Source organism: Manihot esculenta, chromosome 13 (assembly GCF_001659605.2).
Source record: "Manihot esculenta cultivar AM560-2 chromosome 13, M.esculenta_v8, whole genome shotgun sequence".
Lineage (NCBI taxonomy): Eukaryota > Viridiplantae > Streptophyta > Magnoliopsida > Malpighiales > Euphorbiaceae > Manihot > Manihot esculenta.
In genome coordinates, this window is record NC_035173.2 from 1,269,874 (window position 1) to 1,385,920 (window position 116,047).

Consider the following 116,047-nt stretch of genomic DNA (forward strand, 5'->3'; position numbering starts at 1 on the left):
GACGTTCAAGTCAGGTTCATGAACTAGTGTAATATGGATAGATTAGAGTTACAAATAAAAATAAAGTAAAAGAATATAGAGCTAAGGAAAAAGCCGGAAGAAGAAGGAAGACCCCTCATTTTTTTTCCTACCCCTGACGCCTCCCGCCTTCCTGCTATTGTGCTACCTGTCTATACTACTCAGGTCCGTACATACAGACATGTTATCCTCATTTCCATGCCAGGCGGCTATTTAATTCTCCCGACACGCGTGCGGGCTGGGCTGTGAAGTGATTGGACCAGCTCCTCTCCCTCACATCACATCACCGGACTGGACTTCTTTCCGTTGGGTCTGGATTCGCGGGTAATCCATCCGGCTCGGCGTGTATGGGTCGAGACCTAAGATACTGAGTTGATCAGCCTAAGGAGAGTTTGATGGGTTTTGGGCCATTGTTCTCCTTTTGGGCCCGGCCTCGCCCAGGGTAGGGAAGTCCGGCAGTCGTCAATTGCCCCTTTACCTCATCGACAGTTATTACATGGGTGGCGATGGGGTAAATCCCTAGACTCCATTTATGACCGCGCGGCCTGAGTACTAGTCTTTTCAAGAACGTCATTTTTTTATCTTTTTATTTATTTGTCTCTTTACTTTTATATTTGAATCTACGTCGATCTGGATTAAATATTAATTTAATTATAAATATTAAAATATTATCATAAATATTAATATAAAAATTAAATAATGTATTCTAAAATATAAATGTGAAAAATTAAATGATAATTTTTTATATTTTTATTTTTAATTAATAATGATAATTTTTATTGCCACGTCAACTTTTTTTTACTGTATTAAAAAATATTATTATTTATTAATGACATAATTTATTTTAACACAAACTAAATTATAAATTTTAAAATAAAAATAATTTTAAAATAATAATAGTAAAAGCACAGTTGTATAAAATAATTTTATCTATTTTAAGGTCTTGATTTCACAAATAAAAAATAACTCACGGCTGAGACTGCAACAACTTAATAATAATTTCAATAATTAAAATTACAAAAATAAAAATATTTCTAAAAATGTGAAGTCTTAATCGTTTCAACATCCTTTAAAAAAAAATAAAATTGGCCATTTAACGGCAATGTACTTTATGTTTCTCTTCATAACTAGAAAATTATCTCTAGCTTCATAATGGATGTTTAAATTTTGTTTAGAATTGTTATTAGAGCTAAATCAATTACAGAATACTAAGATTAATTGAAAAAAAATAAATTTAATATATTTTTACCATGAAAAGTTAAAATAATAAATAAGTTTTCAAATAATTTTTAGCAATTTTTAAAATGATACTTAATAATAAGAGCATGTGTTTGATTTAATTTATAAATATTAGCTTTACGCATGAGGTATTTATAAAATATTTTAGAGTAAATTATATTTTAGTATAAATATTTAGACTAAATTATATTTTAATTTTTGAATTTTAATGTAATTAATAGATTAATTCTTATATTTTTAAAATTAAATACTTAAATTTTTATATAATTAATTTTATCCATAATTTTGTTAATAATTAAAGAAAGAGAAAATATTTCAAATATTTCAAATAACACTTAAATCCTTTCGAGTCAATAATTTTATATTGTGTAAATTATATTTTAATTTTTAAATTTTAGTATAATTGACATATCAATTTTTATATTTTTAAAACTAAATTATATATTTAATCTGTCTAAAATTACAATTCATCTGTCTATTATAAGCATTAGTGTATAATAAAATTTTTTCTGAAAGTATAATTTCTTATTGAAACGCTTTTTATAAAAGTTTATAACATCTTTAAAAGTTAATTGGTACTACTTAAAAATAACTAAAATTATAAATATTTTGAGAAAGTTTTAAAGTTATAAATATTGAATTATTTTAATAAATGAAAAATAAAAAATGTTAAAAATTAGTTAAATAATATATTATAGATAAAAATTAATGAAATTTAAGTATTTTTTAAATAAAAATTAAAGGATTAAAATATTTTAATAATAATAGATGAGACTAAACCGCGTATAAGGATTTAAATGTATTTTTAAAAAAATAGATCTATTAATTATGTTAAAATTTAAATATTTAAATATAATTCATTCATATAAAAAAATAATAAAGACAGTTTTATAATTTTATAATAATAAAAATGAATGACCTCTGTATAATTTGTACGAACTTTTTACGGATGAATTTAAATATTTAATTTTAAAAATATAAAATTGAGTTATTAATTATTTTAAAATTTAAAAATTAAAATATAATTATTTAATATTTTAAATTTATAAAAATTTAAAATTTTAAATAATTATATGTTTAGCTATTAAACTGTTAATATATTTGATAATAAATAACTTAACCAACACCCCCTAACTGTTTTAATAAAAATTAAAAAAAATAAATTATTCATAATTTCCTCCCAACTCTAATAACGCTAAACACATGCATCTGAGGGGCAAATCTTTCACAAAAACCCACACATTCGGAAAAGTGTAAACTCGTAATTAAGAAAATATTATCGTGCATTCAGTGTATAAATTGATTTTTTTACATTTAATTAATAAAAATATAGAATTTTAGATTAAATATGAGTTTTATTCTTTTTTTTTTTAAATGTAAATTAAAAATTAAAAAACTAAAATTTAAAATCTATCAAATTTATTAAATATACTCATCACCATAACATGTGTCCAAATACATTCACCACTACTACATTACATGTATATCCTAAATATGAGTTTTATTATATTTTAAATAAAATTTTTCTTAATTTTTAGTTACATTAGGATTACATTAGTCAAAATCTGATGTATACATGCTATAGAATTTCAGAGCCAATTGGGAGGTGGGGTACCTATCTCATCCGCAACCTATAATAGGGCTGTTGGGTTCCCAGCAACTAGCAAGCAGCGACGGGGCTCGACTCTATTCCCAGTTCCTCACTCGAACCAAACAACCCATTCAAAGTTCAAAAACACACTTAATTTTCTCTTCAGGGACTTGGCTGATCCGTCTTTTTTGAAACACTTGACTGATCCTTAATAGCTGCGATGTGGAATGTTTTTTTTGGGCTATACATATAATTGATATCATATCGATACATATTGTTTTTCACAACAGGTAGAATCGCTGGCCATGGCCCTCCCCCTCGGCAAGTTAACCATCCTTGTGGGTGCAGGTCCGAGCAATACAATTTCTACCATGTCTAATTTTCCCTGCTTCGATTTGTTTACTAGGATTGCAATTGGTCCATAATAGATTTTTTTTTATTGAAAAATTCCCGGGTTATTTGTGATGGAGTATAAAGTATTTAGGGCTTTTGATAAATCCTAGGTTTGATTTTGATGAATTTGTTTATGTGGTTGGATTTCTGAAGGTTTAAATGTTTTGATTTAATGTGATCTCATTGGTTAAAGGTTAAATACTAGCTGAATTAGCTAGCAGTGTCTATGTTTTTGCACTTATTATGAACTGTTTCATTTTTAATGATGGCTAATGAATACCTATACTTGTTTAAAATTGTATGAATGGGGGAATTTAGCTTATTGAAAAGTTTATGCTATGTTTACTTCATTCAGATATTGATGGTGACATGCATTTTAGGAATTTTATGAGTTTGATCTTCTGTGCCTCTGTGTTCATGCATTTTGTTCTTTGCATGCTATTTTGTCATAGTAACATGAGCCTTTAATGCACTTTTGTTTTGTTGGTGCTCACCAGAGCTGTTTATAGGCATAAAGGGCAATAGTTGGGAAGTTGAAATAATATTATTTTCCTCGGAGTGGTTGAGCAATGTGCCATTCGGGCGTTCGTGTTTCTACTATCTCCTTCCCCGATCCCATTTTACCTTACTTCTTAATGCTTCATCTCCATGTCTTGTTTTTCATCTTCTCTTTTTAAAATATATATATATATATATAGACATTATTTGGTTTGAGGTGGAATAATTTTATTGCTTGCTGAATTGGTTATCTTATGGCTTCCTAGGCATTCTTGGTTCAGTTCTTGCTAAAGAGGGGCGCTTGTCAAATGTGTCTGACTTGGTTTCTGGTGCATTCAAGGTACTTTCAGGACTAAAATGGAAGTTATTTTGAGTACTATGAAATGCATGATGGCAATTATGTCGTTGTTCTTTTATATTCATTTTCTTTTATTGATAGAGTAACTTGAGACTTGTTTGCAGGTTTCTCTGTTATTTTGTGTCATGGTAATGTTCCATGTACATCTTCGGAAAATGTTCTCATTTCTTAATGTTTTATTTTCATTTAGGTGGAAAGATAGACATGCTACTCTGAAATTAGTTTTCCTTTTTGTCATAATTATCATTCTTTTTCGTGTTTGGTTATGGATTCCATCCAGACATTACATGGTGGTGCTGATATGGTTTGAGCTATGTTGCTCAGTATAATTTTGGAATAATGCATAATTAGTTTGCAGGTTTTTATTTTTCTAGTGTCTTATAGTATACAATTATTTTTGTTTGATAGCATGATCTTCTATCATTTTAATGATAAATGATCTTTCTTCAATCTTTAAAACTGATATTTGTTGGATTATTTACAATACAATATGTTCTTACAGCTTTTGTTTGATCATAACTATTTTTATCTATCTTCTTGGACATTATGATTTATTTCAAAGTTTTATCTAAAATTTTCAGTCACTCATAGGCTTCCGCATTTTCTGGTTTTTGGTTATATAGGAAAATTTATTAGTGTAGAAACTTTTCCTGGTTGAAGAATAAACTAGGTCATTATTGGACTCTTACAAATTCATAAAAAGGAAAATGAGCTGCAAGAGAAACATATAGGCATATTTTTTGACTGCCACTCGCTGCCACTTGGACATTGTTGATTGCCACCGGCTGTTATCATTTGGCACTGACTGCTAAAATTTACCCTTCTCTGTTAGTTTCTTGTCTACTCAACAACATGTGGTTAAAATGGATTTCTTACGGCGTTCAAATATCTTATATTCTCTTTCATTGAAAGAACTGCGACTTTTTCCTGTGTACTAAAATAATAGAAAGTAATTTGAGGTTATTTTTAGTATTAGAACTAAAAAACAGAAATTTCGGTTTCCCAAAAAATGTTTTCCAGAGTGGTTTATTTTCCCATAACTTTAATCTTTTCTACGCCAATTACCAATCAGTTTGTCATCTATTGCAGATTGCTTTTAAGCAAATTAACCAGGATGATTCTTCCTCGTCAATTGGCAAGCCACATAATGATTCTTTGATGGCTCAGGTTTGCTTGCCTACTTTTTATCATATAATTTCATTTTTAATCTAATTTAAGATAAAGCATGATAGCTTGGATGGTAATGAATGTACGATACTTCACTAACACTTTAGGATGTGTAGAAATATCCATGTTCTTGAAGATGGATTATTGTCATCTGTTATCACTCTTTTATGTGCAATTTAAAGTGTTCATTTTGTTTTCATATGTACATGCACATGCCCACACGTCAACACAGAGAGATATCACTGAAAGGGGGCAGAACTTCTTTAAGTTTGTTTTCAAGAATCAAGTTTACTTCAGTTTTCTTTTCTTCTCAAATATGTTCATCATTTTACTAATAAGATATCATTTGCTTGGAAATTTCTGCTAGAAAATGTGATAGAACCTGTTTTGGATTTATAGGTTAACTGTCTTCGGCAGGAGCTGCAAATGTTAGCATCAAACAGATCAGTTACAATTGTGACTGCAAGTGGGACAAGTTTAGGTATGTAATACTTTGAAAAATGATAAAAAAGAAAAAAAGGCTATTCTTTTCCATTTATTAGGTCATCGTAGGCCATGTCTTTTTATAATCCCCTTTCTTGAATTCCTTAGCTATAACAATTCTCTACCTACCTTAGTTGAAATTCTTGTGATAAAATGATTTTGACCCCGCACTTCCTCTTCTGTGTTCTTAACTTTTTTACGACTTGCAGGTGCAAGTAAATATGGTCTAATTGTTGTCGTGGGTGTAGCTGGATATGGCTATGTTTGGTGGAAGGTGATGTTATTGATTTTACAAGGTTTTGTGCAATAGTTGATAAGAAACTAGAGAAATGATGATAAATTCATACAATCCAAGGCATCTTCTGTTCTTCATTATAAGCCGCTATTACAATTGAATTTTGATGCTTATTTACTGTGAAATCTAATGCTCTAATTGAATACATGTTGAGTTCGAAAAGTAGATGTAATCTTTAGTGTGCATTTCAGATGTATAATGTTTTTTAATTTTGGTGTTTTGAATTGTTTTATATTTTCAGGGTTGGAAACTTCCAGACATGATGTTTGCAACAAGACGGAGTTTATCTGATGCTTGCACTACTATAGCTGGACAGCTTGAAAATGTTTATGCATCAATCAGGGTAAGAATATATATATATATTATTGGATTTCATATTTTCCCATGAATTTAAGGAAGTGCTAAATTTGAATCATGTGCCTTGCTACATTTAGCCCTGTCTTGTATCAATTCCATCTCTTCTCTATTTGTCCTCTTATCTGTCATTGCTCAAGGGTTCCTACTACCTATCTTTTAACTTCTATTCCTTTTGACCTTGCTTTCAATTTTTCTTACAATCCAATGTTTCAGATCTGTGATATTAAATTTACAGATATTGACTTTAGAAATATTTGTTTGAATGATTGCTTTGAAAAGGTATCTTATATGAACTTTTTTGTTTGATTTATACATAGAGTACCAGGAGGCAATTATCATCAAATATTGATCGCGTGGATTCTAATTTGAATGAGGTTGCTGTACTCACGGCAACCACCCAAGAAAAGGTGGGTCCAGTCGAGTTAGTGGAATAAATTATTTTCATATAATGGTGCTTTCATACTTACACAAAGTATGCCAACCCATTTAGGTTACTGAACTGTTGGAAGATTCAGAAAGGATTGGTCATGATGTTCGTTATGTTCGTGATGCAGTTGAAACACTGGTAACTTGATTTTCTTCATTCAATTTGGGAACTTTTTTTTCAACTTTGAATGGAGGACTTAATTGAATTTGTTTCGTTTCCTAATCTCTAGGAAATAAAGATCAGTAGAATAGAAGGGAAGCAGGTAATTTTATTAACTTGTTATCAGTCTTAGGTGCAGTATTGTCAGGAATTACTTGTTTATCTAATGGTCATTGTTTATGTTTTGGATTATCTGTTTAGGATATGACAAACCTTGGAGTAAAGAAGTTGGTTGACTATGCGTACAATTTGGAAAACAAATTACTCGAAGAGAACACTCAGGCATGCATCCAGCTTTTTGTTCTTGAATAATATTACTCTTGCAAATTTGCAACAAAACCAGATCTGTTTTTTCATTTCATATCTGTGAGGTTTAGAGTATTTGTCTTAGCTTATAAGCTGGTCAAAATAGCTTATAAGTTCTAAAATTAAGCTTGCCTATTTGTTTATAACATTTTTGAGCTTACAAGTCCAATTTCTAGGCTAAAGAAATAAGCTGGAGGGGACTCACTTTTTATTTTGCTATTTATAACTATTAAATTTATAAGCTAGTTTAACCAAAACAAGTTACTATATTGTGTTCATTTAATTTTAAAACTTCACTACATACCTTATTTAACATAATTTTTAGTAATTCTAATAATAAATGTGCTTATAAGCTATTTCTTACCAAACATGTCACTTGCATATCCGACACTTATAAGTGTTTAACTAAATATGTAGTTCCTTAAAATTTCAAATACTTAAAAGTTTCACATAGCTTATAAGTACTAAGTACTTATAAGTTAACTTTCATAAGCCAAACACTTTCTTAGTTTTAGTCTATAAACCACTTGCATTGCTTTGTATGAAGAAAATTTGTTCTGTGTCTTTTTATTAAGCTTGATTATAATTTCTATGAATAGTTTCTCTTTTTTGCTTCTATTTTATGATTTTCTTTTATTAATTATGTTCCCCAAATTCTGTAGGCGTCATCATCCAGTTCACGAATTGCATTCTCATCAGAGGTAATATTTTATTTCCAAATCATGACTTGTGATGATTGCAGTTAATTTGATTTGGAGGCTTGGGATATACATATATATTTTATAAGCTGGATACCATTCTTATTGTTATTATTTGGTTCTTTTGCTTAGTCACAAGGAAATTTGTAATATGAACTGAATGCGGTTGTCATTTTCTATTCCTAGTTCAATTGATATTTTATGTTCTATCAGTTTATTGGCCATAAACTTAAAATGCCATGACCACAGTCCTTGCTCTGTTCTCAGTGTAGCTTGCTCATCACTATAATTCTCACTAGTGTGTGTTTGTGCTTTCACAGAGGGGTTCTTTGCTGCTTCCACCAAGTGAACCAACTTCTCTATCTATTTCCATTGGATCTTTGGAGGTTTGTTGACTTCCATAAAATTTTATCTCATTATTTCACTTGGCCTTATATGCAACAAATATCCTCTGTGGGCTTCATAGAAGTGATTGATCATGTTTCTTATCTTCACTACATGCTGCTTTTCTAGATCAGAAAAATTTTAACATTATCATTAGTGATTTTAATTCTTGCTGACTTTCAATTAATGCCAAGGGCTTATTTTATTTAGGGTTTTTTTAATAGACTAGAAGATATCTCTTTTACCTGAAATTCTTACCTACAGTTTTTGAATTATAATAAGCGCTTATCCCTTAAAATGGCCTTGGATCTTTTTTAAGGTTCAACGACCTCTCCACAGAGCTGCCTCAGCCACTCCTCCACAGGTTGAACTTGATTTTCAATTTGCAGTGTGAACATATTTAAGACCATGTTATGGCATCTCAGTGGCTTAAATTCTTTTTCAGAGGACTAATGGGATTTCAGAAGCAGTGGAGGTTTCAAGCAATCTGGGGATTTCTAATGGTTTCCGTGCTCTAGAAGAAACAAATAATGGCTCTTCAAGATGGATTAAACCAACACGTATTATGAGAACGTGCAGTGCAACAAATGCTGTAGTACCTCAAACGAGTTCAATCAGACAACAATTTTGATGACATTTTATTTGGAGAACTTCGACTTGTTTCCGGCTTCCTAACATCCCATGAATATGGATACCAAAATGGTACTGAATTTTGTAGAGATGTTTGCGATATGAGTTTACACAAGTATCATTCTTGACACAATGTATAAATTTGGTGGGTTTTTGGTCTTAGAAGAGGAGGTGCATATGAATTTTTGCTATGCCAGTTAGGTTGTCTACTATTATTGTGTTCAAGAATAAAGGAAATTCACTGGTATTCAAAGTAAGTACTATGATAATTGTGTTTTAATTTGCGCTGCTTTTCCCTTTATTTTAATTTTCATTAGAGATGTGAGAAATTATTCAGTTGAAGTCATACCTTTTTGCTTGCATGCTGAGTTGCATTCTTCACATTTTTAAGGTGTAAATTAAATGTTGTGAATATGTGATGTATTATTCTATTGTTGAATTTTTGTAATATCATTTTATGAAGCTGAGTCAGCACACGAAGTAAATAGTAATACAAGCCGAAAGCAACACAATGAATTATCTCATGATAAAAAATTCACATTACTATTCAGCCTTCATGGTTTATATAGGTGTCCAAGGTAAATTTAAATTTATTAAGAAGAAAATTCTTGATGTTTTATATTATTAAATATAAGGCTCATCCGATTTTCCCTCTGAAGTTTTCTATAATTTCTTTTGTTGCCAAGAAAAAAATAAAAGATTTGAAAATTAAATTAAAACTTAATTAGTTAGGGATTATAACTTTTAATTTATGAAATTGGTGGCTCACGGATAGGTAGTTAACGTATTTTCAATGAAGATAAAAACATTCTAAATAGGTTATATAATTATTTGAACATAGAAAAAATTAAACTATAGATTTCACTAAACTATATAGATTAATTTACAAGTTTATCTAATTTAAAAATATTAGAAGAATAATATTAGCTCCAACATATAGATCTTATTTTATTTGAAAATGAGATGTTATTTTTAAATTAAAATAAAAAAAATTATTTATACCATCTCTCCAAAATAAGAAAAAGCAAGAATGTGCGGAACCCTACGGCCCACATTAGTGCTTAGGCCCAAATTCAGGTCCAAAGCGGAGTTGCTTGAGAAAGAAGTTGACTGGATTGTTTCCCGCCAATGCACTTCCTCTTGGCGCCCAGATTACAAGAAAGAGTTGATTGCGCCATTCCTCTGCTCAGCACTCAGCACTCTCCTCCTGCAGTTACTCAGTACGTTTGTGTTGCGAACCAGGGAGATAGACAGATATATATACAAAAATGGAGATTGTTCGACCTCAGTGGAAGCCACCATCCAACGACATCGTTTCAACACTCCCTCTGTATCGCTCTGCCCCAGCTCTTGAGGTCAGACTCGAAGATTTCGAGCTCTACGCCATGGATCGCCTTCGAGGTCATTGCATTTCTCCCTCCCTTTTGAAACCAATTTTCTCATGTAAAATCGATTTATAGGGTTGCATCTGATGGATAATTGCACACTTTTTATGTATTTGATGCCAATTTATTGCTTGAAATTTCAGTTCTTAAAGGTATATCTGATGGATTGTCTCGCGGGAAAAAGCCTGAAGAAATGAAAAATTTGGTAGTTATTTGTGAAGTGAATCTTGAATCCTATCTCCCCTTCCTCCTTTGGGGCTAAATCTTGTCTGGTGATGGTTTTTTGAACAGGTAAATGACCTGTGGAAAGTAAATATGAAACATCCACAGGCATCAGAAGTTTTCAACAAGGATGTTATATCCCACTTTGTTCTGCGTCTAGTGTACTGTAGAACGTAAGCTTGGTGATTACCATTCTTATCTAAGCCATAGCTATAAAAATTCTTCGAGTTTTCTACTTATTTTTCGTATTTTTTTGTTGCTTTTTCTATAGGGAAGATCTCCGGAAATGGTTTCTTTCCATGGAGACTGCGCTCTTTCGCCATCGATTTCGGCTTTTGACTGCTGATTCTCAGGTGGGATAGATTGATGATTCCTTGCGCATTTTCCCTCTATTCAATTTTTGTTTGAAACCCCTCTATTTAAGTTAGATTCTGATCGGTTGCATCTTGTGATTTTGAGTTCACTAGAGAGCTTTATTGGCAGAGTTGGGACTTCCTTACAAGGCTGTTGCCAGGGCTGAATTTGAGGTTATCTTGTTGCATTCTCTCGTTCTCCATATTTTTCTAACACATCTCGCACACTTTATTTTACTGCCTCTGGCACCATAAAAAACTGAAGATAAATATTATTTATGCAATCTTTATTTTTTAAAATAAATAATCGCATTTTTGTTTCCTTTTGAACATATATAGCCTGTTTTCTGTTAAGATACTTAAATTAATATTAGATCTTATGTCTATTTTTCCTACTTGACTGCAGGTTATAAAGGAAAAATTGGTGCAAGTTGCACGCTCAATTAGCCAGCCTATACCATCTTGTAAGAGAATATGGTTTTATTCACACAGTTGGTCTTTTGTTTTCAATTATGCGAATACCCATGGTTTCATTCTCTCTGGTTCTCAATTGTTATTATGTTAACTGCTCATTTTTATTGATTCCTTGCATTTTGTGTTCATCTAGGATAACAAATATCATATTAAGTGGTCAAAATGGCATCCTTTTCTTGAAACATCACAATTGATGATGTTAAGGTTCCATTACACTACCACAATGCTGAAAAGTTAATTTGATCACAATTTTCTTGTGCTAAGTTCATTTTCTTAATGAGATTCAATTGGGAGGATTTTAAAGGTGGGCAAAAATTCTTTTTTAGAAACCAATTAGTTAGGACTAAGGACTTTATGGCACTTTAAGTATGTTAATGTGGTCTTTTTTGAATAAATGGATCCATGTGTGCACTGTTGCTACTTCCTTTCCTGAAATTTCATTACAATGTGAAAAAAGGAAGAAGTCCATATCCTATGTGGGAGTAAAATATGCATAGTTTACTTCTTTACTTCCTTGCTAGTCACTATAGCTAACCATCCCCTCGATGCTGTGGATAAATATACCCTTATTTCTCTACATTCAAGATGACTATCAAACCCATCTTTAATTGATCATAGAAAAATCTTAAAATGCGAGTGTAGCAGTTTTCCTGTATTAATGTACGAATCTACTCTAAATGAAATTTGAAATACAGATGGTTGTCTTACAAACTTAAAATGATCCAACATTTTTCGGCCCCAAAATTCTAAAAGCCTCTTTAATTTTGTTAAAAAAGGGCATTTTTTTATAAGCCAGAATAATGATGTCATTGAACATATTTTGGGAACATAGTCCAAAAACTGTTTTTCTTTTGTTATTCCAATTCTAATGTGCACTCTTCTTGTTTTCTTGTTCTTTTTTTCCTATTTGCAGCTGATGCCATATTCTACAAGGTTTGTTTACTTTTGCTTGATTACTCCATTGCTTCTTTATGGTAATTGTAACTTTTCTTTTCTTAAAAAAATTATTATTATCTATGAACAAGGGAACTTCATGGCGTTGATGAGAGCATTGAAGATCTTTCTAGTTGCCGTATGTAATTTGTTGGACTAAATTATCATTCATATTGAATACCAAATGCTATATTGGTTTGAGGATGGACTGAATATATATCAGTTTCAATTCTTATTATTTTTTGTTTGGGTGGACATATATCAATTTTAATCCTTACTGTTTTTGTTTGGTTGGACATGCTATTTAAAAATATTTTTGAAGATTCCATTAGCATTCGAATTCAAAAAGAAACATCCCTTAGAAGAAGGAACTTTTCCGTTTTTGAATCTTGATAGACTCTCATCTCTCTTTGGGGTATTTCTTTATGCAACTTTCTTATGTTTATTCGACCTGCTCCACTGAAGGTTCCATTTGAAGAAGTTCCAGAACTTGTAGCAGGTCGTAGGATTTTTATATGCAAAGGGCATGCTTATGTTGCCATGAATCAGGTAATTTCTACTCTTCCATTTAACTTTCGGATTTAAAAATGCAAACTAGTGGCTGTCGGAGATTTGATTGCTGTTTGTGTACTTTTATTTTCCAGGTTGTTTCCCTTGTCGTTACACAATTTCGAAGTCTTCTATCAAAGGCACTCATTCTAACAAACAGGTTATTATTATTGGGTTGATGTTTTAAAATCTTGCTTAAATTTTTTTTGTTCGAATACAAATATCGGCACTATTGTCTATTAGGTAGTGAATATATCTAATACATGGACATATAAAGGGAAGGTTTAAATACAGAATCATATTGTAGCCGAGTTTGTCTGCTGCTTATAACTTTGCCTAGCTCCATTATTGTTTGGCCTCTTTTAAACAAATCCTTTCAACTGAGTGATTTTCATTTGCAGGAAATGGACATCAATGATCAGAGAACAGGAAAAGGACCGCTTAACTCCTGTGAGTGTAGAATCATGAAATTGTAATTAAATTAGTTTTATGTTTTAGATGAGGCATTTGGCATAACGTTTTGGTAGCTTTTTAGATTGTGGAATCCCTATGCTCAAGCTATCTGGGTCCTGACTATTCTCAGGTATTCCAGTTCCTCCATGTATCTTCAGTTTTGTTATTATAGGTCATAGTTTTAAGTTGACTGAGATATAAATGGTTGACTGCCTTTTCAGCCTAATGAATTTGCTGAGATATCAGTTAAAGACATTGACTTGGTAGCTAAGAGTTCATTCCCTCTATGCATGCGCCACCTGTTTGAAAAAGTACGGTCTATTATTTCAAATTTCTTTATTAATTTTTGTTACTTTGCTTTTTCTTTCTTCTTCCCCTTGGCCTGGTCTGCTTCTTTAAACATAATGGTTATAGGTTTCCTTTTTCTCTTCTCCTGTTTACTTATTATTGTGTGTCCCATTTTGCTACAGCTCAGAGAAGATCATCATTTAAAGCATGGAGGGAGGATGCAATTAGGTCTTTTTCTCAAGGTTGTCTTTTTCTCCTCTTCTATTAAATTATTGGTTATTGATCTGCCTTGGTCCCTATAATATTCAAAGCATTGTTTTAAATAACGGCCGTTACGTAACGGGTTTTGGGGAGCCGTTACCTGTTATCCCATTATATAACGGCCCCTCCTGATTTGCAAGCGTAACGGCCGTTACGTAACGGTAACGGCCGTTACCAATAATTAAAATTCTTTTATATCTTTTATTTTTTGCTCCCTATTCTCATTTTCATTAGTTTCTACACTTTTCAGCAGCTTCAAAAACTATATTTTTTATGTTTTCTCTTCCCTTTCTCTTTCAAATTTCAATCTTCCCTGCATATTTCTCATATAAACTTAGATTCATTATAAACTACTCTATTTCCAAGCTTATTTCTTCTAAAAAGTTAGTTAAATTTTATCTATTTTAGTTTTTAACTGCTGTTTTTTTTCCTTTTTTTTGTAAATTTTCGTGGATTAAAGTGTTAGTTTTGAGTTAAAATTATACTTTGAGCTATTAGTTTACTCGATCTATAAAGATTATGTTGATTTTTCTTATTTTAAACTATATGATATTTAACTTAAGTTAAATAATATATATTTTATATATTTATGTTTATTATGCATTTGTATACATTGTTCTAAATTAAATCTAATCAATATCATTTTATTTATGAACTTTGCAAATTTTTTTAAAAAATTTGCGTAGCGCCAGGCCGTTACCGTTACGTTACGGCCCATTATAGGTCTGTTTCCGTTATCCGCGACCGCGAACGTGGCCGCAACCGCGATTTAAAACCATGATTCAAAGGTCCGGAAACATCACTTGTTCTGCCGGCTCTTTTTCTCAAGGTTGTCTTTTTCTCCTCTTCTATTAAATTATTGGTTATTGATCTGCCTTGGTCACTATAATATTCAAAGGTCCGGAAACATCACTTGTTCTGCTGGCTCCCATCTCTCCACTCCCTTCAATTTTTTGGTTGTCTGCTGCACTGATCACACATTTTTGCTTTTTAAATACTCAAACTGCTTTCACATTGGTACTTGAGTTTATACTGTTGTTTCAACATAATATGGTAATAACATGATGTGTACATCAGAGATTCAATATGGCGGTCACTTGTGTTCTTAAGCCCTTTTTTTAATTTAATCTAGTACTTCTGCCCCTTTTTAATTTAAATTAGCACTTCGGATTTTGATAAGCATTCCCCTTGTTTGCACTGTAGGGTGTTGGTTTGAAGTTGGATGATGCACTTGCATTCTGGAAAGCAGAGTTCTCCCAAAAGGTAAGTTTGCTTTCAATTAATGGTGGTATTGATTTTTTTTAATTGCAATTTCTTTTGGATTTTATAGTTTTACGGTTATGTTGTAATTTTAATCTTATTTGTTATTTGTCGCTATAGTTTACTAAAGCAGGAGAGAAGTATGTTTTGTTATCTAAGTTCAGTTACTTATGACTGGGTGATTAATATGGTGAAAGGTTATTTTGCATAAGAGTCCACCTCCCCACAATTAGCATGTGCATGCCACGTTTTGGAGGTACCTTGAAAATTGAAAGAACACACTAACTATTAATTTGCTTCTTTTGTAACTTTTTGTAGGTTGGTGCAGAGAGGTTTGACAAAGAATACGCCTACAGCATACGCCACAATTATGGAAGAGAGGGGAAGAGAACAGTAAGATATTGAGCCTATCAGCATTACTTTTTTTATTTAGATATTGAATCTATCAGCCATTGTCACGGTCATGGTAGACTATTTTTAGTATCAGGTCATGCTGTAGATCAGAAATAATGAGAATATGATATGAGAATATAGACAATGACTAGATTAATTTGTGGGAAAAATTGCTAGCTTGAGATCTTTTTCCCTCAACTGATATATCCTGGGTAGTTATTGTTTTTTTCCCCTTATAATCTTTACAAGCATTCCCTCTGCAGTCTGTATGCAGGTATGTCCATTTGTCTGTATATTATGATTAATTAAATCTTTTGTGTTTTTGTTGTAGGATTATACACCTTATTCTTGTCAAAAGATCATCTCTTTAACTCCTAGTGTTGGAGATCACCATGGTTGTCCTTATCGACATTTCAGGTAAGTTCTCAATCTAATTTAATATCTTTGCGGATAAGTATTAGGACCAGCAGAAAAAGAACTCAACATTACAGGTGTTAGTGACTAGTCATTTTAATAGTTAGCATTCCTCAATTTTGTTTTCTGTTGTGATTCTCAGATGTTTACTTTCTGCCTCCACCTATTGCAGTTCTCCTCCTTGGGGAACATCCAAACCACGGATAACAATTAAGGAATATACTATCTTTTGGGCATTTCATTAACAATTTCTACAGCTTATCGGGGACTAGAGTACTTTTGAAAGAAACGACCCTTGCATTACAATATAATTAGAAGTTTTTTGTTCTTTGTATTATCTGCGTGCAGCGCCTTTAAATTTTTCTATCAACTTCTATTTTACACTAAGCCTCGTGGCAATTGGGCCTCTAAATCAAAGACAGCATGCAAAAGTCCTTCGTTTCTTAAGCTGGCTTAATCTTCTAGATCCAAATAGAAAGTATCTAATTATGCTTATTGCATTGTGTTTATGGTATTTTTTAGAATCCGTGGATGCAGACTTTGTTGATTGGATTAGTTATTCCAGGAATTTATTAGTTATTCTTTTACATTCTAGATTATTTTCTTAAGCTAAATCAGAGAAAAAGAATTTACTACTAGCCTTCATTTTGTTTCACATAAAATATTTATATTTTTTAAAAAAGTATTTTTTATATTTTTAAATGTTTAGGATACTCTTAAAATTTTATGAATGGAAAAAAATTTTTTAATTAAAATAAAAATTAAGTTATTTTAAAGAAAATAACTTCTTTCATCACTTTTTAAGAATTCTATTAACACCTTTATATATATTAATATTAAACAATAGGAATTAAATTTTATAAAAAATATTTTTTAAATACAAATTGTTTTTTACAAAAGAGTTTAAATTAATGATATATATATATATATATATATAGGGCTCAAATGTTACTTTTACTTGATTGTACTTTTCGCATGACATTGACAGTGAAGATAACTTGAGGGCTGCGCTCAGTAGAATGGGAGTGAACAATGGCGCAGTGGAGGATGTAATGGACAAAGTGAGAAATAGACATTATCAGGTTGTGAAATTGCCAATTGACTCTAATTTTGCTTCAAATCATGCTTTCCATTTTTGGGTTCATTTTAATATGTGGATTTTATATGATTGACTTTGTAACATGCAGTTGGCTTGCACATTAACATTTGAAGCTATTCATGGCTTATCATGTGATGCCGGGATAAACCATCCTAACCAATACTTCAGTGACAGTCAAAAGATCCTGAAACTCAAGGTAATCTTTGATTAGTCTTAATGTGAAATCTTAATCTGCGTGAAGATTACTTTGGTGAGGAAGCCTCTCTGGGGTTTGCTGAAATTTTTATTCCCTGGGTAACCAGAATCGGGACACCTAACGAGTCCTCCCAATTTATGTTGGGGTGAATAAGATGATGTGTTGCCCCCTAGTTGAAGAGGCAACTCATCGTCATTGTCGTTATCAATTTCATTGTGACATGCGACAGACCTAAAGCTTAATCTGGCCTTTTATAATAATGGGTGATCTCTATCAGTAGCTTTTCTTGGAATGGTCATTGGGCATAATAAAAAGCTGCGTATAATGTCATCATTCTTACACCAAGGGTGAAAACCCTTAAATGATATTTGTGGTTCTGCTTTAATTCACATGGGTTGTCTAATCAACCAACTAATGGGATGTTTTGAAGACTAGCGGATTAAAATAGAATTAAAAAAATAATTCTTTGATCATGTTCATTATGTTTCATTAGTTTATTATTTAATGAACTTTATTTATTATTAATAAATTTTAGTTGATGAGCATGTACTTCCACTCCTAAAATATTTAAAATTAATTTATTGCACACTTAATTAAAATTTAATCTATTCAATATTTAAAATTATAATAATTAATATAAATTAATTATATTATCGATAATTTATAAAAAAAATTAAAAATTAATCACATTAATTTAAATTTTACTAATTATATTTTAAATTTTTATAAATAAAAAAAATTAAATGAGTATATTTTTATTATTTTGTAAAAATTTATTAATCAATCGATAAAATTTTGAAGACAGATATCAATAAATTGTATTAATTATAATTTTATGATATATTTAATTATTAAAATTTTTATAAGTTTTAACTATTTAATAGCTTATAATTTTTAGTTGAGAGATTTAGTGTGTTAAGATAAAATAGAATAAGGGTGTAAATACTCGGTGAAATTTAATTTAAGGATAATAAAATTATAATGTAATGATATGAGTTCGAGAAATTTCTTAATATTTATGTTGGAATGATGGTAACCTGACCTGGTAATTGTTGAGAGCTTTGTCTCGTACCCGTGATGAATTTTAGTTCCGAGCCTCGTGATACGAGATTTCGTATAAAGTCTGGAGGGCCTGGGCTACTAACAATGAAAGCTTTAAAAGCCTTTGTCGCTTTATCACTATATAAAAGAAGAGGAAGTGGCTAACGGTATGCTTAATGTGGTTATTCATTGCAGAGCCATTCCTCGGAGCAAGGAGAATCTACTGCCGATTGATAATGTTGCTTCCAATCTCCGGTTTGTCTTTTTCTGAAACACAAGTTTCCTGCATTGGCATCTTCATAGAATCGTTTTATCACGTGTAATGTAGTTCTGTCAGCCATAAGAAAGGCCCACAAAACCCCATGTAGCAATTAGTCAAATTTTAAAAAGTTCAATATTACGTATTCGGATTTTCTACTCACAAGAAGCAATATGACGTGCCTGTAGGCTAAGGATGCAAACTTGTCCTCCAGTGGAAGTGTCAATACCCACCCTCTATCAATGTATACTGCACTGAGATTGACTGCCAATTTATTTCACGTGAGTAGTTTTTTTTTGTCTTCTTAAAGAGACTGGGCAAATTGGAATTAATATATATGAAGTTTGTGAAATTCACATAAATTAACCGTCTCAATTGAACAGCGGTTGGTCACGAAGCTAGCAATTTCCTTAAGATTAATTTTAGCTTGACACCTTTATATGCTTGAGAATCGATCAATTGGGTTACGACAAAGCATTGGTTGTTGACCCTCTAGTTTGTTCAATAAATTTTGTTGGTTGGCAGGAAAATGCCCCACTTAACAATCTTAGCCCTGCAGGTCAGAATTGGATGATCAAAAATTTTGTGGTATATTTCTGGAACATAGATGAGCTCAGCTTTGATTAATGTTCAGCTGGATGTTTGGATCGATTGGCTAGGTTAGTTGGGCTAGTAGGTCGTTTGTTGTATGTAGGTGGACTTAAATTCTAAGAGAAGCACTCTTCTATATGTTAGGAGCTGACATTTAGCTCCTTAAAAGTTTTTTATGGACATAATAGTGAAACAGGAAAAGAAAAACGACTTTGTATTGGTGTCTAATGGAAGATAAATGAAAGCAATTATTTTACATAATGCATTACGGGACCATGGAGGAGTATGGGAGCTAAACAGTAAGATACTGGTTTAAACGGTATTCACAATTAGTTCTTTGGGGCCATTTCATTTCTCTTTTGTGTTAGTTTTGTATGTAGCTAAAGATAGAGAAATGTTTACTATGAAATTAAGTGAAGTATCAATTTAGTGATTTTAACTTTTAATTCTCATGTTCAGGTGAGCAAAATGGATGTTCGTACCTTATAGATATGCACATGTACTATTGGAGGTATTAGTGCACTTGGATTGTTTATTAAATATGAAGTCTACATTGTTTAACAGAATACCCTTTAACTCCCCTGAATATTCTGCTTTGAGGATTTTGATCTATGGGAAGAAGTAGCTGTTGGAGCATTTCTATTTCTGGCTAAGATTGGCAGAATGGTCCCAGCATTTTTATTAAGATATATATATATATATACAGGGGAATTATAATCATTGAAGGAGGTGAATAGATAATTGGTTTTAGTTGGGCCTGGGGGAGTCTTATTCTTTTCCCGTGTGGAGTGTGGTGGTTGTTACTTTTATTTGCATAAAATAAAAATAAAAACGAGATTATTATATTAATGAAAGAAACATTAAATATGGTTACAAAAGAGTTGTAAAATGAAACAAGTGCGGCGCTATGATGCTTGTAAAGCAACTTTAGTTCAGTTTAATCAAGTTACTCGATCGGATAGTGGGTGGATCTCATCAACCCGTTTCAACTTTTTTAGTTGCTTTTTTATTCAAGTTTTTTAAAAAGACCTATGATTTAATCTTTTTTAGTAAAAGTTTGATTTTTTTTAAAGTGAATATACTGATATAATAGGAAAAAGGATAATAAGCTAATGTGCATTTAAAAAATATATTAAATTTAAGGTCATGTTGATGTTATTTTATATTTAAATTCATTCTATTTGATTCAATGTTTTAAAAGTATATTATTTATCTGGAAAATTTAAGTTCAAGATTACATATCTTTAATTTTCTATTAAAAAAAATAATTTTGATTATATTGTTTTTAGTTTGATCCTATTTTTATAAATTAAATTGTGTTAAATTCAATAAATCTATGTGTGCAAAATTTAATATTTTTATTTTTTATAGCTTTTCTTCTCTTTTTAAAACTATTCTATGAATATCTTTATTTAAAAAAAAAAAATTAGACTTGGATAACTAGAATGCGTATGATCTATATAGGTATCTTCCATTGAAAAGATCTATGATGTTCTGATGTCAGAAATTTAAGATTATTTATACTCATAAATAACAACATGAATGCTTTGTTTTTTTTAGTTTTTTGGTTACTATATTATGCAAAATAGGTAAAAGTATAAATAATTTTTTACTAAATACAATTATTATAATTTTGATTTTTATATATGAGAATTATTTAACTTTAAATTAAATGAATTTTTACCTTTATTTATTTATCTGTTGTAAATTATATATATAAAACAATAATTTATTAATTGATTAATATCTCTATATTGAAAACAAAATATATTAATTCTGTAAATAATTTAATAATATGAGAAATTTAATTTTTTCATCTAATATTATAGAACTAAATAGATTTTTTTATTTTAGTTATATTAATTATATATTTTAATTAATGTAAAAATAAAAATAGACAATATATATGTATAAATAATAATTTAAATTATTAATTATTAAATTCAGTATTAGATAAAAATAAGGTTATACAAGATGCAGTCTTCCTTAGTATTGCGTGAAGATGATGTGTGATTTGGTGGTGAAGCCTTTGGTATTAGAGTTTACACGAAATCTACTAAGCCAATGCAGCTTTGGTTTGGTGAAGAAAAAAAGTGACCAAGACTTCTTTCTTTATCACCTACTTAGGCTGAACTCACATAGCCCTTTGCTGGACCAACTAATCACTTTTCTTTTGTGTTAGAGATGCCAAAAATTTTAAAAAAATTTTATATAGCCCTAACCATAATTGGACTTTCCTTCTGTGAACAGCTTCAAGTCAATTAGCAACTTTCCTAAGTTTTTTTAGACAAATAACAATCCATACCATGAAAATGAAAACTATCTCATATTTGTAAATTAATTTACAAAGATACTATTTTCTTTCTAATAATTTGAATTAAATTTTCAAAAGTTAAAATGGAATAATATAGATTTTTTCTTATTTAATTAATGATCTTGAATTTTAATATTAGGTATATAATATTTTAAAATCTGAAAATGTCTCATTCTTTCAACGGACTTGATGAACACAAATCTAAATTAATTAATTAATAATATTGAATATTAAATAATTTAAACCCATAATTTCAAATTGATTTTACCGTTTTACAACAATCTCTTTTTCTTAAAGACTTTATAATGTAGTGAAATCCACAAATGCTAATTTGTCTTGAGCTTAAAAAGGATAGTAAATTTCATCTGATGGTTAACACATGTATTGTAAGAGGACAAATAACTAAAAAGTTGGATTTTGGTCCTGAAATTAGGAGTTTGTCTGAAAGGAAAAGCTTTTGATTAAGGTATGTGATTGAAGCTCTTAAAACAACATTTCATTGAAGGCTGAAAAAGAGCTGCATCTCATTCTCTTCTCTCAGACTCGGACCATCAATTTCCACAGGGATGTGTCTGTTTTAGACAGTCTCGACCAGATTTTTGGTGAATGAAATACACACTGATAATATTCATTGGATACCCAATCCTTAAATAATCCAAAATTTCTCTCAACAAGTGGCCAAACAAGAAGCAAAACTGATTATTGTATTAGAATGCATAGAAGCTAAACAAGAAAATTACTAGAAAAAGGAAACGTGGAAAATTACAGAAAAAAAAAAGTGAGAAACTTGGGTTGTGTTCCATGAAATGAGACTACTTAGGTGTCTGGGTTGACTTGAAACTCTAATCCTTGAAAAAGTTGTGAAGAGTCAAAATCCAACGGGTAAGAAAAGGCACCAAGAAGAAAGACTCTGTGGTAGAGAGTTGGGAGTTGAGAGTTCCCATAATACCAACGCTCAAGACTTTACAAAGCTAGAGTGGAGACCCCAACAGGGAACATCATGGAATGTGAAACACAAGAAACTCTCTCTCTCAAAAGTTGAAAGCAACTGGAACCTGTCGCTTTCTCTGCCACTCCTTTTTTTTTTAGCTTTCTTTTTTCCATCTCTTGAATATTATTATTATTATTATTATTATTATTCTTTTTCTGCTTTCTCTTGTCTTGGAACTCTTTTTAGAGCCACAAGCCTAAAAAGGAAGGGGGAAGAGACTTGGAAACAGCAACTCTTTACTCTTCAGAGTTACCTTCTTTCCATTTTCAATCTCTCTCTCTCTCTCTATCTGTTCCAAAGTTGAATAGTTGAATACATTATCTATTCTCCTTGCCCCTTCCAATAATTTTCACAATAAAAACCCAGTCCTTATAATTCTCCCTGTTGCTGCTTTATGTTCTGTTTGTTCCTTGGAAGACAAAAGCTTTACTCTTATCTTTCTCTTTCAAGACTATTCATCAAACTGTTACCAGGAATCTAATGAATTCTTCTTCTTCTGCTGCTGCTGCTGTTGCTGCTGCTTCTGCTTCTGCTTCTGCTTCTTGTCCTTCTCTATTCTCTGCAATTTTTTGTTTAACTGCTTCTTCACCATTTTAGATTTCCAATTTTTGCTTTCTCTATACTTCAACCTGCAGCGGTTTTCTTTCCCTCCTCTTTTTCAAGATTCTTCTGCAATTTGAAAGCCTGGTGGTTATCAAAAGACTTTATTTTTGCCTCTTGTCTGCTTGATTTCTGGGTTCTCTCAGGTACCCATCTTCTTTTTTGTTCTTTATGCCCTTTTTCGGGTTTATTACTTGTGAATTACAAAATTAATTGTGTAAAATTTCTGGGTTTTTTTTTTTATATATCTTGCAGTAAAATTTTATTGTTATATAAAAGGAAAGCACTATAAAAGCAATCTCTAACAGTAATAGTTACTGAGACATGTGGTTCTCCTTGCTGCAAGAATAAAGTGGTGTTGGCAACTTTTTGTCAAGAAAATCTTCTCCAATTAGTAAAGAGCCTTTGCATTATTGGAAAGTAATTGTCTTTAAGTTAATCTATTAGTTTAGCCAGTCATGCTTGGCCTATAATCAGCTTGTTTAAGAGTTTAATCAATCCAATCGTGGTATATTTTTGTCCTTAAAATAAACTTTCATATTCTTGGAAGCGAAATGATTTGTGTATTATTTCTTCAAGAAAAGAAAATATTTTTAAGGCTGCTTGTGGCTGGGAAGAGAGTTGTGATACCATGATGTGACAGATATCCATTGTATGAATAGCATTAAAATTGCACTTTTTAGACAATTACAATTATGACCTTGTTTTTTTCCTGCGTTTTCATATGAAATTGGTTTCTGGGAATTTCTTCTGCAATATACCAAGTTCATTTGGATGGATATTTGTCATTGCAACTTGGAAAACAAAGGATTTGTGTATCTCTGCGAGTGGATCTCCTAGAAAACCACTTTGTTGCACATGAATTCTTTTTCCCATGAATATTCTCCTTTTCTTTATGAATATTTGTTCTTGATTTTGTTTCTTGGTTTTGTTAATAATTGTGTTATGATTGGCTAGGTGGATCACTTGGACAATAATTTTGGTTGCACGGACAGAAAGAGAGAAAATTACTTACAGAACAAGGATGTTCTATGGGCTGTAATCTTCAGACTCCTTGGAGATTAGCTGAATTGGAAAACCAAAACATTACTTACATTGCTCGAACTACTGTGTCTAGTTGCTTAGAAGTGCATAAGGTTACAGGGCATTGCTCAGTAGACTTGAAACTAGGAAATTCAGGTGATTTGGAGGACAAGTTGGTGGAGAAATTTGCAGGTCCAGCGGAGTTTTTAATGGAGTCATCATCGTCTGGATCATCTAAAAGAGTTCGAACACCTTCCAATGGAAACCAAGTCCCTTCGTGCTTGGTTGATGGATGCACTTCAGATCTTAGCAAATGCAGGGACTATCATCGACGACATAAAGTATGTGAGCTCCATTCCAAGACCCCTAAGGTTTTTATTAAAGGTCAGGAGCAGCGGTTTTGTCAGCAGTGTAGCAGGTGAGATCTAACATGCTTTGAAATTAGAGCTCTTTGAATTTTGGCTGTTCCTTTGCTGCACTGTTGGCTTGATTACCTTTATTTTCAAAAGCAAGGGCTTAAATTGAAGATTGTGATTCTTTTGGGTTGCAATATAGTCTGCCTAATTACTTGTGACTTTTATGCATATGGTCTTTAGTGTCTTACTGCTCTCGGATCTTGAAGTCATTCACAGATGTCAAAAAGTTTGTAGTAACTTCAAATTACAGATTCAGTAATCTTAGTTCAGGCATTCTTAGCATTACATATGAAACTCTTCTGACCTCTCAAGCATCTCTTGCATTATGCAGCAGTTTAATTCATGGTTAAGTTATCATTTAATGGACTTAGTATGCTATTCTGATTGGTTACCATGAAAATAGACAGCTATTCACTGTCTTTGATATGATTGTGAAAAATGAGGCTGCTAATAATGCTTTTCCATCAAGGAGAAGACCAGAAAATCAGGGTCATAGTCTTCAAAGAGGGTCGTTTCCTCGAATAGTTTCAGTTTTGCTACTGCCCTTTGATGCATATGCTTTGTTGGCATTTATCTTGGGTTACCAGGGCGAAAAATAAACATGAATGTACATAATATCTTAGGTTGTAATTTCGGATAATTGATCGGATGCTACTTGGTTAGAATGGACAGGAACAAGGAGTGGAGGAGGATCTTATCATTACTCATCCCTCTAAGACAATCTTTTGTTTGCAAAATTTCTTTAGCTGTTGTAAAATATTTACTGCTCTGGATGCCCTATAATAGGTTCCATTCATTGGTGGAGTTTGATGAGGGAAAGCGAAGCTGCAGGAAACGTCTTGACGGACATAACCGGCGTCGAAGGAAGCCTCAACCTGATTCACTGTCTGTAACTTCCTCAAGGTTGTTTTCCAATCACCAAGGTACGAGTTTTGACTTTACGAAATTTCCACTACGTAGCCATCTCTTATTTCCTGTAAAGTGAGCTTTTTTCTCTTTAAACATCAACTTGAGGAGGGGTTATAAAAAATAACAAGGTTGTTGAGCATTGCTGAAGTACACAAAACTACATGCAGGTACTAGATATTTGCAGTTCGGTGGCTCCCAAATGTTTTCAACTAGTCCTGAGAGCTCAGCATGGAACGGGGCAATAAAACCTGAGAATGATCCAATGCTTTACACGAGCCAATCGTCTCTAAACTTCGGCAGCAGAAAAAACTTTTTTCCTGGCTCCTTATCTCATGGCTATAGAAGTGGAAAGCAGTTCCCGTTCTTACAATGCACTAGCTCTGCACTCCCTGGAGAATCTATTTGTCAAACTATTCTCCATGCTGGTTCCACCTTAGGCAGTAGCTGCAGCAGCCAGAAAATGTTATCTGATGGGCCAAATCGAGTAATTGACTCGAACCGTGCTCTCTCTCTTCTGTCATCTCCATCAGCTGAGAATTGCGAAATTCGCTTAAGCCACATGGTGCAGCCTGAGTCTGACTTGAACCCTCCTGCCCATTCCTTGATCTCAAGCCTCAACTTTAGCTGTCTTGGAATGGAAAATGGATCTGTTGATTCTGTTTTGGTCTCTGATGGCAGTAGCAATGCCAATCTCCACGGTCAGAGTATGTTTCAGATTGGACCTGATGGATCATCCTCGAGCGGATCTCTTCAGACACTTTCCTTCTCTTGGGAGTAATATGAATGCCATTTTCAATGGATTTAATGCTTTAAATGTGAAAAATAAAAGGATTTAATTTCCTAAACTATTAAAATTACTGTGAGATTGTTATGATCCTTGTGAGATTTTGGGATGGATCCCTACTCGACAACTGTGACTGTATGCATGTGTTTTCTCCTTTTTTTTCTTGCGTTAAAAGATGTCTGGTTTCAGGATTAGTGGGTCAATAAGTGGATCCATGGAGCTATCTTATCCTTTCATTTTCAGGCATGGAATAGCAACAGCAACTGTCATTTTCTACCTTAATTCCTTCACATGTGATTGCAGTTGTTTGTTTCTGGCCTCCACACCACTGGGAAACAGGCTGCTGCTGTTGCTGTCCTACACCTTTTCATTTCATATCATGTGCAACTATGAACTTCACCACCATGCAAAAATTAAAAAAAAAAAAAGAGAGAGAGTGAGAAAGAAAGGAAGGGAAAAGAAAATTTGATCGAGTATGACCATGATCAGAGAGAGATCACTCTATACATAATCTGGAATTTAAACATGAATTTAAAATGGTAAAATTGAATTTGTTTTATTTTTTAAAGTTTTTGTTTATTTATAAAATTCCCACCATATTATAAATGTTAATTAATGTTACGGCGTCAATAAATTAATGAATTAATCTTATAAGCCTTAAAATATAAAAAGCAGGAAACACATAATAATAATATATAATTAGTTAAAATGGCCATGGCCAACTATTGTTATAATAATGGTGAAATTCATTTGATGGGCCCAAAATCCAGAACTGGGAGTGGGACGCTGATCTCAGTATAAGAATATTCCCTCACATCACGGAAGCTAGGCTGATATCTCTATATGTTTCATGAAAAAAAGAGAATTGTGCTCTTTCATTATCCTTCAAGATTTTTTCTGTTATTTTATTACTAATGATTAAGAATCTTCTCATATTAGTTATGAGATTAATTGTTTTTTTCCTAGAATAATCTCAAACTATAACCCAGTTGGGTCGAATCCCAAATGATAAATAATGAGCTCAAATGTACATAATGGCTAATTTTTCATGTGCAAAGAAGAAATAATATTATTAATTAGATTGAGAAAAGAAGCAGAGGGGGTGGTTCCTTATGTGAGGTTGCTAGCTACTAGCTACCAAGGTATCAAAACCCCAAAATTCTCCACAATCCAAAAATCTAACCAACGAAACTTTAATTAAAAAGCACACCAAATCAGTGGAGAATATATCTTCTGATCAAAGCGCTGGTGAGCCAACTAGAAGTTTCATGTTTATTTCCATCTCAACTTTTCCTCAATTCACACACAGGTGTCAAAAACAATTGCTTTACCTCACCCACACTGTCCAATCAAAAGCCACCAACTCACCCTCAGACCCTCAGAGGGGCAATTTTCTCATTTACAAATTTTGCAAGGGCAGACTTGACACTTCTAGTTATGACTAGAGAATAACCTTTATATATATCATTCATGCTTCTCTTGTAATGGACATAGGCACTTGATTGAGTTCTATTTGTTTGATTAATTGCTTCACTGGTTTATCCAAGAAATGGAGACAGCAACTAATAAAGGAAGAGGGTTCTTTAAAGGGAAGTTAACCAAAGCCAAGACTTTCCTTAGAGTGAATTCCAAGCCTTCAATCCCAGGGCAATGCGGCACCAATAAGGTTAGTCCAAGCCCCTATAGCCTAAATGGTTCAGTGGATTTCTCTAGTTTCCAGAGCCATGCAAATCCTTCTTCAATCCAAAGGTCGAGTGCCCATCAACCTAGTTCCATCCCACTGCAATTTAGTGGCAATATCCAATCAACCCAGAAGGTGTCTGCTGCTCAGCTGAGAAGCTTCCATGACTATGGTGGTGATGAAAATGTTGACATGAAAGCTGCCAGCTACATTTCTTACGTTCGTGAGCGTTTCAAGGTCGAAAAACTTGATTCGGAAGCATGGTAAGAGGATTTGGATTCTCTCATATTTATCTACAATATATATAGATTTTATAGTTGTGTTTTGGCATGTAATATATATGGTAGGTGTACGAGAGTATGTCTTCCCAATTTAAAGAAATTAAATAATTCTCTTTTTATTTTATTTTATTATATTTATGATGAAGAAAATCTTTTTATCAATTAAATTAATTGATAAATTATTATATTATAAGGTATCTATAGAAATCCCTGATAGTGCCTAATTAAGCTGCTTCAAGCATATTATATATATATATATATAAAATAAAATAAAATGATGATTAGTGGGTCCATAGAATATATTCTCATAATGACATTTTGCCAGTCATTTATTTGAAAATCAAGAAGTGGGTTCGGTAAAGTTGGTGCAATTTTTTATAAGGAAAGGGAAATAATTGCGAGAGTGAAAGGCCGTCCTGTGCAACGTAGGGTTGGCATCCTGCACCTTTAGGCCATATCTTACAGTTTTTAAGTTTAACTACAGTTTATATTTTAATTTTATCAGTTAATAAGGAAAATGGTTTAAATATTTCTCTTCTCCTTTAGGCCTGGGCCTGTAAATCCTAAGCTTCCCCTATTGGGCCTTCGAGTAGTTCGTTCATCAGGATCCTCGTACAGGAGAAGCAGCAGTCTTTCCTATAGGCCACAGACTTAAAAGTGCGAGAAATGATTCATTGCAACCGTTAATATACATATAATAAAATCGTCTTGTAAAATTTATTTATTTGGAATTAAAGGATAGTGAAACTTATATATTCTTATGAGGGAGTATATTAAATTAAAATATTTAATATCTATTAATAAGTAAAATTTAGGAAAAAGGGGCAAAAGGAGTCCATCAATAAATTTAATTTAATGATACTAAAATCAGATTCAGAATGGTGATAGTTGGAACTAGATGAATTTTAATTTTAATTTAATATGTATTAAATTCTAATAAATAATAAAGTGGGGAAAAGGATGTAGGCTATTTTGGATTAGTTGTAGCAGACAGACAAATTCATTGATTCACATCACATGAACATGATACAGACAGGTCAATAACATAGCACAAAGATTACCAACTCATGTCATCAAAATAAAATCAAATGGTTTAACCTTAAACAGATCCTTAAATAATTGTCCAAAATTGGTACATCTCTTCTCAGAATTTTCAACAATATATATATTTTTTTATATATATAATGTATAATTTGTTTATCTCTACTAAACTTGGCAATGAACAAGAAATAGAATATTAATTAAGATTTTTCCAAGTCTTTTAAATATACAAAACATATGTGTACATCTTACCTTATTACTTGTTTTGGTTTCTCTGTTTCAGCATATGAAGGCTAATTAAGTTCAGACAACTACTTTTATTTTATTTTATTTTTTTGAGGAATTTTAAAGTCAATTCTACATGGAATCTCAATTTTTTTTAAAATTTACAAATGGAAATAAACTATAATCTGAAAATAAAAAAGTGAATCTTAAAAAAAATATTGAACTGTATTTTCTTTTTAATAATTGTAATTATTTATATATTACTTTTTAATGACTTATCATGTATAACTTTGATATTCTATAATTTTCTATTTAATTTGTGAGTTTATCTATTGATGGAGCTAATTTATTGTTTATTTGACTTTTTTTTTTAAAAATTATATCATCATGGCTAAAATTGGATAAGATGAAATGATATTTAGAATAGAAAAAAATTACTATTTAATTTTTATTGGTCATTCGATTTTAAAAATACATTAAAATATTATTTTAAAAATATATTAATTAATTATTTTATTAATTTTAACTATTAAATATTTTATTAGTTAATTTCTTAAATTTTTTAAAAATTTATTAATTAATCACTTTATACTAATAATATTTTAAATTTTTTTACAATTATCAACAATTAAAATTAATAAAAGAATTCATTAATAAATTTTTTTAAAATATTAAAAATATTTTAATATATTTTTTAAAATAAAAAACTAATTAATGAATTTTTTCATTATATAATAATTTTTTATTACAATAGTGTGGTTTTTGTCAAAAATATTTAATTTAGTTTAAAAATTATATTGAGCGGTGAGGTTTGAACATGATCATCATTTTGTATTATTTTCATGTATTTTTTTTTAAAAAAAAAAAAGAAACACCTTGTTGGGGCGTGTTAATTAAGTTGTATTATCACATGAAAATGTTGCATAGTATTTAAAATAAAATTTTAAATCATACATAAAATGAAAACCAAGTTTTGTGTTACGTCTTAAGTGGAGTAATAACATCTTTTTATTATTATTTTTTAAAATATTACATTATACATCTAAATTCTAGATATTTTAATGATATTATATTTAAAAATTTTAAATTGTTAAATTGTGTGATTTTTTCATATGATATAAGAAATTATCATATCGAATGCAAATCTATCATTTCACTAATTCACTAAAAATATAAAAAATTTTTAATATAATTTCATTCGGCTGAATTAAATTAAATATTGATTTAAATGTTAGAATTATTATTCAGAAAATATTAATTATCTATTTCTTTCATTTACGGATTATCAACTTATAGAAAATATATTTCAAGCAACATAATTATTATTTATAAAAGGGAACTTTTGACAATTTTAAAATTTCGCTTTGATTCCATCACGATGACTCAAATTAAGAAGCATAAAGCTAAATAAAAAATAAAATTGTAAATGCCATTAATTTTCTCAATAAGAAGGAATATGAAATTTTTTTTGGAGAATGGAGCACTGAGACAAGAGAAGAAAGACAAGCATGCACGGAAGAGAGGGCCAGCGTTTCAAGGGATAAGACTTGGGGGTGCCAGAGAAATCCCACTAGACGTGACTTCCTTAAAGAGAAGTATCCAACATTGGGTATATGGTCCACGTGTCATTATGATTGACGTTGATTGTGTCTACCTTAAAATGGAAACAAATCTGACATTTGCTAAAGTGATGGATGGACCCCACTGCCATTCAACTCCTACCCATTTGGATTTCCATTACTTACACCCCATCATGGTCCACTTCCCACCTAATTCATTTTGAAAAAAATAAATAAATAAATAAATTATGATAATTCAAGTTAAAGCTTGCATTCAAAGCATGATCTTCAATTTCCTTATCTCCTATTCAGGACTCGTGAAATGGTTTCTAATTTGGGTATTAAAGATTCCCAACTTCTTTCTTTTTAAACTTAGCCCCGTGAATTAACAAATGGATCGCCAAAATGTAAATCAAATCAACGCGTCAAAAACGTAGTCTAATTATTTTTTTTATTTTAAAGAAACGAATCAAATTAATATTTAAAAATTAAAAAAAATTATCAAAATTTATTTTTTTATAATATTTAATTAACTACTGCTCATAACAGCAATTAACTATTAAAATAATTAATTATTACTAAAAAATTAGTATTACTGTGTGATTTAAAAATTTTTAAGTTCTCAAAATTACTATTTTTTTATTTGGTTGTTTATATTTGTTGACTTTTTAAAAACTTACAATTCTCCTTAATTACTTTCCTTACTCTTTTGAAAGTTCATTTCCACATGTTATGTTATGTCTTCAATTTAATTATTTTGCTATTTATTTTTTTAATTATGAAAATCATTAAATAAAAATTATTAATTTTTATTGTGTTACTCACTAAATAAAAGAAAGAAAAATCTAGTGAAAAAAGAAGCTGTTGCTTTCCATGGAAACTTCAACCAAAATCAACCATGTCTATGGAGGTTTAAAAACAAAGAAAATTCTATTTGATTTAATCTAAATTCATAGAGTTTTAATTTAATTAAGATATAGATTAAACTTAATTGATCGCAATACGATTTTAAATGAATAGGACCCTCAAGTCTATATCTAGTGGCCCACTATGATTGATGATTGAGAAGAGGTGGAAAATAAAGTCTCATATACAGAGTAGGAGCCGAGTCGCAATCAAATAGAAGCAAAGTATATGCTCTGTGCAGCTTCACCCTTTGCTATTCTACCCCTCTGCGTAAGAAAATTTTTTAAAATATTTTTTTTAATTAAAATAAATAAATTATTTCATTTCAAATAAAAAAATTATTAAAAATAAAATTCGTAATTCTAAATGAAGGGTTCTAGTTCTATTCTAAAATAATTACATTATAACCAATAATTAGAAGAAATTCGTTGTATATACAATATTACACTGATAAATGTCTCATTTTTATCTGAAAATATTTAAGATACCATTACATAAATCTGAAGTAAAAACTAAGGATGTTAATTAGGTTAAAATTTAGTTATGGAAGTAATTAATTAATGGAAAATTGGGGGAATCATGTAGCATAGTACACACAAATAAGATGATAAATGCAGAGGGTGATGGGCAAATTACATAGCCATCAAATGTCCACCAACCAATTCAAAGTAGTATAGTGTGTATTTGTTTGGACCACATTGCACAGTGATTGATACTTAGCTTTATTTACGAGCCCCATGTGGGCTTTATTTTGTCACAATGTACTTGATGTGCTTATACACATCATAGGCCCCCACTCTTCAAAGCTACCTATTAATACTTTCATTTTCCATTAATTCAAATTAAAACCTTTTCCTAACGTAAGAATAATAAGATTTATTGAAATTATTACACGTGTACACATAATTTAAAATAACTTCATAAAGCCATGCTATCTGGTTCAATATAAAACAACTCCATAAACCATGTTATATGATTCAATCGGGCAGTGTAAAATATGAAAATCATTCATAATCTTATCGGTATTTAGGACGGACAGGACAATCCTTTCACAGTTCAGACTTCTTCGAAACACGCGGAATATCATTAGAGTTATGATTACGTGTGTATTGAATTGATAAAAATAATGCGCGTAATAGATAAAATATAAGTTAACCGGTTTAATATTTATTAGTCGACTGTCTATCATTAATGAGCCACCTAATATTTATGCCACAATATATTATTATTCAATCTGATAAGATATTAAACGGAACATACCAAAATAATCGGATATAAATATCCTTAAACCAACCACATTAAAGAACATATCTTATATGCTTTATTTAAATACGATATAGACATACGATATACACATATTTCTCTCCAAAGCTTAAATTTTACGAATCGAAATTTAATCTTATTAACTTTTAGTCATTCATCTAAATTTATTAACTTTATCGTGAAATCAAATTTTTTGTCCACGCATATATATTTCATTAAACCCACTAAATTTCACTATCATTAACTTATATTTTGTGACTTTAATAATTAAATTAAACAAATTTTTTAATTATTAATAATAAATTAATCAAAATATATGCACAAATCAATTAAAATTATCTAAATAATTTTTAAATTTATTTTTTATTTAAATAAAAATGATTATTTTAAATTATTTAATAATTTTTTAGTAGGATATACAAATTCCATCAATTTTCATTCCTCGTCAATGTAGGATGGAATCCACAATGTATTATATGTTGATGATACGGAGTCTTTGCAATTATTTATTATTAATAATTGGTGGGATGATCACTCATCATTGCCACTATGTGTGTTTTAAAAAATAGCTAATAAAATGGAATCTCGCCTACTTGGATGTATATTTTCGGATTTAATGGTTGCATATAGAACTATTGTAATATAGTTATTAATTATAACAAATTTCATCTGTATTTTTAATGGTTAAATTTTATTTATTATAAATATAATATCTTAGAAAGATATTGAGTGATTTTAATTTTAATTGAATTTTTGAATTAATTTTTATTTTAAATCATGATCGCTACATACTATCTGATTTTTTTAAAAATAAAAATTAAAAATTAAAAAAATAAAATCTGAAATCTCTCATATTTATTTAAGTATATTTATTATTAAATTAAATCTGTGAATGCTATGACCTGATTTCTATTACACTTACTACAATTAATCATCATTATTATAATTTTCTTGTTTTGTTTTTATTAAAAGAAAAAACATTATTATTTTCAACATTATAAATAAATTAAGTATTAAAAATAAAATTTATTTTTATCATGTGAACCGAAAAGTCAAACTTTCCACATGTTTAATGACCGAATAAAAAATATATATATATTACGGGTAAAAGGCGAAAACCAGCCATGCGAGCCCACCTAAGAAGCTGCCAAGCAAATTCAAGTTGTTGACGATAAGCCAAACTTTATTTACATTGAAAAATTTCCCGTGAGTTTTTTTTTTTTTTTTAAAGAAAAAGAGTCTTATTTACATTAGGATGTATACAATAATTAATTAAGAGATACTATATTGTTTAACATCATTAGCAAATTCTATCTAAACATCATGGTAAATTAAGCCATTAAAACCTTAATATACTAGTATATGTGTATACACATAGATGTGTATATAAAATTTACTTTTTAATAAGGTGTTGGATACTTTCTAATTACAAGTTTTAGAATTTGATTTTTAAATCCAGTAAGCATTGTATTAAAAATGTAAAACTATTATTGTGATTTTCATATATGTACTTATACTTTTAGATTAAGTGTTTATATTTACTTTGTACTAATTGAATGAAACACGCATAGAACTTCATCCTATTTTCTAGTGTCATGACTTTGCTGCTGCCTCGTGTTTCTTGATTGCTTTTTAATTAAAAATGCTGATAAAATTATTAATTAAGCTTTCAAAATGTTTTTTTTTTTTAAAAAATAATAAAAGGTTCATGGGTTTTTGAACAAAGGTTTCATTCCACTGAAAGGTCAAAAGTAAAGAAATATTAATTAAAATAGACTAAATGGGTTAGAACAAAGTTTAACTAACCAAAGAAAATTAACATAATTTCACAATAAGCCCAAAACAGCTGAGGCTAAGAGTAAAAAGCACTCTTTGCCAATTATATTAATAGGAGATGAAGTAGATCAAGTTGTAGAACAACCCAACTAGGCACAAGTTCCAAATTCAAGCAACCACCCAACTAAAATCTCAGATCAATTTTCTCACACAAACTAGCTAGTGTCTCTAGATACCCTCAAGATTGCTTAAAAATTGCCACAACTCAGTTTTGGTGCGAACTAATTAATGAAAAGATATAACCTCCACCGCCTATATTGCCTCTCAAATTTATTTTTAGAAGAATATGAAAAGCCCCATATTATTAACCTTAAAGAAATAATAATAAAGATTTGACCTTGAGAGTGTGTTTGTTTTGAGTGTAATGGAGGTTAAAATACTCTCTAAGATTTTAGAGAGAAATCTTTGTGTTTTCTATGCCTTTTTTCTTTGAGTTATTTTCTAGTTGCTTGCGACGCATTATCGGCTTTTCTTACCCCTTTGAACAGGGGAAGTGTTTACTCTCTCACTTCATAATAGGTTTAGCTCTCTCACTATTGGGAGACCCTTTTTTTTTCTTTTGTTTGGATTTCTTTCGTGTTTTCTTATAGATTTGGATGTTGATTCTTTTTCATTTACTTTCTCATAGTTGTATTTGCTTTTTTTTTTTTTGGCCTTGCGTGCATGCCTTATTTTTTTATTTTTACAAGTGGTTTTCTTCTCCCAACATGACTAATAACGAGGTGGTTGAATGCAAGTCAATCTTTAATGTTGTTGTCCAACGATCTGCCTTGGTGTTATACAATGGTCTGAGCCTATTGGAGGGGATAATTCTTCCTCACCGGCTTCGGATGGCTAGTCTATTTCTGAAACACTAATGACACCCGCTGTCTTTTGGGTTGATGCAGTCCCAACAAATGTACCCTAACAAAAATAGAGCAGCAAAAAGGGAAAAGAAAAAAAAAAAACTATATATGCTTCAGTGATATGTCTTGAAACTTCGCCCACAAGTGATCGTCTTTAGGGCTTAAGTGCTAAAACATTTTTTAGCAGTTGAGCAAGATGTAGTGGCTGTTAAAGAATTGCTATGACATGTTGCCTTTTAACTCTAGGAGTACGTTGCTTATGAATTGCTATGACACCAAAATTAACGAATATACGTAATTAATGTAAATAGAAAATCACCTTGATGTATATATCTCCATCCCTTTAACCCCTATCTATATATTAATGTCTCAACAATATAAGTAAAACATGTTTGATTTATAAGAGTAGCCATGCCTTTTAATTCAAGAAAATTAGTTTCACTGCTCTCTTATTCGTAAGTTAATTGGGTTTGGACTATTTTTAACAACCGTTTCTCAAATTTAAGAAATTTAACTCAAAAGAGGACTCATACCCAGCATAGCATATGGGTTAATTTAAAGTTTTGGGAAAAAGAATTTGGCAGTAATTATGCATTTTTCTAATTTCTAAACAAGCAATAGAGGGTCCCTTTTTGTTTTTTGAAGTAAAGCCTCATCTTTTATATCTTACAACATGTATATGCTGTCCACCCTGATTTCAGTTGCATTTTCTCTAATTTTGATGTTTACGCATTTTTTTTTTACATATAGTATAGGGGAGGAGAGAAAGTGGGAGTCGAATCCTGGTTATAGGGAACTGCCTTTGGAACCCAATTAAGTGTGATAGACGATGTTTGCACATATAAATATGCATGTGTGAATGTATATTAAATTTTTTATTTTTTAATTTTCTAACCTATGCGTTATAGATATACACTTGATTATTAAAAAAATTATGAATTCATGGAACGAAATAGGAGAAAAGGGCAGAAATTTTCTCATAGTAATATGGAAGAAATTAAACTAGCTAGGTTTAGGAACAAGAATAAGCTGATGAGAAGCATGAAAGGGGAGCGGGTGTTAACGTAAATGGGTGGAAGGAACATAGGAAAAATTTCACCTTGTTTAAGGTTAGTTCGCATGATTTCCCGAATCCGAAAATGATCAGGTAGAATATCGGACACCTTCACACTTGACTTCATCTTTCGACACGTAGCAAGACTCTGCCCCCACTTTGCATTTATTGCCGCCCCTCTTTCTCTTCTTTCTTCCCTTACCTATGAGAGATCACACCTTCCCACCGTCCGATCATCACCCACTTCACATCACATACGTCCAAGAACTATAGCTATATTGATTTTAATAAAGGACTAGGTTTTGTTATTCCCTTTATTTTCTCTCTTTGCTTAGAGAATCATATCAAATTTTCTTTTGAGAATAGAGAATCATATCATTTGTATAAATTTTTTATTGGTTTTTTAATTTGGGTGAAGGGTATGGCTAGCTAGGTAGCTTACAGTCTTACACTACTAGGTGGGTGGTGAGAGAGAGAGTATATAAATAAAGGGGTTACAGAGACAAGAGAAAGAGAGCTGATCAGCAAAGAATTGAAGAATTTTTGTTAAAGATAAGCAAAAGAAGGGAAGGAGAGAAATGGGGAGAGGTAGGGTTGAGTTGAAGAGAATTGAGAACAAGATTAACAGGCAAGTGACCTTTGCAAAGAGAAGAAATGGGCTTTTGAAGAAAGCCTATGAGCTTTCGGTTCTTTGTGATGCCGAGGTTGCTCTAATCATCTTCTCTAATAGAGGAAAGCTGTACGAGTTTTGCAGTAGTTCAAGGTATATCACCAAAACAACCAAACTTTGCTGTTCCCACTCAAGACACTAAAAAAGCTTCTCTCTTTTCCCTATTATCTCTCTCTCTCGCGTATCGATCCCACCTCACAACTAGCTAGATTCTCTCATTTCTTTGATTCTTTTTTCTTGTTTTGAGTTCTGACATTAGATCTTGAGAGCTTAGTGAGTTTATTTTTGCTGTTTTCAGTGTTGCCTTCTTTGAGCTTTTGTTTTGAAACAAAAGAAAAGTAAAGAGAAAAGAAAGAGAGAGAGAGAGAGTGAAATAAAAGTTTTTGTTTTTTAATCTCTGTCGATGGTTTCCGTTTCTGTGAATGTCTCGGCGTTTAGAGCAGGTTGAGTTTGTGATGTTAGATCTGCAACTAGAGAACCAATAAATGAGAGAAGCGTAAGGAGAATGAGGAGGAGGAGAAGAAGATGATCACTGTTATATTGACTCTTTTTTTTTTTAATATTTCTTTTACTTTGATTTCCCCGAGTTTTTGCCTTTTTTTTCCTTTATTTTTTTCCTTTTTTGTTGAATCTATGAGTTTTCCATTTTTATGTCTTGAATTTCTGCGTTTTATAAAAGAAAAAAAAAGTTAATTTGATCAATCTATTGCTTTTCAAAGCTCTTGAAAGTCTGAACATAGCTGATTTGGAGTTTTCTCTTAATTAAACAAAGCTCAGAAATTTTTGTCTGTTAATTTCTTTAGAAGCAACAAGTTGTTTATGGAATTTTGTTTACTTTCCTTTTGTTTCTTTTCCTCAAGGTTTCTTTGATTTTTTTTTTTGCTTTAAAAAAAATTATTTTCTGAAGTTTTAATTGCCATGATTTGATAAGCTAGTTCACTTTTGGTTCAAGAAATTTGCAATCAAATTGATCTCTCTCTTTTATCTGCAATATCTGATCTTAGGGTTTATTTCACCTTCAATTTGCTTCTGTTTTTATCTTATAATTTCAAGGATTTCTTTTACTTTTGGTTAGCTGCATATAAGGGGGGAAAAAAGGAAACAAATCTATGCAATGACTAATGGTTAATTTATTGCTTACTTCCCCATGAATTTTGTTTCAGATGTTTTTGGATCAATCAAGCAGAATGAGACATTTTGGCTGCTCTTTTTTTTTTTTCCTTTTCTTTTTCTTGTTGGAGCTCCTATCTTTTCCATTGGATCATAAACTACTCTCTCTCTCTCATCTATCTTTATGTTTTTTAAGTTTTCAATCAGTTTCCCTGATGAAGAGACATTTAGGGTTTTGATCTTCCCAAAGCTACAGTGACTTTAGGGTTTTCTTGTCTGCAGATCAGTCCTCTCTCTCTCTCTGTCTCTCTGGTGATGTTCTAGAAGAGTTTTATCTCTTTCAGATGTGAATTTATGTTGATTATGTATTGAAGTCTGTAATTGAGTTTAAGTGCTTTGGAGTGATCAATCTAATGTCCACAGGACGTTCAAATTCCTCTTTGTTAGCACCTCATAAGATCCATGTTTATATTATTATTTTTATTATATTATATATTTTCTCATTTTAGGGTGTCCCTATATCACTTAATCCTTTAGAAGTTTATTAGATCTCTTCTTTGTAAAACATATACACAAACTTGTGATAGTATTGCATCTGTATAATTAGGTTTAATTTGTTATTTTCTTCTTTTTTTTTTTTGGGTGGGGGAAAGAAATGGGTCTGGTGGAATGTTCAGTTTTCTTTTTGTTTATGAATATTGCATAACTAAGTTCTATTTCCTGGAGCATGAAAATGGTTTTTTTTTATTCCCCTTTTGTTTTCTGTTGATTTAATGGACCAGTATTATGCGTTTCTGAACTGCTTGGATTTCAATATTTTTTTAAACTTAAAAACCATCTTCTTTATCTTTTGACTTTAGCCTTCTCAGTTAACATTGCAGAAATGTAATTTTCCAACTTCTTAGTTTTAGATTGTTTATTTCAGGAAGAGAATAAAATAAGATTTGTAAAAAATTCCATTGTAATTTTTGGACATCTTCACAAAACTTCTGCTAAGATTCCCATTTTCTTCTTCAGTTGCTTTCGTCCTTCTTATTATCAAATCCAAAACATTATTGTTCAGATTTGTTGCCTAATACAACCACTAACTGATGATATCTTGCTAGAAAACAATGCCAATTTTTCCTTTGTTTAAAATTATTTTTTGAGACACTTTATTTTTATCAGAGCTAGAAGTCTTCATCCTCATGGACTAGCATCACAACTTTCATGGGAAAAAGAGAGAAAAAGAGAGAAGGGGAAGGGGGGAAGTGCAATCTGTGTGACCTTACTTGGGTTTCCCAATTGCCAAAATGAATTTTTAAGTGGTATTTTAATTGCTTGAATTCATGCCAACTTCATTCCTTAATTCATTTCCTCAAAAAAATAAAAAATGTGAGATGCTGTTACTTGAGGGTTTTTTTCCTTTTTTTCTTACAGTAAAATTGCAAAATCAAATTATCTTGAATTTTATCTCCATTATGTATTGCCTACTAACGGTGTTTATGCAGAGACAAATTCTTTCATTGAGTGTCTTTTATTTTGTTATTGTCATGATTTTCTTGAACATTTTTGCTCAAGTTTCTGAGTCTAATCTCAGTTACCAACTCAAAGGCATTGGTTAGGCTAGGCATGTTTCCCTATATATGATGCTTTGGTTTCTTGATATATTAATTTGAAGTTCACTACTGAATCTTTCAAAAACTCATTGAAACAATTTATTCAAAAATTTTAAGGAATTTTATGTGCATGTTGAGGCTAAGATATCATTCTATTTTTATTTATGTTTCTTGTTTTAAATGGTGCAAATTTAGCATGCTCAAAACTCTTGAGAGGTACCAGAAATGCAACTATGGAGCACCAGAAACTAATGTCTCCGCAAGGGAGGCTCTGGTAATGTCTTCCTTCCCTTTTATTCTTTCAATTGCTCTATTTTCTGTTAAATTGTGTAAATTAAATTGGTTATGTCAGTTTCCATATGTCAAGACAATGATTGTTTACATAGTAAATAATAATTGAGATATCTGAAATTATCATTATTAATCTTTTTCCCACCTAGCTAGCACAAACCATTAATTAATTGTTCCAAAGATATCAAAATTCTATTGACAATGTGAAAGATAAAGATTAAAGTGACAAACTATTAATAATGTTTTTATTTCAAAGTCACAACTAAAAGTTTGGAGAACTTATGAAAATATAATCAATCTTTCGTATAGAAAGTCAAATTTGCTTTCTAGGGGAAAATAGTTGGATTGCTTTGAATTGAGTTTCTTCTAATGAAGAATAAAAGCACAAACTATCTGAACTTGTTTTGGTCATCTTCTTTTTTGGCCCTGAATATTCATTTAAGATGTTGCTTTCATCACAATGATCGCCACCTTTCGCCATTTGATTTTGACAATAAATTATAGGTACTCTTTCTGCATTTACAAAATATTATAAGCTCATATAGCTACGTAAATTTACACCATGTTTGGATGACATGATTTTAAATAATTTTACCAAGTTGCTCAGAGTTTTTTAAACCTAGACCATATAATAGTGGTAATTTTCTACTTTATAATTAATTTAGCATGGGTCGGCTTACATATCATGCAATATGCACGTATAATTATGGCACTCTCATGCAATTGCATTTCTTTTACTTAGGTTGTTGGGAAGAATTATATATTATTATCGTAGGCAATCTTAGATGTAATGATAAATGAATTACCATCACACGTAGAAAAATATATCTTACAAATAGATAAGCGAGCTTTAAAAGTTATAACTAAGTTATCAGTTTTTTTATTCACATGAAAATGTAATCGGTTTCATATAGATGTCTTCATCTTTTATCAACTGAACTTATAATCTGTTGGATAGTGGTAATTGCATTAACATATAATATAGGGCTTATCAGTTTATTCTGAAGAATTCACGCTTCAAATGGAATTTTGTTGCCGTTATCAGCAGGAGCTAAGTAGTCAGCAGGAATATCTGAAACTTAAAGCTCGCTATGAAGCCCTGCAACGATCTCAAAGGTCAGCCATTAGCCCATTACCTTGCCTTTGATATTGATTATCAAAAAACTCATTCATGAATAACAATGATCCAGTCACCGAACCCATTCCCTTGCCTTATGACCATCAATTTTATGAAAGCTCTCAAGCTAAACTGTGATTTTCACCAGAAAATTCCCTCTTTTTTTTTTTCCTAGAAAATAAAGATCCCATATCAAAAAAAATGGAAGTATGAACTTGGAATATGATAAAGTTTTATTCCTGCTGTTGCTCTAGAAATCTTCTGGGAGAAGACCTTGGCCCTCTAAGCAGCAAGGAACTTGAGTCCATTGAAAGGCAGCTTGATATGTCATTGAAGCAAATCAGATCAACGAGGGTAAATTAGCTTCATATGCACAAAATTACTCAGTAGTAACTTTGTCTTATATATACATCTCATTTTCATCAATCCTTCACCTTTGAACAGACCCAATGCATGCTGGATCAGCTCACTGACCTTCAACGCAAGGTATATAAACACATTTGTAGTCCCATCTGAAGCTTTTTCATCTTTGTCTTCCTCTCCATTTATTGGATTCTTGCATGCAGGAACACATGCTGAACGAAGCCAATAAGACCTTGAAACAAAGGGTAGGTCACATTTCCAACTCTATATAATTTGATGGGATAAATATATATTATTTTTAACAAATTCGGCCTAAAATGACCAAATAAGACCCATTTTCCACATAATTCAGAAGGATTAAATCAAGTTATTCAGTAGTTTCTAAGCTAAGTTACTTATGTTCTTTCCCAAATTTTTTCCTAGTGGATGTTGGAACACTTCCCGTGGGGGACCTGGATCCCACATTATGAATCCTAGTTAATGGGTTGGTGGTTTTGCAGCTTGTGGAAGGATACCAAATAAATTCAATGCAGTTGAATCCAAGTGCAGAAGATGTAGGGTTTGGACGCCAAGAAGCTCAACCTCAGGGTGATGGCTTCTTTCATCCACTGGATTGTGAACCCACTTTACAAATTGGGTACGTTTAACTTTATAGCAATTAACCATATTGTGGAAAGAGGAGAATTTTTTTGTTCTTACTGGTTTTTTGTTCCACTGAAATGGCAGGTACCAGCATGATCAAATAACAGTAGTCACTGCTGGCCCAAGTATGAATAATTACATGCCAGGATGGTTACCTTGAAAAGAAGACAGAAGACTAGTCTGTCTCAGAGATCAGAGCCATATCCATTCCTTTGCATAAGAATCAGCAAATTTATCTTTTGTAATGTGGTATTTTGATGATGAAACAAGCACTTGTAATTGGATTTTTATATACCTTGATTAGGAAACAGTCCCAAGTAATCTTGTGTGTGTGTGTGTGTGTGTGCAAGCACTGCACTGCTACCTTTTGCAGATGCAGGGCAATGTTTTGGAATAATTGTCATTTCTATATTTTAGACCATTTTTAGCTGTTAAATTGTATCTACATCTCTTCTTCTTGCACATATATTGGAGAGAACATGGAATAGGCTACAACATAATATATATATATATATATGGAAAAAATATAAAAAAAAAACATCAGTTTTATTGATTTTTCAATTTAGAGTTTCTGATTTAATTTTGAATCAAAATAATATTTTATAATATCGTACAGTTAAACGATAAATTTCATATTAATAAAAAAATTATATTATAAAATATTATTTTAATATAAAATTGAGGATTATAAAGTAAACTGTATATCTGAAGTGAAAAATAATGAAATTACAGTGCATTTTTTTATACCTTTCTCCATATATTATGTCAAGCACACGTATATAAAGCATAGACAATAGAGTGAAGAAAAGAAGTATGTGCAAAGTTTAATATTACGTTTAATATACCCTAATCATGTGATAGGATCAAATTCTCTATTAAATTTTAATATAAAATTTAATTATATCATTTTACATTGCAATGTACCAAATACTGTCTAAGTGATTTGACCGTAAACATTTATGTTTACAAACATGACACAAGTAAGAATTTTACGAGAATTAAAAAAAAATTTACATGTCCTAGAAGAAGCATACCTATAGATTTAGTCTGATTAGAACTCAGTGCTAAACAAAAATATATTGAAAATACAAGTTACACCATAGTAAAATTAATTCTAATAATTCTTCAGCAATTTGATTTAGGTACCCAATTGCATATATGTTAAGAATTTTTATGTGCAAAGCAACTGAAAAATTCATGCATATCATGCAACTGAGATTCTATAATGTTACACGAGTCACATTGTTTAACCCAATCAAGATGGGCTTTTTTACTTCATGCCATGCCCTAGCTTTTTTTCAGTAAGGCCCAAAATTATTTGCATGTTCCTTCTTAATGGGCCATCACCAATCACCCAATTTATTACCCATCAAATAAATCTAGTCACTAAGGACGTAAGAGGCGGAGTATTTATAAAAATTAAACTATTTTAAATTTGATTTATATTAATAATATATTTAAATTTATTTTAAATTATTAAATTTATTTCAAATATCATTATTATTGTTATTATAAAATTTAAATTCATTTAATTTTATATATTTTAATTAATAATTTATATAAAAAAATATTTTTTATTAATGATTTTTATTTAAAAATTCAATACTTTTAAAAAATTTTAATTTTTAATTTTTAAATGATATATGTAAAAAATTTATAAATATTATTATAAAATATATTTTTTATACTAAATTAATTATTTATATAAATGAATTAAGATAATGATATTCTATAAATAAAATTTAAAACCGTAATAATATTATTTTTCACTTTTAAATTCGTCTCAAACTCAAATATAATTATTTAAATTTATTCTATTATAATTTGGTGGATCGAAAATCAAAACTAACCGACCCATTACCACCTCTACTGTCGCCCATCAAATGCCCATTTTCAAGGCAAACTTGGTCTCTTATCTCTCATCTCCAATTATATTCGAGTTTTTTTTGAAATTTAATTTGTAAAAAAATTCAACTTATGTATGATCACTTATCACACATGAATCTAAATTTCATATGGTGGCCACCTCCAAAATTTCATTTTAATATTCATAAGATGTTGAGTAACAATAATATGAGAGTGGCTGAACAAAAATCACCTGATTTTAATTGAATACATAAAAAGAGTTTCACATTTTTTCTTAAGTCAAAATTATATGTAAAAAAATAAAAATAAGTATACATTTATTATATTAAAAAGATAAGAGTATGCTCATGTTATAAAATTTTAAGACATAATGATAAATAAAAGCTTTTAATATTCTATATATTACTTACATCATGGTAAAACAATATAAATCATTTAGGAACTGATTAAACTAACATTATTATTAATTTTGAGGGGCCATGCCTCCTCATTTGCTCCTGTAGTTACAAATTTTTATGTAAAATAAATATCAAAATGAAACTTATGAAGTATTATTGATTTTGATGGACTAGATCGTTGTAAGTCATTGTATTAATCAGAAAATATAATTGAAAAATCACTTAAAAAATGATAAAAATGATGGAGAAATCTTATGATCATTTAAATAAAACATCCAAAAATTATATAATAACTAGTACAAAAGTAGATTCAAAAGTTATTTGGGTCAGTTTAGACCATATTATTTTAATTGATATCAGAGCAATCTGAATTGTGGAGAGAGGGTCACCGTGTGAAATAGGTGAAGTCTCTAAAATATTATTCGATACTAAATAATTTGAATTAACCATTTTGAGATAAATGAAAAGTGAGTTTAAAAATTATTTGAATCAGTTTGACAAAATAAGAGTTTCTTTTTTTATTTTATAAAATAATGAAAAAAATTTATTGAATTAACTAAACATACCAATTTAAGGTTTTAAAAGATTATGTGCATAAAAACGAGAGCTCTTCCTTTTTCTGCCTGCTATTTGATTTTAAAAATACTGATTTTATGAATAAGTGATTATCGGTCTCCAACTTTCTCTTTATGTTTTACTCTTTATACATCATTCATAAAAAAGTTAAATTAATTTGGAAATAATCATTCATAAAAAAGTTAAATTAATTCTTACTTAATCATATACAATTTTTTATATGAAATTTAAAATCCAAAAAAAATTAAATTATTTCATTTAAAATTTTAAACATGAAAATTGATTAAAAGGTCAATTAAATTGAGATTTAACATTTTTTTAAATTTTAAATTTGAAATTAATGTAAAATATAATACACTTAGAAATAACAAACTTTATTTTCAATGCATATAAACTAGTTTTAAAATATTTTTAATAATAAATTTTAAAAAACTATTTAACTAATAATTGAGATTAAATAATAATTAATTATTAAAAATTAAATAATTACATAATTTAAAAAATAAATATTAAAAAATTAATATATAAATTTAATGTGATTCACTAATTTAATTATATATATATATATATATAGCTGTTAAATTTTTTTTATTTATTTATGAATTTTTTAAATAAAATATATTAAAAAAAAAATCTTGGAGGTTCTCCCTTCAAGCTTCATGTCACGACTCTTCTCATGCCTCCCTAAAATCCAAAGAATTTTGTGAAGGAAGAATAGCGGGACAGCCCTATGGAGTGCCAAGGGGCGACTGGTGGCAGCAGCTGCGGGACAGGCAGTTGGCTGGCCAACGGGCAGTTGGCAGATGCGTGGTTGGCCTACGGGAGAAGGGCCACTGCCAACTGGGCCTGCGAGATGCGTGGTAGGCCTATGGGACAAGCAGCAGTGCTGCGGGCGCTGGGCTGTGGTGCGCGGAAGGCTGGCGCGCAGGAAGTGTAGGCGGGGCAATCACTGGTAGGCCTGCGGAAGCTGGTTGGCCTACGGATATGGTTGGCCTACGGAAGACTGGTTGGCCTACGGATCCATGCTAGACGAGGTCCAATCGGCAGAACGGGCTGAAAGGCGCCCGAAGCTTCCAGAGGCGTCTGGGGTGCGTGGGAACGGGCCAGAACGTCTTGGTTGGCCAGCGGAAGAAATTTCCAGGAAGTTGTGGTTGGCCAACGAAAATTCTAGAATCACCCAGAATTGGCCAGAGACAGCCAGCAACCCCCAGAACTGGCCAGAACAGCCCAGAACCTTCCAGAATTTGGTTGGCCAGCAGATTCAACCCAGCCAAGTGGGTCCCACAGGCAACTCAGCCCCCATGTCCAGAATACTCTCCAGGGTGTGAAATTACATTTAAGTCCCTGAAAGTTTTAGAGAGTGAATTATAGCCACATGTTGGAGAATGCATCTCCACCACACATTAAGGAGGTGGGATACCTATAAATAGCCACTTAGGGAGTTCATTTGTACAGAAGAGGTGAGAAAGTGAGCAAGTGAGATACCAAAGAGTGTACAAAGCCTTGTAAAGCTTTCTTTGAGCAATACAAATTTCTTCCTTCCATCATCATTCTCCTTTAAGCTTAGCCAACACTTTTCTCACACAACTAAGCTTCCGTTGCCACAATCACCCAACGGCTCTTATTTTGAGCAAGGAGTAAGGCTGAACTTAGTTAGGGGAGCTAAGTGTCGCACGGTTTAAGTGAATTTCAGGTATTGAAACACTTAGTCCGTGACAAGTGGTATCAGAGCGTTGGTTTGCTTGATTGGGTAAAAGATGTCCAATCCAAGTGAGGTGATTGCTGGGGGAGTTGCTCCTATGGTGGAGGAGCAAGGCGGCGGTAAAAGGAAAGGAAGGGGCAAATCGAGGGAGCCTACACGAGCTAGGGAGGAGCTCGGTGATTTGGAGACCCGTCTTGTGAAGGTGGAGCTAGTCTTGATCGAGGAGGAGGAGAAGTTCGAGGAGGTTGATACCCACATCGAGGAACTTGGCAATGGGATGGAAGAGTTCCGAGAGGAGATGCAAGGTGCCCTCGACTCCGCTGTTGACAAGCTAGCGAGTGAGATGGGGTCACTTAGGCACGCCCATTCAGAGGAGAATGCTGCCATTAAAGAGGAGAACCATTTCCTAAGGGCGGAAATGGATAGGATGATGGGGAGGATGAAGGAGCTCAAGGAGAAATTGGCATTGTTGCGTTCCGTGATAGTCCAAGGTGGTATGGCAGCCACACCATCCACTTCGGGAGCTCTTATGGCACGAGTGGAGGTGCCAAAGCCCCAAGCGTTCAAGGGGACGCGTAATGCAAAGGAGATCGACAATTTCCTATGGAGCTTGGAGCAGTATTTCAAGGCCCTAGGAATTGTGGAAGATGCAAGGAAGATTGATCATGCCCCACTGTATTTGGCTGACACCGCTATGGTTTGGTGGCGAAGGAGGGAAGCCGACATCGAGAAGGGCACTTGCAAATGAGAGACGTGGGACGATTTCAAGAGAGAATTAAAGAAGCAATTCTACCCTGTGAATGCTGCTCACGAGGCACGAGCAAGGCTAAGGAGGCTTACTCAACGAGGGACGATTCGAGACTATGTGAAGGAGTTCACCGAGGTAATTCTCGAAATCCCTGGCTATCCTGATAGTGAAGCACTCTTTGCTTTTATGGATGGGTTACAACATTGGGCAAGGCTTGAGATTGAAAGGCGTGGAGCCCAAGATCTAGCCACTGCCATTTCTATTGCTGAGTCCTTGACTAAGTATCAAAAAGGGGACAAAGGCAAAGGAGTGGAGCAAGTGAAGGTCAAGAGTAGTGGCGACGTCCATGAAAGTAAGGAGGGAAGTGCAAAACCGTGGAGACCTAAGGAGGGATTGTCCAAGGGATGGAGGAAGCCCGAAGGTGAAAGGGAGAAGCCTCTACCAAAGTGCTTCTTGTGCGATGGACCGCATATGGTGAGGGAATGTCCAAAGCGCAAGGTCTTGTCTTCCTTAGTGGAAGAAAAGGAAGCAAGCAAGCAGCAAGGGGAAGGTATGTGCATGGGTGCCTTACAATTAGCTGCCATCGATGTCAAGCCTAAGGAGGTGGCAAGTGAGCGCAAGGGACGCTTGTTTGCTCCAATGGAGGTAAAGGGGCAGTCCATTCATGCTTTGGTGGACACTGGAGCTTCACACAACTTTATGAAGCTCGATGTGGCCAAGAAGCTTGGAGTTCCTTTTGATGGTGATGAGGGTTGGTTGAAGGTTGTCAACTCCTCTCCAACCCCAACATATGGAGTTGCGAGGAATGTCCAAGTAAAAATAGGTGAGTGGACTGGAACTTTGGACTTCTACATTATTAATTTGGATGATCACTCTTGTGTGCTAGGCATGGATTTTATGGATAAGGTGAAGGCAGTTCTTCTCCCCTATGCCAATGATATGTGCTTACCTGATGGGAGTACCTTGAAGGCCATAAACTTGGCAAGAGGGAAGGGTGCCACTAGCACACTCTCTAGTCTACAAGTGGTAAGTCCAAAGGAGCTGCCCAAGGAGACATTGCCACCAAGAAGAAGTAAAGGGCATGATGAGATGAAGAAGAGAGTGAAGATGACTGTCGACGCGATGGGTCCAAAGTCTTCCTTGTTGAGGCGCATCAAGGAGGCAACGATGCGTGATGGGCAAGCCAAGCAATTGGTGAAGTTGGCTCGCAACGGGGTAACAAGGAAATTTGTGGTTGATGATGGGCTCATTAAGACGAGGCGTGGCAGCATCTTTGTGCCTAGATGGGGCAAGTTGCGAGAGGAAGTCATGAGGTGGTGTCATGACTTCATGATTCGTGGCCGTCCAAGTGTAAGGAAGATGATGGCAAGGCTTGGACGTGAGTTTTATTGGCATCACATGGCGATGGATGTTAAGTGGTTTGTAAGGACTTGTGTGGAGAGTCATAGAGGTGATGGTGATTCTCCAAGGGAGGTGAAAACTGAGGGACGTTCTCCATCTGCACCATGGGAGAGTAGACCACGGAGGTCTAAGGTGCGACTTCGAGGAGACGCGACGAAGGCGTCACGAGAATAGTTGGGGGAGAATGTCACGACTCTTCCCATGCCTCCCTAAAATCCAAAGAATTTTGTGAAGGAAGAATAGCGGGACAGCCCTATGGAGTGCCAAGGGGCGACTGGTGGCAGCAGCTGCGGGGCAGGTAGTTGGCTGGCCAACGGGTAGTTGGCAGATGCGTGGTTGGCCTACGGGAGAAGGGCCACTGCCAACTGGGCCTGCGGGATGCGTGGTAGGCCTATGGGATGAGCAGCAGTGCTGCGGGCGCTGGGACAGCGCTGGGCTGTGGTGCGCGGAAGGCTGGCGCGCGCAGGAAGTGTAGGCGGGGCAATCACTGGTAGGCCTGCGGAAGCTGGTTGGCCTACGGATACGGTTGGCCAACGGAGCTGGTTGGCCTACGGATACGGTTGGCCAACGGAGCTGGTTGGCCTACGGATACGGTTGGCCTACGGAGCTGGTTGGCCTACGGATACGGTTGGCCTACGGAAGACTGGTTGGCCTACGGATCCATGCCAGACGAGGTCCAATTGGCAGAACGGGCTGAACGGCGCCCAAAGCTTCCAGAGGCATCTGGGGTGCGCGGGAACGGGCCAGAACGTCCTGGTTGGCCAGCGGAGGAAATTTTCAGGAAGTTGTGGTTAGCCAACGAAAATTCTGGAATCACCCAGAATTGGCCAGAGACAGCCAGCAGCCCCTAGAATTGGCCAGAACAGCCCAGAATTGGCCAGAACAGCCCAGAACCTTCCAGAATTTGGTTGGCCAGCAGATTCAACCCAGCCAAGTGGGTCCCACAGGCAACTCAGTCTCATGTCCAGAATACTCTCCAGGGTGTGAAATTATATTTAAGTCCCTGAAAGTTTTAGAGAGTGAATTATAGCCACATGTTGGAGAATGCATCTCCACTCCACATTAAGGAGGTGGGATGCCTATAAATAGCCACTTAGGGAGTTCATTTGTACAGAAGAGGTGAGAAAGTGAGCAAGTGAGATACCAAAGAGTGTACAAAGCCTTGTAAAGCTTTCTTTGAACAATACAAATTTCTTCCTTCCATCATCATTCTCCTTTAAGCTTAGCCAATATTTTTCTCACACAACTAAGCTTCCGTTGCCACAATCACCCAACTGCTCTTATTTTGAGCAAGGAGTAAGGCTGAACTTAGTTAGGGGAGCTAAGTGCCGCACGGTTTAAGTGAGTTTCGGGTATTGAAACACTTAGTCCGTGACATTCAACTCCGTCTTGGAGTGAGGAGCTCTTACTTCCACACATACATTTTCGGCCAATTCATTGAGCGGAATGTAGGGTACAGTAAATATATTATTACTCTATATCTAAAATTAGTTGAAATGTGTTTTAAAAAATAATATTTAGAAAGATTAAATTAATTTTTTAAATTATGTCAAATTTCACGCACACCTCTTGATTACGCAACTCAATAATTTATTTCTGGAATAATTAAAAAAAATTATTATTTAAACTTTATAATATAAAAATTTATTAATTATTTTTATTTTATTTTTAAAAAATAAAAATAATTAATTAATTTTTTTTAATTTTAACTGTTAAATATTATTTTTAATTATTATAATATAAAAAAACTCATTTAATTAATTTTATAATTCCAAAGATATATTAAAAATTATTAATTAATTATTTTATATTAAAAATATTTTATATTTTTTTAATATTTAATAATTAAATGAATAAAATGTTTAATTAATTTTAAAATTTGAAAAATATTTTAATAAATTTTTTTAATATTTATTAATTGATGAATTTTTTATTATAAAATTAAATAATATTTTTTTCATTACATTTATTCTTTTATAACTTATGACGTCGCTTTTAACAGTGATTCGCCGACTCAACATGAAATTTCGAGTGTTACAGTAATGTGTTAAATGAAATTCATAAAAAAATAATTATATAAACATTTCATATAATAAAAAATTATTTTTGGGCCAAATCATATAATAAAAAAATCAATTGAGATAATGATAGGTTTGGAAAAACACAAACACTAGAACATTCATGTAATAACGAGCTTTCATATGTTGTTGTCCGTTTAAAGTCATGCACGTGCGGAATCTAACACTCATTGTAATTTGTGGCTATGCAAAATGATGTGCCTCCTTACGCTACTGTGAGTTAAAAGGTAAGGCTTTTCTGGTAGAGCAAGATAAAATATTTTATTTAAAATGAATATATGATAAAATATTTAATGGATAATAAAAATAGCTTTTCTAAATTGCTTAATCTTAAATGTTTAATAACTTTTTATTTAAATTACTATTATTGCATTTTTCAATATTATAAGAGGTAAAAATACATAAAAATCTATTATCATCTAATCCATATCAAGATAAACAAATTAAATCAGAAAAATAATTATAATTCAAATTAATTCAAACACATGAAATCTATCATCGCTATTTATAAGAAATAAAGTACCACTATCACTGTCATTGTTTAAATACAATTCTTATTATACCGCTCAACCGCTCAAATGCAATCTTTATTATAATAAAATATTGAATAATAATAATTTTAAAAAAATAATAATATTTTTAATTCTATCACTTCTTTTTATAAAATTTATATTTTAATATGTTAAGTAATTAACTAATAGTTTAAAGAAATAATAAATTCTATAAATGGTTATTCAAAATTCTATATCAATTATGAAATATATATATATATACAGTAAATAAAATTAAAAATTTAATTAAAATTATTATATTTTTTATAACAGTCTAATTTTGTTTTTAAAATTTGTGTGCGTGTAAGAATTCTAATGATAGTGCATTGTTATCGGCAGGAAGGGCAAGTTGTGTAGGTTGTTTTCGAAACAATGAAGGTAGATGACTTTTGGGTTTTCAACGGTTTTTGGGCAATTGTGGAGCAATGAAAACTGAGCTATGGAGAATATATTATGCTTTAGTATTAGCATGAGATTCAGGGTAGAAGAAGATTGAAGTTTAAATGGATTCTCAACTCGCGTTAGATTTACTTGCAGGTAGAGGTGCAGTAGTTTTTAGAATTGCTAATTTGGTAAGAAATTGCCGTGATCTTATCAATAGAAGCTGGAAAGTCAAGATGGTAAAAATTTATAGAAAAGCAAATGCGGTAACGTTTGGCTAGTTTAACTGTTGGTGATGATTTTAATTTAAAAATTCATCAATTGCCTTCTGTTACTATTAAATTTTTACTGGAAACTGATAAATCGGAGTTTTCATGGCCTAAATTAATAAAATAAGCGCTCTATTGTTTTTAAAAAAAAAAGAAAGAAAGAAAGATTGAAATAATTGATTAGCTGTCGGTGGATTTTAATACCATAAAGGAAACCGACAATTGGGAACTCGTTTGTGCTATTTCCGCTTCGTTTAGCCGATACTTTTGGTGGGCGCCCACACGCAAAGAAAGAGATGCAGAGTAGTAGGGACGGAGGAGTGAGTGGTAGAAGTGAAAACAACAATGCTCTGCAACTGCAATTGAAGAAGGACAAGCGTGTCCACCGACCCCGTTCTTGGCTCCTTGTGTTTTGCGACAGAAAGTGTAGTCTCCTTGTTTAGTTTTGGTTTTAGCTTTCTATTTTTAGTAATGACCCCATTTCCCATTTCTTGCTGCTTAAAGAAAAAAAAAAAATGCCTACCCTTTATACTCTCCTATTTAAATAAATTATTTTGCAAAGATTATATTTAACAGTTTTTAAATATATTTTATTTTAAATAAAAATATTTTTTAAAAAATTATTATTTAATTTTTATATTATTAAAAAACTCATTAATTAATTTTTAATTTTAAAAAATCATTAAAAAGTTATTAATACTTTAAAAAAATTATTAAATAGTTTTTTTTATTTTTAACATTTAAATATTTTATTAATTAATTTTTATAATTTTAAAAATTTTATTGATTAATCATTCAAATTTATAAAAAAAAAATTTATAAATGAATTTTTTATATTAAAAACACTTTAAATTCTTTTTACAATATTGAAAGAGTAAAATTATTAGAAGATTAATTAATAGATTTTTTAAATTGTTAAAAATATTTTAATATATTTTTAAAAATAGATAAATTAAATAATAAATTTCTTTATAATATAAAAATTAAATAATAAAATTTTCAAAATTTAATTATTTAATTTTAAGCTTTATTTAATTAAAGATAAATGGAATTCCACTTATTCGATTATCAATTTTCCTTAAATTCTCTTTAACATAATAAAATTAATTTCCTCTGAAATTCAAGTCTAGTCTTTCTACGAATTTAGAAACAAAAAGCCGAGCATTCGAGTAACATTTTAGTACTTTATTAAAAGAATTTCAAAAAATTTAAATATTTCCGACTAAACAAGACTTTTTTTTTTTTGAAATATCTCATACAATTTAACTAAACATTTAATTATACTAAATTTATCTTATCAGAGAACGATACATTTGATAAGGTTTTAATTAAAAAATTGATAGTTAAATATAAACAGATTATTTTAACCGACTAATATTTCATTATTTAAAAGATGAATGATTATATATGATTTCAAAAAAAATGTGTATACGAAAATAAGAAATATAAAACATTCAACCAAAATAAATATAGTAGCATAGTTTAATTTTTCAATAATTACAATTCAATTATATTAAACAAAATCTAAAAATAAAATTACATAATCTACTAATTAAAAGATTAAAAAATCAATAAAAATTACTTTTCTGACAATTTTTTTTTTCATTTTAGAATAATAAAAAAAATAAAATTTTTAAACAAATTAACGAGTCATTTATTCGAAACTCAAAATACGAATAAATGAAATTTTATTTAAATTTTATATTAAAAATCTATTTGTTATAATTTAAATTTATAATAAATTGAATAATTTTTTTAGACGGTAAATTAATTCAAAGGTTATAATAATAAAGTACTTAAATTTAATTTTATACTGTATATATTTTCACTTCAAAATGTAATTTAATTTATATTAAAATAATATATATACTGTTAATAAATATTATTAATATTATTGAAAAATATTAACATAATAAATATAAATAATTATTAATTAAAATGATTAAATACATAAAAAATTTTAATAATTTATATATATTTTTATTTTAGAGTCCATAATTTAATATATATTAATATAATATTTATATTATTAACAAATAATAATAATTTTTAAATATCATTAAATAATAGTAATATAAAAGTATAATATAATTATTAATTAAAAAATAAAAAATAAAATATAATTTTATTATTTTTACTTTAAAATTTAAAAATTTAATTTGAATAGTATTTAAAATTGTTGTTATTTATTAATATATTATTTTAATGTAAATATAATTATTTTATATATATATATATATATACACATTACTTAAATGAAAATAGTGTGAATTTTATATAGCAAAATGAAATGTTTATGTTTCTTTTATTATTATTATTATTATTATTAAATTAGTGTATAAATTGGATCGAGACAATATTGTCCATTCAATATTAGTACTTTCGTCCGGAAAAAAAAAAAAATACTAGTACTATAAGGACAAAGTGATAAATAGTATTTTCACTACTTTAACAAGTATGGTTGGTTATCGAGACTTCTCGACTAGCCTTGCAAGCCGCATACTAGTACTATGTGCCACGTCTCAACAAGGCATACATTTGCCTTTAGACCATTATTCAGCTATTTCTCTCGTTTTCCCTGTGTCTTCATTCTGCTTTCCTCTAGCTAATTAGATCGGAATTTGATCGAAGATGGGGAGGAAGAAGCTGGAGATGAAGCTAATCGAAGACAAAAGCAGCCGTCAAGTGACTTTCTCCAAAAGACGAAACGGATTGATAAAAAAGGCTCGCGAACTCTCCGTTCTCTGCGATGTTCAAATCGGTGTTATCGTCTTCTCCAACAGCGGGAAGCTATATGAATTCTGTAGCACCGGCAGGTACGCCTCCTCTTTTTCTACTTTCTGTTTGCTTCCTTGGAAAATACTTGTAAGAAAAACTATCTTAAGCCTTAAAACGCTAGAAAATGAGCTTCTGATTCTAAAAGCGGTAGTAGCAAGTGATGTTTTTGCTTCTTTAAAACTGCTTTATATCTAAATTTCTTCATTAAATTCAAACACAGAACGTTCTATTTAATTCTCTCTTTTTCTAGGGATTTAATTTGTAATCTAATAAAAAAAAGAAGAAAATAAAAAATAATAGTATCTTTCAAGCTATTTATAAAATAAAAATAATCTGATTATAAAAAATTAAGATAATATAATAAAATTAGAATAATCAATTTTAATATTAGATTTAAATATTAAATGTTTAAAAAATTTTAATCATAAAATATTCGACATCTATAAAATTTTTTAAAATTTAAATTTATCTTATAATGATTTTCAAGTATTGCTAAGTTTAAAAATTTAGTGTATATATTGTTTTGAATTTAAATTTATTTAGTGTATATATTGTTTTGAATTATAAATTAAATTTAAATTAATAAGATTTAATATATAAAAGTAATTGGATGAAATTTTTATTTCTTTAAATTAAAATTTTTTTGTATATTAATATTTCATCAATCTAATAATACTGTGTTCAATACTGTTTTGTGCTAATAGGTCATGCACACTATTGATAGAAGTGATGTATGGTAGTTTATAAGTGATTTAGAGATTATACTACAATCTCATAGGAACGGTCTCCTTTCACATTTATATAGGTGATATCATTAAGTGTATATGACAATTTATATATCATTTATAAGAGATATGAATATCATTAAGAGTTTTTAACTCATCTCTCGTTAATGTAGTCTAGTATTCCTCACAATACAGGAAAGGACAACGTTAAATAGTGCTAACAAAACTAACAAATATCTTGTTATTACCCATATGAACCTTTTTCATGGGATCTTCAGTCACAAAAGTTAGGTTGCTATCACTGTTAATTTCAGATTGGTTAAGTCCATTTCCCTTGATATAATTCTATTTCTTAGCGGCCGATCAACTCTATCATGTCTTAGATAAATATGTCTATTTTTGCTATTAAAAGTTTTATTTTTTATAATAGTCATTGCGGTTTGGCAATCGCAATACACAAATGATATTGATTTTATTCTCAACATAGTATTTGCAAAGAAACTTTTTAGCCACTCAAGTCTTATTGTCATCTAATTTCAGAGCAATAAACTCTTACTTCATGTGATTTTAACAATAATAATTGATTTTCAAATAATTGCATCACTAATTAAATACTGGATTTTATCTTATTTGAATTTAAATTTCAATTAATATCACCGGAACATTTACTTTATAAAATACTATAACTCATAGTACCTCTCCAATAATTTTTAAATTTGATTAAAATAGTCGAATAATCATGATTATATTATGTGTAAATCTACTCAATTATACTATATCAAGTTTGAAAATTTCATTAAATGCAACAGTTTTCTAATAATATATGTATATCTAAATTGAGAAATAATATAATCTCTATTCTTTTTTTAGAATTAACATTATATGGAGTATTCACTAATTTGATATTGAGATGTCTAAATTTCTTTAAAAAAAACTCAATATTAATGCTCTTGCAATATAATTATACTATTTCAATTTTAATATCTCAAATCACATTTGCTCCCTTTATATATTTTATATCAAATTTATATATGCTATATGATAATTTATATTAAATATAAGTATATAACCACATATAATAAGTAACAATCCAGTCATCATTTATAAACTTTGTAAATATGTACTTATCAATTTCAATAGAAAAAATAATGACCCTAATTAAAATTTGGTCAAATTTTACTTGTTTCAAGGTATATAAAGATTCAAGAATTTTGTAAATTTTATTTTATTCTTCCCTCAAGTTGTACCATATAAACTTTTTATTTTAAATCTTAAAAAAATAAAAATTCAATTTGTAAATAAAATTTTATACAATGAAACTAAAACAATTAAATTTAGAACTTTTTTTTTTAAGAATCCGTAGACATAGTTTTAGCAAAACACCCACACTTTTAAATATTTTAGCTCAAATTTATAATTTTTTCATAATTTATAGATCTTTATCAATTAAAAAATATATTTTATTTTCTTCTATTACAGTACTCTTACTGTTATTATGAATAAAAACAAAAATAAATAAATGCAAGTTTATCGTTCAAAATAATAGTATTAGAAAAGGCAGAGGCTCCACAAGTCAATCATAAGGCTCAACAAGTCATAAAAAGATTAAGATTGCAAAATTTATTTATTTGGTTCATGGATTCTTAGTTAAGCGGGTATATCAATTAACCAAGAAAATAATTTGGTAGTTTAGAACTAATAGGAATAACCATGAGATTAAAAAGGAAAAAAAAAAGGAAAAAATATTGATACTAAGGCACTCATATGTCCTTATTCAAATATTCAGTATATAAAAAATTTATTTCCTTCTTTTTTTTAGTTTGGTGAGGAAGCATAGTTTTAAAAAGATGCCCTACACTTTTAAATAATTTAGACAAACTTATTGTCATTTTCATAATTCAAGGGGTTTTTCATTTTATATATATATATATTCTACTTTCATTTTCTTTATAATGCTCTTACTACGAATAAAAGCAAAAATAATAAATAAATAAATAATTTTAAGCCTATAATTAATATAAATATGTAAAAACAATTATAGTCTAGTAAGTCATAGAAAAAAAAATTAATCTACAAAATTATTCTTTCGGTTTATGGAAACGTAATCAAACATGTATAATAAATAATAAAAAAAATTAGTAAATCAGAAACAAGGAATAGCCAATTTCAATTGGTGAAAAAAAGATAGTAAATAACTTTGAGAAATTGCTATTTTCATTTATGCTCAAATAGTTCAAAAATGCATAAAAATATTGTCAATTATAGTATGCTCGTTGCTCTAAGATCAAAATGAGAAAAGATTGATTTAACATAATTTTTTTAATTCATTACTTTAATAGTTGATCTATATCTATTCTCTCTGGTAGACTGAAGGAAAACAAAATAATAATAATAATATTGATAATAATATTAATAATAATAAACTCGACTTTATTGTCTACCGTCAGTTTTTAACAGCAACAATTTTTCAATAATCAAGATTCTGGAGTAAAATTTTAATTATTTTCTTTAAATAAGATTTTCTCCCATAATTAAAAAATAAGATTTTCTTCCACCGTTGAATCTCCCACTATTGAAGGATAAGACTAAATCTTTAAGATTGTTGGAAAAATAAGATAGAATAATAAAACTCGAGTCGTGTTGGATTGTCCTTAAGGATTTATTTTGCAATCTCCCGAGATTAAACAAGTTATTTCTGAAATTTTAATTTTCAGGATCAGGACAATAAGAATTTATCTAATTTGTAACTCAGCAGACAATATAAAGAAGAAAAATGAATAAAGTAGAAAATGAGAGTATTTCTTTGTAAATATGCATGCTATTTATAATGGAAAAAATAGCCGTTGTAAGCGGTTATAAAATCATGAGATAATATAATAAAATTATAACGGTCAGATTTAATATTAGATTTAAATATCAAATCTATAACAACAAAAAAATCTCACAAATAAAATTTTCAACTATCACAAAATCTTTTGAAATCTAAATTTATTTTATAATATGTTTGACTTATCCTTGCGATATTTGTATACATGCTTTATCTTTGTACTACTTTACTGTACTATACGCGTGGTCATTTGATGATTATATGATAGTTATAGCGGCTTTTTCTGTTGTACGTACGACAAGAAGCTTTAGATACTAAATGAGTATAAGAGCTTCTTCACTTTTGCATCTCTTTTATCAGCATAAATAATTGGTACACCTGATCCTCAATTCAATTTCAAATACATAAAATATTAGAATGCATGTAATATTAAATTGCCATTTTGAAAGAATAGAAGCTTAAGAACTCTTGACTAGACCAATAAAATTTAAAGATCTGGGGGATTATTTTTACACTTCCTACTATATCTTGTCTGAAACCAATAGAGTGAACGTGAAATAAATGGTTACTGAGCCACTTGCCCTAAATTATTCAGCTCAGGTGGATACTAGCTCCACTCATAGTCACCAGATTAAAAGGCATAGGGCGAGTTTTTAAGCGGTCCACAAAGAGGTGATACTCTCCCAAACACCGATTTTTTTATACGGAATCATCTTAAGGGGTCACTAAGTACCGTACTACTTGGGCAATCGGATTAGTAACCAAATAATCAAGTAATTAGAGGAATGAGTCATAAGAGTGCATTAATTTCTGATTTTTTGCTTTTGCTCTTTTTTTTTCTTTTTTTTTGACGCCTTTTAATTTTCACATAATTATGTGGTCCAGATAATGTCTTTTAAATCATTCTCAACAAAGAGTAGCTACTCATTTAAAATAACATCCATTCATTATCAATTACTTAAATAAGGACCATATTTCATGAGCTTTCAAAACAAGGCTTAAAAATAAAACTAACAAAATGAACAATAATGAATTTATTGAACTAGCATACAAATGGCATAAGAACTTGAATTCTATGAATTTTTTTTGAATAAAATTTAAAACTGAAAATAATACTAGAAAAACCTAGAAAAATAAAAATATGAGAAACAATTCAGCAAGTGTAAGTGTTGAGAAACTGCTGAGAAATAGAAAAAATCTTTCAAGCTTGGGCAAGCCTCTAGCAGAAGCAACAAAAAGAGCATAAAAAATTTCCAGACACAACAGAAATATCAAAAATATATATGTACATCGACTCATCAACCAGTCACAAAAAGCACTTTTATCCCAATCACTTCTCTCCCCCCACATTTACTCCTCACATTGTCCTCAATGTGGAAAAATTCGAGCAACGGGGGAAGTTTACAAATAAATTAGCAAAAGTGAATCAAAGAGGACTTCCCTTGGGAGTAAGTTGTTGAGAACTCAAGCTGGTGGTGGTTGGGATATGGGTAACCCTAAGTGTGAGAGAATGGTATTTAATTTTGCATCAATGTGATGCATTTTTGTCTCAATTCTGGCTAGGCGGGTTTGATCATCAGGTTCTAGAGGTGCTACTAAGGTTGCTGGCACTGATTTGTCCTATGTTTAAAATAAGCGCGATCGTGGTGGAATGATAGCACCTAGAGTTGTTTCAGAATCTCGGGTTTCACCTCCCATTCTTCTTCCTCATCATCACTGGGCAGTTCATAAACAGGGGTCTTCCCCTTTACTTGTGAGCGCGTCTGTCTCTTTGTCGCGGTCAGCGGAGAGGACGGTAGCGAGGGTGCTGAAGATAGTGCTGGTGGCTCAACGGCCGGCGTGGGTGACGCAGTTGTGGATCTGCTAGGCATGCGCGATTCAGTTGCTGAGGCTGTTGGTGTTGTTGATGAAGTGCGGCGGTGGCATCGGGCTGGGTGGTCCTCGCCATGAGTGGTGTACCTGTTGATGCAAAGAGACGCGAGAGGGAGAGGCTTTCGGGGAAGAAAAAGAAAAAGTGAAGAAGAGAAAATGAAAAATCGGATTAAGTATTTTTTTTATTTATTATTTATTATTTTTTTTTTTACTTTCCTTTGGAGCAGTTTCAAAAATAATAACTTACCATCCAAATAAATATTGAAGGTTATAAAAGGTCCCATAAAGTCCAGAATTGTTCAGAATGTCTAATTTGCTAAGGTAGAAAATAACAGATAAATTTTTAAAAAATGAAAATTAAAAGAAACTCATGGGTGACTGTATAGGCTTGGGCAAGCCTGTAACCCTGGGTTGCTTCCCAAGCAACGCCCTTATATATTGTCCTAGGCTAGACTTCAGTGGCATATTAAGTTTCATCTACTTCCATTTTCGTATTCATTTAGCATCCAAATCAATTTATTGCTTTTAAAGTATTCAACTTAGAGGAGATTATGATTGGAAGTGTGTTATTACTTCTAAAAATGCATATTTTAAATGAGTTGGAAGCATTTTTAATTCAAGTTCTAGTGCCTTGTGGCTTAAAGTGTCCAATGTGTGGACTGTTTTTATGATTCCTTCAGTGAATTGCGATGTGCTACTGTCAAGTTTTCGGTTAAAACCACCTCCAACTTGTTTTCCTTGCTTAATCCAAATGCTTCTTGAGTGAGAGGATTAACAATGTCTATGTTGCAATCATCAGAATACTTCATTGTATCGTAGACATTAAATTTTACCTCTTCTCCATCAAACTCCATTGTGAGCGTGCCTTTATGCACGTCGATCTTCATTCTAGCTTGTTGAGGAATGGTATTTCTAGTAATAAATCTGTAGAGTTGATGAATTGTCATCTTCCATGTCTAAGACAAAAAAGTCTGCTGGAAAAATTAATTTTTCCACTTGGACCAAAACATCCTCCAACACACCTTTAAGATAAACTATTGATCTATGGGCGAGTTGAAGTGTAATTCCTGTTTATTTCAAAGGACTTGCATCCAAAGACAAATAAACAGACAGAGGCATAATATTTATGGAAGCTCCTAAATCACACATTACCTTCTTGACTTCAAGGTTTCCAACTTTAAATGATATTGCAAACATGCCTTTATATTTACATTTTTGTGGAAACTTTTTTTAAAATACAGGCTGACACATTATCTCCTACTTTAATCTTTTTGTACCCATACAATTTTCTTTTATTAGTGTAAAGGTCTTTTAGAAATTTTGCATAGCTGGGTACTTGTTTTATGGTTTCAATGAGGGGTATGTTTATCTGGAATTTGCGAAAAACTCCAAGATCTCTTTCTTTCTTTTTTTTTTTTCTTTTTGATTGAGCAAATCTTTCAGGAAAAGGACGTATTACCTGAATTGAGGGTTGTTCTACCTCTGATTGTTTAGGCTGATTTTCTGTTGAAATTTCTATTTTTGCTTTTGGCATTAGGTCTGCCATACTGCCTTGGGTAAGCCTCTTTGGGCTGTCAGATTCCAACTCCTTCCCACTTCGGAGCGTAATTTGCTTGGGTTCTGTTTGGGATTTGGCATGGTTTGAGAGTGATAGGTCCCAGTCAAAGCTTGTAAAAGAAAAGAATTAAATTGAGAATAATTTGAGTAATTTTCCTTCCCATAGCTGCTTTCTTAAATAACAGTAGGACTTTAACAACTCAGTCCTATACACAGGCCACTAACAGAGATTATTCCCTAAAAAATAGCTAAAAATATGCAAGTCAGTTAAGATATCAACTATGACTTGTTCATATAAAGATTTATTTAAAAAAATAGAAAAAACCAGCAAAAATATTCAGCAGCAATAGTCAACTCAAAACAAAATAATTAATCCAAATACTTCCTATTTGGAACAACCACTCGATTAGTCCTCCGAGGCTTATCATTACTTCCCCCATTTTCAAAAACCTTGTCCTCAAGGTTCGAAGGAGAAAATCTTGCAAACAGAGCATCTGTGTTTTCCCATGTAGCATCGTCAGTGGGCAAGCCCTTCCACTGAACAAGACTCTCCTCCTCCAAACGCGATCCCTGTTTAACCCATCTGGTATCCAGTAACGCTTGAGGCTCCAAGACAATATTACCATCATCATTGAATTGAGGCAAATCTGTTGATATTAGGGCAGTTGTACCAACATATTTTTTAAGCAAAGAAATATGAAAAACAGGATGAACTTTGGAACCTTCAGGTAACTGTAATTGATAAGCAACTTTTCCAAACTTAGCCAAAATCTTGTAAGGCCCATAGTAACGGCAAGCCAGCTTCTGGTAAGCTCTCTTGGCAATTGATTGTTGACGATAAGGCTGTAATTTTAGATAAACCCAATCACCAACTTGGAATTCGACATCCTTGCGTTTTGCATCTGCAGTTTGCTTCATTTGGTGAATAGAACGGGAAAGGGTAGTTGTAAGTTGCTGAAGAATTTCATCACGACTTGTTAAAACATGATCTGCCTCATGAACAGGGGACAAACCCGCATCATATCGTGGAATGGATGGTGGAGGCCTGCCATACAATGCTAAGAAAGGGGTCATGCCAATAGAAACATGATATGAAGTGTTATACCAAAATTCAGCCCAAGGAAGATAAAAGCTCCATTTTCGTGGCTGTTGGGAAGCAAAACAGCGCAAATATTGTTCAAGACACCTGTTCACAACCTCTGATTGGCCGTCCGTCTCTGGGTGATAAGAAGAACTCATGTTCAGCTTGGTGCCGGACAATTTAAAGAATTCACGCCAAAAATGACTGACAAAAATAGGATCACGATCACTGATAATGGATTTTGGCATCCCATGGAGCTTGACAACACCTTCAACAAATTTCTCAGCAATTGATTTAGCAGTAAAAGGATGCGTTAAAGATAAAAAATGAGCATATTTGCTTAAACGATCCACAACAACCAGGATTGCATTTTTTCCACTAGACAATGGTAGACCTTCAATGAAGTCCATTGTTATATCATCCCAAACCTGATGAGGAATTGATAGAGGCTGTAATAAACCGGCCGGTGAAGATGTTATGATTTATTCTTTTGACAAATTGAACAAGCAGCAACATAGTCACTAACTGATTTGTTTAAAGAAGGCCACTGGGCAGCAATCCGCTTACAAGTCCTCAAAACTCCAGAATGTCCACCACTTGGGGAGTCATGAAATTCCTGTAAAATCTGAGTAATTAAGTCAGAATCAGGGGGAATGACAACCCGATTTTTGTAAAGAATTAACCCAGCTCTCCACAAATATGGTTTTCCCGGATTACTGGTAGCCAATTTCCCAATTTGAATCATGTAGGGATGTGTAGTAACAGCTGCCCTTAAAGAATCCCATAAAGAGGTATGTGGACTGAAGAGTGCATCAAGGCTAGGACTCCCTGCAATTCTTGATAGTGCATCGGCGGCGACATTTTCTTTACCCGGTTTATACCTGATTTCATAATCATAACCAAGTAGCTTAGAGACCCACTTTTGTTGTTCTGGAGTCACAATCTGCTGTTCCAAAAGGTATTTAAGGCTTCTTTGATCAGTTTGAATCAAGAACCGCCGACCGAGTAAGTAAAGTCGCCATGTGCGAATTGCGTGAACAATGGCAAACATTTCTTTAAGAAATTGGAGATGTCCATTCCAATGGAATTTCATAGTTAAGTTTTTCCAGTTGCAATTCACATCCCCCAATTGTTGGAGCCACTGGATTCCTAGTACCATATCCAAACCCATTATAGGTAAAGAATATAATGTAATAGTAAAGGGTATACCTTGAACCAGGAGATTCACATCCTCAAACTTTCCACTGCATTGTAAGTGTCCCCCATTGGCGACTTTCACCTTATTTGGCTTAACCGCCGTTGCCGGTAATCGGAGGGATTCTGCCATCTTTCCATTGATGAAGTTGTGAGTTGAGCCACTATCAATGAGGACAATCATCTCTGTGGATCCGATTTTGACCCGAACTCTCATGGTTTGTGAGTTAGACCACCCGGTAAGAGCATGGAGGGATATTTCTGGCTCATCTTCATCCTCATCCTCAGTGCCGCCATCTAACAAAAGCAATTGAGGTTTGGCACACCTATGCCCAGGAGTGAATTTTGCATCACAGTTGAAACAAAGCCCAGCAGCCCTGCGTTTTTGCATCTCTTCCCATGAAAGGCGTTTTACCGGAGTTGCAGTCTTTTCCTTTGTTGGCGATAGCGAGTTGGGTGGGGTAAATGTTCGAATGGCTTTCTTCTGCCTCTGGAGTTGTTCATCCCGCATTCGAGCATAATTAATGGCTTCCTTGAGCGTCTTGGGTTTGAACATTCTAATTCCATCTGATATCTCTGTTTTAAGGCCGCCCATAAAGGTTCCCACTAGGGCTTTCTGAGTCCACCCCTTCACTTTGTTCCCCAGCCGTTCAAATTCCCGTTGATAGTCTCGTAGAGGGCCCGTTTGTCGAATTTTGGAAAGAGACTCATCAAAGTCTTCGCATTCGATTGGTCCAAAACGGGACCATAGTTCTTCGACAAATGTGTCCCAAGATACTTCCTTGCCTTCTTCTTCGTATGAACGCTTGAGCCATCTCCACCATTGATTTGCTTCACCCTGGAGGTGGTAAGAAGCCAAATACACCTTTTCAGAGGTATCTGTTTTTTGGTAATCGAAGAACTGCTCCACTCTAGTCATCCACTCAGTTGGGTCATCGCCTGAAAAATTAGGGAATTCAATCTTTGCGAGTTTGGAAGCAAAAATAGGCTTTCCTCCCTCTCTTGAATCCTCTCGGCCAGATCGATCTTGACTTCGATCTCCGACGTTGCTGGATCCGGCTGTGTTAGAGAAAGACATCTCAGAGAACTTTGAAATAGCTGCCTCAATCTGTTGTAACTTACTATTAATTCCATGATCCATTTGGCTAACAGAACCTTGTAGCTGTCCAACTGCAGCTTCGAGATGTTCAATACGTTCTTTGTTGGTTGCCATAAGAAAAGAGAAAAGAAAGGAAATAGAGAAGGTTAGTAAGCTCTGATACCACTGATAGGTCCCAGTCAAAGCTTGTAAAAGAAAAGAATTAAATTGAGAATAATTTGAGTAATTTTCCTTCCCATAGCTGCTATACAAGCTTTCTTAAATAACAGTAGGACTTTAACAACTCAGTCCTATACACAGGCCACTAACAGAGATTATTCCCTAAAAAATAGCTAAAAATATGCAAGTCAGTTAAGATATCAACTATGACTTGTTCATATAAAGATTTATTTAAAAAAATAGAAAAAACCAGCAAAAATATTCAGCAGCAATAGTCAACTCAAAACAAAATAATTAATCCAAATACTTCCTATTTGGAACAACCACTCGATTAGTCCTTCGAGGCTTATCAGAGAGGGCAGTTTCCCTTGAGATTCCAGCTTGCTCACTAATGTAGCAAGTTGTCTCATTTGATTCTCCAAATTTTGTATGCTTGATTTCGTTTTCTATTGAAAAACAGGAGTGCTATCAGCAAGGGATTGAACAAGGTCTTCTAGAGACATACCTGATTTTGCAGCTTGATAGTTTGCTCTTGGCTGAAAGTTCTGGTGTCTATTTCCATAGCTAAGGTTTGGATGATCTCTCTATTTCGGATTGTGAGTGTTTGAAAACAGGTCATGCTTTCTTTGTTCTCTATTGAATCCTCTAATGTTATAAACTTATTGCATATCTTCCTGAAGGGTAGGACACATATCTGTCGGATAGTCGGCTTGTTTGCAAATACCACAAGTTCGTACATTATTTTCTGCAGCCAACTGTTGGACTGCAATGGTAAGTTGTGAAATTTTAGAATCTAAATATGCAATACTTACCTCATTCGTATTTCTAGGAATGTCCTCATCTCGACCATACTGTCTAGAGTTGGCAGCTAATTTGGAAATTAAAGTTTTACCATCTTCAGGTTCCATTTTCGCTATGACTCCTCCACTAGCAGCATCTATTATTCTTTGTTCTAATGGCAAAAGTTTTTCTTAAAAGTGAAGGTTAAGCTGTTTTGGAGTGATTTCATGTTTTGAACAACTTGCAATTAATTTCTTATATCGTTCTCAATATTCATATAGAGTTTCATTTTTTTCTTTGTTTGATTCCTCTTATTTCCTTTCTTACAGATGATACTTTGGTTGCTGGAAAAAAACTTTCTAAGAATAAGTCTCTAATGTGCGCCCAAGTGGTGATTGAATCTGAAGGCAAATAGTAGAGCCAATCTTTAGGGGATTCAATCAAAGTAAAAGGAAAAACTACCAACCTTATTTGCTCGTCAGTTATACCTGGACTCATATTTGAACAAACCACATAAAACTCTTTTAGATGACGATGGAGTCTTCATTCTCCAAACTTTGGAATTTTGGTAACACGTGAATCATACCTGTTCGCCATTCCAAGGGTGCATTCAAAGATGCAAAGGGGTTGTTCCTGCGGCCATTGTGTCCCTTCGATTAGTGTCAATTGGAGGTTTGGTTGGTGTTGAAGACGAGGTGTCTTTGGTGAGCAGAGGAAATCGGGCAGATGGTTGAGACTCCCGAATTGGTCCGTTTTTGCAACTTGATTGCTTTTCTCAACCTTTTTGCAGTCTTCTCGATTTCTGGATCAAACTGAATTCTACTATTTTCAGATCTGGTCATAAAAATAAAAACAAACTGTTTAAGGTCCCCAGCAATGGCGCCAAAATTTGACGGGTGTCGAATCCATTCATTAAGACTTATCTCCCTTTCTTGGATTTAATATGAATTTGTATATAGAGTAAGAGAGTATCGATCCCACAGAGACCTTAACTCTGTTTAATTTAGATGACTAGTTGAATAAGAAGTATAGTTTAAAATAAAAAGAGAGAAGGAAATTTTTGTTTGAAAAAAATGATTTTGCCTTGGGTAAGCCAAAAAAAAAAAAAAAGAAAAACAAACAATGCAATTGAGATGGTGAAACAAATAACTAAATTAAATTCAGTTGAAGATTATCAAATTGAGGGGTTTGGCAGTTGATCATTGATTACAAAAATAATTCATTTTATTATCTATTATTTGGTTATAATGGTCAAACACGCGAATCCCACCAATTCTTCCTTATGATTAAATTAATCTTGCTTCGTGCGTAAATTAATTTCTAGTTAACTAACAACTTTAACATGCGTATAGATTTAATTAGTTAACTGCTTTAAGAGAGAAGAACCCAAATTTAATCAATAATAATATGCAAATTATTTAAATCAAATCTATTAATTTCTTAATATAAACGAATATGTTAATTGCTACTTGTTATTAACTCAATTAAACAATTACGGATTTAATTGGATTAATTAACAATATATTGTCTTTCCAAGAGATTTAATGTGCCCCTTGAATTCCTAAGAGGATAACAATGGATGTGGTATTTCTCGAAAACAGAAATTAATAGAAAATATAAATAAGATGAGAATTTAAGCACATAATCTCATAACTTGAATAAAACCTCAATTTGGATTAACTTTCAACTGAAAAGAATTGTTTAGCCTTTAAGAGCCATAATAAAATTGCAAAAACTAAAGAAAAGAGAGAAGAAGGGAGGGGGGCGGTGACTGAATATGGAGAGAAGAAGAGGAAGAGAGAATATGGTTTCAAGTTAATTCTTGGATAGTTTTTATATAGGCTTTTCCCTAATAAAAAGATAAAAATTATGAATTTAAAATAAATTCTACTACTCTTATCTTATTCTTATTCTAATCTGATTGTGTTTGCTCCAATTTGAATTGATTTTATCCTTGTATAGCTGGAAAAATTGGGCTGAGGTGACATTTTTTTGAAATCTGGAGCTATTCATCGCCTTGGGCTACAGACTTGCCCAAGGCTGTAACTCCCTTATTCGAAAATCTTTCAATTCAGCCTCTTTTCGTACATTTTCTTAACTTCTGCTCAAAAATCAATCTGTTCAAAATCAAATTTAAAGTAAAAATTAATTATTTATATCAAAATTATAGCAAATTCATAGAATTTAATAAAACAAAAGTGGTGAGTTTTACGATTCATTACTTGAGCTTTGATTGTCTATGGCCTTGCTTGCGAGTGAAAAGGTCGGCGATGTGTGTTCTGGTGCTGCTCTTGTGCAACGCGCTCGTTCTCTCTCCATCTTTCTCCATTATTTCTGTTATGTAAATTCATACCAATTTGTTAACCATATATCTTCTCTTCCATTTAGGCCTTATAGAAACTTCCGATTACTTGGTTCTGTCACGTTTAATTAGGATATACAAAAAGGAAACAACTTGAAATCTCAAAAGTCGTTGTCAGTTCTCACGCTATATATATATTTTAATGCCATTGCTATTATTTGTCACCAGCCACCACAATTATTCAGCTATTTCTAATAGTTAATTGAACCATAAATATAATAGTCAAATTTTTTGTTTTTATCAATTCAACTCATCAACTGTAAGAAGTCAATGTTAATAAAGCCAATTAGAAGATAGTCCGGTTATCTTTCTGCAAGAACTGTAGGGTTTAGAGAGATTTCATGTTTGAGCCTCCGTTCCCTCTGTTCTAAGACCATCTAATTTTATAGTGAGAATCCTACCGTGTAGTTCACCTGTTATTATCTAGTCTATTAGACTTCTGTTGAATTAAAAAAAAAAAAAGTTAATAATGATTTTATTTTGCATCTCAAAAAGGAAGTGGAAGAGTTATCACCCTAATTATCACTAAGTTACTAGTTTGTTGATAATTTAATAAATTATACTCAAGTTCTACTGATATGACCTTTAATAGCAGCTTTATACTATTATCATTACTACTTTAATTAATCATCTATATATTGTTTTGTTGTACAATTTTAGATTTGTACAGATTTATTGTTAAAATATGAAAAAGCCTATTAGAGAATGTTTTATAATTAATATTTAAGAAATTATAAAATATATGTCTATAACACATTAATTGGTTCAGATTTAAGCTAGACTTTTCAATTTCAAGGCGACAAGGTCTTCAATATCAATGTCAGCCTTGAAAAAGACCAAAAAGAGACAACAATGGTATATATATAAATATATATATTATTTTATTCTACTTTTATAAAAGAATTTGTACAAGTAGCTTGAGTCCATGTGCAATTTGAATCTCACTTCTGTTTACTAGCATTTACGAAATTAGAAAATGTGTTTTGCCGTCACTTAAAAGCTATATGAAAAGAAAAAGCTATATCAATTTTGTTGGTTTTTTGGGAGGAGAGGAAGATAAGGGAGTCAATTACGGATTTTATTAATGAAGGGATATTTATACATTTAAAATGTAACTAAAAAATAAAAGCAAATCATAAATAAAATTTTAACTTAAAATCTTCTAAAATTTAAAACCATAATTTTAGATTTGCAATTTACTAAATCAATTATTCAATGCTCTTTTTTGACTTGGGAACGGTAAATTGAGAATTATTATATTTTGCAACAGGCCTCCTCCAACTCTTGAATGTTATAGAAAGATAATATTTGTTATATTTCACAATAGAAATTACAACCTATTTATATATGAGAGCAGAGATCAATTGGGATATTGACCTCTCTTAGGGGGAGGTCCTTCAGGGCTGTAACGACTTTCTTAAGTTAAGCCTAGTGGACCAAATTTGCCTTCTCCAACTGACTTCTATAAAGAAGAAATATGACGTCGAAAAGTGCATGTTTATGCCTGACCTATGGGATTACCGGGATGCTGGTATTCTTTTATGGTATTCTTTCTTTTTATGTTTTCCTTTCATTGTTTCGAGCTCTAATTGGATTGTTATTTTCTTTTTAGCTTTTGGCATATTAATGGGCATCATCAAATTTTTCAAGAATTTCACCTTGTACCGAGAGAGCATGAAGGCGACTCTGACTGCTTTCAAGGCCAACAAATTATAGCTAATGTGACTCAAGAGATTTTCCAAGGCGGACCCTACATCTGTAGCTTGTCGCTTTGCCCCTGCCCCTTCCCTGGCTTTGGTGCCTGTGACAGGAGGCTCCCGCTCTGTAGCATCTAGGACGTCGATTCCGCTAAAGCGCTGGCTCCTGCTCCCAAGAAAACTCCTAAGGAGTCGGCTCCTCACGCTCAGCGAGTCGGCTGAGAGCAGCTCGGAAGAGGGCACTGGGACTACTCCTTTAGACATTCCACCTATTCAGGCTGTGGAAGCTGTCATGATCGAAGACGGGGTTGCCAAGCGTGCCTAGATTTTAGAATCTGCTACTGATGGCGGGGCTGCTAAGCACACCCGGTCCTCGGAACCTGCCAGGACAACCCTTTCTCTCCCTGTTGATAAAGGGAAAAAGGCAGTGTAGTACCTGTCATCTACCCTAGACAATGAGTTATTGAACGCCGCTGTGACTGTTGAGTCCATGCTGGCCTCTGCGGCCAGGATGCTATATGAGAGGATATTCAGGGATTCCGGATGCTTTTGATCCCTGCTTCCTGGCCCTCGTCAGCCATCTGGCCTGCTCCACCACTACAACAAATATAGTATTTCGAGACGATTTAAAAATGTCACTCATTGAAGCTACACATCCCAAAATGTAATCAACGATGAAAATAAAACGTCATTACGAATGTCGCTAATATTTTTTTATAACATTTTCTTACAAATCGTCCTTAAATATTTATTTTTGTTGTTACAAAAATAAATGTTGCCACGAAAATAAATGTATCAAGTAATCATATTGAATATTTTATTAGCGACAATTTGATAGTCCCCAAATATACATTTTTGCATACAATAATAAAATCGTCTGAAACTATTTCTTTTGTAACAAAATTATATGTCTCTTTTATCATAGCATCTGATTGGAGAATCTATTAAAACTATTCCCCAAATATACATTTTTACAGTATGTTTATTTTGCGACAAATTATTATGTTTCAATTAATCGGCTTTTGTAGATGATAATGTAATTATCTTTAGAGATATTTATATTGCCATAAAATTATGTCTCAAATAATTATATAATTAAATCTATCTAATTTTTTTGGAGACAATTTATAACACTAAATAAATTTTTCCTAACTAATTTTAAAAAAGTATCTCTAAATGCTATATTTTTAACAAAAATTTATTGTAATTTGATTAATACTTTCTTTCTTGACTATAAATATGCACATTCGTAAATAAACAATATTTTATATAAATCAAGAGTGAAATCAATAATTTCATTTGAATTAACTAAAAAGAAGTTCGTAGTAATCGTAAAAGTAAATATCTAAATTAAAATATAATTAACAATCAAATATCTAGTATCTAGATCAATATTAATAAAAAATCAAATATTTAGATAATAAGATCATTTTTAATAACAATAGTAACTCGCAAAAAAAAGCATTTCCAGAATTCTTCAGATCCAATAGGCAGAAAAGTAAATGCGATTATATAGGGCTGCCTCTTGATATCTGCACTTATAAAGTTGAAGTCACCATCCTTTTATCTTTGTCCTATACAATCATTTGAAAGATCAACCTCCAACCACAATAAAATCAAATAATTTAGTCTAAATGAACACAATTGAATTTAGGTCAACTAGAAAAGCACAAATCATAGTAGAAAACAAAGTAAATGAAAAGAGAGTAAATGAAAAGAGGATGACAACTTTCTTGATTAATGATGAGAATGAGTACAGAAACATAGCATAGATAATTTAATATTATAGGGCTATAAAGATTTTCAAGGATATTATTAGAAGAATTACTTCACCTACAAAAAAGGATAGATACGTTTTCTGTCACAATTTTTCAGCATGAGAGAATATTTAAATGGTTCACTTTCTTAGATTATTTTTTTATTGTATTTTGTTTGACAGGATGTTTTTCCCCTGTACTTTGGTTTTAATAATGAGAAATCATGATTCATGGGACATCAACTGCATAACAACGGCGAACAACACAGCCTGCCTCTTTTTTAAAAGCTAGAATTCCCCTCACATGAGTAATAACGTCACAAAATAGTCTGTTCATTGTCCATGAAAGTGATGCAAAACTGAAAACATCAGCAACAGCAGCATGTTACTGGCACAAGCAGCAGCCAGTTGCTGCTGTTGGTGCCACAAGCATCAGCACCACGCTGCTGCTTGTGCCGGCAGCTGGTTGCATTGGCACAAGCAGCAGCAGCTGGTTGCTGCTTGTGACACTAACAGCAGCAGCTGGTTGCTGCTTGTGACACTAACAGCAGCAGCTGGTTGCTGCTTGTGGCAACTCAGCAGCAGCAGCTGCATGTTTGTTGCTGGCTGCTTTTGACCAAGCAACAGCAACAAGCTGCTGCTGCTGTTAGGTTGCAACAGCAGCAACCAGCTGCTACTGTTGGTTACTTTTTCAATATCTCCTTTAAATATTCAATTTAGATCTAGTGCAAATAACTATATAAATATTCATAAATCCTTTTAAATGCTTAGAAAGACAAATTCTCCAATATCAAGTTAATGCTTTTAAATAATTTTCTAGTGTTTTTTAGAAATGCTTTAACAAAAATGAAATCTCATCCTTATCATGCTTTTTGCTATGACAATTTTTTGATCAATTATATAATAAAACTGGTCCAACCATTATCCGTTTTTGTCCATTATAAGTTCAAGGTGCACCAGGAACTGAGAGTAGTTCCTGGTGCAAACCAGGAACTTTGAGCAGTTCCTATTATGCACCAGGAACTGCTACGAGTTCCTGGTGTGCACAGGAACGCATCTGAGTTCTTGGTTTGCACCAGGAACATATCTGAGTTCCTGGTGCGTACCAGGAATAGTAATCATGGATGAGTAAAATCAAGGCAACAAATCAAATGCCCATGCCGGTATGATGCAACAGATAAAAAGAAATTAATTTGTTCATTTGAAATACACAAAGGGGAAAAAGTAGTGCAAAATCAAAGATTGAAACCTAAATTCATCAAACAACCAACAGATAATGATTTGTAACCATCATCTAATTCCAATTACTCACAACAAATAAAAAAGAAAAAAATAGAGAGATCAAACCTTGGGCAATCAAGTGAAGGAAGAAGATAACGTCGGTGGAAGAGGATGACATCGGTGAAGAGGAAGATGAAGTCGGCTGTAACTTGGTACTCTTAGGAACAAGATGAAGTCAGTGTTTCGGCAGAGTTTGGTAGGAGAAGGAAAAACTTGAATCGTATGATGACGGCTGAATTTTAGCATAAATTTAGCCTAATTTATTAAAATTTTAATTTTATTTTAATTATTTCAATTAAAATTAATTAAAATTTTAATTTAGAATATCGTAATTTAAGCCAATGATAATAAAAATTAATAAAATTTTAAATTATTAAATTTTTAATTTAAAATACTGAACTTTAGGTCATTTTTAATTTAAAATATTAAAGTTTATGCTAATTTTAATTAAATTATTAAAATTTAAAGATATTAAATTGTTAAAATTTTAATTTATCACATTCTTAAAATTTGAAGATATTAAATTATTAAAATTTTAATTTATCAGATTCTTAAATTTTTAATATATTAAAAACATTAATTTCAATTTTAAAAGATTATATTTTACACCAATTTTAATTAAATATTAAAATTTTAAGCTATTAAAATATTAATATAATTAAAATCATGGTATTGAATCCATCCAACTCTGATTAACTGATAAATTATTTGAAATCAATTATTATTATTTAAATAATATATGAATTCAATTTATAAATTTTAATTAATAATATATATATCTGAATTGTACATATGTAGTATCCAAATTATATAAAAAATAATCCATCTCTTACCATTCCTAATGATGGTTGAGGAACAGTACCCTCGATGGATCTGTTATCAATTTATTATATTAATAAAATAAATATAATTTTATTAATTTATTATACAATATATATAATAATTATAAAAAATTAGCTATAATATTTTCATACATGTATATAATTTTTATGATATGATAATTAATACTACAAGTTTCTAAAAAAATTGACAACTATTTTAATCATTATTTATAATATCATAATTTATTTATTATGTTTTGCACTCTGGACTTCAGGGACAATTCTGTAAATAATAATATTGTAAACGACCTAATCAGTTCTGCTGCCTTCTCCTGCGGTTTCTGTAACTCATTTCAATAGCTAATTGTATTAATAAAATTTAAGTTTTTATGTTATTTTCTATTTGTTCGCTTTCATTTTTCTGGTCTATTTAAATTTTATTTGTATTTTCATGCTTAAACTGTTTTTATGTATGTTGCCTGCGAGCTGTGCTGGACTAGTTATTCATTTGATGTTTTACTTGTAAAGCGTCTAACTTATTGTGTTTTGTACTTTGTTTATCGAATGCCTTAGTGTTTTATGTCTTCTGTTTTCCTAGAGCCTTTAGCTGGCCGGGGTTTTGTTTGTTATTGTCTTTGATTTTTATACAGTTCTTTGCCTTGATTCTCAGTATCCCAAAATTGTACTTTCTACTCCCTCATATTTTGATATTCGCGAGATGATTTTTAAGGTGAGTATCGAGCCTTAATTTTATTTTGATTTGGATCGAGCTCTCTTTTGAGGTCGGTGCTATGCCTTGATTTTAACTTCCTTCGAGCTTTAGGAGTGCCAACCTCTGTTTTTCGAGAATGTGATTATACCTTAATTTTATTTTCCCTTAGATTTTAGGGGTGCCAGTGAACAATAGTCGTCATGAATAGTACCCGACGTGACAGTATCAAAAACGCCTCCACCCAACACTCAAATGGCAAACGAACCACAAATCGGACAAGGGGGCTGCAAGGCGATTTCGGTGTCCTCCCTAGGTGGAGGTTGAAAGATAAATATTATCCTAGATGGGTAACACAAAAGAACAGGAGCCCTAAGTCTCCAAAAATTTAAAACTTGATTGGAGAGAAAAAAAATTAAATCTCTACGGGAATGACTCTGATACCATGTAATAAGATAAGGAGTGCCTATGGCCCATATGAGGGGCACATTACCCCTTTCCACAACCGATGTGGGATTCAACACACCCCCTCAGGCCCAGAATTTTTACTGGTGTGTGACACATTTATGGGAGGCCCAACATCGGATGGGGAGGCTCTGATACCATGTTAAATTTGGACCAGACTTAACTCACCCCAAAAACTAGCTCAAGGGGGAGGAGTGCCTATGGCCCATATAAGGGGCACATTACCCCTTTTCACAACTGATGTGGGATTCAACAGACATAATAGGACAAGGACCCCAAACATCTGAATGTACTAACTCAAGGGGGACGAAGCCCGTTTATTGACTCAAGACACTGTAAGTAAACGATAATATTTGGCAAATTGACAAGACTCACAATCTAAAACAGACAAAGAATGAAACTATGGATATAACTTCTTCAAAGCCGAGAGAGAAGGATGCCCCAAACGACAATTAACATCAAAAGGTGTTAAACGCGTGAAACATGCAAGTGATCTAGGTAATTGTTGATCCAAGACATAAAGACCCTCTAACTCACGCCCTCTACCAATAATCTGCTTCGTCGAAAGATTCTGAAAAACACAGTGATTAGGAAAGAATGAGACACAATAATTCAATGCACGAGTGAGTTTACTAACGGAAAGCAAATTAAACGCAAACTTAGGGAGATAACACAGAGGATAAAGAAAGAGAAGGGGTTAAGTTGACAATAACCAGAACCCATGACAGAAGATTTAGTGCCATCAGCAAAAGTAACATAAAAAGACGATGCATGAGACTCAAAATTGGACAAAAGGGTATAATTACCTGACATATGATCGGTAGCACCAGAATCAATAACCCATTTGGAGGATGAAGACACAAGACATTCAGTAGAGTTACCTGACTTGGCAATTGTAGTGACAGAGGAGTTAGAGGATTTCAGAGATGCCTAGTATTGGATGAATTGTGCATACTCATCTGCAGATATCAAAATTCCCTGATCTGAAGAGGCTTCAACTGTCATATGCGCCATTTGTGTGCAATGATTCTTATTATGTAGTTTCTGACATGTCTTCTAGTATGTCCAGGTTCACAGCAATAATAACAAATAATTCCTCCCGAGTCAGAAGTAGGACCTATTTCCTTAGAACGCTGAGATCCTTTACCACCATTAAAACCTTCCCTTTATCCATTTCTGTTATTCTGTTTACCACTGTCATTGCGACTAACAAGGGTACTAGTGGGGTGTGAAAGAATTGGAGACTCTGTATGCAACACCCTAGTGAACACATCATGTAATAATGATATTTCAGAGTCAAAAAGAATCTGAGATTTAGCTGTCTCAAACTCTGGAGAGAGACCTGCAAGAAAGCTCATAACAGCCATTTACTCTCGTTGAGCTTGTTGAGTTTTCACATTTGTACTAAAAGGTATCAATACATTAAGTTCTTCGTAAACTCTTTTAAAATCTATAAAATAGGATATCAAAGTTTTATCATTTTTCTTAGCTCGGTAAAACGCCTTTCATACATCATAAATACGGAAAATATTCCCTTTGCCAGAATATTGAAATTCCAAATACTCCATTAACTCTTTAATAAATTTACAGTAATTAATAAGACTAATCACCTCATTATGAATAGAATTTTGGATCTGCAAGAACAATCGAGCATCATCCCTCATCCAATTTCTACGAGTTTCATCAGTTGGAGGATCCTTGGTAAAATGATCATCCATTTCAATACTTCGTAAATAAATACGGATAGTTTTACTCCAATCCAAAAAATTAGATCCATTCAATGTGTTCTGTGATTTTAGTCATCACATGAATCACATCAGTTATGGTGGTTTTAACTTCAGCCATAAGGACAACCAACCCAAAACAATAAAAATAAACACAGAATCAGAAGTGAACAGTACCCGGTGAACAGTTCCGAATATGAACAGTACTAAAAGCACCTCCACCCAACACCCGAACGACAAACAAACCACAGATTTGACAAGGGACGGTGCGGCGACTCCGGCGATGGTGACCGGAGCAGCATTGCGCCTTCATGCGTCAGCCCGTGGAACTGCGACAGGTTGCCGTCGCGGCGCGTGAGGCCAACTCGCCAGCCGAACGCCCGTCGGCTCTTCAAGGAAGCTTCGCCGGCGCTCCGGCATCCTTCCTAGAGGGGCAATGAGATCCAAATGTTACTCTATATGGGTAACCCAAATGAACCTAGTCCTAAGTCTCCAAAAAAAATTTTAAATCTAGGCTCTAATACCATGTAGAAAGACAATATTTGTTATTTATTACTATAGAGATTACAACCTATTTATACATGAGAGACTGTATCTAAACAGTAAGGAAAATCAAGCCTATGATCATACATTTCCTAAGATTAAGCAATTGACACATCTATCAATATTTACTTCCTATATTAACATATTTACTTCCTATAACCTATAACAGATACCTTGTGAAACTGAGGGCATAGCTTCTTCAAAACCAGTGATGAAGGGTGTCCCAACCGACAATGTGCTTCAAACGGAGACACGACACTGGAGCAGGCAACAGACTGAGGTACCCATGCATCCAAAATGTAGAGACCCTCAGATATATGTCCTTTACTTATAAGCTGCTTTGTCATAATATCCTGAATGAGAAAATGATCAGGAAAAAAGGAAACACAACAATTTAGGTCTTTGATAAGTGTACTCACAGAAATTAAATTAAAGGCAAGATTAGGCAAACTTAGCACAGATGATAGGGTAATAAAAGGAGTAGGTTTAACAGTCCCAGAACCCTCAACATTATAGGTTGACCCATCAGCTATAATAATAGGAGAAGCGGCTTTATGAGATCGAAAGTTAGTAAAAATTATAAGGATTACCTATCATGTGATCCATGGCACCAAAATCAATGACCCATTTATATGAAGAGGAAATAAGACACATTTTATCTGTCTCAGTCGCTACTGTAGACATTGAAATAATTTTAATAATATGAGTCTTATTGTCAGAAACTATTTCAATCAAAATCCTATACTCCTATTGATAAGCGGTTGTCGAAGCCGTAAAAAATAAACCTATTTTCAATCAACAAAATAATTTGTAGATAGTGGCAATAGGGTCAAACCACAGGGATTTGACACTACGAATTTTCCTAATAATGACTTGGACAAATAAATAACAAAAGTAAATAAAAGAGGGGGGTTTGTTTTGAAGAATTACAACTGAGTAAAAGAAAGCAGTAATTAAATAAATGAGTAAATCAATGGGGGAAAGATTCTAGTTGAAGTATGGATCTATTTCAGCTTGTTTAGAATTGATCATTGATCTTTTTGATACTCCTATTTATTTCAATTAATTAGTTTAGGATGTGGAAGATGCTTCTCACAATCCAAATTTCTCCTTAGTTTTAGTATGATTAGGAAACGTTCGCTAATCAAACACTAGTTAACAAGTTGCCAAGGAACGTCCTTGGGGTTTGTTTTTACTTTTCAAACTGTTAACTGCCTTGAGACTTAGAGAAACCTAATTCTAACCTTGCCAACCGCGTGGTCAAGTTTAGATTATGCAACCGATTATACTTGAGTTTAAATAACCTAAGCAATTACGGACCTAAATCATTCAAATAATATATTGCTCAAACAATTAAAAGCAATAGGCCTTAATTGATTCTAAAAGCAAAGCAATAATAATAGAAAGATCAAGTTGCATAAATATTGAAAATAAATAAGAGTTTAATAATGGAGTTTTAAATCTCCCAATTCATTACAAATCTGAAATTTTCCAACTTCAACTAGAAAAGAAGGGGTTTAGCCACTCATGGTGGACAAAAACACAAAAAGATAGAAGAAAGGAAGATGGAGAGGCTGCCGCAGACTTGCTGCTGTAATTCTGCAGTGGTTCCGATGGTGGAGAGATGATGCTTGCTGGTTTTAGAGCTGTCCCTTTTATAGGTGAAGAGTCCTAGTTCGATTGGGGCTTGGAATTCCAATTTTGACTTGGTCTTTTGTAGTCTTTGATTCCTCTTTTGACTTTGTATTTAATTGTGAATGAAATTCCTGGGGTGAAAGACCTTCTCGTGGCTCTTGGAACTGACTTTGTAGTGTTTGAAGTAGAATTGGACTTCATTACTTTTGAATTTTGATTTTCTGCTCTTCTTTCCCGCGCTACTGGTCTCTCTGGCGTTAGTTTGATTTGGGCAGTGATTTGCCCAAATCGCTTGCCAATCGCTTTCTGTGAGTCAGTCCCAGTCTTTTGTTTCAGCTTCCTGTGAGTGATTTGGCCAAATTACTTTGACCCAATCACTTTTTCATCTTTTTCTGCACTTTTTCTCCAACTTTCCATTTTCTTCCTTTTCTGCAAAAACATGATTGATGATCTGAGATCCAGTAAATAGGGTTTTACAAGGGTTATGTAAAACTGGAAAAGCTTAGACCTAGAGGAGAGTATTTCTCCTTTTATATGTCTCCTTTTGTCCGCTAGTGACATGTAATAGAACGTATATCATTGGGCCACCTGTCCCTGCTATGTTGATACGGACGTACTAGGGAATCAGATCTCTGCCCCATGCGTAACGGCCCTTGATTCTTTCCTTCCGGGTTCCGAGCTGGGCCGGAAGATAATGTTAAGACTAGGCCCAGAGGGAATCTGTCCATTGGGCTAGAAGAGCTGGGCCGGCTTGTTTGAAGAAACTGATTGGAGCCCGGTCTTTGAGTTGAGTGGACTGGACCCGGTTCTTGGAGCAGGCTTAGAAGCCTTCAGATCATGGGCCGCCCTAATGAGCCTGGCCTTAGACCGGAGCAAAGAAACCCAGCGGTCATTAATTGCCCCTTTACCTTCTCTTCAGTTATTGCCTCAACTGAGGAGGGGGTAAATCCCAATAATCATTATGACCGCGCCTGTTTATGTACTGCTTCCCTCATAACGCCCTTTCATCTTTTTGTCATTTTGACTTTCGAATCCCCTCTGTCTTTTTCCACTTCTGGCTTTCCTCTGTTCTTCATGCACACTACCATCTCCACTTTCCCTGCTTTTATTTTCAAGGTACGTTTCCCTTCCTTTTCCCTAGCACCGCTGGCCTAGAGTCTAGCATCATCCCTCCCAGCATAAAAACCTCATTCCTAGGGTATATCTTGATATTACCCTTATTGCCACCTCCAGGACCCTCATCGGAATGAAAGGATCTTTCTTCCCGATCCGCATACTTCTGGTATAATCTATCTTCAGAAAGATGTGAGCTTAGTCGTCTCTGTTAAACGGAAAGAGTATGGTTTACCTTTTCCCTTAACTTCTTTCTTCCACGGGGTTTTCTAGTTATTTCGAGATTGCTTCTCGAACGCTGACCCCTAATTTCGTTCTCTCCACGTCTTCTTTCGAATCTGTCTATCTGAGCGGAGGTTTTACATCCACAGGGTGTCTGTTTGATATCCCCCCTTTTTTTTTTTTTTTTTGCTGGTCAAGGCGAGCCAAAAATTTTATTACTTTGTCTCTCATGGAGGTCTGCTATAATCTTGCTTTTGTGATTTTGATTGAGAGTCGTTCTGACTTGCCCCGATTTTGGATTTTTTGCAGCTTCTAAGATGAAGATGGATCAGGTTAAGCCCCCTACAATTCTCACGCTGCCCAGGGAGAGCCTGAACATTGCCTCGGACGCCCTCCTAGGAGGACAATCGGCGGGGGGGTTTACTCAACAAGTGGCCGAAGCCATATCGTTCATGTCGCCCAGTCGGCCTCCTCCTCCTGTTCCTGCCCGAGCTCCGAAGCCGAGCTTTCGAGGTGCCGAATCTTCAAGGCTGCCAAGTACCGACAGGTCGGTCGCAGCCGCTCTAGCTGTTCAAGCTCTCAGGTCCCCTCGGACTTCAAGGCCGAGCGAGGACTCCGGGTTGACGGGAGCGAAGCCTGCCCCGCCTTTTGGCGATGCTTCTGAAGAGAGGCTTGAGGCCTTCCTAGCTGAGATGGGGGCCCTTGCAAGCAGGGCTGAGATCGCCTTTGTGAGGAATGTCCATGGGGTCCTTTCCGAGGTCGGCCCGACTGCCGAGGATAGGGAACTCAGCTTTGTAGATGATGGGGGTGTAGCGGAGAAGGTCGGGGGCAAGTGTCCTATTCCCACCGAAGTGCTCGTCCTGGTTCGCGTTCCAAAGAAGTCTTGGGCTTCTAGAAGACCGGCTCCTGCCTTTCTTCTTCTCGGGAAGAAGGAGAAGGTTCCCGTGGTGCCCCTGACGTCTGCTCCTGACTCAAACTCATGGAATAACATGGTTTCTGAGATTTATTGTGGAATACAAGATGCAGTTCACACATGTAACATAAAACGGCTCATGGCGGGCTTGTGTCAGGATTTTGATATAGGGCGTATAGAGATTCGCTGCACTCAATCGAGCTTCCGTTGATGCTTTCCAACATGTGTTTCGTGATATTCAAAGTTTAGCTTACAAATATGCAAGCGAGGACAATGCATTAATGACTATGTTTAAATCAGGAAGCAAGGGTAATCTGCTAAAATTAGTCCAACATAGTATGTGTGTAGGTTTGCAACATTCACTTGTTTCATTGCTCTTCAGAACGCCTCGTCAATTTTCCCGTGGAATGTTTTGTTCATTCAGTAACCAGTCGACAAGGCTGATCTTCTTGGGATTTTAACTTGAAGCCTTATGTTTTTCATGCGTGATATACACACAGCATATGATGGAACGGTGAGAGATGCTCATGGGTATCAACTTGTTCAGTTCTCCTATAATATCGAGACAGAGTTCAGCTGGAATGTACGGAGAGTCTAAAGGAGTGTAGGGAGTCTGCCGAGCTAAAAAAAGGGGGGATCCAACAGACTCGTGAAGCTCATCTTCCGAACTGTAAGGATTCTCCTGCATTGAAAGCTAAGATAATAGTGTAGGTGATAGTGATGTAGATGTAGATGATAATGTACCTAGGCATGTAAGTCCTTTGAGGACGATTTTTCCTTCAGTAGCGTGGATGATTGGACTGTAACTCTTCTTTTTCTTTGAATGAAATTTCATTTTCATTTACTTTGCTTGTTTTTCTCTTTTTGCCTTCAAGCTCATCGGAACTAAAATTCTATTAATTGACCGAACTTTTAGCTTATAAACTTATCTATTTTGCTAAGGCATTTTTATCTGTAAGTTCTTTCCGAGCTGGACTAGCCGTACCCTTGAGCTCTGTTTTTAACTGTAAGCTGAACTCTCGACCTTTGAAGGTGATGCGCAGGGCTGGCCTTTTTTCTTTTAGTTCTGATTTGCTGGGTTGAAGATGTGGTCTCATCTGTTCACGCCACTGGATTTCTCCTCGGGTTGCCCCTTTACCTCTTCGGCATTTATTACATGAGTGGTGAGGGGGTAAACCTTCAGACTTTTATTTGTAAGTGCGCAGCTTCACTTTAGACGCGTTTGCCTTTCTTTCTGGTTATGAGCTCGGATATCTGGTCACTCCGGAAGTGACCCTTTGTCAGTTGATGCGGTCTGGGCTGTATGCTCCACTGGAGTGGGGAGTTGAGCTTCATAACCTTCAAGAACCAAATCGTTCAAAGTGAGGAAGTAATTCGAATAACAAGAAGATCTTTTGAGGAATTTCAATCATTTCAACAAGTGACAAATGGCAAAAGTTGTCCACATGGCTAAGCTAAGGAACAATGGTCATACTTCCGCTTGATTTGCAAAAATAAACTTTGATTGCGTAAATCTACTCTAGTTTGAACTCAAGGAACCTCACTTATGGCCAGAGATTAGCATGGCTTTCTTGGGGCTAAAGTTTTCACGAGATTTATATTGTGGACCTCTTAATGATTGTGTTAGATTTCGATGGTAGCAATATTGAATTGGATTTGTTAGAATGAATGTGTTTTAAAAGAGGCATGTACAAAGTTGTATTATAGAGAATTTAATGAAAGCTCCTAATGAATGATCATGATAAATATGTTTTATTACAAGTTCAAGTGTATGTTTACGAGACGGTAAGTACATAGATTATATGTCAAGCTTGCTATAGGTCTTAGCAACCTTAACAGGCTTTTGGCGACCCTTGATCACCTAGGTAGAGTCCCAAATTGTGGTTATTACATCGACTCTTCCAAATTTGCATCACCAAAAAAGTAATAAGATGAGAGCCTTGATTGTGATGACTCAAAGTAGCACAAATTTCTTGCCTACGCTCTACCAAAAAAGAATCCTTCAACGTGGTATATTTGTAGTTGAACTAGAAATCATGCCAAATTTTTCAATACTTTGACGCTTTTAAGAGGTGTTTGAGAGGTTCTCACCGCTCGTAGAAGATGCAGGTTGTAGAACCTTGTGGAATTCTCTTGTGCAAGATGCTTGTGGAATTCTCTTGTGCAAGATATCACCATAGAGCAATTTCCTTGTTAGTATTTTCATAAGAAGATTGAAACTTGTCTATAAAGATATTGTCCAAATGCTCTCCAAAGCAATTTCCTATCATAGTTTCAAATTGCGATTGCGGTCGCATTCACGATCGCGGTCAGTAACGAAACTTAATGTCTTGATGCCTTTTAGTGCAAATATAAAAATTCAACAAGTTCAACAAAAGCAAATGGCTGTTATGAGCTTCCTTGCAGGTCTTCCTCCAGAGTTTAAGACAGCTAAATCTCATATTCTTTCTAACTTTGAGATATCATCGTTACATGATATTTTTACTAGGGTTTTCCATAGAGAATCTTCCTCTCCAATTCCTTCACCCACCACTAGTGCCTTGTTTGTCGCAATGACAGTGGCAAAAGAATAACAAAGGTGGGAATAGGGGAGGTTTTAATGGTGATGGAGGATCTCAGCATCCTGGGGAAGCAGTTCCTACTTCTGACTCTAGTGGAATCATTTGTTATGAAGATTTTTGGGAAAATGTTGAGTATTCTTGTATTTCACTCTTGATTTGTACAATATGTCTACATGGCTATTTATACACAAAGAATCATATCTAAACAGGAAGCAAATAATCAAATAATAATTACAGAGATAATTAAGGATCCTAATCAAATCAAATCAAATCTCTAGAATCAATTAGGATTAGCAAATAAGTCAACACTCCCCCTCAAGTTGGTGCAAAGATGTCACACATGCCCAACTTGCAAATCAGATTATGATAGATCTTGTTGTTAAGCCCTTTAGTAAACACATCCGCAAGTTGCTCAGTAGAAGTCACATGAACTAGGCTCAAGACACCGTCTGTTAATTTTTCTTTAATGAAGTGCCGATCAATTTCAATGTGCTTCGTTCGGTCATGTTGGACTGGGTTTTGTGCTATACTTATAGCAGCTTTATTGTCACAATACAAGGTTATCTTGTCTCTCTCGGACAATCTCAACTCTTCCAATAACTTCTGCAATCATAAGAGTTCACACACTCCTTGGGCCATTGCTCTGTATTCTGCTTCCGCACTTGACCGAGCAACAACACTTTGTTTTTTACTCCTCCAAGTGACAAGGTTTCCCCCCACAACTGTGCAGTAGCCAGATGTGGATCTCCTGTCATCGAGAGATCCTGCCCAATCTGCATCTGTAAAAGTTTCAATTCGGAGATGACCATGTTTGGAATAAAGAAGCCCTTTCCCTGGCGCAGACTTTAGGTATCTCAAGATGCGAAGTACAGCTTGCATATGAGTCTCGCGAGGGTCATGCATGAATTGGCTGACTAAGCTAACAGCATAGGCTATATCCGGTCGAGTGTGTGAGGGATAAATCAACCTTCCTACCAATCTCTGATATCTTCTAACATCCACGGACTCACCAGTTCCTGCTTTCAGCTTGTGATTACTTTCGATGGGAGATTCTGCTGGTTTACACCCCATCATACCAGTTTCTCCCAAAAGATCCAGAATGTACTTTCTTTGAGAGATGAAAATTCCTTTTTCTGATCTAGCCACCTCGATACCTAGAAAATATTGCAGTTTTCTCAGATCTTTGATTTCAAATTCCTGAGCTAACAACCTCTTTAGTTGAGCCATTTCCTCTTTGTCATCACCTGTCACCACTATATCATCAACATACACAATAAGAAGGGTGATCTTACCCTTATGATGTTTGATAAACAGAGTGTGATCAGCATTGCTTTGTTGGTAACCGAAGGACATCATGGCTCTGCTAAACCTGTCAAACCAAGCTCTGGGAGATTGTTTTAGCCCATACAAAGCCTTTTTTAACTTGCACACCTTTCCTTGTGTCTTCTCATCAGCGAACCCAGGAGAAATTTCCATGAATACTTCTTCCTCTAAATCTCCATGGAGGAAAGCATTCTTCACATCAAACTGTTGCAAGTCCCAGTCCAAGTTGGCCGCGCAAGATAACAGAACTCTGATTGAATTCATTTTTGCAACTGGGGCAAATGTCTCTTGATAATCCACTCCATAGGTTTGGGTGAAACCTTTAGCAATCAATCTGGCCTTAAATCGTTCAATTGTACCATCAGCTTTGTGTTTCACTGTGAACACCCACTTACAGCCAACGAGTTTCTTTCCAGGTGGAAGAGTGACGAGCTCCCAGGTCTCATTTTTAGCCAATGCTTTCATCTCTTCAATCATTGCTTCCTTCCATTTAGGTTCTGCAAGAGCTTTCTTCCAATCCTGTGGAATAGACACAGAGGAAATAGACAAGGCAAAGGCTCTATAGGAAGGAGACAAGGATTCATAAGAAACAAAGTTAGAAATAGGATGTTTAGTACAAGATCTGACCCCTTTTCTTTGTGCAATCGGTTTATCTAAATCATTGAAGCATTCAAGAGTTGTGGATAACTCACCAGAAGAAGATTCTTGACTCTGAGTAGACTGCATAATGGCCTCTTCTGCCTTGTCTCTCCTTGAATACCTTCTCAAATCTGGCTTGTCCAAACGACCAATTCTTCCTCCCTGATTGGACATCTCCCCCTGTCGATTAGAACTCAAACTCTCTAGTTGAACCATATTATCCGGAATCACACAATTTTGGATCACCTCTTCTTGCTCATTATTCTCCCCCTGAAGAGGTGAGTGGGTGGTATTGAAGTAGGGTTCAGTTTCTCGAAAGGTAACATCCATACTGACTAAGTATTTTCTAGAGGGAGGGTGATAACACCTATATCCCTTCTGTGTCGGAGAATACCCAACAAACACACATTTAAGGGCCTTGGGGTCCAATTTCCCTGCCGTTCTAGTATGGACAAAACAAACACACCCAAATATTTTTGGTGGAACAACGTATGAATTCTTCCCTTGTAGAACTGCCAAAGGACTCATAAAGTCAAGGGTCTTGAGAGGCATTCTATTTATAAGGTAAGCAGATACAAGAACTGCATTTCCCCAATATGCTTTGGGTAGATTCATGGTGAACATAAGAGATCGAGCTACCTCCAATAGATGTCTATTTTTTCTCTCAGCAACGCCATTTTGAGCACTAGTATAAGGACAACTAGTCTGGTGTACTATCCCATTACTCTCCAAATAGGCAGAAAAGCTACTATCCATGTATTCTCTTCCATTGTCAGTTCTCAAAATTTTCACCTTAGTATCAAATTGAGTACAAATCATCTTATGAAAAGATTGAAAACAAGAAAAAACATCACTTTTAGCTTTAATCAGATAGACCCAAGTCATTCGAGTGCAACAATCAATAAAGGTGACAAACCATCGATTACCAGATAAGGAGACAGTTTGAGTAGGCCCCCAAACATCAGAATGAATAGTTGCAAAAGGAATTTGACTTTTATTATGACTCAAAGGATAGGATGTTCTAGTGTGTTTAGCATACTCACAAGCATCACAAAATAAAGAGTCAAACTGGATTTTAGCAAACAAATCAGGATAAAGTTTTTCTAAGACAAAAAATGATGGATGTCCTAATCGTCGGTGCCATTGTATTATTTCCCGATTGACATCCTTATTTTCTCCAAAACAAGCTTGAGATATCGAAGAACCCGGATCACTCTCCAACATGTATAAGCCATCATGCAGCCTACCATTGCCAATCCTCTTCCCTGTGCGAAGATCCTGAATAACACAATGATCAGGAAAGAATTCAAGTTTACAGTTAAGGGCATTGGTGATAGCACTGACAGATAAAAGGTTGACAGGAAAGTGGGGAACATGAAGGACAGATGATAATTTAATGTTGGATGTGCAAATAACAGAACCTGTTCCGGATATTGGAGTAAAAGAGCCATCAGCAATTCTGACACTATCTTTGGTTAGAGAAGGAGAATAATTGAGAAAGCCTTTAGAAGAGCCTGTCATATGTCTATTCACACCAGAATCGATAATCCATGGAACATTATTAAAAGAGGAAGCATTACCTGACTTTACAAAGTTAGATGTGGCACCAGAGGATGAAGAGGTGTCAATATGAGACAAGAGGCGCTTGAGACTCTGAAGTTCATTAGCGGAAAGAAACTCAGTCGTTGTTGTCTCCTTAAAAGGCTCCTCCACAGTTTCTGCTAAATTAGCTTGATTTCTAGAGGTACCTCGTTTTCCTCCACGACCTCTAGTGGGACGACCATGTAACTTCCAACAAGTCTCTTTGGTATGCCTCGGTTTCCCACAATAGTCACAGTGTAATTGATCTTTCTCAGAAGTAGGAGGCTGTGGTGTGCTCAAACTAGTAGTCAACCCAGCCTTTTCAACTGGTGCAGTATAGAGCATAGCATGTCGACGACTTTCCTCTTGTTGAACATGAGCGTGGGCCTCTTGTAGAGAAGGAAAAGGATTTCTTCCCAACACTTGGACTCGAATTGGATCATATTCATTATTCAACCCTGCAAGAAAATCATAGACCCACTCCTTTTCAATCATTCTCTGAAATTTGACTGTATCTCCAGTGCAGTCTGCCTGAAAGTCTTGATAGTAATCAAGTTCCTGCCATAAGCCACATAACTCAGAATAAAATTGGGAGATAGTCATTTCTCCTTGCTTAGTACCATGAATCTTATTCCGAATATCATAAATTTGGGCATCATTCCCAATCTTGGAATAAGTTAAGGACAAAGCTTTCCATATTTTTTTAGCAGTATCAATTAACAAATAGGACTTAGAGATATTAGGTTGCATCGAGTTCAGTAACCATGTCATAACAAGACAATTATTTGAGTCCCATTGAGGAAAATCTGGATCACGCTCATCAGGTTGCTTTTTATTACCAGTGACATAACCCTGCAGCCCTCTAGCCTTGATAAACAACAAACAAGACCTTGACCAAGCAAGATAGTTGGTTCCATCAAGTTTTATGGGACTAATTTGCAAGGAAGGATTATCAGAGTTAGGAATCGAGACCCTTTTACCTTCTGCCATAGTAAAGATTTATGAACCCTTAAAGAATATGAGGTACCCAAGGTTGTACACACAAGAGAGCCCAATTGATTCACCAAAAAGACCGGGTAACACCACGGGAAGGCCGGAAGATGGTCGGAGTCGTGATCGGAGCGGCGAAGCAGTGACAGACGGTGGGTCACGCGCCAGGAAGCGCCGGGTCACGCGCCAGGAAGCGCCGGGTCACGCGCCGGGAAGAGGTGGCGCGTGAGCCTCACGCGCAAGCTTTTCCGGCGTCGGAGCAGGTCGGTCGGCCGGCGGCAGTCCGGCAGTTCTTCTGGTGCCGGCGGTGAGAGAGTGAAGGGCTCCTAAATGGGTTAGTACCAAAAAAGTAAATCTAGGGTTTTGAAACCCTAAAGAGGAAAAATTGAATTTGAACCCAAAAAATCAGGAAAAAGGCTTTGATACCATGAAGATTTTTGGGAAAATGTTGAGTATTCTTGTATTTCACTCTTGATTTGTACAATATGTCTACATGGCTATTTATACACAAAGAATCATATCTAAACAGGAAGCAAATAATCAAATAATAATTACAGAGATAATTAAGGATCCTAATCAAATCAAATCAAATCTCTAGAATCAATTAGGATTAGCAAATAAGTCAACAGTTATTACTGCTGTGAACCTGGACACACTAAAAATACATGCCTGAAACTTCAAAATAAGAATCAGTGCTCACAAATGGCGCATATGGCAGTTGAGGCCTCTTCTGATCAAAGAATTTTGATAACTGTAGGTGAGTATGCACAATTCACTTAATAATAGGCCTCTCTGAAATCCTCTAATTCTTCTATCACTACAATTGCTGAGTCAGGTAACTCTAGGGGTGAGCAGTATTCGGTACAAACTGAAAAAACCGACCGAACCGAATTAATTTCAAAATTCAGTTCGATTTTTAATTCAATTCGGTTCGGTTCGGTTCGGTTTTTAATTTCAGAAATTTTGATTATTTCGGTTCGGTTTGATTTTGATCAGAAAAAAATTAAAAAAACCGAACCGAACCGATTAGTGATAATAATATGTTATTTTCAATAATATAGAGAAATTAAATTATATTAAAATTAAAATACTTTAATTAAATTTTAAAATATTAAAAATAAAGTGTAAAAAATAAAAAAATATTAAAAATCGAAACCGATCAAACCGAATTGAATTGAACCAAATTAGACCGGTTCAGTTCGATTCTATTTCTAACCAAAATCGGTTCGGTTCGTTTTCATACATACTAAAATTTCAGTTTTCAGTTTATTCAGTTTGGTTCGGTTTTGAACCGAACAGACCGAATGCTCACCCCTAGGTAACTCTACTGCATGCCTTGTGTCTTCATCCTCCAAATGGTTATTGACTCCAGTGCTACCGATCATATGTCAAGTAATTCTATTCTTTAGTCCAATCTTAAGTCTCATGCGTCGTCTTCTTATGTTACTCTTACTAATGGCACCAAATCTTTTGTCATGGATTCTGGACATGTCAACTTAACACCTTCTCTTTTTGTATCCTCTGTGTTATGTCTTCCTAAGTTCTCCTTTATTTTGCTTTCCGTTAGTAAACTCACTCGTGCATGAAATTGTTGTGTCTCATTCTTTTCTGATCATTGTGTTTTTCAGGATCTTTTGATAAAGCAGATTATTGATAGAGGGCGTGAGTCAGAGGGTCTTTACATCTTGGATCAGCAACTACATAGATCTCTTGCATGTTCCACGAGTTTAACGCCTTTTGATGTTCATTGTCGGTTGGAGCACCCTTCTCTCTGCTCTGAAGAAGTTATGTCCACAGTTTCGCTTTTTATCTATTTTAGATTGTGAGTCTTGTCAATTTACCAAATATCACCGTTTACCTACAGTGTCTCAAGTCAATAAACGGGCTTCATCCCCCATTGAGTTAGTTCATTTAGATGTTTGGAGTCCTTATCCTTTTGTGTCTAAATCTGGCTTTAAGTACCTTGTTACTTTTGTTAATGGTTTCTCTCGCACTACTTTGGTTTTTTTTTAATGAAGAGTCGTTTAGAATTATTCTCTATTTTTGTGCTTTCTACGCTGAAAAATTTAATATTTCTATTCGAATATTACAAAGTGATAATACTAAAACATATCTTTCTGGGGAATTTCGATCTTATTGTCACAAAAGGAACTCTTCATCAGTCTTTTTGTGTTGACACTCCTTCACATAATGGAGTTACCGAATGAAAAAATCAACATCTTCTTGAAGTAATCAGAGCTCTCTTATTCCAAATAAAAGTACCTAAATGCTTTTGGGTTGATACTGTATTCACTACTTTTTTTTTTTATCAATCACATGCCCTCCTCCGTTCTTCATGGTGATATCCCTTATAATATTTTGTTTTCCACTAAATTTTAATTTCCTATTGAACCACGCATCTTTAATTGTACTTGTTTTATTCGTGATATTCGTTCACAGATTACTAAATTGAATCCCAAATCACTCAAATGTGTCTTTCTTGGTTATTCTCGACTTCAAAAAGGGTATCGTTGTTTTTCTCTTGATCTTAATTAGTACCTTGTGTCTGTTGATGTAACATTTTTTTAGTGCACTCCGTTCTTTCCACTATCATTTGTAGGAAGATGACCTCTTATTATACATTGTTCGCTCTTTGTCCCATTCTCAACTCTTCCTGCACCTTCCGCTCATGTGCCAGGTCACCCTTCCATTTTTCATGTTTATTCTAGACGCCTAGAGGACTTTGAATCTGCTCCGCTATCAGCTTCTTCGTCGACAAACCTTTCTGTCCCCAAAACTGTTATTAAGACTTTATCCTATCCTGGTTAGCGTGCTGCGATGAAAGGAGAAATTATATCCCTAGACACTAATGGTACTTGGGAGTTGATGTCCTTGCCCTCATGAAAGCGGGCTATTAGGTCCAAATGAGTGTTTGCAATGAAAGTAAATCCTAATGGATTTGTTACTCGCCTCAAGACCCGTTTAGTGGCAAAAAATTATACTCAAACTTATGGAGTTGACTATTCTGATACATTCTCTCCAGTTGCCAAACTCGCATCTATTCAATTATTTATTTTCTTGGCAGCTACGCATAATTGGCCTTTGCATCAACTAGATATTAAAAATGCTTTTTCCCATAGTGACCTTCAGAAGGAGGTTTATTTTGAGCAACCACCTGGTTTTGTTGCTCAGGGGAAGTTAGACAAGGTTTGTAAACTTCGAAAATCCCTCTATAGCTTGAAATAGAGTCCTTAGGCATAGTTTGGCAGGCATAGTAAGGTGGTCCAACAGTTTGGAATGAAAATGAATAAGTGTGATCACCCAGTGTTTTATAGAAATTCTGATAGTGGGATAATTCTTCTTGTAATATATGTAGATGATATTGTTATCACAGAAAGTGATATTGTTGGCATTACATTCTTAAAAGAATTTATCAAAACACAGTTTCATACAAAGGATTTGGGCTCCTTGAAATATTTTTTGGGCATTGAAATTATATGATGTAAGAAAGGCATTTTCTTATCTCAAAGAAAATATATTATTGATTTATTGATAGAAACAAGAAAATTGGGTATTAAGTCTTGTAGTGCACCAATGACCTAATCTTCAACTTACCACAGAAGACAGAGAGCCATTTTCAGATCCTGAAATGTATAGAAGATTAGTTGGTACGTTGAATTATTTGACGGTGACTCGTCCTGATATTGCATATTCAGTGAGTGTGGTAAGTCAGTTTATGTCCTCTCCTACTGTTGCTCAGTGGGATGCTCTGGGATAGATTCTTTGCTATTTGAAAGAGACTCCAGGACAAGACCTGTTCTATAGTAACTGAAACTTTGATGAAAAGAAGAAAACGAGTAGAAGATTTGAGAGAAAATGCTTGATAATTCCCATCAAGCCAATTGGGGTATATATACTACTTACAAGAGTACATACTAGGTAAGAAAATAAATTAATTCCCTAATTATAGCCTAATCATATTCTAATCATATCACACAATCATATCCCTAATTATCACTACAAATCTAGGCTATTTACAGAAATAATCTCAATATACAGAAATAATCTCAACACTCCCCCTCAGGCTAGAGCGTACATATCATATGCTCCAAGCTTGTTACAAATATACTCTATTCGTGATCCTCGAAGTGATTTTGTGAACACATCAGCTAGTTGATCATTTGAGTTGACAAAGCTAGTAGAAATGCATCCGGACTCAATCTTTTGCCTAATAAAGTGACAATCCACCTCTATATGCTTCGTACTCTCATGAAAAATTGGATTTGATGCAATATGGAGGGCAGCTTGATTATCACATATCAACTTCATTTGACCAGTATCGCTATATTTCAATTCCTGAAGGAGTTGCTTCAACCAAATGAGTTCACATATCGCTAAAGCCACAGCTCGATATTCTACTTCTGCACTTGATCTTGCTACCACACTCTGTTTTTTACTTTTCCAGGATATAAGATTCCCTCCAATCATAATACAATATCCTGAAGTAGATCGTCTATCTGAAGGAGAACCTGCCCAGTCTGCATCAGAATAGCCAACAATTTGTGAGTGACCCTTGTCCTCATAGAGTAGTCCTTGTCCTGGAGCTCCTTTGATATATCTGAGAATGCGAGTGACTGCATCCCAGTGACTACTGTATGGATTTTGAAGAAATTGACTAACTACATTTACAGCAAAGGAAATATCTGATCGAGTGATAGTGAGATAATTGAGCTTGCCGACCAGTCTTCTGTATCTAGCAGGGTCTTTAAGTGGTTCCCCCTGTTCAGGAACCAGTTTGACATTTGGATCCATGGGAGTATCCACATGTCTACAGTCTAACATGCCTGTTTCTTCCAATATGTCCAAAGCATATTTTCATTGAGAAATTGCGATACCTGTTTTAGACTGTGCCACTTCAATCCCTAAGAAATACTTCAATTTTCCAAGGTCTTTAGTTTGGAAATGACTGAACAAATGTTGCTTAAGCTGAGAGATTCCATCATGATCATTTCCTGTAATGACAATATCATCAACATAGACCACCAAGTAGATGCATCTATTGCCATTATGTCGAAAAAACACGGAATGATCAGAATCATTTCGAGACATTCCAAACTATTGAACTACATTGCTGAATCGCTCGAACCATGCTCTTGGAGACTGTTTTAGACCATACAATGAGTATCGAAGACGACATACTAAGCCTGACTCCTCCTGAGCAACAAACCCCGGAGGTTGCTCCATATAGACTTCTTCGGCGAGTTCTCCATGAAGAAAGGCATTTTTAATGTCTAGTTGATGAAGGGCCCAGTGGTTAATTGCAGCCAGTGAGATAAGGAGACGAACAGAAGCTATTTTGGCTACTGGAGAGAAAGTATCACTGTAATCAAGCCCATAAGTCTGAGTGTAACCTTTAGCTACAAGGCGAGCTTTAAGGCGATTAATTTTGCCATCAGATCCCACCTTAACTGTGTAAACCCATCGACAACCAACAGTAGACTTGCCAGGTGGTAAAGAGACCAGTTCCCAAGTTCCATTATTATGAAGAGCAGTCATCTCCTCAACCATTGCATTACACCAACCAGGATGATTCAATGCTTCTCTAACTGTCTTGGGTATAGAAACAGCAGACATGGTGGAAACAAAAGTATAATAGGAAGGAGACAAACGATGATAACTCACAAAATTATAAATGGAATGAGGATTGTGAGAAGAGTGAATACCTTTTCGGAGAGTAAGAGGAGGAGTAACTGTTGCTGCTGAAGGCATGACCGAAGGAGGTGAAGATGGAACTGGAGGTGAGTCACTAGAAGTACCTGCATCAGGGAGAGAAGTATCAGTGTTAGTAGCAGATGGGTGGGGCTGACGGGTGTAGACCTGAACAAGTGGACTGACATGAGGCCAAGGAGATATAAGAGGTGTAGGTACAGGCAAAGCGCTATGAACAAAGGTTTTATGCGTTGGACTAGAAGAAAAGTAAGGGGAGGTTTCAAAAAAGGTGACATCTGCAGAGACAAAATATCTGTTAGTAGTGGGATCATAGCATTTGTAACCTTTTTGAAGCCGAGAATAGCCAAGAAAGACGCATTTAATTGATTTGGGCTGGAGTTTGTCTTTACCCGGGGTATGATCATGAACAAAACATATACATCCAAAAACTCGCAGTGACAACTGGTTGGAAGTCTGGTTAGGAAAGAGAACCGAATGAGGACTTTGATGCTGCAAAACAGAGGAAGGCATACGGTTGATCAAATAGCAGGCAGTAAGGACCGCCTCGCCCCAACAACGCAGCGGAACATTATGATGTATAAGTAAGGTGCGGGCGGTTTCAATCAAATGCCGATTTTTGCGCTCGACAATACCATTTTGTTGAGGAGTATGGGCACAAGAAGTCTGGTGAGTAATACCCTGAGTAGACAAGAAATGAGAAAAAGAGGAGGAAAGATATTCTCGTGCATTATCACTACGCAAAACCTTAATGCGAACACCAAATTGATTATGTATCTCAGCACAAAATTTTTGAAAAAGGGAGAATAACTCAGATCGATTCTTCATTAAAAACAACCAAGTGCAACGAGAATAATCATTAATAAAAGTAACAAAATACTGAAATCCCAAAGTTGTACTGACACGACTTGGACCCCAAATATCTGAATGAACAATATCAAACATCGAAGTGGCCCTGTTATTGACTCGCTTGGGAAATGAAGCCCGAGTTTGTTTTCCAAGTTGACATGACTCACATGATAAAGAAGACAAAGAAGAAAGACTCGGGACGATTTTCTGCAATTTGAAAAGACTAGGATGTCCCAAACGGTTATGAATAAGCTCAGCGGACGTAGTAGAAATAAAAGCAACTGAAGAGGTGGAGAGGTGGTACAATCCTTATGACTCATATCTTGTTCCTATCATTCTCCCAGTACTCCGGTCCTGCATAACAACAGAATCAGCAGTAAAGGTTACTGAACAATTAAGGTTTTTGGTCAATTTGCTAATGGAGATTAAATTATATGGACATTCAGGAGTGAACAAGACAGTAGTTAAGGAAATAGAAGGAAGAAGTTGTACATCTCCTATTCCTTTAACTTGAGTTTGTGAACCATTAGCTAGGGTAACTTTAGATGGTGTAGAAGGTGAAATAAGAGTAGAGAAAAGATTGTGATTACTAGAGATGTGATCAGAAGCACCAGAGTCTAGGATCCATGGACCAACAGGTGAAGACTTAGTTAGACAAGCAACGGAATTACCGGAGTGAGCAATGCTGGTAGATGGAGGATGTTGCTTAGCTGCTTGGAATTGCAAGTATTCTTTATAGTCCTCTCCAATTAACGTAATTGAATCTAGGTCCTGAGATTTATTGGTAGGTTGTGGAAGCAGACCTTCTTCATTAGATTGGGCAAGATGGGCTATAGGCTTGCCAGTATTATCAGATTGATTGGACCGTGGTGGTCGGCCATGTAGTGCCCAACATGCATCCCGTGTGTGACCTTTTTTATCACAATAAGTGCAATGAAATTTCTTTCCTTTACCTTTGCGATTGCCTCCTTGTCCTTGATTTCCTTGTACAGCCAAAACTGAGGATTCCATATCTGTAGCATCACTCTTACTAAGGGAAATACGCAAGAGCCTAGCTGACACATCTTCTAAAGTTGGAATAACTGAACCAGTCAAAATTTGATCTTTCAGAGAGCAAAGGTCAGATCGCAATCCAATTAATGCCAAAACCATAAAAAAATTATCACGTTGTCCTTCTTGCACATCAACATCATTAGTAAAGGGCATAAGAGAATTAAATTCATCTTTCAGAGTGTCTACTTCACCCAAGTAACTAGCCATATCCTGATGATTTTGTTGTAAGTGAACCATATCTGACACAAGCTTATAGATGCGTTGTATATCATTAGTATACAATGTTTTGGCCTTAGTCCAAACCTTACAACAAGTTTTACAAGATTGAAACAAGGCAAGCAATTTTGGATCCAACGAATGCCACAAAAGACTACATAGTTGAGCATCAATCTTAACCCAGTTGGGTTTATCAGTGACAGTGATATCAGTAGCATTTTTTGTTAAATGATCATTATATCCCTATCCCACAAACCATAATTCTACGGATGCAGCCCAAGACATAATTATTATTCCCTTGCAACTTAACCGTAGCAATTGAAAAGACAGGTTTAAGAGACTCAGAACCTGTATTGAGGGTGTTTTGCTTCTCAGACATGTCGAGAGAGATTCTGAAATAACAAGGGACCAAGTAGAGACCCGAATCTGCAAAAAGGAGCCGAATCTGCCAAAAAGAGCGCCTGTGAACAGTAAATCTGACGACCGGACTTACTGGGCTGGGGTCGCCGGCGTCGGACGAGGCTGGAGGAAGAGTCGCTGACGTGAAACGGTCGCTGGAGGATGTGCACGCGTCCGCGCGTGGATGACGGACGTGTGAAAGCGGGCTGATCTGACAGCCGGACCTACTGGGCTGTGGTCGCCGGAGCCGGGCGAAGCTGGGAGAAGGATGGCCAGCGTGAAACGGTCGCCGGAGAGTGGTGCACGCGCCGGCGCGTGGCCGGAAGCAATCTGTGCAGGTGGCACGTGGAGGCGCGTCCGGAGGCGGTGCTTCGCCGGAAAATAGATCGGAGGCCGGCGTGGGGATGGGCTGGGTGGTGAGACTAACTGATTTTCAGAAAGTCACCAAAGTAAGGTGGCAGGTCTACCACTCAAAGGTGAACCAAATTTCTTGGCTCTGATATCATGAAACTTTGATGAAAAGAAGAAAACGAGAGTAGAAGATTTGAGAGAAAATGCTTGATAATTCCCATCAAGCCAATTGGGGTATATACTACTTACAAGAGTACATACTAGGTAAGAGTAACCTGGTCTCATGGAGAAGTAAGAAAGCAAAATGTGGCTAATTCTAAATCTGAATATCGAGGCATGGCACAAGCCGTATGTGAAGTATTGTGGGTGCGTTAACTGTTGGCAGAGATTGGGTTCACAAATTCGATGCCTGCTAAGTTTTGGTGTGATAATCAAGTAACTATCCACATTGCCTCTAATCCAGTATTTCATGAAAGGACTAAATATATCAAGATCGACTATCATTTTATTCGTGAGAAGGTCCAACAAAAGATAATCTCAACAGGACATATCGGAACTAGAGAACAATTAGGAGATACCTTTACTAAATCTCTAAATGAGACTCGAGTTGATTATATATGTAACAAGTTGGACATGATTAATATCTATACTCTAACTTGAGAGGGAGTGTTAATAGTTATAGAAAGTAAATATGTTGATATAGAAAGTAATTACTGATACATGTATTAGTTGTTTAATCTTAGGGATTGCATGATCATAGACTTGATATCCTTTCTTTTTTAGATATGGTTTCTGATATATGAATATGTTGTAATCTCTATTATAATAAACACAACAAATATTACCTTTCTACAATTATAAATGTAAAATTTGAAACTAATAAAGCTTAATCTGTGTTTTCACAAGTTCTGAATACAGAAAGTCTGCATAAGCTACCTGCCCTGTAGAGAAGCATTTGAATTTCAAATGTTGATCCAACAGGCAACTTCAAGAGCATTACCAACTTGGCCGTTAATTAATGTCATCAGTTATGGAATTGCTGGATCAGCAAGCTCTTTTGTTTTTGTGCAAATATTGGTGACTGCAGTACATTTAACATTTCTTTAGCATCTCCTTACTATCTACTTGTCAAATGCCTATCTACACCTTTGGTACACAACATAAATATATTTCATATGAATTTTATGTTTCAATGAAAGTGGTTCATGCTGCTGGTTCTTATGATGCAGTTTTGCGAAGTTTTTAAAAGATTACCAAAGGCATCTTGAACTGGAAGCTACTTCTATGGAAGGTGCTAAACATAAAAAGGTAACAAATTTAAGAACCAAGTTGGTCTACTTAGTACCTTGAGACTAAGCTCATTTCCATGAGGGGAAAAAATTATTCAAGATAAATGGAGTTATGTTCTCTAAACTCCTAAATTCTGTTACTAATATTTGCATATATTTCACAGATGTATCAAGTGGATTATTCAAGCTTTAAGTCATATGCAGAGCTACTGAAAGTAGTTGAAACGCAAGTGTTCTAACAACTCTGTGTGTATCTATTCTAGAAGCTAAAGGTAAATGCATAAAAACTAATGGTTGAATGACTATACATTATGTCAACACTTGACACAGGCAGCTTGAAGGTCCAAACAGTAAGCAGCTTAGTTTGGTTGACATTCTCGAATTGGAGAATCAATTCACGGCCACATTGACACAAGTCAGAGCCAAAAAGGTTTCCTGTAAAACTCTGTATACGAAGATCCATCTTAATACATTTTATCAGTTCCATTCTTCAATCTCTTGCTGTGCTTATTTTGCATGATATAAAATGCTTTGAAGGCCCCCACCCCAGCTCATGATTAAGAGAATTAAGTCATTTCTGATGCTGCTTGATTAAGGCCAGAAAACAAAATAATTGTTCTTGTTGCAATTTGTTATGGTCTCGGGTTACGGATTGCGCCATGGGTTGATTGATAGGAAAGAAACTCATTAGAGAGAGCTCTTAACACCTCAAGACTCAGAAAGGAGAGAGTCTCAATCTCACAATTCTTAGAATAAATCTGCTTATTTTATTGAATAAAATAAACTCCTTTTATTGTGATTGTTTTAACACTTCTAATTAAAATAGAAGTCTAATACAAGCAACTATTAGATTTGGAATAAGATAACAAAAAATATGACAAGATAAGATAATGAAAAAAATAAAAAGAAACTACTAGATAAATAAAATTTGTTTGTTATGGATTTGGCCTATTCATTACCCATAACATCACTCTCCTCTTGGAAAATGAGCTTGTCCTCAAGCTCAAAGGTAAGATATGCATCTGGGTGTCTGGATCAAAGGCAACTTCATTTGAACTGAATTAAGTTCTTTTAAAACATTATCTACTACTCCCGCTCTGGTAGATCTCGGAATGTAGGATGATAATTGTTATAGATTATAGGAAGTAAATATATTAATATAGGAAGTAAATATTGATAGATGGGTTAGTTGCTTAATCTTAGGGATTGTATAATTATAGACTTGATTTTCTTTCCTCTTTAGATATCGTCTTTTGTATATAAATAGATTGTAATCTTTATTATGAAATACAACATCAAATATTATATTTCTACATGGTATCAGAGCCAGGGTTTGTAGAGATTTATTTTCTCTCTTGTCAAGTTTTAAATTTTTGGAGACTCAGGACTTCTGTTCTTTTGTGTTATCCATCTAGGATAATATTTGTCTCTCACCGTTCACCTAGAGAGGATGCCAAAGTCGCCTTGCAGCTCCCTTGTCAGATTTGTGGTTCGTTTGCTGTTTGAGTGTTGGGTGAAGGCGTCTTTTTGATATTATTCATTTGGGTTACCCATAAAAGAGTAACATTTGGATCTGTTCATTTGGGTTACTTATAAAGGGTAACATTTGGAGACTTAGGGCTTTGTTCATTTGGGTTACTCATAAAGGATAACATTTGGTGACGTAGCGCTCTGTTCATTTGGGTTACTCATAAAAAGTAACATTTGGAGACTTAGGGCTCTGTTCATTTGGGTTATTCACAAAGGGTAACATTTAGAGACTTATGGCTCTGTTCATTTGGGTTACTCACGTAGGGCTCTATTCATTTGGGTTACTCATAAAGGGTAACATTTGGAGACTTAGAGCTCTGTTCATTTGGGTTATCCATAAAGGGTAACACTTGGAGACTTAGGGCTCTGTTCATTTGGGTTATCCATAAAGGATAATACTTGGAGACTTAGGGCTCTGTTCATCAGGTATTGTTCACGAGAATTATTCATTAAGTATTGTTCACGGGAATTATTTATTGGGTACTGTTCACGAGTACTGTTCATCGGGTACCTTTATCTTTAATCTGGAAAGTTATCATTTTGGAGCACTATAGGTGCCTTTATCTTTTCATTCGCTCGCTGATCAAAGTTTGATCAGCTGCAGCACAATCTATCTTGATTTTGGTTCAATCTCCTATTGAAGGTTCGAACTAGTATACAAACATCCATCAAATTGTTGCATGAATAGGTACCTTTATCTTCTCATTCGCTTGTTGATCAAAATTTGATTGGCCTAGTGAAGGTTCAAACTAATACAGAAACGTCAATCAAATTGTTGTATGAAAGAATTCAACTTGTCTTCTAGATTTGTTAAAACACCCGTAACGAAAGAAAGGCTCTGATATCGAGTTGTTATGGTCCCGGATTGCAAATCGCGTCATGGATGATTGATAGGAAAGAAACTTATTAGAAGGAGCTCTTAACACCTAAAGACTCAAGGAGATAGTCTCAATCTCACAATTCTTAGAATAAATCAGTTTGTTTTATTGAATAAAATAAACCTTTTTTATAGTAGTGATTTTAATACTTCTAATCAAAGTACAAGTTTAATGCAAGTATCTATTAAATCTAGAATAGGATAACAGAAAATAATATGATAAGACAAAGATAATGGAAAATCTATTTATCAAGTATATTCCTATATGGCAGTGTCATTCGTTGAGAACAAAATAAGTAGGTGAAACATGTCAAAATATCTCCTACCATATTGTGATCTCATATGTTTTGAACTCCTTAGGTCGAGATGGTTTATGGCAAATTCAAACTCCTCTCAATCTTAAAATCAAGAGAATATGGCGTGGCTCATAGGATTTACTGCAGCCGTTGCTGCCTTTAACATTCTAAAGATTAAGATGTTGATCTGCTCCAGAAAATAGTACCTTAATTTGAGCTACCCTTCAACAACTGCTTAATCCCATGTTTGATAATAAATGTGCAAAATGACTGAATAGACAATGGAGCTAGCAGCAGCAACTATCTTGTGAATTGGTAATCAAGAAAATTACAACCTTTAGACAGAGAAGTTGATTATTTTGTTTCTGCTAGTTGATCTACTTACTGGTCTACATAAAAATTGTTTTCTTATTCCTTTTCATCATTTAATTGCTACATAATGGCAGCCTTTATAAATTTGCAATTCTGGGTAGCTATTTTCAAAGCCACTTACCTGAGAATATAAAATCTCATACTTTTTGCATTTACTTCCATTGCTTTGAAATCTCAGAACTATTTCATAGACAATGACTTGGGAATATCTCTCCTTAACAGTAGAGCATCCTGGGGATGTTTTTCCTGCCAAGACTATTAACGACTAAATTGGCATTAGGGACTTGAATAATAACAAAGCCAAACAATGGATGAAACTGATTTTGTGGAAGGGAAGCTGACTGACCTGCTTACAGATTATTTATTTATTTATTTACCGAAATATCATATTGCAGATTGAGTTGTTTGAGTTATAGCTATCTATTTCAGTTTCAGAAATCAAGGGCCAATTTTTAGGATCAATCTCTAGGTTTATTTCAAGATTTCAGATTTTTATTTCAAATTCCAAATTAGTAGGAATAGTAATGATGTTACATTTCTAATTTTAGGGATTTCATTTCTTTTGAATGATGTAGCCTTTCTGTACAAGGCATTGATCATCATTAACATAAACAAGTAGGCATGCATTATCCAAATTAGTTTTATGAGATAGAAGAGGGTCTCTAATGAGTCCTCGACCAGTATCCAAAACAGGTTCTTCATAAGAAAGTAGGTATATCCATTTCTTTGGAAAAATTTCGGTGTTCATTGACCTTTGATGAGATCTTATTTGAGGGAATTTAACAACCTAGTATTTAGTATTTCAGCTGGTCATCATGGTTGATCCAGCAAATAAATTTAGAAGAGAACGTGAATTATGCAACAATTAGAGGCACGTCTCGATGACTTGGCTTAGCAACTTCCTGAGCTAGTTCGAACCCTCAAAGTAAGAGGCATAAGTAGCAAACGCCGCAATTTTAGTCAACAGGCTAATGAGAGGACAAATGGAAGCCTCTAACCAATATGTTAAACTCAACTCTCTCATTCCAGAGCTCTAATGATTAGCTTTGATGGTTTTAAGAGACGTTAGAAGCAGATAAAGTGAATCTCGTGATTTAGTCCTCTTTTATGCAACAATACTTTGGGAGAGTTGGTGAACCCGAAGTAAGTTGGGTCAGTAGAAGATTATTAGTGCTAATTTCACTTTTTATTGGCAAGAGCGACGACTACCCAAAGTGACCAACAAGTTGACCTTTTTAATTATTAGTGCCAATTTCATTTCTTATTGGCAAGAGCAACAACTACTCAAATCGACTAACAAGTTGACTTTTTTAATGTAAGATCACCTGAAACTATTTGGTTTGAGGTAAAATTGCAGAATCTTCCCAATTTGATTATGACAATGAACGTTCTTCAAGCATTCAAAAAGAAACAACTGAGTCGATTAGACTTTCAGAGTGTGTCAGCTTATGGATCATTTCAAGGGCCTACAACATCTACTGAAGGCTTAATTCATGAGTATGAGGGAAATAATGGCGCAGTGTCTTCAAGTATGGAAAGCACTATATTTTCTTAACCATCAGTGTGAAAAAATATTCTTGCTGAATCAAATGACTAAGTTCGTTCTAGTATATTGGATAGGGTATCTTCAAGTGACACCACAAGGGAAAATTTGCCTCATTTCCATGCTTCCTATCCATACTTACGCTTGAGTACAAGCTTTTTTAAGAAAGGAGTAATGTTGTGGATGCATTTGTGGACATGGAGATGGTAGATCAGATTGCAGATGAAGTTTAAACCATATTCAATCTATTTCAGTTTCGAAAATCAAGGGCTAGTTTTCAGAATCCATATCTCTAGCTTTATTTCTAGATTCTAGATTCTAGATTTTATTCTAAATTTCAAATTAGTAGGAGTAATTATGATGTAATATTCTTAATTTTAGGGAGTTTTTTTTTTTTTTGAATACAGTAACATTTCTATATGAGGCATTGGTCATCATAAATAAAATATGCAACCTTCAATCCAAATTAATTTCATTAGATTAGAGGGTTCTCTCTAGGCTTTCACTAGCATCTAAAAGAGGTCGTCAAAAGGAACAAATTTGCCACCGAATTATATAGGGGCAGAAATACTAAATTTCATTTTTTATCCAAAAATATCTCTAAATGATTATTAAAAAAATCAAATATTTCCAAATAAAACCAAATAGATTAAGCAGAGTATAGCTCACACTTTTAGTTTTGATAAGTGATGGCTTTGTTTAGCCATTTAATGATAGTTCAGGGGCAAATTTAGACTTTTAGTCAAAATAGTTTCTTCAAGAGAAAGCTAAGAATGTGAACAAAAGCAAATCCATTGCTTTAGAGGAAAATTTTCGAGTTCATCAACTTATGAGAAGATCCTATTCGAGAGAACTTAACAACTTGATATCAAATTCGATTATCATGCGTGATTCAACAAATTTAAAAGAGAAGCTGAATTTTTTTAATGCTCCAATTTGAGACACGTTCCAGCAACTTCAATCAACAACTTTACGAGGTGGTTTAAACCTTGAAAAAGAGGGAGAACCAAACCTGAGATGGTATGAGTTGTAGCCACTAAAATTTTGATCAACAAGCAGATGCAAGGACAGAAGAACATGTTGTCAACTTCCTCTCATTTAATGGCTTTAATGATCCACTTGAATGACTTAATTATTGTGAACAATTCTTTTACAATCAACATGTTAGGTGAATCTCTCCAACATGAAGGGCACACACTAATAATTATTAAGGATTAAAAAAAAACAGAAAATTTCAGCCACAAAACAAAACCCATAGACATGGCCTACTCCTCACCAAATGAAGCAAATCATTTTTTTATTTGAATTAAATGCAAAGAGGAATGAACTTGCCTATAAATAGGCAAGAGTTTGGGCAAAGAGCGCATCAAGCTCAAGTGAACAAATCTTTAGTATTTCTTTTTTAGTGTTTTGAGAGATTTTAGAGCTTGTAGCTGAAATAGAAAAAATATTGAGAAAGAGGGAGAGTTTATTTGGAGAGTGACAAAAATGGTGAGAAAAATATTTTGTATCTTTTGAAAAATACTTTGAGTACTACTATTTTTTTATAGATCTCACTTGTAAATCTCTCTCTTTGTACTTACTATTTTTATAGTAGAATTATTTGAAGTTCGGCCTATGGACGTAGCCCAAAATTAAGGGTGAACCATGTAAAATTATGATGTGCCACTTATTTACTTTTCTGCAGTACTTTATTTTTACTATTTTAAAAGCAATGTTTCCTCAACAAGTGGTATCAGAGCCCGGTTTCAATCCAAAGTACTGTAGAAATAGAGGCAACAACAAATAGGATGATCAGCTTAAATGGCACGAACTATTATGTATGGAGAAACAAGATGCAGGATCTCCTATTTGTGACAAAACTGCATTTGTCGATATTTTCCACAACTAAACCGGAAGACAAAACAAACGAGGAATAGAAGTTTAAGCACAAGCAAGGGTGCGGCTTCATCTGACAATTTGTTGAAGATAATGTGTTTAATCACATCTGCAACGAGACACATGCCCGGTCTCTATGGAATAAACTCGAGGAGATATACGCATCAAAAACTGATAATAATAAATTATTTTATTGGCCTAAGCTGATATATTTGAAATATCGAAAAGGCAATTTTGTAACAGATCACCTGAATGAGATACAAGGGTATATGGACCAATTGTCAAGAATGGGCATGAAAGTTGAAAATGAGATACTCGCTCTTATGCTGCTTACTTCCTTACTGGAGTCCCGAGAGACTTTGAAGATTTCACTCGCAAACTCTGTACCAAATGGTACATTAAGTGGAGATTCTGTGAAGAGTGAAATTTTAAATGAAGAGATACGACGGAAATCACAAAGTTCAATCTCTTCTTCTCAGTCAGAAATTCTGATTACAAAATCTAGAGGAAAGAGCCAATCTAGGGGTCCAAAGCCTAGAGACAAAAGCAGAGAAAAATCAAACAAGTATGCCAATATGGAGTGTCATCACTGCATGAAGAAGGGACACATCAAAAAATTTTGCCAAAAGTTCAAAAGCAGGAGAAGGAGAAAGGCAAAGGAGTACAGAAATATGACAGCAGTGATGATGAACGTGAAAGTGCTCTCGATAAATTTAACATTGTCTGTGATGAAAATTTGGTTAGTTTGGCAACTGATGAAACCAGCTAGGTGATTGACAGTGGTGCAACTATTCATGCAACTTCTCAAAGGAAATTCTTCTCATCTTACACACCAAGAGATTTTGGTGTTGTTAAAATGGGAAATGACAATCTACCCAGAGTCGTTGGCAAAGGAAATGTCTGCTTGATGATAGGAAATGGGATGAGACTAGTTTTAAAAAATATCAGGCATATTACAGATATGCAGCTGAACTTGATCTCTATAGGAAGACTTGATAATGAAGGTTTCTGCAACACATTCTCATATGACAAATGGAAGCTCACCAAAAGCTCACTAGTGGTGGCAAGAGGGTTGAAGTACTCAAAAGTTGTATGTGATGCAGGCAAAGCTCTTCAATGACGCTATCAATACAGTGGAGAAAGAAAATGCAGTTGAACTATGGCTTAAGAGACTTGGCCACATTGGTGAGAAAGGGATGGCAAAACTAATAAAGAAGAATGTGCTATTCAGGGTGAATGAGATGCATATGAAGAAGCGTAGTGATTGTTTGGCAGAAAAGCAAATCAAGTCGCCTTCAAGAGTTCTCCTCCTTCCAGGATGAAGAACGTGTTGGATCTGGTACATTTAAATTTGTGTAGGTAATTCCCAAAGTCACTTGGTGGTGCTCAATACTTTGTGACTTTCATTGATGATCATTCTAGGAAGATGTGGGCATATACTTATAAGTCAAAGGATCAAGTTCTAGATGTCTTCAAGTAGTTTCATGCCTCAGTTGAAAGACAGACTGGAAAGAAACTCAAGTGTGTTTAGACAAATAATGGCAGAGAGTATACTGGACCATTTCATGTTTACTGCAACGAGTATGGCATTCGACATCAAAAAATACCTTCAAAGACGTCGTAGTTGAATGGTCTGGCTGAGAGAACAAACAGGACTTTAGCGGAGAGAGTTAGATGTTTACTCTCACATTCAAAGTTGCACAAGTCATTCTGGGGTGAAGCTCTGCTGACAGCAGTTTTTATGTTGAATCGCTCACCCTGTGTTCCTCTGCAGTATAAAACTCCAGAGAGATTCTGGTCAGGAAAGAAAGTCTCCTATGATCATCTATAGGTGTTCAAATGCAAAGCATTTGTTCATGTTCCTAAGAATGAAAGGTCAAAACTTGATATCAAAACACGACAATGTGTATGCATTAGGTATGGTCAAAATCAACTTGGCCACTAATTCTATGATCCGGTCCAAAAAAAGGCTTGTAAGGAGCCGTGATGCAGTGTTTGTTAAAAATAAGACCATCAAGAATATTGGCAAAGAGCATAAAACTGTCCCAGAACCTGATGGTGACTCACCAGACCTAGAGTTGATTCCTCCAACAGAAGTGTCGAGACAAATTAAAAATGGAGTTCAGGAAAATCAACCTAAAGTAGATAATGCTCCCATTGAAGATGAAGATGAAGATGAATCAAACGATGAGGATGACGATCATGTGCAACCACCAATACCTGTAGCTTCTCCAGTCCCACAAAGGAGATTTGAAAGAATCAGACAACCTTCTACCAGATACTCTAAAGACCAATATTTGTTGCTGATTGATGGGGAAGAACCAGAAAATTTTGAAAAAGCTACGGAGGACGAACACAAGCAGAAGTGGATTGAAGTCATGCAAGATGAGTTGCATGAGAACAAAACATTTGACCTGATGAAGCTGTCCAAAGGAAAGAAAGTTTTAAAGAATAAATGAGTGTTCAAAATCAAGCATGATGCACAGTCTCCATCCTCGATTGGTTGTGAAGAGTTTCAACCAAAGAAAGAGAATTGATTTTCAAAAGATATTCTCACCAATAGTGAAGATGACATCCATCCAAACAGTGCTAGGCCTAGCCGCTACTTTGGATCTGAAGATTGAACATATGGATGTAAAGACTACCTTCCTTCATGGAGATTTAGAGAAAGAAATGTATATAGAGCAGGCAGAGGGTTTCAATAAGAAAGAGAAAGAAGACTGTTTGCAAGAAAAGCTTATATCGCTTGAAGCAGACACTGAGACATAGTACAAGAAATTTGAGTTTATCATGAGGGAGCAAGGTTATAAGAAGACTAATTCAGACCACTGTATATTTTTTCAAAAATTCTCTGATGGTGATTTCATCCTCCTTTTGTGTTCAAGAAGTATTGCAACTTGCAATTTGGTTCTCTTTTGCATAGGGGTAATCGATAAACTTGAAGAAAGTAGGGTTGTAGAAGATTAACGTTGCTAATTCCAATCCTTATTCACAAAGCCAACTACTATTTAAATGACCAACATTTTGACCTTTTTATTGCAACATTGTCTAAAACCACTCGGCTTGAGGTAGATTTGTATAATGGTCCCAATTTGATTACTGCAATGAACTTTGCTCAAGCTTTCGAAAGGAAAGGAAAACTGAATAGATGAGACATTCAGCATGATAGTTTACAGATCATTTCAAGGGTCTGCAACAGATATTGGAAGTTTTAACTCACGAATAATGGTGCAGCATCTCAAAAGTGTGGAAAGCACTTCGACTCCATTTGTTAAATGCCTTAACAAGAACAAAATAGCTGAACATCAAGGTTCATGAGATTATAGGCTCTCTCTAACAAGTCCTCAACCAGCATCTAAAATAGGTTCTTCAAGAAAAGGAGGAATGTGAACGAAGGCAAGTCCATTTCTTCGAAAGAAGATTTTCACATATCCACCTATGAAGAAATCCTACTTGAGAGAAGAGAACAAATGCTTTAGTAATACTGTTAAGTATTACTTGAGAAACCAACCTTCCATCTAATCAGCTAAAATAATTAAATAAATTAGATGGCATTTTCTTCTTAATTTGATAAGGACTATACTGGACTAGCCACTTGCAGCATGATGTTGAATTTTACTATTTTTTCTTCTCTTTCCTGATTTTCTTTAGCCAAATATTTCGCAACAAGTCTCTGTAAAAGTTGTTCTTATCTATATATACATATATATATATTTATTATTTTCCTTCATATTTTTCCACCTCATTTCATAGAGGTTTTTGCAGACAGAATTGATGTTGGACTTTTTAAAGGCCCTCAAAAAGAAGGTATGAAATTGATTTAAATTTCACTTGATTTTTTTTATTTTGTCTCACTTGCTGATCAAGTTAAATCTAGAGAATGGTAAATGATAGAACAGAACCTTAGACATGGATATTTTATAATAGAGTATCTTGTTTCACTTCCCTATTTAAAACTTTTTTTTTTCTGATGGATTATATCTAATGAACATGATAATGTGATAGTTCTCTAACCAATTTTATGCTCCTCTAACTTAATCAAAAAGTTTGACCTCCTAGTACAGTTATTGTAAGAAAAAATTGCCCCGGTAATTCCTGACGTTGAAAGTTGTATGTTTTTTGAATTAGTAAGTGTACTTATAATTTCAGCTCTCATTGGATTAGAATACCAAAACAGAGCTGTGATAGAAAAGAAATCTAATGCTACTTCCAGGTTATAGCATCCTCAACTCTTAGAACAGGGCAAGTTCTTTGCCCGTTCTCTCATAATCCTTTATTAAGCAAGTAATGTATGGCAGTGAGGGAAATCAGACCAAAAAATTACTTTCAAATACTTGGTTGATATATCACATCGTCAGACCAAAAAGTTCAATTTCTTCTGCATTTATTTCCTAAAAGGCTATGTTATAATTAGCGTTTTGATAGTTAACAAACTTGCAAGTACTAAGGTTTTCTAAATTTCAATAATTTAGAGAGAAAAAATTTAATGCTAATATTGTTACTGATACAATGAAAAATTGGAGGACAGATTATGTTAGATTGTTCTGTGCAATCTCTTGACAGGAAATTATGCTGAAAGAGGAAAATGCTCTTCTAGAGAGGGAGGTAAGAATATGGAATTGAAAGATTATGCTTTTTCAGGTAAAGAAGATCACATTCAACGAGGTCTCAAAAGCGCTGAATCACACTGACATTATTTATTTACCTGTTACTCAGGTTGAAGAAATGAAGAATGGCGTTGACATGGAGAGAAGGCTTAGAAACCACCCATACCTCCATTTGGTTAATTCTCCGCGACAAGCAACTCTAAGTTTACTTCACTAATCAGGTAGAAGACAGCATTGATTCTAAGGTTTGAAGTTAAACTGTGATGGCAATAAGGATTGGAAATTGTTGAAAATCTAATTAATCACCTTATTTATTTTGTCACCAGGTAGGCTTCCTATTCTTGCTGCCAAGTGATGTGTCCCACCGCTTCTGTGTTTGTTGTCTTATTAATTTGTCACCTTATTACTTGAAGTAGGATTCCTCCTTGCTCCCAACTATCTTCATCTATGGCTCCACCATCTTTGATCAAGTGGTATCCCTCGCTATTGACTATAAAGTTTGTATGACATATGATATTATGTTCTGATGATTCGTCATAATATGCAATAACTTGTGTGCAAGACATATTGGTTGATAAGTAGCAGGAGCTTGTGCTTATTTGGGATTCATGCAAGAATGGGTTTTTATTGATTTAATGTATGTCATAAATATTTCTCATTTATTGGTTCTATTACTGTAGATTTTTTGTGACTAGCCTTATCCAAACTAGGATTTCCTTTGGTCTAACATTAAGCTCTTGTGCAGAAATTATAAGATACTCTTGGTCAAGGACACCAAAATGTTTTAATATTTATAGTATATACACATATGAAACCTTTCGAGGAAGTGAATCCCACTTTCATGTAATGAGAAGGAAGAAAAATACTAGATACATCCAACCATTAAAAACTTTAGTATTATTACATTCTAAGCTTCTTATGAAAAGTGAATTTTTCATCTGTGCAAAAAATAGACACAGTATGGCATGAAATGCTTTTATTTTTTTTTATTCAGATAAACTTACCAGAATTCTTCTATGCCGAACAAATCAATGATCTAAACCAAGATTAACATGCCTTGCCAATCCTGAAGGAGAAAGAAAAGGAATTAAGCACATATTAGCATAGAAATTAATACATCAATTGTACATACCATTTTTCAATTCTGCCTTTATTATGCTGGTGGAGGCACCGCTATGTAGTAACTGCTCAGCGGCGAGACACACGTGTGACGTGCCAAATCATCAAGCACCTTAGTCTTGCCGTATAAGTAAAAGCCAGTAGGCCAAGTGTCCTTGATAAGTTTTGTTTTTCTATCGGGCAACTCTCTGTGAGGGGTGCGGGTGGCGGTGGTGGATGCCTGAGACTGCTGGCACTTGCATCTTTTTTCTTTTTTTTTTTTGATAAAAGCACTTGTATCCTATTTATTTGCTTCTATCTTCTGTGCACGAATGTAATTATATTACCACTTAAGCCTGATTTGACAATATGATTATAATTCTGTGCTGATATTGGAAGAATTCGATTAAAAATTAATTTAAATTACTTAAATTTATTTTAAAATTTGATTATTATTTTTTAAATAAAATTTGAATTTATTTATTTTTATATATTTTAATTAATAATTTATATAAAAATATTTTTTATTAATAATTTTTATTTAAAAAATTTAATATTTTTAAAAAATATTTAAATTTTAATTTTTAAATAAAAATATATAAAAAAATTTATAAATATTATTATAAAATATATTTTTTATATTAAATTAATTATTTATATAAACATATTTAAATAATTGATATTTTATATATAAAATTTAAATTTAATTTAAATTCCTAACTAATACTATTTTCTAAATTTAAATCTATTTCAAATCTAATTATAACTATTTAAATTCAATTGGCATCTTAGCTATGCATTCACTTTCAGTAAACATACTAAATGGCGGAGGCCGACAGAGACTCAACACTGAAACTGACCTTTCCCTTGAGAGAGGCAAATTTATCCAAAGTCGTGAGAGAGGCAAATTTATCCAAAGTCGTGCAATAATGTATTCCAAAAATCATACACTTTAATTCTATAATATAGAGGTGTTGTTAATCTTTCAAAATCATTTAGTACTACTTTTTCAAAAAGTGACCTCGAACTTTGAAATTATCAATTATATACCAAAAGTCATGTCTCAATTCAATTTATTTAATTAAAATATTAACATTTCATTAACATGGTGGTTGCTTAAAATAAAATATTATTAAAATATTTGCTATTTTCATATGATGAGCTTGAAAGAAAATATCATTTATACTATTATTAAGAAGAAAAAAAACAATTTAATTATAAAGGTTTAAAAACCAAGAACAAAACACGAAAGTAGTTTTATGGGGAGAGAATTATCAAAATCATATATTAGCCTTTTTTTACTCAGTATAATTAGTTGATGTACCATTTTAGTACATTTTAATAGAAATAGATTATTTTAATTTTAATTTTAATTTTTGATAACCGCTGGATTTCTCCACCCCGGTCTGGGGCCGGGCTCATGATACCAGTCCATTATCTAGAGGCCTTCAAGCCTCGTACATGCATCAAGTCCGATCCACTCAGTCAAGAGATCGAACTCCCATCAATCTCCTCAATTAGGTCGGCCTAGCTCTTTGGGCCCGACGAATAAATCCTCTCTAAGTTCAGCCCATATCATATCTTCCGGTCCAGTCTGGAATCAGGAAAGAGACCTATTCATCCTTCACGTGGGACCACCCGCACGCGCGTCCGGGAGAATCAGGGACCGTTACGCATGGGACAGTGATTTGATATCCTCGTACGTCCATATCAACATGACAGGGATAGGTGGCCCAATGACATATATTCTGTTACACGTCACTAGCGGACAAAAGGAAATAGATAAAAGGAGAAATACTCCCCTCTAGGTCTAAGTTTTTTCTCAAGCTTACAGAACACTTGTAAAATTCTATTTTTCTGGATCTCAGATCATCAATTGGCGCCGTCTGTGGAAAAAAACATAATCCTGGTCCTCACGAGTATGGTGCGTTGAGCGAGCACGCTCAGGTCTGTATGGGGGAAGGCTCCCTGTGCGGGTAGATCAAAAGGTATCCCACATCGGAAAGAGATTGAAAGGAATAAGATCTTATAAGTCTCTATCCTTGAAATTTCAGTGAACGCGTTTTAAGCAAAACCGTGCGACCTTGAGTAAAAGCGGATAATATTTACTGATATGAATTCATGATCCAAATAACCAAACGTAATCAATTTTAATTGTAATTTTAATTTATATATGAAATAATAATAATATGTGAGTATTGAATTGAGACTTTTAACAACATTTTCTGTAGCATTGTCACTTCAAGTGCCTTTCAAACTTAAATGCATGAGAATGACTAAAGGTATGAAAAAAGATTAAAAAAAAAAAAAAAAAGGTAGTGGAATGCTTCACAAACAAATAATTAAAGAGATGTTGCTTTTGCTTACTCATTGGTTGATTTTGACAAAAGCAAACAATCTTTGACATTTTCTTTCTTTCTTTTTTTTCCCTCTAATTTCAATAACGTCTTCGATAAAAAAGAAATTCCAATGATGAAATTTGAGTTGAGGACATAAATTTAATTTTCACAATTACAAGGGAAATAATAAATTAAATTTTTAGATTATAATTTAAATTAATTTGCTACAAATTAATTAACTCCTTAGAGATTATATTAGACAAGCATTTTATTGCTGAATTATATATGACTAAATATAAAATATTTTAGTTTACACGTATAAATAATATTTTACATGTATTTTCTTGTAATTTACATATAGTTAATAATCAGTATAAATTTGACCTACAGTATCACACACAAATATATATACATTCAATTTCTCAATTTTTTTTTAAATATAATTATATCATATTACAGGACAAGCTACGTCATTGTGAAATTAAAGAAAAAAAAAAGCGAAAAGGCTAAATACATTGAACTATATAATAGGGAAAAACTACTAAATTTTATTTATTTTTTATTTAATATTATTTTTAAATTATCATTAAAAAATGAAAAAATAGACTAAATAAAATATAGCCCGTAATTTAAAATTATAATTAATCGTAATTTTAGTTGATTTTTTTAATGATAGCAAGATAAATTTAATAAAAATTAAAATTTAGTATATTTAATATTTATTATATAGTTTAGAAATAAATTTGTATATATATATATATAAAAAAAAAGAAATATCCAAGATGCAATAGAGCTAAAAAAAATTGTTGAAACCAAGAAAAGGAAATATCAAAGGCACACAAACTTTCTTTTTTATAATTTGGAAAACTAAATATCAAATATTTAAGACGAGGATGAAAAAGCCAAAATCAAAGAGTTACTAGAAACTAACTTAATAAGAAAGATAATTATAGGGTGATTTACAATTTAGTCCCTGGATATTACCATTATTAACAAGTCAGTCCCTGTATTTTTAGAAATCTATTAAAATGTCCTTATGTTTTATTTCCGTCAACGAAATAGTCATTCCGTCCTATTTTCCGTTAAAATTAGATAAATGAGGAGAGAGAAAATTTTTAAAATCCAATTTTATCCTCAAATAAAACCATTTATTTAATCCTTGTACATTATAATTATTAACAAGTTAGTCCTTACATTTTCAAAAATCTATTAAAATATTTTTATCTTTTTTCATATCTATTAAAACGTCCTTATCGTTTTTTTCCGTCAATGAAATAGTCCCTATCTTTTCTCATATCTATTAAAACATTCTTATCATTTTTTTATGTCAATGAAATAGTTCCTCCTCATCGTTTCTTTTTGTCAACGAAATCATCCCTCCCTATATTTTTAGAAATCTATTAAAACGTCCTTATTGTTTCTTTTTGTCAACCAAATAGTCCCTATCTTTTCTCAGATCTATTAAAATGTCCTTATCGTTTCTTTTTATCAACGAAATAGTCCCTGTCTTTTCTTTCGTCCTCCCCCTCCGAAAAAGAAGAAGAAGAAAAAGAAGAAGAAGAAGAAGAAGAGAAAGAAGAAGAAGAAGAAGAAGAAGAGAAAGAAGAAGAAGAAGAGAAAGAAGAAGAAGAAGAGAAAGAAGAAGAAGAAGAAGAAGGAGAAGAAGAAGAAGAAGGAGAAGAAGAAGAAGGAGGAGAAGAAGAAGAAGAAGAAGAAGAAGAAGAAGAAGAAGAAGAAGAAGAAGAAGAAGAAGAAGAAGAAGAAGAAGAAGAAGAAGAAGAAGAAGAAGAAGAAGAGAAAGAAGAAAAAGAAGAAGAAGAAGAATGAGAAGAAAAAGAAGAAGAAGAAAAAGAAGAAAAAGAAGCAAAAGAAGAAGAAGGAGAAGAAGCAGAAGAAGAAGGAGAAGAAGGAGAAGAAGCAGAAGAAGAAGGAGAAGAAGAAGAAGAAGCAGAAGAAGCAGAAGCAGAAGGAAGAAGAATTGATGAAGAAGAAAAGGAAGGAGGAGAAGGAGAAAAATAATGGGGGGTAATATAGTCTTTTACTATATTTTTAACGGCAAAAATAGACAGAAGGACTATTTCGTTGACGGAGAGAAAACATAAGGACGTTTTAATAGGTTTCTAAAAATATAAGGATTCACTTATTAATAATGGTAATATTTAGGGACTAAATCGTAAATTACTCATAATTATATAAGATATCAACATTTGAAAATGTAAAAATTTGTTTTACAGTTTTTATCCACTTCAATTTTTTATATAAGATAATTTCTTTTCACAAATTTTTAAATATGATTCATTAAATTAGATTCATATTAACTCACGCCAATAAATTTCTTTAAAAATTTCAATCTAAAATTTAAGATATTAAGTGTAAAAATTTGAAACAATATTAAAATATAAAATATAAAATATTACATAAAAAATTTGAAAAATTAACGGAAAAAAAGAATTAAAAAACAAGATATCTTCTTCCGCTAACAAATTAACACATTACTTGAAATGATAATAAAGCTTATTTAAATTATTATAAAGTCAATATATAAATATGTATTTGGTTATTTTACAGCTTGCA

At 33.5% G+C, this 116,047-nt stretch overlaps 7 protein-coding genes and 2 long non-coding RNA genes across 23 annotated transcripts; 7 read left to right on the forward strand and 2 right to left on the reverse strand.

Moving 5' to 3' along the window:
* The first annotated feature begins 2,831 nt into the window (after window positions 1-2,831).
* On the forward strand, window positions 2,832-9,260 carry LOC110629626. Of its 7 annotated transcripts, none has more exons than XM_043949453.1 (14): window positions 2,832-3,196; window positions 4,006-4,079; window positions 5,187-5,264; window positions 5,664-5,745; window positions 5,957-6,021; window positions 6,284-6,385; window positions 6,717-6,806; window positions 6,890-6,964; window positions 7,056-7,088; window positions 7,187-7,267; window positions 7,954-7,992; window positions 8,310-8,375; window positions 8,656-8,737; window positions 8,819-8,922. In XM_043949453.1, exons 1-13 carry the CDS (start codon window positions 3,154-3,156, stop codon window positions 8,689-8,691), a joined length of 864 nt encoding a protein of 287 aa, XP_043805388.1. In that variant the 5' UTR covers window positions 2,832-3,153; the 3' UTR covers window positions 8,692-8,737; window positions 8,819-8,922. The 7 variants fall into 7 exon arrangements, with proteins under 7 accessions (XP_043805388.1, XP_043805385.1, XP_043805386.1 ...); XM_021776683.2 differs by having other exon boundaries at window positions 2,834-3,196; window positions 8,693-8,737; window positions 8,819-9,260; XM_043949450.1 differs by lacking the exon at window positions 8,656-8,737 and having other exon boundaries at window positions 8,819-9,260.
* Window positions 9,261-10,128: 868 nt separating this feature from the next.
* Window positions 10,129-19,827, forward strand: LOC110630515 (probable DNA primase large subunit). The gene is made up of 21 exons (XM_021778044.2): window positions 10,129-10,404; window positions 10,532-10,593; window positions 10,680-10,783; window positions 10,882-10,963; window positions 11,078-11,137; window positions 11,370-11,427; window positions 12,351-12,370; window positions 12,836-12,919; window positions 13,015-13,079; window positions 13,321-13,369; window positions 13,455-13,502; window positions 13,594-13,683; window positions 13,843-13,902; window positions 15,125-15,184; window positions 15,500-15,574; window positions 15,906-15,991; window positions 16,977-17,070; window positions 17,176-17,283; window positions 18,520-18,579; window positions 18,772-18,864; window positions 19,634-19,827. Exons 1-19 carry the CDS (start codon window positions 10,272-10,274, stop codon window positions 18,556-18,558), a joined length of 1,377 nt encoding a protein of 458 aa, XP_021633736.1. The 5' UTR covers window positions 10,129-10,271; the 3' UTR covers window positions 18,559-18,579; window positions 18,772-18,864; window positions 19,634-19,827.
* Window positions 19,828-22,656: 2,829 nt separating this feature from the next.
* Window positions 22,657-26,385, forward strand: LOC110630516 (squamosa promoter-binding-like protein 16). Its single transcript, XM_021778045.2, has 4 exons — window positions 22,657-23,225; window positions 24,037-24,520; window positions 25,305-25,441; window positions 25,595-26,385. The coding sequence occupies exons 2-4, from the start codon at window positions 24,111-24,113 to the stop codon at window positions 26,203-26,205; spliced, it is 1,158 nt and encodes a 385-aa protein (XP_021633737.1). The 5' UTR covers window positions 22,657-23,225; window positions 24,037-24,110; the 3' UTR covers window positions 26,206-26,385.
* A 1,033-nt stretch (window positions 26,386-27,418) lies between these two features.
* LOC110630559 lies at window positions 27,419-28,305 on the forward strand. The gene has a single exon (XM_021778097.2). It carries the CDS (start codon window positions 27,761-27,763, stop codon window positions 28,157-28,159), a length of 399 nt encoding a protein of 132 aa, XP_021633789.1. The 5' UTR covers window positions 27,419-27,760; the 3' UTR covers window positions 28,160-28,305.
* Window positions 28,306-37,386: 9,081 nt separating this feature from the next.
* LOC110629731 (agamous-like MADS-box protein MADS4) lies at window positions 37,387-43,058 on the forward strand. The gene is made up of 8 exons (XM_043949908.1): window positions 37,387-37,665; window positions 40,476-40,554; window positions 41,617-41,687; window positions 41,943-42,042; window positions 42,133-42,174; window positions 42,255-42,296; window positions 42,552-42,688; window positions 42,778-43,058. Exons 1-8 carry the CDS (start codon window positions 37,481-37,483, stop codon window positions 42,851-42,853), a joined length of 732 nt encoding a protein of 243 aa, XP_043805843.1. The 5' UTR covers window positions 37,387-37,480; the 3' UTR covers window positions 42,854-43,058.
* Window positions 43,059-47,290: 4,232 nt separating this feature from the next.
* LOC122721578 lies at window positions 47,291-49,558 on the forward strand. The gene is made up of 2 exons (XM_043949766.1): window positions 47,291-47,932; window positions 48,005-49,558. Exons 1-2 carry the CDS (start codon window positions 47,291-47,293, stop codon window positions 49,556-49,558), a joined length of 2,196 nt encoding a protein of 731 aa, XP_043805701.1.
* Window positions 49,559-55,128: 5,570 nt separating this feature from the next.
* Window positions 55,129-110,695, forward strand: LOC110629667 (MADS-box protein FLOWERING LOCUS C-like). Of its 8 annotated transcripts, none has more exons than XR_002490261.2 (8): window positions 55,129-55,479; window positions 98,874-98,952; window positions 99,098-99,159; window positions 99,264-99,363; window positions 109,183-109,236; window positions 109,958-110,070; window positions 110,146-110,257; window positions 110,363-110,695. XR_002490261.2 is itself a non-coding variant. In XM_021776748.2 (8 exons), exons 1-7 carry the CDS (start codon window positions 55,295-55,297, stop codon window positions 110,251-110,253), a joined length of 630 nt encoding a protein of 209 aa, XP_021632440.1. In that variant the 5' UTR covers window positions 55,129-55,294; the 3' UTR covers window positions 110,254-110,257; window positions 110,363-110,695. The 8 variants fall into 8 exon arrangements, 3 of the variants coding, with proteins under 3 accessions (XP_021632440.1, XP_021632443.1, XP_021632445.1); XR_002490260.2 differs by having other exon boundaries at window positions 109,958-110,034; XR_006348134.1 differs by having other exon boundaries at window positions 109,993-110,070.
* On the reverse strand, window positions 72,076-74,179 carry LOC110629668. Of its 2 annotated transcripts, none has more exons than XR_002490263.2 (2): window positions 73,898-74,179; window positions 72,076-72,368 (listed from the first exon to the last, which is right to left on the reverse strand). It is a non-coding gene; the product is annotated as an uncharacterized LOC110629668 (long non-coding RNA). The 2 variants fall into 2 exon arrangements; XR_002490264.2 differs by having other exon boundaries at window positions 72,076-72,393.
* LOC110629669 lies at window positions 76,059-111,311 on the reverse strand. Its single transcript, XR_002490265.2, has 4 exons — window positions 111,169-111,311; window positions 111,041-111,102; window positions 78,267-78,446; window positions 76,059-77,975 (listed from the first exon to the last, which is right to left on the reverse strand). It is a non-coding gene; the product is annotated as an uncharacterized LOC110629669 (long non-coding RNA).
* Between the last annotated feature and the right edge of the window lie 4,736 nt (window positions 111,312-116,047).

Bases quoted from the DNA above. Each gene is read 5' to 3' on its own strand.
- LOC110629667 (XM_021776748.2), top strand. From the start codon at position 55,295: ATGGGGAGGAAGAAGCTGGAGATGAAGCTAATCGAAGACAAAAGCAGC. The intron at 55,480-98,873 runs GTACGCCTCCTC...CTTATGATGCAG, and splicing joins GAATTCTGTAGCACCGGCAG to TTTTGCGAAGTTTTTAAAAG. The intron at 99,160-99,263 runs GCAAGTGTTCTA...CACTTGACACAG, and splicing joins CTACTGAAAGTAGTTGAAAC to GCAGCTTGAAGGTCCAAACA.
- LOC110629626 (XM_021776683.2), top strand. From the start codon at position 3,154: ATGGCCCTCCCCCTCGGCAAGTTAACCATCCTTGTGGGTGCAG. The intron at 5,746-5,956 runs GTATGTAATACT...TACGACTTGCAG, and splicing joins TGCAAGTGGGACAAGTTTAG to GTGCAAGTAAATATGGTCTA. The intron at 6,807-6,889 runs GTGGGTCCAGTC...CAACCCATTTAG, and splicing joins CGGCAACCACCCAAGAAAAG to GTTACTGAACTGTTGGAAGA.
- LOC110629731 (XM_043949908.1), top strand. From the start codon at position 37,481: ATGGGGAGAGGTAGGGTTGAGTTGAAGAGAATTGAGAACAAGATTAAC. The intron at 41,688-41,942 runs GTCAGCCATTAG...CTGTTGCTCTAG, and splicing joins GCCCTGCAACGATCTCAAAG to AAATCTTCTGGGAGAAGACC. The intron at 42,043-42,132 runs GTAAATTAGCTT...ACCTTTGAACAG, and splicing joins AGCAAATCAGATCAACGAGG to ACCCAATGCATGCTGGATCA.
- LOC110630559 (XM_021778097.2), top strand. From the start codon at position 27,761: ATGGAGACAGCAACTAATAAAGGAAGAGGGTTCTTTAAAGGGAAGTTA.
- LOC122721578 (XM_043949766.1), top strand. From the start codon at position 47,291: ATGTCCAATCCAAGTGAGGTGATTGCTGGGGGAGTTGCTCCTATGGTG. The intron at 47,933-48,004 runs GTTTGGTGGCGA...GACGATTTCAAG, and splicing joins ATTTGGCTGACACCGCTATG to AGAGAATTAAAGAAGCAATT.
- LOC110630516 (XM_021778045.2), top strand. From the start codon at position 24,111: ATGGGCTGTAATCTTCAGACTCCTTGGAGATTAGCTGAATTGGAAAAC. The intron at 24,521-25,304 runs GTGAGATCTAAC...GCCCTATAATAG, and splicing joins TTTTGTCAGCAGTGTAGCAG to GTTCCATTCATTGGTGGAGT. The intron at 25,442-25,594 runs GTACGAGTTTTG...AACTACATGCAG, and splicing joins GTTGTTTTCCAATCACCAAG to GTACTAGATATTTGCAGTTC.
- LOC110630515 (XM_021778044.2), top strand. From the start codon at position 10,272: ATGGAGATTGTTCGACCTCAGTGGAAGCCACCATCCAACGACATCGTT. The intron at 13,903-15,124 runs GTTGTCTTTTTC...TTTGCACTGTAG, and splicing joins AATTAGGTCTTTTTCTCAAG to GGTGTTGGTTTGAAGTTGGA. The intron at 15,185-15,499 runs GTAAGTTTGCTT...AACTTTTTGTAG, and splicing joins AAGCAGAGTTCTCCCAAAAG to GTTGGTGCAGAGAGGTTTGA.